This window comes from Hydra vulgaris, chromosome 04, assembly GCF_038396675.1.
Source record: "Hydra vulgaris chromosome 04, alternate assembly HydraT2T_AEP".
Classification (NCBI taxonomy): domain Eukaryota; kingdom Metazoa; phylum Cnidaria; class Hydrozoa; order Anthoathecata; family Hydridae; genus Hydra; species Hydra vulgaris.
This window is the reverse complement of record NC_088923.1, coordinates 22,999,730-23,143,908: the sequence shown is the minus strand read 5'-3', so window position 1 is coordinate 23,143,908 and position 144,179 is coordinate 22,999,730. Positions and strand designations below refer to the sequence as shown.

Sequence of the window (144,179 nt, the reverse complement as noted above, 5' to 3'; positions counted from 1 at the left end):
TTTAAAACCTATGACGCTAATTTTCCAATATGTAAAATAAACCTCAAGGCCAAAGGCATATTATCTCCTTGGATAACTAAGGGACTAAAAAAGTCTTCAAAACTAAAACAAAAGTTGTATAATAAATACTTAAAAACAAAATCCAAAAAAAATATAAACAAAATTACAAAAACTACATAAATCTGTTTGAAAAACTCCGCAAAAATGTTCATAAAAAAATCTTAGCAAAAACATAATTAAAAACGCGTCTGGGAATTAATGAAAGAAATTACAGGAAAGCAAAAAGTAATTTCAACCTCTCTTCCACTTACAATAAAAGTTGGAAATAAAATAATTAATGATACTAATGAAATTGCGACTGAACTTAACAAATTTTTTTTCCACTATAGGAGCAAATTTATCAAACAAAATCCCTTTAACAAATTATGAATTAACAGATGAAGTTCAAACATTAAACTCCTTACATTTTACAAACCTAAAGCTTGAGGAATTTGATATAGCTTTTAGATCGTTAAAAAGAAATAAATCAGTAGGACCTGACGATATAAATGGAAATATTGTAATAGACTCTTATGACGTAATGAAAGATATTCTTTACAAAATCTTTAAATCATCCATTAAACAAGGTTCTTTCCCAGACTCTCTGAAAATAGCAAAAGTAGTTCCTATTTTTAAGACAGGAGATCCGACCAATATAACAAATTGTAGACCTATTTCTGTTTTTCCAGTTTTTTCAAAAATATTAGAAAGAATACCAATTACCAATAAACTCCTTTATGAAAATTAGTTCAATTAAAAAAAAAAAAACTCAACCAAACATCATATTTTTTAATTAACACGTTGTATTAACGAATCTTTTAAAAATTTACACTTTGTGTTTTCATTGACTTGTAAAAAGCTTTTGACACGGTCGATCATAATATTTTGCTTAAAAAACTTGAATGTTATGGCATAACCGGTAAAACTTTAAGTTGGTTCAAAAGGTTGGTTTTCTCCAACCGAAAGCAATTTGTTTTTAACAAAGACTCTTAACCACAAATTAATTGAACATAACATATAGTGTCCCACAAGGATCCATACTTAGACCACTTTTTTTCATTATATATATAAATGATTTTAACAAAGCATCCAATTTAAAGACTATAATTTTTGCAGACGACGCAAACTTGTTTCAGTAACATGAAAATATAAACATACTTTTTAATAATATGAACAGAGAACCTTTTTTGAACCAAATTTTCATTTTGGCTCAAAAAAAATATCATTAGATATTGAAAAAACAAAATGGATACTTTTCTATCCAAACTATAAAAAACAGATTCTGCCTGTAAATATGCCTGATCTTTTTAACGACAATGTCATCCTAAAAAGAGAAAAAGTGACAAAATTTTTAGGAGTTTTTATTGAAGAAAATCTGTCTTGGAAATCACACATCAACAATATTTCTCATAAAGTAGCAAAAAACGTTGGAATTCTAAACAAATCTAGAGGTATTTGAAACAAAAAGCAGTTAACACAATTATATTACTCTTTGATTCACTGTCATGTCAATTATGCACATATTATATGGGGAAGTACACATAAAACTAAACTTAAATCTCTTTACCGGCATCAGAAACATGCAGCTCGCATAATAAATTTAAAAAATCTTATTTCGAACTCTGAACCGCTTTTTAAGGTGGTTCATCACTAAAAAAAAAAAAATCCCCAAATTTCATAATTTCAAATTAAAAAGTGTATTAGAGCATAACATAAGAAAATAAAAAAACAACATAAGTGAAAAACAACATATATTTCTCTATGTTGAATTACTAAAAAACAAAAGTATTCTCAAAAACCAACTTTTGATAAAAATTTAGTTTTTTTTAGTGGTGAACCACCTTAAAGAAATGGACGCTTGTTTTGTGCTTTATGTACAAATGTAAAGAACTTATGTCCCCCGATGTTTTTGTAAACCTTTACAAAATTAAACCCCAAAACAAATATAGCCTACGTAATAAAAGTATTTTAGAAAAACCTTTTTGCAATAATAAACAAGCTCAATTTTGCATATCTTTTCGTGGACCTTTTCTCTGGAATGAAATAGTACAGCCTAATTTTATTTTTCCATCTAATTGAACAGTTCCTTTTTCAATCAATCTATTAAAAAAATCATTTTTTTAACAAAAAATATTCATAATTTTTTTTGATTTTTTAAAAAATATTTTCGGTTGCTATACTGCATATTGATTTGTTATGTTATATTTTGAGTTTCACTTCTGAAGTGTTCAGAGTATTAAATTTATGATATATTTAGTGATTATATATTCTCGGTACATATTTATTTTATATAGTATATAGATGTTTTTATTGTAGAAGAAAAGAGAGTTTTGTTAAAGGCTTCGTGATAAGGTCATTATGATCTTCTTAAAGTCCTGCCCGTATAATATTATAAATCTTAGTGTAAATAATGTTATACAGCAAAAAAAATAAAAATGATATTGGCCATTAACTGTTTAAATATTATACACTGCAAAGCTCCAAGTGTTTCAGTCAACACAGTCTTATTTCAACAATATATTGATGGAATTGAACGAAAATTGAGACAGAGATATTTAACCCAGATAATGAATAATTTTAGCTTCCATCATAATGTTGAGATCATGGCTCAGAACAATCAAATAAAACTTTTTTATACCACCATATGCACCATTCTTAAATCCGTGTGAAAAGATTTTTTCTTAAGAATAATGTGCGAAAAAATACAGCTCCAGTTGGAAGAAAAGAACTAATTACAAGAATGCGCAAGGCATGCTCATCTATTCCTAACGTTAATTTAGCGAACTTTTACTCACACTGCAAAAGCTTTTTTAAAGCGTGTGGAATAAATAAATATAGAAATGGTCGGTTTGAAAAAACCTGTATTTTACAGGCAACTGCATCAAATTGATGTTTCCAGCTCATCCATTTCATATCAAAAAGTTGTATATTTAAGTTTAAAAACATCCAGACATTGCAGAACCACCATTGCATTACTCAACATTGCATAGTTTTAAAACCAAATGTATTTGATTAATTGCGGAAAAATATAGCTAAAACCAATAATTACAAAAAAAAAACTGCACCAATTAACTTCATCATTGATTGCAGTTGAAATTTAGAAGCAAGAGTGCGAATTGAATTATTTTTACATCATAACTTAAGTTCATTTTGTTACTCATTTCATACCTAATTCTAAAGGAAGAACTTTTTGATACATGCTCAATTGAGATCATATTGACATATTTTAAAAAAGAGAGAATTTTTCAGTTTAAGGTAAAAAACTGGGTTTAATATGCATGCAAAGCTAGTTATAAAGAGAAAAAAAGATAAAAGTTGTGGATGATTTATGATGTATGTAATCGCGCTTTAAACTTAAATTGTATCTCTGAAAAAAATCTTTTTAACAACTTTCGCTGACCAAAAAAATATGCCAATATAAAAAACGTTTTATGGCATCTCGGAGTGAATTCCTTAATATTTTGTTGCTAAAAAAAATATTTTATTATTTAATACGTTTATTTATTTACTATTGCTTATGTAACTGTATTTATTTTATAAACAATATTCAATACAAAACCATCAAAAAAGGTATTATCTTTAAGTTTTCTGATTTCAACTTAAATTTGCGTCACGTGTGCCAGGAGTCCATTCGCGAATGACGTGAGTCGTTCGCGAATGGACTCCCAAAGAAAAGTAAATCATTCGCGAATGGACTCCCAAAGAAAAGTAAATGTTTTTTATTTGTTATTTTATTGTTTAAATTCTTATTTTAAAATGGAAACTAATTTATTATCTAATTTTAATGCAAAAAATTACTCATCCAATAATAATGGCAATAATAATGACATAAATAAACTTTAAGCTTTCCTAAGAAACAAAAATATACTTTTCGAAAATAACCCTGAATTAAACATTAGTTTTTTTAAGGATGGGGATGGAGAGGAAAATATAAACCCTTATTATTACAACTCGAACATTTCAACGCTCATTGGCAACATTGATGTTAATGCACTATCCATTATGCATCTAAATATAAGGAGTATACAAAAAAACTTTGATAAACTTAAAGAATTTTTGTTTAGCGTTAAAATAAAATTTCAAATTATATGTCTAACAGAAACATGGTGCAGGAATAAAGAAATCGAAAATAACTCTAACTTTCAACTTAATAATTATAAAGTTATTCATCAAATAAGAGGATCTGAAAAAATAGGAGGTGGAGTGTGCATTTTTATACATAACTCTTTAGATTTTAAACTGCGTAAAGAAATATGCTCAAAAACAAAGGATTTTGAGTTACTAACCGTTGAGGTCTTAAACGATGCCAGCAAAAACGTAATTCTGCACGTCATATATAGACCGCCTTCAGGTAATATAAAAGCATTTAGCAAACACTTTAAAGGTTTAATTACAAAAAAAGATACTTATGGCAAGCTAATTTATTGTGTAGGCGATCTCAATTTAGATTTTCTCGATTATGAAAATAATAAAAACGTCAGAAATCTTACTAATATTATATTTCAAAATGGTTTTATTCCAACAATTAATAAACCAACTCGCATAACAAAAAAATAGTGCTACACTGATCGATCAAATCATAATAAACAATTTCAAAAACATAAAAGTTAAGACTGGAATTTTTGTCACTGATATATCAGACCACTTTCCGGTTTTTATAATTTTACAAAAAAGCATCAATAAAATATCAGGAAAAAAAAGAAATTAAAAAGCGAATAATTAATTATACATCCACTATGACTTTTATGAATCTGTTATCCACAACAAACTGGGAAACTATTTTAAAAACTAAAAATGCTTAGGAAGCTTATAATATTTTTCATTGCATATTTCAAGACCACTATAATGAAGCTTTCCCTTTTTATTAGTAAATTAATCAAAACCAAATCCCATCAGAATCCCTGGATAACGGCGGGAATAATAAAGTCATCACAAAAAAAAAAACGTTTGTACGAAAAATTTATAAAAAAAAGAACTTATAAAAATGAAACAAAATATAAAAATTACAAACGTCTTTTCGAGACAGTTATAAAGTATTCGAAAAAACAGTATTATACGAACCAATTACATAACTGCAAAAATGATGCACAAAAAATGTGGCGCATCATGAAAGAGGTGATAGGAAAAAAAAAACATAAGCGCTAATGAACTTCCCAAAAAACTCATTATAAATAATTGTGAAATTACTAATGAAACGTTAATTTCTAATTCTTTCAATCATGAGTTTGTTAATACAGGCCCGAGTTTGGCTTCCAAAGTAGAAAACAGCAAAACTAGCTTCGAGTCATATTTGACCTCTAATAATGATCTCATGGAAAATAATAAGTTATCTGAACAAGAACTACTTGATGCTGTAAATTTATTAAAATCAAATAAAGGTAATGGAGTTGATGATGTAAGTAGCAATATGATAATTAAATCAATATTTTATTTAAAAACTCCGCTTTTGCACATTTTCAGTCTTTCATTAGAACAAGGTATCTTTCCTGACAAACTAAAAGTGGCCAGGGTAATACCAGTTCTAAAATCTGGAGATGCAACTTGTGTCGCAAATTACAGACCTATTTCAATACTACCATGTTTTTCAAAAATACTAGAACATAATATGTATAAAAGATTGTACCATTTCTTAGATATTAATAACATCCTTTATAATAAACAATTCGGATTCAAAAACGGTCACTCCACTGATCAGGCAATTGCCTATCTTGTTCACGATATTCTGAAATCTTTTGATGAAAATAAATATACTTTAGGCGTGTTTATTGATCTCAGTAAGGCTTTTGACACTGTAAATCATAATATATTATTAACCAAACTAAAAAACTATGGTATTAAACACTCAAACTTTAAATGGTTTAAAAGCTACCTGTCAAATAGACAGCAATACATTTCTCATAATTGCAATAAAACTAACAATATGAATATAACTTGTGGAGTACCTCAAGGCTCTATATTAGGACCGCTCTCATTTCTAATATAAGATAAGTATGGGTATTAAGGCCCACCTAAAAAAATGAAAATGTAAAGAAATGCTGATTTTTTTTTGCTGCCAGTGATAAAACCAGATAACTCTAATATTTTAATGTCGAAAAAAAGTTTCACAATTTACTTTTTCCCTAAGTTTGGATTAGTGGGCCTTATTACCCGCCGGGCCTTAATACCCATACTTACCTTATATCAACGACTTAAGTAAATCTTGTAATATATTAGACTCAATCTTGTTTGCAGATGATACTAATCTATTTTATGTTCACAATGACATAAAAATCTTATTTAAAACTGTAAACATAGAACTTCAATATCTTTCTAAATGGTTTAGAGCAAACAAATTATCTCTAAATGTAATAAAAACAAAATATACTTTTTTCCATCGCTATCATGAAAGAGACAAAATTCCATTAAAACTTCCAAATCTTTGTATTAACAATTATGAAATAAAAAGAGAGGTATCATTAAAATTTCTAGACGTACTCCTGGACGAAAATGTAACTTGGAGATGTCAGATAAAATATATTGAAGGTAAAATATCAAGGAACATCGGCATGCTATAACATGCTAACAGAATTATATCCAATAAAAGCCGCTATACACCCTCTCGACCCTTATTTATTAACTTAAATATACTAAATATCTACCAAATAAATATTTATCATCTCCTAATTTTTATGTTCAAAATTAATAAAAGTATCATTCCAAAAATATTTAACCCGTTATTCAAAATAAAGGAAAACAAATATCTAACTAGATATTCAAATAACAGATATATACAGCCCAAAAGTTATTATGCAGCAACTGATTTTTCAATTTCAATAAGAGGACCAAAGGCATGGAATAAAATACTTTCAACTGAACTTAAAACTCTAACAATGCTTAATGAGTTTAAGACAAAACTAAGACAGCTATTAATAAAGAATGATTTACCACAAAACTATTTCTGAAATTACATTATGATTTATCTATCAAATACATGAAAAGTATACTAATTTTAGAAAAAGACTGAGTTAAATTTATTTATATCCTAATATATATATTTTTATTGTTTTTGTTTTTTGCTAAGCCTATAGCGCTTCTAGCTAATTTTTCAATTTTTTATTTTTTATTTTTATTAATAGATGTTTTATTTATTATTTTACCACTTTTGTACATTTGTTTATTTTATAAATTTAACGAAGTTTCTTATTTTAAAATTAAACTTTATATTTACGGAATTTATAAAGGGGCTTGGTGATAAGACATATTAGTCTTCTTCTCGCCCCTGCTAAATTTATATTTTGTTAGTAAATTACGGAATGTATATTTTTAAACGGCAAAAAAAAAAACTTAAAAAAAAAAAAAAAAGTTTTCCAGATCTGAATTTAAATTTGAGTCATTAGTGGCAATATCTTGTGATTACAAATATACTTCTTATGTTGAATAACTTACGACTATGAATCTCTAATGTTTTGTAATATATAACTGTGACTCAAATTTTTACGTTAATTTAAAGTTTCAAATATACTTATACAATTTTTGTAAAGAAATATGGTCAAAATACTGCTAAGGTACCAATAACTGTATCACTAATATATACAAAATATAAAAATGATAAGAAAAAACTAAAAACTAAATTAACAATAAGTCGATAATTAAACCAAAAATTAAATAAAAAATTAAATTAAAGATTTAATTTTCAGAATAAACTTAAGAGCAATGGAAAAACTTACAAACTTGTCGCATCGTGACATCAGTCACGTCGTGAGATCGGTCACGTCGTGACATCGGTCACATCGTGACATCGGTCACATCGTGACATCGGTCACATCGTGACATCGGTCACATCGTGACATCGGTCACATCGTGACATCGGTCACATCGTGACATCGGTCACATCGTGACATCGGTCACATCGTGACATCGGTCACATCGTGACATCGGTCACATCGTGACATCGGTCACATCGTGACATCGGTCACATCGTGACATCGGTCACATCGTGACATCGGTCACATCGTGACATCGGTCACATCGTGACATCGGTCACATCGTGACATCGGTCACATCGTGACATCGGTCACATCGTGACATCGGTCACATCGTGACATCGGTCACATCGTGACATCGGTCACATCGTGACATCGGTCACATCGTGACATCGGTCACATCGTGACATCGGTCACATCGTGACATCGGTCACATCGTGACATCGGTCACATCGTGACATCGGTCACATCGTGATATCGGTCACATCGTGACATCGGTCACATCGTGACATCGGTCACATCGTGACATCGGTCACATCGTGACATCGGTCACATCGTGACATCGGTCACATCGTGACATCGGTTACATCGTGACATCGGTCACATCGTGACATCGGTCTTATAATTTTTTTCTTAAGCCTTTAAGAGTTAATTTTTTGAAGTTATTTTCAGTTGATTGTAGGCACTGCACAAAATATAAAAAAATGGGCTAAAAAAAAAAACTTTGCTCCTAATAGCTTAAAAGTTAAAAAACAACTTTAAAATTTTCACCAGGCACACAACTAGTAAACTACCAGTAAATGCTACATCGCCAAAATCTAAGATAATACATCGCCAAAACCTAATAATAGGTTTATAAATTTGATTTTATCTAATTTAACATGACACATTTAAAAAATGTATAATGCAATGAAGCCCGGATTAAGTTATCCAATGACAAATTAATCTAGCCTAAGATTAATTAGGAGTCATTGGACGCTTTAAATTTAAAAAAAGTAAAAGATTAAAGTTTTTGAAAAAATTACAATTAACTTATTATAATTACAGTTAAAATACAAACTTCAATAAACGACCAGAATGAAGCTAAATATGAGAGGTCAGATCAAAAATCTTATAAAAATTATCACGATAATCCTGTGAAATATGAAATGTGTACTTTCTTTAAATTTATACAAGGTATTTTTAAAGCAAACAAAGTAAATATACAGTTAATACAAAATGCTAACAACGATGGTGATATTAGCCGTTTGCGTTTAGACAGAATTTCAAAAGTTTATTTAATGTTTTATTGGTATCTTGTTTTAGAAAATTACGCAATAGAATTATGTAAATTATTACAAAAAAAAAGTTCCCATAACATTCGAAATTATGGGAACAACAAATTGCAAAACTATGCCAAAATGTATTATCATAAGTAGTCTATTGGGAGTTTACGTCATTACTCAGACGTCATACAAAAAAATCAAACTTGAGATTTGCTTAAATAAAATTTATGATTTATTTAGTCGCTGGTTATTTAGGCGCTCTAAGAAACGTTTACCTTTTACGATCTTGCAAATTCGATTTATTAAAAAAATTTATTGCAGACGATACAAATTTATTCTTAAAATCATTTTAAAAAAAAGACTACGAAATGCTATACCTATTTATTGATGATAGTGAAATAAATACAGCAAATGCTAAAATTTGCTTAGATGTTAACGCTGATGATCTTACATGAAAAAAAAACCACATAAAGAATTTATCTAACAAGATGTAATAAAACATCAAAAAGTATATGAATTTTTGTAAACTTAGGTTTTTAATAAAAAAACTCCAACTCAATTTTATTTCTTTTTATTTTATAGCCATATTAACAATGCAAATATTTCATAGGCAAATATTAATAAAAACTTGAACCTTTTCATAGTCATTAGAGGCACGTTTAACAAATTTTAGTTAACGTTTTACTCTCTATTAAGAAAAATGACTGCATTAAATGTATTTCAACTTAATGGTATTAGCATTCTTTGCTATATCTTCAAATGAACAATTAATTATTCACTGCTTTTCTTTCTTATAAATTTTTTAAAAATCTTTCTTATCTTGTAAATTTTATATTCTTTAACAAAATACTTTTTAAAATGTATCAAAAAACAAAAGGAACAACAAAAAAAAACAGAGTATAGTCTTCGTTATTTTATTTATAAAACCTATTTTTTTATTATCGTGCAATTTATATTCACATTTTTTATTAAATATCATTAAAATAATTATCATAAAAGCATTTAGTATTCTTTCATAATTTAATATTCTTTTGTTAAAAAAAATATTATCTTTGTACCTGGTGAATTGGTAATTTTCTCATTTAAAACAGCTATAACAAAAAGCCATTTACAACCAATCCATACAATTAAATGGGATATTTTGTAAAACATTTTCGATGCCAATGCATAGACTGTCTTTTGAAAGAATAAGTGTCTAAGTAAAATATACAAGTAATAATTTTTTTTTTAAAGATATTTTGAAAGCAAACAACGAAAGTTTAAATTCATCTAAAATGCCAATAATTGCAGAGATTTAAGCAGTTTATGCAAACTGAAACTAGAATTTAAATTTTGAAACAAAATATTTTAGGTTTAGCATGTTTCAAAAGTCTAATCCTGAGGAGTCTAAACCAACTAGATATAGTCAGCTTAACAGTTTAATAAAATAATAATAAAGTGCTTACTTCAGTAGTTTACTGAGGTTAGAAATATTATTGTATTTGGTAAATATTCTAGAACATTTTTGAGAGACATTATCATTATAGTTTGATGTGGAACCAAACTGGAGAGCAGTATTCTAAAGTTGTTAGTATTTTAAGCATACAAATGTAAAACTGTTAAAACAAAAAATAAAAGATTTTAAAATGTTGAAGATCTTATTTTTCTTGTCGTTTGAAGAAAAAAATGCTTTAAATTCTGCCATGTTAATATTTTTTAACTAACTCTACAACAATGGCCTCAGTTGAGAAATTTAACAGCTGATGTTTGGATCTTCCTAAACAATAGCTGTGATTGGATATGTAAATGTGATGTCATTCATCAGATTTGCTTTTATGGTTGTAAATAAATTTTGTGAAATGAAAGATGCAAACAGTTATATATAAGGTACTTTGCTATATACTAGATTGCAGAGTAGACACTTAAATTATAAATAACTAATACTATAATATAAGTGTAAGTATGAGGACTCCAAGGAAACAACGCTTGAGTTACATTTTTGTTTATAAAAACGTTTTTACTTATATGTTTATAGGTTTTAATACCTATTTATTTACATGTTTTAAATGTTTAGTTAGTTAGGTAAAGTTGTTAGCAACATAATGCACTCAAATACAGAAGGTTTTAGTATACTTAATGGTGCAGCATGGGTATAAACAACTTTGACAAAAAAAGGCTGTGCTAGTGAGTATTTAGTACCAGCTGGTAAACATTTTTAGTAAAAAATGTAATTATAACTAATAGCACTATAAAGTAAACTGTATTTAATGTCTCAAATTTACATTTAAACACTTTGAACTCTTGCCATACTAAGTATGTTTTTTTATTTATTACTTAAATTGCTATTATAACCTTGAAAGGTTATTATTGTCTTCTAATCACTCTTTAAATTTTAGATTGTTTTAGCTTTTGAGCTAGTGAGTCTTCAACTGGCTTGCAATTAGCCTTACGCTTGATTGGTAATAATCGTGTAGCCTAGACCATTTTTAATAGGTCAAATAATAAAATATAAATTTTTAAAAAGATCTTTTCAATGTTTGTACAAGGTTTCCACTGAACCTTAAGTTTTGCACTAGTATATAATATAACGGAGGCTTAGGATCACAAGTGCGTAAGTACAAAAATATATTTTGAGATAAACGCAATTTCAGATTTTATGAATATCTCTCCCATAATACAAAGCATACTTTTATTATTTAAATTTGTATTTAAAAAACATTTCATTTAGCAGAAAGAATAAAAACAATTTATTTGGTAATAGAATTTTCAAAGATAAACCTCAAAACACGCATTTTTGTAGTTAAGTCTTTGAGATATATAGCTCCACTAGTTGTACATTTTTTATAAAAAAAAATTTTTTCTAGTGAAAAATGAACAGCTAGTCAAGTATTTTCGTTTATTTAATAAAAACAAAAACGCAACGTTTAAATTACGAATGAAGAAACACAAATAGTAAAATCATAAAAATAAAAAAACACAAAAATAAAAACATATAATTATTGTAGGAAGTTTAAAGTTTTTACTTATGTTTTATTTATTTTAGACAGCAAAGTTTATAAGGTTACTTACTAAGGTTACAAAGGTTTCTCTTTTATGCAATCATTAAGGTTACTAAGGTTTCTATTTTATGCAATCATTAATTGTCAAAGTCAAGTCGTGAAGTAGATTTTTGTGAATTGTTCATAAACAAGTAGTTCTTAGCTTCTTTATCTTTTGTGATGATTTTTATTTCCTGGTTTGTTTGTTTTAGGAGTGTTTTTCTATAAAGGAACAAATTTCATTTCTGACTGAAGTATCAGTTAAAATGCTTTTGTTTTAAAAATATTAAATCAAAGCCTTTTGTTTAACGTTTTTATATGGTTTCTTTGATGTGCAAACTATTTTGCATAACTTTCATTTTATTGTTTTTGCATTTAATAAATTGAATCATAAATGAAAATGGCTTTGATAGCCTCTCATTTTATTCCACTTTATTGGAATATGGAATTCCACCTCTCATTTTATTCCATTATACAAAAGTTTATTTTTTCTATGATGCTGTACATTTAATTAAAAATGTGAGAAATGATATGCTGAATCAAATTAAGTTCTTGTCTCCCCCATTAGAGTGTATTGGATTTAAAGACGACATTACAGTTAAAGTCTGAAAAGTATCCTGGAAACTAATTCATGTTGTCCATGAAAAAGATCTGACTTTAAATGAAAATTTATGTAAAACTTCAAAATTTTTATTATGAGACAAAAAAATTGGTGATGCCTTTAACTTATTATTTGTCCGTCAATATCATGTTTATTTTTTTCAAATGTACTCCTTGGATTCCTTTATGTATTCAAATTTTAGCAGTCTAGAAAACTGCACAGAAAAACAATTGTTCCATAAGATCGCATTATCTTCTGAGTTCAAACGGAGTGGTGTAACAGTTGTAAAAAATAAATTTAAATCAGAGTAACTGCCAGAAGCATTAAAGTTTTTTATAGGTTGAATAACAGAAACTACCATCAAAACCGTAAATAAATATTATCTCTGCATAAATTAGATTAGTATTAGGTGATAGCATGTGGTGACTTTCTCTTTTAGTTGTACAATACTCATGATCATGAGTTCAAAAAAATTTTTAAAAGTTACTTGCGCCACGATATTGAAAATGGAGATAACATTTGGTCTTGAAGCCAATTTACATTTATAAATCTCTTTGTAATCAGGATACAAATTATAATATCAGATGAATAGACAAGAAACTGTTCTTGTCTATTAATCTGATATTGTTGATTACTTAAATTGAAATCCAAGATTAATCAATTTCTTTAACTGTTTAAAAACCGTCTATTTTTTTCTTTGAAAAATAATTTTTTTAAATTTAGATAGCCCAAGATGGACTACTGTTAAAACAACGCTAAGTCGGGTTTCTTTTGCTTACGTACAGCCATACCTGCTGCTTGCAACATCAGAGATGTTTTCTTGACATAATTCTGATGCTTTCAATCTTTTTGCCAGATCAAGCTTTTTGTTATATGATAAACTTGGTTGTCCAAAAGGTCTTGATGGAATTGACTGACAAAATGACATTGATAGAATTGCATCATTAAATAATGTAATTTCTTAGCTCAACCAATCTGAATCGTTACTTTTATACCTGTCCATTGTTCTTCAATTTTTTGCCTATTTTATAAAGAAAAACTGACAAACAACAAATTTTCTTTTTAATAATAATATTTACTAACTTCTGTCTGACCAATTCTAACTACTTGAACGACGTGATATCATATTGATATGTGATCTTATATATCATATTTAGCTTTTCTAAATTTAATCTTTCTTTTCTAGCTACACTTTAAATAAATCCTCGTACTTGAAACAATGCATCACTAAAAACAAATAGATATAAAATAAATATATTTGCATTTAATTGGGGCAACTGTAGGCAAGTTTTAAAAAAAGGAAAGTATTTCTAAAAACCAAGTAAGTTTAATCCAGCAAAAAATAGTTTGAAGAAAAATGAATTCAAAATTTAGAAAAAATCTTTGAATGTAGATATACTTTATACGTTTTATTTGGTTTAATATAATTAATATAGTAATGCATTAAGACCCATTATCTAAGAAATATGGGCAAAGTCTGGAAGTGATGTCTGTATTTAACTCATCAAATTGTCTTCGTTTTTATATATTTTGTAGAAAATAATGAAGTTAGGCAACCGTTAATTTTTTTTTTGAAAATTCCTAGTAATTGGGGAGAACATGGGTTCATAAATTTTACCCAATTTGTAAAAAAAATTGTGCATAGAGTGCAATTGGTACTTTAAAGGGTAGTTTTAGCATGATGAATTTTAGAGATGCATTCCTATTTTATTTTTTTGCTACTCAGGGTAGATTTCTTCAGTAAAAATAAAAACTCAATATGGTTTCACTTTATGATGTCTTGAAGTTGATTTCGACCAATCATCACGATCTCAATTATTTGAAATAACTTGCGGAGTTCCTCATGGATCTGTACTATGACCTCTTTTTTTTCTCATTTACATAAACGACCTCTATGAAGCATTCAATTTGATGACAGTTATGCTTGCTGAAGACACAATTTTTTTTTTATCTCATAGCGACATAACGACACTATTTTCTTGTATGGACAATGAACTAATGAAAGTTTTTCTATGGTTTAAATCAAACAAACTTTCTCTGAATATTAAAAAAACAAAATGGTCTCTTTTTCATTCTAACTCTAAAAAATGTCTACTTCCAATCGAGCTTCCTCCTCTTCTTATTGATGGCGTTCTAATTAAGAGAGCAACATGTACAAACTTTTTAGGGGTTTCAATTGATGAAAATCTCACATGGAAAAAACATATCGTAAACATCATCTGCAAAATTTCGAAAAGTATAGGTATATTATATAAAGTAAGAGGCATGTTAAATAAATATATTTTAACTCAACTATACCACTCATTCATTCATTGCCACATAAACTATGCGAATGCGGCTTTGGGTAGTGTTAATAAAAGTAAATTAGAACCTCTTCATCATCAACAGAAACATGCTGCACGTCTTATTAATTTTAAAGACCGTTTTTCACATGCTAAGCCTCTTTTTATTGAAATGAATACTTTAAATATATTTCAACTAAATATTTTTAGTGTACTGTGTTTTATGTTTAAATGTAAAACTCGTACAGCTCCGGTTTCTTTTCACAATTTATATTCCTTAAAAGAAAAAAATAAATATAATTTACGAAATGATAATTTCCTTCTTCAACCAGTTTTCAGAACCAATTTAGGCAAGTTTTGTATTTCTTTTCGAGGGGCGTTTCTATGGAACAATTTAGTTTTGAAACATTTTGATTTTTCTCAAGACTGGAACTTTTTCGCATTTAAAAGGAAATTAAAAAGTATCATTCTCTCTATTGAAATCATACTTATATATTTTTAAATTTAGTTATTTTGTTTTATTTATAATGTTTTTACGAATTCTTATATAAAAAATATTTATTTGACTATATACTTGTATACTTAAATTTTTTTTTATTAATTTTATTTTTGTGTATCATATTAATTTAATTTATACATTTTATACCTATCAAGTCTTGTATTCTAAGTATTTATATAAAACGTTAATTTTTACATCTAACTTTCGTTTTATATACTTTATTTGACTGTCTTATTTATTTTATACACATTACAAAATTGTTTTAAACACGTAATGATTGTAAGCGGTTCTTGATGACAATATCATCAGATCTTCTGCAAGTCTCCGCGTTCTTATTTTATATGCAACAAAATTTGTAATTGTTTATTAATATACATTTTTCTTTCAACTATTTTATTGTAATAGTCATTGTGAAGAAATAAAAGAACAAAAAAAAAAAATCACAGTTTAAAACCGCTAAATTTGAAATTTCACACGCACTTTGAGCATTAGCATTACCCACTGCCATGAATTACACATAAATTCTTTAATTATTTTTTAAAACCTACTAAAACATATATTCTTTTTTACATAAAAAATAATATGCACGCAAGAGTAAGGAGTAAGCTGCCAAAAAAGGATTTTGCGGTTAATGCGCCTTGTTAGATTACCCATAACAATCGTGGCCTTGGTTAACAATCGTGGCCTTTAGCTTGTATTCAAGCAATGTCAAAATATAAGTTTTGGAAGAAATTTTCATTGATAGACACTAGAAATAGTTTTTACCAGGTGCAGCAGAATATCCTTTATGAGAAACATAAATATCATCGTCAATGACCTAATAGTTGAGTTAAAAATTCTTGTGGAGTTCAAAATTCTAAAACAACTTCTAATCATTGGTGCCTGAATATTTCTTACGTCTAAATAATGTGATTAATAAATTAATAGTTATAGATCTTAGTAAAAGAGATCTAATACTCAAAAAATAAAGTTTAGAAAGTCCTTTTAAAAAGTTAGAAAGTCCTACATTTTAAATTATTGAAGGATACCATTGCATATAATGTTCAATAACAACCCAATTATTAATTTAAATATCAGCAGCTTACTCCTTTGCTATCAGCTGAATATCATTGTTTAAATCATTACCCTTATTTTTTAGTTGCACATCTTTTATCATCAGTAGCATCAATCCCGACTTCAGTTAGATTAAACTCTTCACAAAAATGGTTACCAGCTTTCCTGCTCTTTTTTGTTTACTCCATCTAAAAAAATATACTCGAAACATGAAGGAAATCGCAAAATATTTATCTTAAATCCAAAGAAAAGAATGAAGTTACATTTAAAATTGTTTATATACATACTTTGGTTATTAGTAAATATACAAGTTAATTTATTTGACAAGAGAACAGCGATTGAACTTGTTGAGTTGTCACATAATCACTCAGCTTTAACTGTGTTCTGAGCTGCTGGATGCATTTTCTTCTCACCTTCTTTTTCCAGGCATAAATATCTGCATAAACAATATTTTTGCTTTGAAGAATATCTAAATACTTTTCTTCTTAATAATGCCTGTCCAGTGATGTTAGTGAAGTTTTCAATCCCTCCTTTAATGACAGAATAGAATAACAGAAGATAGTCAAAAGAATTTAGATTCGAAATTTCCATTTTGTTGATATAAGTCTTGCTTTGTCTAGCATAGATTTCTTTACAGATTAAAAACTGTGGTTTTCTGATAGCATATGTTCTTCTAATGAATCATTATCGAAAAATGATTTAGCGCAACCACATTGTGTACAAAACCTGAGAGTGTTAACAATTTTATCAACACAACATTTTCTTTGAAATTATTGGCGCAATATAATTTTTGCTAGTTTAACTAAAAGGCTCAACAATTTCAACTGAAGTATGGAATGTCACATTTGTATAGTTTCATGTTTTACCCTAACCAATTCGGATGTATCTCCATATTAATATGTGATCAGGGAAAATCTAAAAAAATGGAAACTGCTTATACTGGGAACCAAATAGGGTCCTGGTAAAATAAAGGCTTTGGTGTTTATTCTGACTTGAGTAGCATCAACATTTCGAATTCCTTTACCATTATGAAGAGTTTTATAAAGATTTTCTGCAGTCAATAAAGTGTTTCCAGCATCAAATTAGCAGGAAAATTTTCTGACAAAAATCTTTTAACCAAATTCCAGTTTTCTTATCGAGTTGATCAAAAGCAATTATTAAAGGTTGTCTAAAGATGGTTTTACAAATAACTATCCAAAGGGAATTATTTATGTAGCAATCAATAATGATTGTTTAAAGCAAATAAAAAATTATTGTCTAATGGGAATTTGCTGTGTAGAAATTATATTAATACAAATAGCACACCAAATTGGTAGTCTTATTAAAAGATATTTTTCTTTTTTGCCATCGCATTTCATAAATCTATTAAGTATTTTGTTACGTTAAAAAAGCTTAGAAAATATTTTTCATTAAGCTCTCTCGTAGAGTTCCGTTATAAAAATGTCTTTAATCTTAATTTTTAATTAGAGCACTAATTATTCACTACGTAAAGCAACCATTGCTAGGTATATCTATACTGTTGCTAGGGTATTTTGAAAGTTTAAAGTATGGCATAATAAGACTACTTCTAAGACTTCTATAGACTTTTTGTCGCTTTAGCACATGGATTTTTTCAGATGTTTGAAGATTCGTGTATAAGGAAATCAATTAACTTATACATAATACTAATGCTCAAGTACGTGTAAAATTTCAAATTTAGCGGTTTTAAATCGTGATTTCTAGACATCAAAAGTGAAACGGTATTGAATTTTTATTTTTACTGTAGAAATCTACGCGGAGAAATAAAATGAAAAAAAAATGCCCTTCAAAGTTGCAATTGCACTCTATGCACAAATATTTTAACAAATTAGGTAAAATATATCTCCCCAATTAATAGGAACTTTCGAAAAAATATATAAACAGTGGCCTATTTTCATTATTTTTTACAAAAATCTAAGAATAAAGACAATTTGAAGACATCACTTTAGGAATTTGCTTATTTTGCCTATATTTCTCAGATAATGGCTCTTAATTATTTTATAATGCAAAATGTAATAATGCATTAATGCAATAACTTCAACTTAATTATTTATTTTTAAAAAGGTAAAAGTACCTTAACAAAAGTAATTTACTTTACAGCAAATAAAAGTATTAATTGATAAAAAAGTAACCCATTATTAATTTAACTAGTCACTTACTCGCTAACTCACTTATACGCTTACTACTCACTAATACGCTTACTACTCGCTTATACGCTTACTAGTCGCTTATACGCTTACTACTCGATTATACGCTTAGTACTCACTTATACCCTTACTCGCTGTAAGCTTTGATAAAAAATATTTTCATATTGAGTGCATAAAATAAACAAACTGAGCTACTATATTCAAAACAGACTATGTTTATTTACACTTTGAAGGGTTTATTTTATGATGCTACATTAAAAAAAATCATTTTTTATACTTAAAAAAGTTGACTTTTTCCCAAAAAATGGAATCACAGAAATCATCGTGCAGCACCATCCGCAAACTAGATGTTTTCTAATAGTTTGCTTCCATAAATGTTTTTTTTTGTTTTTTAACTGCTGTTACAACCCTCTTACAACTTTCTAGCTCTAAAACACGAGTTTTGTCAAACGATGCCGGTGCGTGGAGAAAAAGGTTAAATGCGATACTACTAGAGCCGTAATGAAAACTGAACTTTGAACTTCTTTGAACGTTCTACCATCACACAACCACCATCAATTTTCCAGGAGTCATAACACCAATAAAAAGATAAAATTTGCAATAAAAAAAATATGGGGCAATATATGTTTCATTTTCTTTGGGTTTAATTGTAATGATGTCGTTGCTTCAACCTTGACCGTTTCTTTGCCAAGTTTCCTGAGGTGAAACTTGAAAATTTTATACTTTATTATCTTCAATAGTAAAGCAGAAGTACTTTTGATTTCATAAGCTGATTCAAAGAAAATAGAATAAAGAAACTTTCTCATTTTATTGCATGCTGTAACCAGTGGTAAACTAAAAAATATTTGACAGCCAGCTCTTTTAAACTAATCAATAACTTGTTTTTGTCAGTTGACCAAATATTTTATAAATATCAAAAATTAAAAAAAAATGTTTTATTTATTTTTCATTCAATAATACTCCTCTGATAAAAATGCAAATAAAAATTTTTTTATTTGAATTTTTATCTATTAACAGATATTTAAACATTTTGTTACTTTATGAACCATTCATAAATGATGTCAGTAGCTAGAAGAGGTAGGAGTGTTGAAAAGTTTGACAACGATTGACAACAGAGAGGATAGAGGAGGGGGTGTTGAGACCAAATCAATATAATTTTAATAAAGCTTTTTTTTTTTAAAGTTGATATTCACGCCATCTTTGAACAGATGTATGTAAAAACTCAGCCCACATAGGTTATTGTTATGTTAAACCTACATATAATCCAGAATATTTATTTTTATAAATTTTTCAAAGTTTTTTGTTTTTTACGTTTTTCAAAAGTTTTTACGTATTGTAAATATTGTTTATATGTATATTATATAATTGTATAAGTCTGGGGTTTGAAATTAAAGTCTGAAATCTTAGACTTATTTATGCACGTCTTATCAATTCTTTTGGTTCAGCACATTGGTTTTATTTTATTTAATTAGTAATGGTAAATAAGTTTTTAAAATGAATGACATTTAAAATCTTCCCTTAAGTATTTGAAAAGTTCGCTAAGTACCGAAACAAAACTAATTTCATTCAAAAGCATTTCAGATTATGATAGCTGGAAAGTTTTTTATTTATGTAACACAATTTTAGCAGTTATCGCTGTGGATGAGGTGTGATAATAGTCTTTTTTCATCTCACAGATATGTGAACTTCCTCCCTATGCGAGGCTTTATTAAAAATAAAAAATATAAATAGACCCAGTAATAATACATATAGTCAAGTTTTGGTAACGTTACTATTACGAATCGTGACCCGTCTCTAAAAAAACTCTTTCCGTGCAAAAAGTAATCAAGAACTCAGAAAATAAAATACCAGATGCAGATCAAGTGTGTTGAAAAGTAATTTTCGTTCGATTTGCATTGTATTCGGAAGTTAAATCGTCACTTGTATCAAAACTTAAGTAATCTACAAAAATGCAAAAAATGTTTCTATCATAAAACACGACGCAATTTAGTTTTAAGTTATTATCCTGAAGTTACTTATAGCTGTATTACCAGAAGTATTATAGATGTAATTTGATTGGATTAACTTGTTTTGGATTGAACACGCATATTCGGATCACAATGTTTCAGAAGATTAACTTTATACTTCTAATAAATTATACAATAGTTTTATAAAATTGTTATTAAAAGTTGTTTTGATTACCATTTGGGTGGCTATTATGCTTTTTATATTAAAGCTATATAATTGTCATTCTTCCTAATTTTATATGACGTAAAACATTATTGCCTTGCCGTTTACACTATTTGTGAGGTCCATGGGCGTAAAGACAAATAAAAAAAAAAACTCAAAACAAGGCATTTAATTTTTATATTTGTTGTAAATATTTATAATAATTATGTAAACTATGACTAAAGTACTTAATTAATAGGTTTTTTTTGACTCTATTCGTTTTAACTCTTTTGAAGTTTTTCACGCAAAACATACTAAAGAAACTTTTATTTCTTTCCCAATATTTTCTCATTTTATTCACTATACTACATAACATAATATACTAATAAACATTAATGTCATATGTGTTGATTCTATTATATCTGTTTCTTATTTTTAGGTTGATTCAAGTACACAATCACAAAAAAATGTTTTCAATTAAATCTAAAAGCAAACATTTTTATTTTGCAATTGAAACCACAGAAGGTTTTCCGCTGTTTTTACTTTTACTAGTTGTACTGCTGCTCCAAAAACTCAATCTTCTATTTTTTAGAAAAATTAGTGATTGAGGAGAAACAACAACATACACCACTGCATCAAACCACATGGCAACAATATAGCTACAGTTTATATACGAAAATTTGTAACTGTTCCAACTGTTCATACTGTTATAAGTACAAAGAGTCAAGATATCAGGAATAACCACTAATAAAGCGTATGAAAATAATATCAGAGATGATACCAATAATCCTTTGAAAACAGGTCTTCGAGCATTAAAAGACCGTTTCTTTAATTTTGAACTTCGGTATACTTTTAATGCAAACCCATATACTAAGGTTGAAGAAATAATTATAATTATATCAAAAAGTACCAATATACTATATACACATTGTATTTTAAAAACTTCAAACAAGATTGAAGCAAGTATTGAAAAAAACCATAATATTAAAGTAAACGCTGCTGTTTTTTTTTTGGACCAATATTGATGGTATTTTAAGTTTAGCTTAATGTGTAAGTATCGGTCAAACACCAACCATAATGTTGCTTCATAGTAACCAAGAATGAAGATATATTGGAATATATTTAAAATGGAGAGTTGACGCATACTATTTGAAAGATAGAGCGAAGAGCTTATTGCAATAGTAACACAAGAACAAACGTCAAAAATACAAAGATTGGTAATAATGTACCATTGTGTTCTATCGATTCTATTTTTTTTAACTTTAACCAAAATAAATATACCAATGCCACAAATAAAAACTCCGACAGATGAGAAAATTGCGTCAATTAACGTAAACTTCCATACCGTTTCCATTTCTCAAAATCAAAAGCTATTTTAAATGGTTATGATTTTAATTTTAGCTTTTTTTATAAAAGATAAATACCATCACCAAATAGCGACTGACTATACAAGATTAAAAAATATCATGAGAGAAAAAAACTTATAGTAATATTTTAGGAGATAAAAACATCCTACGCGACAATCTTATATAGGTCAAACAGAATGAAGATCTCGAAACTCTGATCTTATCAATAACAAAGAAAAATAGCTTAAAAATAGTTTTCAGATTTCCATTTTTTCCTATTCTTTTTTTTTATTGTTCATATAATTTAATTAAAAGTTTTTTATTAAGTCAAAATGTATACTTGTTAATAAAAAAGAGTTGACAATTTACTTTATAGATAATAAAGTTAAAATCTTTATCACATTTTGATAAGATTATGTTATCAGGATTAAAACTTTACTAGCGTCATTACTTTTTTTTAATTTAATCCTTTCTCTCATAGAAAAATATTTTTGTCCTACTAATTAACTTATATTAAAGAATGTGTATGTGCTGATTATTTATATTGAGTAGAACAATACCAATACGTCGTATTGGTAGATTGTATTGTAGCCTAATAGCAGATGTATATTGTACCTGTATACGACTTGTTAGTAATTGCAAAAAATTGAATTTATGCATCTTCAATGCAAAAATTTTAAAAAATACAAACTTATCAACCAATTTCAATATTTTAGTCGATCGAAATACTTTTAGACGTCAATGTCACAGGATTTTTTCTGCAGGACATTTAGATTTATGATTTTTGATTGTTTTTTTAATTTTTCTAAGTTTTTAAACGTAAAGATTAACTAAGGAAATTACTTCTTCAAGGAATTTTTTTTTTTGCATATTTAGTAAAAGAGACATGTTCTACGATATAAATAAAAAGTTCAATTGCAAAGCATAAAATTTTCACAAAAGTTTTGTGGTGTATATTTCTGAAATCATGGTTGAGAAAGTTTCACAAAAGTTTTGTGGTGTATATTTCTGAAATCAGGGTTGAGAAAGTTTCACAAAAGTTTTGTGGTGTATATTTCTGAAATCAGGGTTGAGAAAGTTTCACAAAAGTTTTGTGGTGTATATTTCTGAAATCAGGGTTGAGAAATTTTCACAAAAGTTTTGTGGTGTATATTTCTAAAATCAGAAAGTTTAAAAAAATAAAACAAAGTTTAAAAATGGTGCGCAACTATAAAAAGAAATTTATATGATATGTAAACGAAGAAAATTTGAAAATTACAATAAAACATATTTTTAATAAAACAATGACACAAAGAGTATAATTGGGTTCTCTAAAAGTACATTATATTTTGGAATAAACATGCTTAGAAATAATAAAGAACTAAAAAGTGATAAGTTTTCCTCTAAGAATTCTATTTCCACATTTTAACTTTGTTGAATGTAATGAACTTTATTTTATTAACTGGGTTACAAGAAAACTTTTATTCATATTTATCTCAATCCGTTTTGCATTCAAACTCTTTACTTTTTTATTTTTTTAAATTAATTTTTTTGTGTTTCTGAGATTTATAGGTGATTGAATAGTATTTTATTTTTAGTTTGCTTGAATATAATATAAGGAAGATAGGGGTGCTTTGATTGCCGTAGCAGTATTTTGTAAACTGCGAACATGCAAAGTATTACAAAACTTGAAGCTTGTAAAGTCTATAAGAATATAGTATTTTAAGGTACAAAAAGAATACAGTATTTTAAGGTTACAAAAAGGATACAGTATTTTAAGGTTACAAAAAGAATACGGTATTTTAAGGTTACAAAAGGAATACAGTATTTTAAGGTTACAAAAAGAATACAGTATTTTAAGGTTACAAAAAGTATATAAGATTCATACAAAATTTTTATTAGGACTAAATTTACAAGCTTATCTTTTTATATTGTCATCATTTATCAAAGACACGTCGTAAAGCTGCTTTTACTTTGCATTGTTTTTTATTTCTAAGCAAGTAGTTTTTTTATCTTTTGTGATGAGTTTCTTTTATTGATTAGTTAAGATTACGGTTTTCTTTTCTTTTTACAAACGAATTTCATTTCTGATTGAAGTATCAGGTCCTTATTTTTAGTTGTCTACTTTTTACACTTCTTTTTCTAGCACATGCTTTCGGGTTTCTTTAACTTTAAGTGAGTTTAATCACTTAATGAGAGTAATAACTTTAAGTGAGAGTAATGAGGTAATGCTTGGGGGAAACTTTGTTCAAAAAACTTGTTTCATGATGTAATATAGGCATTTTAGGCTCCATGCCGTCAACACGTGCTACATTAATATCAGGTTCTACGAGAATCGTCTTTACTGAACTTGGAGCAGCATGATCTGTAACTGATGATAGTAAATGTTCATTATCTGTAAAAATTTCTGGATTAAAGAGTTCAATGCCAACTACTTAAAATCCTCTCTGCAGATTAGATGGTGAGAAGGCTTTTGAATATTGTTCGCAATCTATTGAAAAAACATCATAAATGATCGCAGGTCTTGAATTTGTGACTATCCAATTGTCACATGTAGTATTGTAAAACCTTTTTAATGGTCCAAAAACAGTTATATCCAATGGTTGTAATTTATGGGTGCATTGGGGAGGAGAATTTAGCATTGTAATTAAAATAAACAAAACTGAAGATTTATGAGAACAATTTGAATACCTCACAAAATGCTTTATCCAGACTATAAAAATGTCTGAATTCTTTCAACCAATAAGATTGGAAAATCCAACGCATCTAGGAGGGCCTTCCTTTATCATGTAATTATGAAATTTGGCCCTAGGAAAAAAAATAGCGAAGGAATAGAGTTTCCAATTGTATTTTAAGGACAAAATACAGTTACAAATTTTCCTCGTTTTGCAGATGTGACTCTTCCTACTTGTTTACTTCCTTTACATAATAACACTTTTACTGGCTTTTCTACCGTTGTTAAACCAGTTTCATCAACGTTATATATCCAACGTTATATATTCAATAAGGATCAAATTTATATCGTTTTTTTACTGCTACAGTGTGTTGGTTAAAGGCAATTGATCGAGCAATCCTAGTTGTTTCAGGTGTTTGTAAAGACAACTCCGGTTGTCTTTCATAAAAACCTTGCAACCGATCAATTCCAGCAACTTTATTTTTGATCCATGGGCAGATCTTATTATTTTTATAGCAAACTCATGTGACAATAGTTGTGTTGAAAATCCATAGTTCATTTTTGATACAAGTAGTAAATAACTTAATAAACCTTTTTCTTCTTCCGCAGTAAAAACTTGTTTATTGTTGTAATTAAGCTTAAAAGATTCATTTAGATTGAGTTTCTTTTTATGACAATACCTTTTTTAAGTCATTCGATTTATGCTAAACTTGCGAGCTACAACACTCACTGGTTAGCCCTCTAAAACTTCATTAACAGCTGCATTTATTGTATCACATGGTATAGCAACTCTGTCTGTTTTTTTTTCAATACCTAACCATTAGAAGATCTGAAAATTAAGAAAAAAATTTAAAATAAGTTAATTTGTTTTGAAAAAAGTATTTTACATAATAATATTATACTAACTAATTGTAAAACTTATGTAAAACTACAAACTTATATTAATATAAGTTTTTAAAACATTTTAAAAATGATATGTTAAAAATTATATTTGTAATATATAATTTTTTATTCATCATAATTATATGCCAATCGTTTAAATGTATAAAATTTAAACAAAAAATATAAGTTTAATAATATGAGTTATTAGAATGAGCCCCGCATAGTCAACGCTACAGTTGGTATATTGATGCCAATATCTTCTGTAAATATTGCAACCAACTCAAAGCAAAAAAAAAAAAAAAATGTTATACACTTTAACGCATATAAGTTAACAATAAAATGGTTATAAAGTCAAACGGAAATCTAGTTAAAAATTTATTTGAATTTGTTTACAACTTTCAAAAAATCACTTTTCATGATGAAAAACTTTATTTTCTATTTTCGCAGAAGTTAATCTTATCAAAAATATTACGTTTAAACAGTAAAAGGTAGTATAATTAAATTGCATTTCTGTTAAAATACACGAGTAAAAGCTAAAAGCTCATACTGCCTCGGTGATCAATGGGTTCCTATCTCCCTTAAAAGAAAATTATTTAATTGTTTGAGATCTTTATAAGAATAATGCTGTTATTGGTAATAATACTCTTAATTATACTGTTGTTTATAAATACTATAATTAATTATTATTGTTTATAATTACTGCTCAACAAAAAAATAACATTTTAAGAAATATTTATTTTATTATATTCTCTAAACTGCCGTTAAACTTTTTCAAAACTACTCTAACTTGTGAAGTAGTTTTAAAGAACGAGATTTACTTTAACACGAATTATTGAAATTTTACTTTTTCTCAAATAAAATGTAAAATAACTTACAGGTTTATTCATTTTTATATGCGCGTCTATTCATTTTTATATACGTGTTTATTTATTCTTATATGCGCATTTATTCATTCTTATATGCGCATTTGATCATTCTTATATGCGTGTTTATTCATTCTTATATGCGCATTTATTCGTTCTTATAAGCGCGTTTATAAGCGAGTCAACCACCCATAAAATCTCTAATATAATTTTATATAAAAAATAAATAGGCTTTTATGTTTTTATATAGATATATTTAAAATATAAAATAGGTTGTTGCCACTGTTATTTATTTAAAAAATGGTTGCCGAATCAGCGCTGGAATTATGTAACTGCATACGATTGAAAAATGGAATTAAATTAAACTCTGTAGTATCCATAATATTTATTCATTTTTATATGCGTGTTTATTCATTTTTATATGCGCATTTATTCTTTCTTTTTTATCCTCCATCCATAGGAATGGAAGAGAAAAAAGCAGTGCCAATCGTAAGTGACTTTTTACATTCGGTGATAACCATCATCGAATGTGAAAAGTCCTCGTCTTAAGTATTTTTAACCTCGTTTACCAGGAAACAAGATCAATTTGTTTTGAAAAACTGTAAACGAGGTTAAAAATACTTAGGACGAAGACTTTTCTACATTCGATGATAGTTTATTTAATTTAGTATTAGGTCTTTGTCTAATTTTATTATTAAATTTATTGATTGATTAAATTATCATTTATCTAAATATTCATTTATCTAGATTTAAATTTAATTATTTATAATTATTACATAAATCCAGCGCTGGCTCGTCAACCATCTTTTAAATAAATAACAGTGACAACAACCTATTTTGTATTTTAAGTATATCTATATAAAACATAAAAGCCTATTTATTGTTTATATAAAATTATATTAGAGCTTTTATAGGTAGTTGACTCGCATATAAACGCGCATATAAGAATGAATAAATGCGCATATAAGAATGAAGAAACATGTATACAAGAATGAATAAATACGCAATAAGAATGAATAAATGCGTATATAAGAATGAATAAACACGCATATAAAAATGAATAAACGCGCATATAAAAATAAATAACACTGTAATATTAATTGATTCATTTTCAACTGTTTTCGACTGTTTAAAACTGTTTTCATGATTAGAAGCAGGTCCGGTTTATTTTTGTTATGTTAAGTCTTTACCAAGTTTGTATTTTTGGGGTAAACTCGACCATTAAAACGTGTTTTAATGGTCGAGTTTACCCACAAAAAACACGTAAAAACGTGCAACTAAAAGTTTTATATTGATATTACCTATCGTTTTGAGATTTTTTTGCTTTGACGTTTTGAGCTTATTGTTCCAACCTCGATCACCTCAGATGTAATTAGAACCCACAAATGCACGTACTACTTTGAGAGTTAACTCTACCAAAGTTTTTTTTTTTTAATGCGCTGTCATACCTTGAAAAAATTTTTGCAAATGTTTTAAAGCATCTTATGTTCTGTAAAGTGTTTAAACGATTAATGTGTTTAATACGATTGAAATTTTGAAGTTGGCGAATGGTTGAAGATTGACGCTGACTTATTCTAGATGATGGCGTTGGTTAAGGATAGTGAAGCAGGCTGAGATGATACCTAAAAATATTTAGCAATTTCTAGTTTGGCGTGCCAACATTTTTTAACATTTACACAACATTTTGTTTTCAATGAGATTATGATTGAAATTGAAATTTTCAAAGAGTTGGTTTCATTATTTTAACAAGATCTTCTTAAGATCCTTAAGGCAGAGTACTAATAGTAGACACTACTGGTCTCACTAGATCGCATCCATCTTGAAAGAAGTTTTTTTCATCCCTCCCATCCATCTTGAAAGTTACTTTTTTTACTTTTCATACAAATATATATGCTAAGAACTTTATTTTTTAAAAAAGCAACTAATCGAGTTTTTAGATTCATGTTACGAATCATAATTTTTTCTAATTAAAATTAAATGGAAAAAGTTTTAATTTTTTGAAATTTATGATTTGAATTTTTGAAATGTATGATTAAATTATAATTAGGTTTATAATTAAATTATGATTAAATATATGATTAAACGTATGATTAAATCATAATTAGGTTTATAATTAAATTATGATTAAATATATGATTAAATGTATGATTAAATTATTATCAAAAAATTTACTGCATTGTTTACTTGTTGATTTTAGATATCTATTATAGTTGATAATTATGAACCAATTTTTCATCAATCAAAAAAATCGCAAAAAACTTTATAATAATAATATATAATAATATATATTCTTTTAAACACCCTATAATTACATAAATTGTACGTAAAAAAAAAAACAATAAAAGAAAATGCTATGTGTTCTTGTATTGTTCTTGAAATGTTCTCTTCCATCAAAGTTCCAAATATAAGTCTTTGTTCCTTTAAATTCCATAATTGGAAAGATTGTTTAAAAATTGAGGCAATATTGGCATCCAACACTTCCTTAGGGGGTGCAGTTATAATTTGGTTGCCCTCGATCATACACTGCAGCATATTAATACCAAATTGCTTGCATATTAGCCATATCTCACCAACAAATAAACTTTGATTATTTATACATGACAACTGAGTCATTATAATGGAGTAACATATGGGGTCATTAAGTAGCCTGATAAATAAGTTTAATTTCTTATGAATAAGAATGTTCGATACAGAGTCTACTTTGAAAAAAGAATGGAGGTGATTTTACTATGCTTAGAAATATTAAAAAATGATTTTAAGACAGATCGTCCAACTTTATCAATATTCTGTAGAAACTTATTGTAGCAACCACTCAGTTCTAGTCCGTATAAAGCGTTGAAAAAGCTAGGAAATTAAATAAATAAATAATCGTAGCAGGCTGGCAAAAGCGAATTCCGTTTCTTATAAGAGCTTTTGCAACAGATAAAAATTGCGTTATACGTTCATTTATATTTGTTTTTTAGAGTGTTGCCGTCATATTTTTGTTCTTATGATCCCAAAGGAAACCAAGATGTTTTAAATTGCTTTGAAACTTAATAGGAGCGTCGTTAACATAAGTCACGTTATTAATGATCGAGTTTACTCCAGATATTAAAAATTCAGTTTTTTCTGCATTTAGTTTCATAAAGTTTGATATACTATACTTTTGGACGATGTTAATAAGATTTTGAAGACCAGATATAGTTGAACTTTGCAAAATTATATCATCCGCATACGCAATGACATATACCCTATTGTGTATATATTGTGTATACCCCATTTATTGAAGTTCCTACTATTGATTCTGAGACAATTCTTTCTAAAAGATTTTCAGTATAAATATTGTAAAGATGAGGCGAAAGTGTGGACCCTTATCGAACTCCCTGAGACAACCTAAACTCTTCTGATGTGCATCCAAGATATGACACATTAGCAGTATCTGCCCGATATAACGATGAGATGGTATGAACTACCAATAGTGTAATTTTTTTCTGATGATATAGTTTCTCAAATAGTAATTCCCAGTTACAACTATCAAAAGCTTTGTTAGCATCTAAACTGCATATATATACAGGTGAATTGTATGTTTATAGTGTTTTATTGTTTTACTCAGAAGAAATTCTGCGTGAAGGGTAGAGCTTTTTTTTTTAAACCCAAATTGATGTGAATGACTCTCCGTGATATCCGCACATATGTGTACGATAAGATATTCGAGAAGTTTCGTAAAAATAGGTAGAATGCTGATTCCTCTGTAGTTATTTGGATTTTCCAGTGATGTTTTATAAGACTTAACTAAAGGAATAATTGTGGCTGTTGATAAACATTGGGGAACCTTTCCATTTGTTAACATGCTGTTATAAAAAGAAGCGAGTAACATTAGAAGATTGTTACTGCGAGAGTTTTTAAGATGTTCAGCACTTATTCCGAAACAATCGTAGGATTTATTATTTTTAAGATTTAAAATACATTTTTCAATATCAGCTGTTGAGATAAATTTTGAATTAGGCTCTTTACTTATATGTGGAATTTGTTGAGGATTAAATTCGTTATTTGCATATTGCGGCGTATGAAGTATTTTTTGAAAATGATGGCTAAATTCTTCAACGATTTCGTTTTTGTTTTGCAAATTATTAATTGTAAAGAGTCGAGTATTATTTTTATTTTTTATTTTGCGAATATTGTCCCAAAATCTTTGAGGATTAGTATTGCGTAGGTATTCGATATTTTTAGTTTTTTCGTAGATTTTTTTATTTTGTGCTTTAACAGCTTTACAGAAGATTTTTCGGGAATAGATATATCTTTTGTAGACTATGCATCCTACTGACTTGTTATAATCGGATTTTTGTCATTGGTTATAGTGAAAAGATAGGTTATCTTTACATCTTTTAAGCTCTGGTGTCCACCAAGGTTTTGAATACTTACATGTCACTTGTTGTCCAAAACACTGTTTAACTGCCAAGAGAGCAGCATTTTTGATTTTGGAACATGTGATTTTAATTTCTGCTTCTATGTTTTCATCTATAAATGTGTAATTGCTAAATGTTATAGATAGATTATGATTATAAAAATCAATAAACTTTTCATTCTTCCATGCATATTTTGGAACTAAATCATACTTTTCTATTATTTTATTTATTTCGTTAGATAAGCTGCTACCTCTAAGGTTGACACTTGTGGATACCGGAAGGTGATCACTAGTGTTAAACGGTGAAGGGGGAATAACTTGAAAATTTGTAAAACATAGTTCTGTATCTTTTAAAGATGCTATATTGTCAATGTAAGAAGAATTTAAAAGAGTTTTATGTTTTTAGGTGTAGGTAGGACCAGCACTATTGATTATATCGACAAAAACCAACTCGTTTGATTTAATAAAATTTGTGAGATGTTTTGAAAGATTGTTTTTCGTGTTTTGTTGTTACGAAATTCTAAATCATATATTTTTTAAGGAAATGACTGAAAGTCTCCAGATATAATACATTCTGCTTCATCCTCATAGTTGTTCATAATTGAAGTAATTGTTTGTAATTGAGAAGAATATTTATCGTTCTATTCATTATTCTTACGACAGCATGAATGGTAAACCCCAATAAAAATTATATGACGCTTGTTTATTGTGCCTTTTATTGCAAGAATGTTTTCATCCTCATGTATTATATGAAAAGACGACATCTTTTTAAATAAAGAATGCGTTTCCTCCATGCGGTCTACCGTGTGTATTTTTTTCTGCCGCATGAAAGGATAACATTAAGTGTTAGTAATGCAACATTATCTAACAGAAAACTCTCGATGTTTAGCAGCCAGTGCTCTGACATAAAATTAATATCAAAACACTCTAATAATTTAGAGATATAATACGAATTCGATTTAAAACTTTGACAGTTAAACGCACAAAGTGTTATTATTGTATTAGTTAAATTTAATTCTTTTTCTCCCATTATGATTATTAATTTGATTGTTGCATGAATGATGTAGAGTGATTTAAGAATTATGGCAATTGTTTTTCAATATTTTGATGTGTTTTTTTGATTGTTAGTGTTTTACGGTGCATTCTAAACGATTTGACAATAATGTTATTATATTAAATTTTCAATTTAAATATTATCTTAATGTCATTAGCGCGGTTCACCTTACTATATTCATTCATTAGTAATGGCTGCATATTATAAGGCGAACATTTTGAATGTTAGGTAATTTATATAAATGCATTTCTTATTTAAAATATCACCAAAATATATAAATCATTATGAATATTTTTTTTATTTTTATACAGCTAATTTTTTTTAGATTAAAAACTAAAATGGCGAATAACAGAAAACTTATGTCAAGAAGATAAAGTACATCAATTTATGACATTCAAAGCTTTTAAGAAAATGACAAAGTCAGTCAAAAACATATTATGTTTTTGCGGAGTTTGTACGCACTGAAAACAATAGTTCACCAAGTGAATTACTAACTTTTGACTTTTTAGTAGATGATTATGTTGCTGATCCAAATAACAATCCAAACTCTGAAATAATTAATGTTGAACAGATAGCTTTCATTTGATCAATAGACAGCAATAACGATCTTTTTCATGAAAGAAATTTGGAACCTAAATTAGCAGCAATTCGGAACCTGAATTAGCAAATCTAGGATAAGGAAACAAAAAGCAGAACAAGTGTCTTCAAAAAGATTTAGAAATAAGAATTTGAGAATGCTGGGTCATGAATGCATAGATTTTAGAAAGACTGGTGAGGACAAATTTTTACAAAACGCTGTAAGACCTTCGCGAAAACTTGGAGATGCTTGTAAATCAAACAAATGCTTACAAAGTAAAGTGATTAACTGCAAAAAGTTTACAGAAAGTGTAAGACTAGATATTTTTAAAAAATTTTGGGAGATGAGCTGGATAGCCAAAAAAATCGTTGTTTTATCTTTAGTTGATAAAAAATCGACTAAAAGAAAAACTACTGAAAGGGCTAATGCAAGGCGAAGTATTACAAAAGTCTAATGTTTAAAATTAAATAACTACAAAATGAGAGTATGTTTAAAGATTTATCTATTTATATATAAAAATGTATCTAGAACCTATAATACAGTCTAAACGTGAGCTCTATCGTATCTATGTTAAAAATGCTACAAAAAATGGAGAGAAAATGGCTTCCAGAAAACTATTTGAAGATGTTTTGAAAGATGAAAACATAGCTTTGTTTCAACCAAAGAAAGATGCATGCAATCTATGTTGTTCATATAAAACAGGAAATATTACAGAGCAAGAGTATCAACAACATGTATCACGGAAAGATTTAGATAGAAAGGAAAAGGCTTTAGACAAAATAGGTGCAAAAAATGGAACTATTCACGTTATCACTGCTGATTTACAAGCAGTGAAATTATGTCCATGCTTGATAGCCAGTGCATTGTATTTTAAAACAAAACTGACGGTTTATAATATTACAATATACAATCTTGGCACTAAAAAAGTAAAGTATTATTGGTTTGATGAAACAATAACTGATCTAAAGGCATTAACTTACGCTTTATTCTTTGTTGATTATTTAAATAAAATCATTGATGAATCCCCAAATGATGTCATAATTTTTACTGATGGATGTACATCATAAAATAGAAATGCCATTTTTTCAAACGCACTTCTGTAATTGGCAATGCAAAAAAAAGCAGTCATCACACAAAAATTTTTAGAAAAGGGTCATACTCGAATGGAGGTAGATTCAGTTCATTCGGTAATAGAAAGAAAGTTTGAAACACCTTAAAATATTTTTACCTAGTCAATACTCTTTAGTTACCAAAGAAGCTAGACGCAATCTCCATACGAGGTAGCAATGGTAGACCATACATTTTTTAAAAATTATAGTATTAAAAGCTACCTTATTTATGCTACAATCCGTCCTGGAAGAGGTACTAGAGCAAAATGTGTGATTGATATCAGAGCTCTAAAATACAATCTCAATGGTACAATAGATTTCGAACTAAGTTACTATGAACAATTTAAATAATTACCACAAAGACCAAAAAGAGTTCTACCAGTGATTCCACCACAACTCTTTACTGAAAGATTGCCAATCTCAAAATCAAAATATAATCATTACAACAGTTATATGATCAGTTACAACAGTTTATACCCAAGCATTGCCATGTATTTTATGACAACTTACCTTACAAAACTTACTTACCTTACAAAAATGATTTTCTTTTATTCTGTTAAACTATTACTACGATGACAGTTGTTATTTTTTGAGTAGTTGAAATAGTTCTTATACTTTTTTGTAATTTAAATGTTAATGAGCAACATTTTTCTTAATTTATTTTCATAAAGATTTATTTATAAAGTCATGAAGATATATTTTTCTTAGATAGATTGAAGATTTTCTTTTATTGTTACGAGTTTATTTCGTGATATTGTTTTTAAAACTTCCTCTATTGTACCTAAAAAGGTAATTAAAAAGGCTGTACAGGCTGAGTAAAATGTAAGATTGAAGCAAACTCTTATTGAAATATTATTATACTATCAATGTTTATATTTTGAAGAGATAGGAATATATATATTTTTTCTTTTTTAATTAGGCATGTATGATCTAAGGCTTTAAACAGATATTACAATTCATGTTATCATTTGATTATTGTATATTTATTGATATGTAATAATATTACTAGTTTGAGTTCAATACCGCATAACTTACTCTCTGGAGTATCATTGTGATGAACTTGTGGTTAAATCAAATCCACATAAGTGTTCTAGCGACTAAATTATTAACTAAAACACCTAATGGCTATTATTGACATGACGAAGAACATTAATAAAACTCTCTATGCCAAAATAAGCCCAGAATCTGTTTATATGAAAAGAAATATACAGCTTTAACCTTATACTGTAAAACTATCTGCAATGCAGATACGCGCTTCCTACCTGTAGTAGATTCACGGATTTGCACTATCCCCGATGATATAATTATCGGTACCGGTAATGTGCAGTGAGTAAATCAAAACATGCTATTTTAAAACTAATTTGATAAGTGTACGCAAGTTAAGACTAAATTGTGTTTAGTATTAATATAGACGAAACATGATTTGTTCTACATAAAGATGCAGTCATAAAAAATAACAAGATTTGATTATCTAATTACAGTATTAAAACCTTGCTAACTTTCAATCTTACAGTGTTATTATTAGCATTACTAACTAAATTAAAAAAATTTTTATCAATTATATATATATATATATATATATATATATATATATATATATATATATATATATATATATATATATATATATATATATATATAAATAGCCCAAGACATTAGGGTCAACCTAACAGGTTGGCAAATAATCACCGACCTCGTTTTAATGTTTTATAGTAAAACCTTTGTGTCAAATATTTTTGCCGTTCTCTAACAGTTTAACGTCGGCAATAAGTTGCAACCTCATTTATCTTAATTACGAGAGTTAATATATATATTAACTTTCAGAATTAGGAAAAATGAGGTCGGAAATTTATTGCCGACGTTAAACTATTAAAGATCGGCAAAAAAATTTGACACAAAGGTCTTACCGTAAAACATAGATATATATATATATATATATATATATATATATATATATATATATATATATATATATATATATATATATATATATATATATATATATATACATACATAAATACATATACATACATAAATATATCCTTTCATATATTTAACTTTATGTATTGTGGATTCTATATTCTATAGTGTTTACTTCTTTTTTAACGAACCCTTCCTCGATTTTAATACTGGCTTTGTCAGAATTTTTACTGAAAGCGCCAGAGCTCGATTTCGAATCATTTTTTGATGCTCCAATAAATATAGCTATGTTTTGAATGTTAATTTCTTTGTTGACTTTTTTTAACGAAATTAAAATATACGCAATTGCTGTAAAAATTGCTAAGAGTATAACCAACACAACTACGATAACGGCTAAAGTCGTTTTAGAAATTCCTCGTTTTTTTGTCTCCTCAACTAAATAATAATAAAAAATTATTACCTTATTATCTTCAATATTTTTTCATAATAAAAAAACAAAAAAAAAAAACAAACAAACTTACTTTTGATTTCGCAAATTAATCCGTCTATTGGTTCAATACACCTAAATTAGGCAACTTAAATTACATAAATTATAAAACCTTGTAAAACAAAAAACTGATTTGAATCGTGAAGTCCACTATAAAACATGTAGAGAAATTATAAAAATCTTACAGATCTCCTGTGCATCCTCTAGGACATTTACATACAGATGAACTCATGTTTTTAGGATCTTCCCAAATACAAATACCACCATTTCTACCTTCGCAATAGCACTGCACGGTTTCAACTTCAAACTGGGCAGAGTCGGATAAGCCACAAGGATCAGTAATTTTGATCGCAAATAAATAACTGCCGATTTGATCAGGTATCCAATTTAAAAATCCATCTGATAATATTTTCATACCATGATTATTCCCCTCAAATTTATATGTCAAACTTTGGTTTTCAGGATCATTAGCTGGTATCTTATATTTCCAAAGCTGGCCTTTAAAAACGTATTGCTTAAGTATATTTTTTTCAAAAGATGGAGACTTGTTATCTTAAAAAAAAAGTTCGAAAATTCATTTATAACATTCAAATAAAACTTTTGAATATTCAATCATAAAATAAAAAATTATACTGAAAACACTATTTTTTTCATATCATTATGAAATATTGCCTCATAATTAGTCATCGTCATATTTACTGTTAGTCAAATAATAAATATATACAAAAATTAAAGTTGAAAACTTAAACATATACCTCTTCTTTTTGAGAAAGACGTTCGACTCACATCCGGGTAACAAACTTCACACCATTGGTTTGGATTAGAATCGTTTATTGCAAAACAATACTCATTAATTTTGCAACTGTTGTCCTAAATAAATATATGCACATACATACAACCAGCAAACATTTTTGTAGTCAATTGGGAGTGGACTTACATAAGTATTTTGAGTGGTTTATAGGAGTTTTACTTATTGGTTACCTAGTGGACCATTAGTGGCAACCGCTAAAAGTGCCTAACCAATAATTTTAAGATATCAAGACTAGACACATTGGTTAGACACTTTCAGTGGAAGCCACTAATGGTCCTCCGAGTAACCGATGAGCAAAACTACAGTGAACCACTCAAAATGCCATTATAGGTCCTCTGAAATTCCATTATAGAATGTTTACAAGTACACTATTAGAATGAGTGTGTGTATTCAAGTTATGACTCAAATTTTGCTTTTATTTTGATTTCTTTTTTTTTTAAACTTTATAAAAGTATTTTTAATAATTTTTTACGTATATACATTAATTATAAAGTCAACTTTACCTTCCATTTACACGTTTGGATGTCTTTGTTTGTGCATTCCATGCATTTTGAGTCATATACAAGAAATAGAGTTTCATTCTCACTAAAATTCAGATTATCGTTTGACACACTGATTGCATAACCTCCTACCGGTTTTCCTGATTGGCTAGAAGAATATTTAAACTGGGACTGTTGGTAGAAGACAACTTATTTCAGCAAAACTTAGAAGCTGCCCTTGATCATTTCGTGATTTTCCTAATTTCTCATATGACTTTTCAGTTATCTTTAAAAAAAAAAAAATTTAAATAATAACAAAAAATTAAAAGTAATAATTAAAATTAAAAATTTATTTATTTCTAATATACTATACTATAATATACTGTACTATAAAAGAAAATAGTGCATTAAACAATGTCTTTTTTGAATTGCATTTGTTATTACTTTATTATACTATTTTTATTGTGCATTCAATTATCATTTTGTGATTATTACTTAATCATAAAACCCTTACTTAAGCCTTAGAATGAAACTGATGGTAACAAAAACAGATGGTAACCAAAAATTTGTCACATTCGGAAAAGCAGTTTTTTTAAAACTAAACATTAAATAATTTTTTAAAGTATGAAAATGTTTTATAGCAAATTTATTCTACAATAATCTTAAGTAGAGAAATACTAATACACACTCAATAAAACTAGTTTTATGTGTATTTAGGTCAAGTAAAAAGTCCCCTTATGTACAAGATGCCTAAAATTTACTAAAATTTAGTTTTAAAAGCTTTTAAGTTTAATTCTTATAAAATAATAAATCATTATTCTACCATCTATTTTCAAGCAAGTGAAAATTACTTTAGGTGACTTTTGGTATAGGCTATGTTTATCATTATAATGTACTAATATATGCAGTCTATGAAATAAATTTTATTGTTTTTAGTTGAGTCTGAGAAAAGTATATTAATTTATTTATGTATACTACTGTAAAGTTTATTATCGATTCTTTATTTGAGTTTTGAACAGTGAAAACATTCAACTGTTAAACAAATTATAAATATAAATCGCAACTAATCACTCACCCTAGGCATTTATATTATTCTTAGTATATTTTTTTTTTGCATATATTCAAAACTATAGTCACAGAGATTTTTCTCACAAAATGTTATTTTTGGAAGCAAAAGGAGTTACAAAGTAATCATTTTCTATAAGCAGCTTAGACAACATATTAAATATGTTTCTCCTAATATACTGTTGTGTTTTTTTTTAAATATACTAAATTCCCAGCAAACATGCTATAGCAGAATTTCAGTGGTCTTATATCGGCATTCTGAGCAGACCACTGTAGATTTTTTTTTAATTCTGATTCACTCCCAACAAGGCTGCAAGCAACCAATATTAAGTTGGGAGTTACTCGAAAAAAAGAATAGAGTTATAGAGCAAGAAAACAGTTGACAGAAAAGTTGAAGGTTGTATGAGTCAAGAAAACATGAAGATAAGAGAGATTTCTAAAGAATTGATGTGGGTAAAAAAACTAAACGAATAAAAGTTTTTAGAGCATGCAGGGACAGATACAGTAAAAGAATGAGACTTTGCTGAATGACAAGTCAAGCAAGAATGAGTTTTATTTGATGGAACTAGATGATAGCTCTTTTAGGCAGTGTCCATGAGTATTTGTAGAAAAGAGAAAGAGATGCAACTTTATGACAATGGGAAAGAGGCTCAAGCCTAGCAGATAGACTGTGGAGATTTACAATGCATTTTTGGACCTTGTCTACAAGAGAAAGAGCATCATTAAAAGATCCAGCCCAAATATGACAACAGTATTCCATACAGGGATGAATAAGAGATTTGTAGAGAATGGTAGAGAATGGAATCAGGAGAGAGAAAATGGTGAGCACGATAAAGAGAAGCAACCTTAGCAGATGCAAATATAACAATTGATTGCATATATGTTTTCCATGGAAGGTCAGTAGTAAATGATAATCCAAGAAGATGTAAAGCAGAGGACTCAGTGATAGGGTTGCCATTCATTAATGTTGACAGTACTGGGATATTTGTTTGCAGTAAATAACTGAGTTTTGTTGGAGTTAAAATTTACAAGCCACTGTGAGTCACAAAAAAGAGAAGACTTTTTGTCAAGACAAGAGTATAAGAGTATAAAGAGCTACTTTAGATAAGGTTTTTAGTAAGGTTGTCTGGAAGATATTAATATAGCTAAGAAACAAAATAGGACCAAGGATAGAACCTTGAGGTATCATGAGGTAGTGTTGATATTCGAGGATGACTAACAAAGTGGTTAGAAAGAAATGATTTGATAATGTCAAACTTTGTTGAAAGCCTTAGATATGTCATGAGCAATAGCCCTAGCCTCACTGTCTTCGTGCACAATAAAATGCACAATAAAATTTTTCAGTCACAGCAGTTAGCAAATCAGCCGTCGAGCAAGAGGATCGAAAACTGTATTGATTGTCTGACAGCGAATTATTTGACTCAAGATGAGATGTGAGAAATTTGTTTAACAAAGACTCAAAGACCTAGCTAATAACAGAAAGAAGACTGATTGGACGATAATTGGAGGGGTCAGAATGTTCACCAGAGTTTTTGAAAATTGGAACAACAGGTGGCATTTTAAAGTAGGTAGGAAAACAAGACTCAGTCAAGCACTTATTAAACAGTTAAAAGAAAATTGAAGAGAGTTCTGGAGAACAACTTTGTAAGACTGACAGGAATGTTGTCTGGACCACAAGCCGTAGAAGAATTAAATGAAGATATGACTTTAGCAACAGAAGCTGGAGTTATTTGAATGTCTAACAATGGGTTAACCTGTATAATAATTTTGCTCATTGGTTACTTAGTGGACCATTAGTGGTAGCTGGCAAAAGTAGTCAATGACAAGACACTATTAACATGTCGCAGAGTTATCAAAATGCCATTTATAGAGACTGCCACTAATGGTCAACTAAAATAACATGATAACAGATAACAGATAAACAAATCCACTAAAAAAATCCACCACAAATCCACTATAACAATCCACCAATCGTTTTCTTTGTGATTGCAACCACCAATCATTTTCTTTGTAATTGCAAACAATAAAAATCTGCCTGCTGAATAAATATTGTAAAGCGACAAACATAATATACAAATGCATAACATCTTCCCCAAACACACCCAGCAAAGCATACATTGGTTTATCAGAGGGCGCATGGAGAAAAGAGATATGTAAACCATAAGCAATCATTTAAAAATAAAAAACTTTAAAATGCAACTACTCTCTTAAAATATATTTGGTAAACTAGGAAAAAATTTAAAGAAACACCTGTATTAACTTGGTCTATCCTAAAAAGAGCCCTGCATGAAACAACACAACAAAAAAATGTTTACTTTGTTTATATGAAAAACTAATAACTCCTCATGAAAATAAATTTCTATTAAGTAACCACAAACATGAAGATTACGCATACTTGTAACAATTTTTGAATAGTTTTTATGTATAGTTTTACATAACTAGTTTTAATTGTATATTACTTTTTTAACAAAAAAACTATATTTTTATTTCACCTGATGATTGCAATAGCATGAAACTTAAAAGTGTGAAAATCAAGCATTTTTATTTTTTACTATATTATAGCAAACACTCAGTTTATCAAGCATATATATCTATATGGCCATCTTTAAATTTTATTATAAAATGTAAACACGTTGTTTTTTTAAACTAATTTAGAAAATCAGAAAAAGTTTTACACCTTAAATTTTTTTTTTTTAATTGTACATTGCCTGTCCAACCAAAACCAATCAATCAAAGTAGCAGCACTTTTTTTAAATCTTTTGTTATAAACTTTCTGAAAACCTAACAACCGTAAAAGTTCCTTTTCTAACTTTTTATTGTTCTTATTCCTAGATTTTCATCTTGCAGTTTTAAATATCATAGTTAATCAGCAGTTGATTTACTAATGACATAAAATTGATTTAGCTAATGACATAAGTTGATTTAGTTAATGACATAAAATTGATTACAAATTAGTTAAAATTGCAAAGTGATGCAATAAAAAATTACTACTGTTATTTAAAAAAATACGTTTTACCTTCACTTCTGTCATCCTACATGAAAGAGAACTAGAGTCAATAAAGTCTTTTCCTATGACACGAGTACGAACACAATCTTGATCTCTGATATCACAAAGTCCTGAGTTTGGTATGCCAAATAAAACAGGAGATTGCCCTAGACACATTTAATTTTTAAGTTTTAAATGGATAATTAACTTTTTTATGAAAACATTCACATTTTTGAATTATTTAATATTTAAATTAGCATAAACCATTTATAATAATAGATTTAGATTTTTTTAAAAAACCTTCTTTCATCGAGCAGTCCGCGGTAATAAAACCAGCATTACAGCTGCATGTGCCGTTTTTACATATTCCATTCCCATTACATTCATTTGGACACAAGTTTTCTGCAATTTTTGTTGGGGGTCCAGTTATGTTTCCATCTGCATTTTTCCAGAAAGTCAAATCTCTTAAAGTGAGTTCTTCACATACACTGACTAAACTATTTATAGCAGATTCAACACCTACTCTTTCACTGTCTGTTACCTTTAAAGAAATTTTAATAAATTTTAAAACATATAATTAAATTGTTAATGTTCATGAAAACATTAGGACTATCAAAACTAAACAAGACCACTATGCTTTACTACAAATTATAACTATTGATAATTAATAGTATGGAAATTATAACTTGTAGTTATAACTATAACTTATAATAACAATTACTAATTATGTTTTAAGTTGTTACACAGTAGTTATAATTTTTCTTTTCAAGTAGCTGACATGTAGTTATAACAACCTTTCTTTGTACTTACTACTTATTACTACTTTTAAATATTTGACTGATAAAAATTATAATAAATTCATCCAGAATCAATGTATCATACCTTCAGGTAACAATTCTTGCTTTATTTTTGCACGATTCATGAAAAATCTTTTTCATAAAAAGTTATTCAACTACTTTAGTGGTAGAGAGTAGGGAATTAAAAAACTATTTGTGCTCTAATGTAAAAATGTAGCTATGATCAAGTCGAGAAGTAATTGGCTAGAAATTACTTTTTGGCTAGAACTAGCTAAAAATTGCAACTAAAACTGCAGTAGGTACACATCATAGACTTTAGACAACACAAATAAAACTTAACTAACCAAACTCATTAGATCGATATTAAAAATAATTCATTATAAATTTTTCCTTTATTTTTCTACTTTAATTTATAATAAATGTATTAATAAATATAAATATTTTTTAATTATATATCATATTTTATTTGCTATACTTTATAATAAACTCACTTGAATATCAATCACACATTGTTTCTCGTATTCATCTGTTGAAAAAGTATTTCCAATGAAATCAATACAAGCCTTGCCTGCAATTGAATTTCGAATTTTGTTCTTACATACATTTTTTGCTCTATCTTCTGTGATTCCAGATTTTGTAGGAAAAGAATTAGTATTACTACCAGAAAGCTGAGGAGGATTGTAATCATAGACTCCTGTATTACCATCATCAGGAAGTATGATGACATTATCAGATATTGATCTGCGCTTACGACGCCCACAATTCTCAGCACCTAAAAATAAAAAATTAAATTAAAAGAAAAAAATAATTTCCAACTTAGAAGCATCAGCAATTGTTTAAAATAAAACCATAAACAAAATAAAAAGGCTTACAATATATCTAAATAACATAGTGTATATAAAAGGTGCAATTTTTAACAAACCAATTAAGTGCATATATAACATATAATATATCATATATAACATATATGTAACAATGTATATATAAGACTTGAAATTGTTACAAAAGCTATTGAGTACTTAAACTCCAAAACTTCAATAAGATAAAAAAAAAAAATATTTAAAAACTTAAGTAAAAGAAAGCAATATGGAACTTTTTTATGTTGACAGTTAAAGATAATTTGCATTTCATACTTATCCAATGGGTCTTCATGGTTATCTTACATCTCCCAACTATCAGTTCATTGGTTACAATAGATTTCCCATGGATCTTTGTGATGTGACATAACTAAGAATGTTACTATGGTTTGAAAAATTTTTATTTTATATCTAGAACATGGTTGTACATTTTAGCTCATGTGTAGACATGTGTTGAAAAAATAAATCAATTGCTGCCTATCTAATTAAAATGGCAAATTGCAAAATCAATTGCAAAATTAAAATCAGTTAAATACAGGAAATGCTCCCTCTTTTGATCAGAATAAAAAATTTGTTCTGTTAAGTCGGAAATGTATTTACATATTATATTTGATATGGGTTAAAGCATCTTAATGCTTTAAAAATATAAGATCAATATATAATAATAAATGCAATATGCAATATAATAATAACATAAATTTTTTCAAATACTTTTATTTTGTATAAATTTAAAAATAAATTAGGTATAGTATACAAAAAGTTTACAAAGTTTATTAATCTAATGAATTAAATTCTAATAATATATCATATCCTAGAAAGATTTGTATGCAAATGTGAAAGAAGATGTGATTATTATTCAAAATGTGAAAAAAGATGTGATTATTATTCAAGAAGTAAATTATGTAAAAAGCTGTATATTTCAATTCAAAAGAACCCAACAACATAAAAGACAAAACTAATTTCAATGACAAAATTGAGTGCAAGCCACACACAGTTTTGCAAAACTTTTGCAAAAAGAAGAATTCCTCTTCCTACTTTAGACCAAAGTTTACAAAGATACAATAAAGTGAAACTAAAAAAAATTATAGAAACTTTTGTAACTAAGAATCCAAACTTTGATCGAAGCATAACAAGGACAGAAAGTATGAAATACTAAAACAAAAGAGTTCAATAGAAATAAAGAATATTTTCATTTTCCACTAAAAATATCATGGGTAATAATTAAAAAGTGTACAGAAGAAATGTTTTGTATGTGAATAAAATGTTCTATGTAAATAAAATGCTCTGTATGTAAACGAATTGCTCTCAATGTAAATAAAATGCTTCATATGCAAATAAAATGTTCTGTATGTGAATAAAATGTACCATATATGAATAAAATGTTCTGTATATGAATAAAATATTCTATGTAAATAAAATAAAAAAAGTGTCTATCTATTTTATTTAAAAGCCAACAACTTTACCAGGAAATTCTAACTTTTTCCATCCAACCATGCCATTTAAATATTTTGGCCGATCTGCATACCCTTCAAAATCACAACTGACTTTGCGTTCATTCCCACAGCATGATTAACTACAAACACAGTATGTCTTCGCTCGTGTTGCTGTACACTTTTGAGGACCTCCTTTAAAGTAAAACAAACTCTCCACAAAATTCAATCTATGATAACAAAAATGAATATCAAAAACAATACAATTAAAAAGATAATAAAATGAAAATAAATTTAGATTTATTTAAAAAAATTAAAAAAAAAATGTACTTCCAACTTTCAGTAAACTTGTTTTGGTCATTGGTTGAAGATTGTTCACCTCTTGGGATCCTTTCATTGCCTTGGTTATTATCAAAAGTCCCACATAAACCTTGTGTATTTTGAAAATCATCAGAGGGTACTTGGACATCGATGTTAGCATAATAAAAATTAGCATACCAATGAAAAGCATCAAATTTAACAAAAGCACCAGAAGGAAATGTAATCTTTATATAAAATCACAATAAATTCATAAGGATTTGTTTAACAACTTATATAACAAATTATGAGCAATATATATATATATATATATATATATATATATATATATATATATATATATATATATATATATATATATATATATATATATATATATATATATATATATAGTACTGTGCAAAAGAAAGTAGCACCTAATTTTAATATATTCAAGATAAAATGTCAAACAAAATGAAATTGAAACAAAAATATAAATACAAACATTTTTTAATTAATTGTGTAATATAATACAAGTTTTATTAAAAACATTTAAATTTATAACTATACATAGACAAGTAATATTTAGTGTGACCACCTTTATTTACAATAACAGCTTGGAGTCTTTTATTTATACTTTTATACATATTTTTAATAAATATGATAAGGATATTATACCATTCTTCTTTTAGAACATTCCAAAGCTCATTTAGATTCTTTGGCAACCTTTCCATATTCGTAGTCCTTAACATTTTCGATTATATTCGAATCAAGGCTCTGAGGAGCCGAAGGCATGGTTTGAAGCACTCCCTCCTCTTCCAGATTTGACAAATAATTTTTAACTAATTTGCAAGTATGTTTGGGATCGTTATTCTGTAGGATAAAATAATCCCTGATCAGTTGTCATCCAAAAGGCACAGTATGACTATGTAAAATATTTTTATATTTTTCACCTGTAAGCTTTTAGCTGTTATTCTAACAATAACTCCTAACTCTTTTATTGAAATACACCCCTAAACTTAAATATTCCCTCCACCATGTTTAATAGTTGATGCCAGACATGGCTCCTTCAATGCCTCTCCCTTTCTTCCCTTTCTTTTTTCTACTGACGTCTATTCCTCTCAAAAATTTGAAATTTAGATTCGTCTGTAAATAATACCTTGTCCCTTTGATTCCTGCTACTCTTTGTACTCTCTGGCAAACTTTATTCCTTTTTCTTTATTACCTTTGTGTACTAAAGGTTTTTTAATAGCTACACAGCCTTTTAATCCAGATTTTATGAAAGATTGTCGCACAGTAGATGCATGTACTAAAGTTCCACTAGCTCTTTTAAGATCTTAAACAAGTTCTGCACTTACTTTCTTGCAATTTGGTAGTGCTTTTATTTTTAAACTGTTCATCACGTAGGCTTAACTTTTTGGGACAACCAGACTCCTTTTTATTCACTACATCACTAGTTTCATTATATTTTTTAACTATTTTTTGAACTTAGTCTTGCGAACAATTCACACATTTGGCTATTTTAACTTGACTATAGCTCTCTTCATGTAAAACAATGATGCGATTTCTGTCATTTATTAATATCTTTGGCATTTTATTAGTATTGAAATTATATTATTAAATATATCTATATATATATATATATATATATATATATATATATATATATATATATATATATATATATATATATATATATATATATATATATGTATATATGTATGTATGTATAAGGGAAAACATGACAAGGTGATATATATATATTTATATATATATATAAGGGAAAACATGGCAAAATGGGGAATGGGGCAAAGTGACTTTTCATATAACAACTCAACAAAAAAACTAACAAAAAGCCTAATCGAAGACTTTTGGGTCAATTCATCTTAGAGTTGGTCGAATCCAAAGAAAGAGACTAATTGAAGGCAAACTTAATTAAAATAGATAAATAAAAACTCTTTTTAATGATTATTCTCTCTACATTAAAAACTATGGGAACCCTTAAATGAAATTCCAGGTTTTTAGTAACCTGTTAAATTTTAGAAAAAGATCAAAGACCTACAAAAATTTACCTTGATGGCAATTGTCCAAATTTATTGTAACAGAATCAAAACGAAAACTTAGGGTCAAATTATTAACAATATTTAATTAATTTTTCAAATTTCGAAATGTAATAGACCATCTCAACAGGCTTCTTAGAATTCAAGTTACCATCAATTTTTTAAAATGCATTTAGTTAAAGACTGTGATAAAAGATTTTTTTCTTTCATCAATTGCATAGTTAAACCAAGAAATGCACTCTCAGGGTATACCATTAATTCAACATCAATTGGCAACTTTAAAAGCAACATCAATAGATACTTGGACAACAGGCACAATCACAACAGCACAGAGGTGATAACAGTGTCACTCTTTTTCATCAATATTTATAGTTCTCTCCTTTTTTTTCAAATAATATACAGGTTTATTTTAAAGAGGTTTTAAAGGTTTAATTTTCTACCCATTTTTCATTACAAATTTTGGTGCTGCCAAACTTTAGGTTATTTTTGTTGTTACTAACAAGTGAGCCAAAAGCATTTATAATGCAAAAAAAGATATTTGGATAACACAATCTCCTATTTAGAGATGGGTTGGTATCTTGGTTATTTCTTATAAAATAAATTAGTAAATCAATGACTTATATTAAAGTGAATAAAAAATTCAAAAAATTGACGAAGCCAAAAAATTGTGTTAAAAATATTTGTTTAATAAGAAAAAAAAGTTTAGTAACAAAATCTATAGTATTTTGTTAGATGTAATGTTTTTCTTTATGCACATCCAAAATATTCCTATTAATGATTCAAAGTACTGCTTACAGGAAGCATAGGGCAGGTAGTACTGCTTACCAGTGATACCTGCCCTATGTTTCATACCTAACTGCACTCTTTTGAATGTAATTCCTAATCATATTGACCATGCTCTTTCTCTTTACCCCTTTATGCCTTCATTGTTGCAATTGGTGACGTTAATGCTTATCACACTGAATGGCTTAACTCTAACACCACTGATATTGCTGGCACTAAAGCTCATAACTTTTACATTTCTCTATCTCGTACTCAGATAGTTAACTGTGTGACTCAATTTTAAGACAACCCTAATCACTTACCTTCACTCCCTAATATGTGTCTTGTCTTTGACCCTAGCTTATGTTCAGTTTCTCCTTTTTCTCCCCCCTAAGTGGTTCCAACTATGCAATCTCTATTAATAGATCTCTATAAATCTTTTATTTTGTACTTCCTTTTTGGACTCACCCAACCATCACACTAATTACTACTGCCCTAAAGCTAACTGGGATTCTTTTTGTGATTTTTTTTGAAACAGTCCTTGGGCTGTCTTATGTCTTTTTCTTCTCTACTGATAAATGCCTTCTATGTAACCTCCTGGATCAAGTCTAGCCTTATTCTATTCCATGGTTTTTCACCTTTTTGTGCAGCTGCTATATCTAATCCTAATCATTTTTTTCATCTTTTTCATAAGAACAACTCCTATTAGAACAAACACCAATTTATTTTTGAAAAAAATTGATGTAAAAAGGTGCTGTCTGATTCTGAGCTCCATTATTCTCAGTTCATTAAATCTCAAAATGTACTTCAGAAGTTAGGCTAAAGAGACTTTTGAAAAATCTTCAGCAGCGTTCCTAACAAAGGTAGATCTAACTCTCTATCTCTCATTTATGGGACTGCTCTTAATACCTCACCCAAGTATAAGGCTGAACTATTTGCAAAGAACTTTTTTTCTAATTTAACTCTTCAATCTTATAGTTATACTCCTTCTTCTGTTTCATTTAAACAGATTAACCCATTGTTATATATTCAAATTACTCCAGCTTCTGTTGCTAAAGTCATAAATCAATTAAACTCTTCTACGCCCAGTGGTCCAGAAAACATTCCTGTCTCAGTATTACAAAAGTGTTCTCCAGAACTCTCTTCAATTCTCCCTAAACTATTTTATAAGTGTATGACTAAATCTCGTTTTCCTGCCTGCTTGAAAATGGCATTTGTGGTTCCAATTTTTAAAAACTCCCAAAAATATTCTGACCCCTATAACTATTGTCCAATTAGTCTTCTATCTATTATTAGTAAGGTCTTTGAGTCTTTGATCAACAAATTCCTAACACCCCATCTTGACTCAAATAACTTACTGTCAAACAATCAATATTCTTTTTAATCGCCTTGCCTTACAACTAAGTTGCTAACTGCTGCGACTGAAGGATATTATTGTGCATTAGATCAAGCAAGGCTAGGACTATTGCTCTTTTCATTTCCAGTAACTTCTGGGGTAGCTCAAGGTTCTATCCTTGGTCCTATTTCATTTCTCATCTGCATTATTAATCTTCCTGACAACCTTAAATCTAAAGTAGTTCTATTTGCTGTTAACTCAACTTCATACTCCTGTCTTGATAAAAAGTCTTCTCTTTTCGCTTAGAATAGGCAGCCAATCTTGAATCTGATCTCACTTCTGTAAAAGATAAAGACTTGCAGTGGCTAGTGAATTTTAATTCCAACAAAACTTATTTTTACTAAACAACAGTAAATGCAACTGCTGCAAACAATTATCGCAGTACTGTTGACATTCTTATATTGATGAACAACAACCCTCTAACTGAGCCCTCTTCTTTAAGTCTTAGTGGACTATCATTCACTACCAACCTCTCATGAAAACCATATATACAATCAAAAGCTAAGTTAGCATCTGCTATAGTTGCTTCTTTTTATCATGCTTGCCATTATTTAACTTCTGATTCCATTCTCTACTTCTGCAAATCTCTTTTTTACCCCTGTGAAGAATACTTTCACAATATATGGGCTGGTTCTTCTAAAGTTGCTCTTTCTCTTCTAGACAGGGTCTAAAAAACAAATTGTAAATGCAGTTGGATCCCCTATGCCATACTTGAGCCTTTCACCCATTATCTTAAAGTTGCACCTCTTTCTTTTTTCTACAAAAAATATCATGGTCCCTGCTCAAAGATCATCTATAGTTCTGCCAACCAAAACTCATTTTCACTTGATTTGTCAAGCATGAATGAGTTTTGGTTGCATCTGACTCTGCATGCTTTAAAAAGTTTTATTTGTCTAGTTTTTTTCCCAATTCGACCTTTTGGAACTTTTTCCCATCTTCATATTTCCCTGACTTATACAACCTTCAACTTTTTAAGTCTTCTATTAACCATTTCCTTGCTTTTAAACTCTATTCTTTTTTTCGAGTAACTCTCAACTTTATAGTGGTGGCTTGCAGGTTTGTTGGAAGTGAATAAAAGCAAAAAAAAGTTACAAAATAAACTGTAAAATCTCCTATCAGAGAAAATGATCATGAATTTTTTTAAAAATCTTAACTGACATATAAACATAAAAACATTAAAACGTCTAAAAATTAATCAGAAGATCTATGCTCTTGAAATGGAAGATGGATTGAATCAGATATTGCTAAAGTATTGAATAATTTTTTTATTCAGTTTTTCAAATTGAAAACAAAAATCCAGTTTTAAAAAAGTAATTGCTGAACCAATTGCAAATACGGAATGAAAGATTGCAAATACAGAAATAATAGTATATGTTATCTACTGGAGAGGATAAAGTGCATCTAAGAGTTTTAATGGGATGTTCTAATGTTATTTCTATATTGGCAATAAAATAGCAATTCTATTTAGTAAACGACCGGAATCAATATTTGAGCAGGGCCAGGTTCGATAAAATATAGCCGGGGCCAGGTTTGTGACCAAGGCTGCATAAACAATTATACATCCTACAGTATATATTTTTTTATTCAAAATTCATGTTATATTTTGTATATATGCATATATAAACATCATTATGATTAACATAATCATCATAATCATCATTACCATCATGATCATAATCATGATCATGATCATCATCGCCGTCATCATCATCAGGCTTAAACTTTCCTCTTCTATGCTGTTTCTCTAACATAAACAATCTAGAACATTTTCTTTCTTTAACTAAACCTCCTTCATACAATATATAAGGCACTGTATTTAAGTTTTCTTACTTCTACCACTACTATTTTCTTCTGAAGCTTCTACCTCTCTACATGCTGATATCTAAATCACTTTAATCTTCTCTAACAAATGTTGTCCAATAAGATGCATTTTTCTAATCTGTCTAAGACTATGCCTCATTCTCTTGTAGTGTTAGTCACACCACAAATTCATCTGATCGTCTTCAATTTTGGCAAAGACTACACCATATAAATACTAAAGTTAATATAAATGTGAAAGAATGTTGTTTGCCAGCATCTAAATAAATAGCAAAATATATGTTTATACCCAAAAATATATGTTTATATAATATGTACGCAAAAAGCGCATCTTGGAAGCTTTTATTCCTTCTAGAATAAATGCTTGAAATAAATCCTTCTGGAATAAATGCTTCTATTCCTTCTCTTTAATATCAAGTCAAGTCTCATTCTACTCCTCACTTTTTACCATCTTGAGCAGTTGTTTTATTAAACGGTAATCATTTTTTTCATCTTTTTTACAAGAACATCTTCCTTATAAACAAATGCCTTTTTATTATTCTAAGAAGCCAATGTAAAAAGGTCCTGTCTGATGTTAAGTTCTGTTATTCTCATTTTACTAAATCTTTTATCGTAACTCAGATGTTAGGATCTAGAGACTTTTAGTATGTCTTCAACAGTGTCGTTAACTAAAATAAGTCTAACATTTATTCTCTAATTCGTGGGTTTGACTTTTTACTTCTCCCCAGAATAAGGCTGAGTTATTTGCAAAAAAATCTTACTCTAATTCAACTCTTGAATCTAATGGCCACACCCTTTCTGCCAGTTGAACAGATTAACCCATTGTTAAACATTAAAATCAATATGACTTCTAATGCTCAAGTTAATTCTCAATTGAACACTTCTTCAGTTTGTGCTCCAGACAAGATTTCTATCATTGTCTTAAAAAAGTGTTTTCCAGAATTTTCTTCAATATTTGCAAACCTTTTAAAAAGTGCTAAACAAGTGGTTCCTATTTTTCAAAACTCTAGAAACTCTATCCTACGATTAACCTTCCTCTGTTATTAGTTTCTTTATATAAAGCTTTTGAGATTAATAAATTATTTCTTTTTAACTGTGGAATTTAAGTTAATCTTGAAGGCCTACACTCCACTTTATTTCAAGAGACTTTATGGGTACCACAAAGTTCTATCTTTGCTCCTGTAATGTTTCTTATGTACAATAACAACCTTCATGAAAATTTTACATCTAAAGTACCTCTATTAGCTAAGGACTTAACTTTATACTTGTGTCTTGACAAAAAATATTCACTTTTTGATTGCTTAGAACAAGCAGAAAATTTTTAATCTGATTGCAGTGGCTTGTGGATTTAAATTTTTCAAGGCAACAAAACTTATTTATTGCAAAAAAATGTTGCAATACTGTTGGCATTCCTATATTAACGTATAACAACCTTCTTACTCACAGACAAAGTCATTGAAAATGTAGTTAGACCTGCCTTATCTGCCAAGCTTGAACCACTCTCCCATTGTTGTAAGGTTGTGATCTTTTTCTACAAATACTATCATGGTCAATGTTCAAACAAGCTATCATCACTGCGATAAACCAAAACTCATTCTTACTTGGCTTCTTATTCAACAAGTTGCATCCTTTTACTGTATCGTTCCCTTCATGCTATAAAAACTTTTATTAATTCAGTTTTTTGTACTTGCACATTGAAAAAGCCTTTTAACTTTTCTCCATCTTTGTGTCTTTCATTTTAATACATCCTGCAACTTTTAAAGTCTTCAGTTAACCATTTTCTAGTATTTTAACCTCTCTTTTATTTTAAAGTAACTCATAGCTTAATAGTGGTTGCTTGCAATCTTGTTGAAAGTAAATTAGAGTTTAAAAATATATAAATATATGCCAGTATGTAATAAACAATAAATGTAAACTTAAAATTATAATAAAAAAAGAATTATAAACTTTTTTCTAGCCTTAACTATCAAACCTTGCTAAATCTTATAATTTTGCCGGGGCCGGGTTTGCAATAAGTCTCATTTTTAGCCGGGGTCTGGGCCCTGGTCACTTACTAATTCTATTGTCAATTAATTTTAAATAATCTTATTAAAGGGGCATTCCAGATGTATTTAAAACATAAAGCAACAAACTATGGTCCTGCTTCATTAATGTTTTTTGTATGCAAAGCAATTAAGAGTATTATAAGATCATTATAAGATTGATGGTTTTATAAAAAATAAATTAATAATCAGATTCTTAGCATGACATTATTTGGAATTCTGTTGCGCAAGTCTAACACTTTAGATTTATTAAACAGTCTTGGGAAGTGGATTTTTAATAAATAAAGAATAAAAAGATTAAATGTGTAAACAAAAAATGTTAATAAAATTTGAAGCATATTGTGGAAATGAAGTTTTGTTGAGCTGGTTAAAAGCTTGAATAACAAGATTTAAAGTCTTCTCAGTTTAGCCAATGTTTTCTCACTCAAGCCTTTTCGTGCTTGCCCTTGTCTGCTAAATTTTTGGCAAGCTCAAAAAGCACTTGTCAAAAAAATAAAAATATTTTTTTTTAATTGCAACAAATCTTTTTTGTTAATTAAATGCTTTTATGAAAAATTGTGAAAAAATTTTTATAGATGAATTATTTTATTGAGAATTAAAATTAAATGTTAGTTTTTTCATTCTTAATGCAATTATTTTGTGTAAAATTTAGATTAATTTTGTTGTTGTTGTTGTTTTTATCAAATTATTTTATAAGTATTTAAACAAAACGTCCATTTTGCCAGATTTTTATTTTATTTATTAGATTTTGAATTTAAATAAAACGTTTGTCTTTCAGTTTTTATTTTAACTGTTTTATTTAACATTTGTATAAAATGTTTTTTTATTTTTTTACAATTTTTGTTTAAAATTACTTTATTGAGATTTTAAATAAAAAGTTTATTTTGCTGGTATATATTATTTTAAATTCTTTCAGATTGATTTTCATTATGCTTTTATTTTAATTATTTTGCTTTATACTTATACAAAATGTTTTTATTTAAATTATCTTATCTAGAATTTTAAAAAATGTTTTTTTTTTTGCCAGTTTTTTTAAATTATCTTATCCAAATTTGTTCAAAACATTCTTTTTGCTGTTTTTATTTTAATTTAAATAGCAAAAAAAGTGGATTTTTTTTTAAATTGCGTACGCCAACCTTAAAATGACCATCTGGCCAGCGCTTTGTTGTGCGCTAGAATTGAATTTCAAATGGAGAAGACTGATATGTAAATATATTAGGGTTATGACTTTTTTTCAATCCAATACTCCTATACTGTAGTTTGATGAATTTTTACCTTAAAAGCACAAAATGAACTATTATTTGCATCTCTTTTGAAAGAAATTCACCCCGCCATTGAAAAATTGATTTTTAACTACGCAAACCGGTTTTTATTGTCGCCATCATTGAAATTTATTTAAATTCAGTTAAATATTTCAATTAGTATATATTTTTCAGTCAATGTATGTGCATCTTAAAAACTGTCTCAAAAATTTTTTATTTAAAAAAAAAGGGGTAAAGCCATGGAAGTAAGATTGCAGTAAAGGAAATCAGAATACTCTGTAAAGAAAAAAAAGTTATTTTTAAATAGTTACAAAAAGAGGCTTAATGAATCTGCTGAGTCGTATTTTAGCTTATCTCTATTTGAAATTTCACCAACTTAGGGGGTGCTCATATAAAAATCATCTTACCTATAAATTCTGGGATCCTGATTAGATGGGGCGAAAATTCTTCATATGAACACAAACTATAAACCAACTTCAAGTAGACTGGACAGCTTTGATACAAAATTTATATAACAGCATTTGCTTGATTTTTAAATTTAAGTCGTTTGAACATGTATGTTAAAAAAAATTTAACATTTGTAAATAATTTATGATACTTATTTTGTAAAACATGCAATATTATTAAACTTTTAATACACATATAGTAAAAACTAAAAGTTATCAAATAATGTTTAGCAAAGTGAATAGATTTTATTTAACTTTCGCTTTTAGTTTTTAATTTAAAAATTGACGTGAATGATTGTTCATAAACAAACATCAAGTGACCTTAAAAACGCCCTGATTAAACAAGTTGTTTTTTTCATATGAACACAAACTAAAAGTCATTCAGTCTAACCAAGTACTTTGTTTAGGCGGGATTTTTTTCTCTTTATTATATGCCCCTAAAAATCTAATGTTAAAGAGTGTATGTAGAAAATAGTTTTATGAAGGGTGATTAAAAAAGATTTATGTCGATAACATAAGAAAAGCAAAGAGAACGGGGAGATAAAATAAGGAAGAGAAATAATATTTAAAATAAAAAGAGGCTCAAGTAAATTTTAGACACCCACCAATAAGAAGCTTACCATAAAGCTTTTTCCATTGTTGTTCCTTGTAATTGTTGTTCCTGATTGAGGTTCTACAGTACTAGCAAATCTTGCTCTAGGAACATTGTCTCTACACATATCTATTACAATAACATCATCACCTTCTTGTGCTGCTACACCACAGTTACAGGAAACTGAGCCACAAGCAAATGTTCGAACATGCACCTATGATGGTACACAAATATAAAATTAAACTAATAACATTTTTGAATATATTAAAAACAAAACAAAAAATTATAAAAATAAATACTTAAAAACTTCTAAAACTGAAATATCAACCTTAAAGTTTCGTGCTGTACTTTGAACCAAAACATAATCTCCAACATAAAAATGATTGTAGTAATGCTGATCAAAAGTTTTTAAATGAGGATCACCAGTAGAGGTGCATCTGGATGTTTTAACATCAGCTGTTTTTATCTAAGAGTGTCAAAAAAGTAACAAGCATTTAAACTTAATAAAACTTGTCAAATTTAAAATGTGGCAAACACTGCTTTATTTGACTACTTAAAATAACACTGAAAGAAGAATAAAATCTTCGGCTGCTACTAAAGATTATTTTAACAGAAAGCACTAGCTATAGTAAATCCCCTGCTGGCTCCAATCGTATTTAATATGCAACTTTATAAATAAGGTAAAGTACAAAAGATCTCGTCTTGTCAGAATCCTATAAATGACTTTGGAAAAATCAGGTAGATCTTGGAAATAGTAAAAATAAGGTTGGCAAAAAATTTCTGCTTTAAAACCGTTTTAGATCACCAGTCTTCTCTGTTTGAAATTTTATGCCAGCACGCGAAAAAGCGCTGGCAGGATGGTCAATAATGAGTTAGCCTGCGTGATTTAAAAACTGATTTATTTCTGTTGTTTAAATTAAAATAAAATCAGCGAAAAGAATGCTTTGAATAAATAAGAGATAAAATAATTAAAAAAAAAAAACTGGAAACAAAGCCATTTTTCATGAAAGTTGAAGAAATGAAGAAAAAAATTAAGTTGTAATTTAAAACAAAACGTTTTTATTTTTTTAACAAGAGTTTTTAATGTGCTCTCTAAAGTTTTTGCGGGCATGTGGGCAAGCCCAAAAGTGCTGGCTAAACAGAGAAGATTAGATCAGTATCAGGTCCACAAAAATTTTTGAAACACAGTTTTAAAACAAAACAGACTGAAAAGCAGACTAACATGGGAATGCTTATTATAAAATTTACAGAAAACAAGATTTGCCGATTTTATTTTAATTATTTTATTGTGAAATAATACAAAACTTGTTTTTTGTTTTTAACTTAATTGTTTTGTTTACTAATTAAATAAAAGTTTTTCCTTACTTTTGTTTTTGTTTTTTTTAATTTAGATTTTAATTAAATAACTAGTTTTCTTTTTTCATTTAATTACTTTATTTATAATACAAGTAAAATGTTTGTTTACCTGTTATGCTTTTAACATTATTTGTTCAGAACTTAAAGGAAACATTATTTATTCTATTTTTATCTTGATTATTTTGTTTAAAGTTAAAATAATAAACTTGTATTTAGAATTCAATTAAAACTTTTGTTATGATGTTTTCATTTCAATTATTTTATTAAGAATTTAAATAATGCGTTCATTTTTTTCTGATTTTTATTTGTTTTATTTAATTCAGAATTTAATTAAAATGTTCATTTTTTAATTTTTTTACTTCATTTAGAATTTAAATATAACTTTCATTTTGCTGATTTAGGTTTAACTATTTTATTTAGAATTTAAATAATATGTATGTTTTTCCATTTTTTAAATAATTTTATTTAAATAAAACAATTGTTTTTGTGTGGTTATTTTTAATGATTTTATATAAATTTTTTATTTAAAAACAAAATGTTTTATTTATATATAAAACGTATAATTTAAAAATAATATGTTTTATTTAAAAATAAAACCTTCATTTTACTGTTTTTATTTTAATTATTTTGTTTAGAATTTAAATAAAAGGTTTGTTTTTCGGAAATAAAATCAATTTTTAAAATTCTGAGGTCAGCAAAAAATTGCCAACTTCAGACACTGTAAGGTCGGCAATTAGGTCATCCAGCATTTAAGTAGAAATTTATAGTAGTAAGCATTTAGGTAGAAATTTATCAAAGTAAAATGGCTGTTGGAAGAATGTCTATTGAATATTAATTAGTTTAATTAGTTTATAAAAACAAATGTTTTAATTAGCAGAGGCTTAATACCCCCTGTTAATGCTAACTGTTTAAAAAGGTGATTAAAACAATCAAATAACATTGATCAGATAAATAAAGTTCATGTTTTAAATTAAAAAATATTACATAGATATAGTTTAAATTGAAAACAAAAGTTATTTATTTGTAGAAATAGTTTAAATTTTTCTTTAATTTTTAGTTTTGATAATAGAGCTTATTGCGCCCTTTATTTAGCAGAATGGTTCAGACATACAAAAAGAATAAGAAAGAAGGCAGGAAAATCTATGCAAATAGCCAGACGATGACAGATGCCTACAATTCTGTTATACGTAAGCAGATGTCTGCTAACCAGGAATCTAAGCACTATTAAAAGTACTTTTCAGAACTAGTGCTCACAATGCTTCTGCCTTAATATCACTACTACGTGTATTGCTGTCATCATCATTGTCATCAGCAGCATCATCAACAGAACCATCACCTTTATCTTTAGCACCTGAAGAAAGACCACAGACACCATTGTCTACTTCATTTTTAGAAAAGTCATTTATTAATGATTTTTTTCTTAAAGAACTGCAGCCCAGATTTCTGCAAACTTCTGGGGATGATATGTCAATAAGAACCATCAGGTTTCACAAAGAGAAAGCCTAACAGGTGCTGAATGTTTGAAGGGACTGAGAGAAGAAGCAGCAAAAAAAGATAGTGCTCCAAGATAAAAAAGACCACAAAAAAAGAAATCTATGCCTGGGATGATAGGGACAGTTATGAAGATGACAACACTGTGTCTATAGTGTGGTATTCACAGAGGTCAAAGAGAAGAATATACTGTGACTTATGTGGTGTTTGGTACCATGTTAAATACACAGCAATTCCTGACAGAGCTGATAGCGAAGCCACAGACTTAATCTGTGAGAAGTGCCTAAAAATAAAGTAAAAATATATGTTTTACATAGTGGAGCCTATTCCCACCATTTTCTTAAATTTGACTCGCCATTAGTTGTAACTTTGTAGCTTTTTTTTTTCACTATATGACTTAAAGTTTTGCTGGATACAGCTTTTGCACATATAGAGATATGTCTTGTCTATAACTAAAAAATATTTCCAGTTTAAATTTAATATTTATTTACTTTACAAAGAGAGAAAGAAAAGTTCTTGAAAACATGGGATTTAATGCCCCCTGTTACTCTACTTTAATTTTTTTTTTTAATAATTAGAACAGAAAAAATGGATTGGCAAAATTACCCCAATAAAATCTAATTTGGGGGAATTTCGCCACCTATGTTATTTACAACAAATTTTTTATTTTCAATTATAAATCTTAAAAACACATTTAAAATCAGTTAAATAAAAGAAATCTCACAATACTCAATAAGTGGGGGCATGGCCATCGATACCAAGAAATATCGGGGCATGTCACCCCCTCCACCTTTTTAACATCTTTTTTTTCTAGAAAGGTAGGACATTTTAGGAAATTTGTTGATTTACCAGCCCCAGCTGTCCTTTCTGGATATTAAATTCTTCCTCCTAGTGTCCTTCAAGGTATGCAGTATAATTCTGCAGCTTGCTAGCAACTCAGTTCGCCGGCTTTAACTTTTGCAATGGCTTTTTCCATTAACTCTTTGCTATAATTGGTGACAGATTTTCTCTTGTAGTTTAATTAATTAGAATTAATTATAAGACCAACATGACTTGAGAAATTATTTATCAAACAAGAGGAAGGGAAATAATATTAATTATCTAATCAAAGCACATTTCTATTTAATATAAATAGGTGGCAAAATTTCTCACCTATTTATATAAAATAGAAATGGTTCCCCCATATAGCATTTCTGTAATAACTATAGAACCAATCAAGTTAGAAAGAAAAAAACAAAACAATATTTTAGTCTTTCAAATTATGAATGCAAATAAATAATTTGATTTTTATGAGAATTTTAAATTTCCTGTTTTTTTAAAGATTATTTTTGTCAATTAATTTTCTTATCAAGTTATCACAAAAAGAAGATTTTTTTAATATATAATTTGATAAGAAATTTGCTTTTCTTCTAATAGAATTATAAGTTATAAAAAAAACTTATTCCTGAGTAAAGTTATAGTTATAAAAGTAGATACACACCAATTGGTGGCGAAATTTCAAAAGCGGCAAAATTACCCAATTTTACTCTATACTTCAATACATTTAATGTATATTTATTAAACATTTATAATATTGACTTATGTCAATATTATAAATTTTTAATTGAACTTTATAAAACCTGTAGATTAATAGACTTATAATGTACGCTTTAATTCTCTTAAACTACATGTTTATTAAACATTTATTAAATGTTTACAATTATGACTTATGTAAGTCAATATTGTAAACATATATTCAAAATTTAATAAAGGTTTACATTAAATAGCTTAAAACGTAAATCCAAATCAACCATATTTTTTTGACCAATTTAAACTAAATATGAAGCAATTTAACTGTGCGTTTACTGAAATATTATAATGTGTCTATAATATATCATATCATATTTGAATTTCAAGTTTCTACCATTGACATTTTTTATATAAAAATTATAAGAGATAAAGTTGGTTCTAAAGGATTGCAAATATCAAGGCTTTAAATATAGCACAAACAAAACAGACAAGTTAAAAATATATATAATCATTCTTATAAGAGAAAAATAGAAGGTAACACAATACAAGAACAATATAACAATAAAAGAATATTACAATAACACAGTATAACAATAAAAGAAGGCATAGCATAGTTGAACAAAACGTTCATAACAAAATAATAATTTTAAAGGAGATTTTGAATCTAATTTTGAATTTATTTTGAATCTCGATTTTGAATCTAATTTTGAGGAATTATCTTTTAATTATTATTTTTATTATTATTTTCAAAGCTGAAAAAACAACTACAGTTGAGGAGGCTACTTTATTGTGGTTACAACCCTATCTCAACTCTATTAACCCTGAAACTTAAACCTTGACAAACAAGGTGGCTGCATGGAGAAACAAGTTAAATGGGGTACTACCAGAGATGTGGTGGGAATCTAACTCGAAACTTCACACATATGACAACTCACATAACTTTAGGAGACATACAAAAAGTATAGAGAATAAAATTATTCCATAAGACTTTTTTTCAGTAAAATATAATATTTAGGCAGTAGTGGTGTAGCGGTAGAGTATTTCCTTCATAAGCGAGAGGTTCCAAGTTTGATTCCCACCATGCCCCATGCTCAACTTGTATCTCAGTGCCGAGGCCTTGTTCGTCAAAGTTTGTGTTTCGGAGTTATAGAGTTGAGAGAGGGTTGTAACTACAACTAAGTAGCCTCCTTGTCTGTAGTGACCTTCTCGGCCTTGGGGAGGTGAACTTAAATTAAAAAAAATATAAAATAAAAATAATATAATAATACACTAGACAATAACTGTAAAACAACAGTGTTAAGATGGCATAGATGATCACCTAACTTTCATTTTTTTTCTTTAAAACATTGGTATCATATTTTATAATAAAACTATGATCAACAAAATCTGAAACATTCTTTATCTTTATATGTTAAACTAACTTTGAATAGCTTATATTCCAAATCAACATTACTCAAAAAACAACTGCATAAATTACAGAACTTGTTAGGTGACTCAGTCAAAAACAATGTAATAACAGAATGAAAACTGGACAATAAATGGAGGGGTCAGAATGTTCACCAGAGTTTTGAAAATTGGAATAACAGATGCCATTTTCCAGAAGGCAGGAAAATAAGACTAATTCAAACATTTATTAAACAGTTTGGAGTAAATAAAGAGAGTTATGAAGAACAATTTTTCAAGAATGTGACAGGAATGTTGTCTGGACCCAAAGCCATAATAGATTTATAAAGATCATTGCATGTTCTTTACCAACTAAGGAAGAAAAAGAAGAAACCGAACACATGCTAGGATCAGAGACAAGACTTAAATCAAAGAGTAAAGGTAATTTTTTAGGGTTGTCAGGAAAACACATCACAAAGTTAACTAGCTAACTAGCTCATAATAAACTAAATATTCTACAAGATTATTGTAAGAAATAAAAACCTGGAACATTTAATGAAAACTTTACAAAACGTCTGATATGCGTTATCACTTGTGATACAAACATGATAACTTTGTGATACACACTTAAATTACTTTTATTATGTTAAACAAGTTTAGGGTAGGTTGAAAGCACACTTTTAATGCAATGTTTAAATAATTGGTAACTCAGATGAAACCCAATTTTTTCAGCCAATCGTTATAGCAATAATTTAGAACTTCCTATTTTTATGAATGGTAATGTACTCAATGATTCATCTTTTAGGATTAACTCTTACTTCCGATCTTTCTTGAAAACCATATATCAAATTGATTGCAAAATTAACGTTTTTAGACAAGGTGCAAAAACGCATTGTAAACATAGTTGGACATACTCTTGCTGCCAACCTTGCTGCAAGAGCAGGTTGCATTATCACATCATCGTAATGTTGCATCTCTTTCTCTTTTGTACAAATACTATAATGGGCACTGCTCTAAAGAGCGGCCTCTCTTTTGCTATCAACTAAAATCCATTTTTGTGTTACTCATCAGTCAATTAAGTCTCATCCTTTTTCTGTGACTGTTCCTAAGTGCTCCAAAAACTCTTATTCCTCTAGTTTTTTTCCTCGAACATCAGCTCTTTGGAATTTGCTTCATTCATTTTGCTTTCCTAATTTGCAATCTTTTAAGTCATCTGTCAATCGTTATCTTGCTCTATAAACTTCATCTTTTCTCTTCCAGTAACTTCAAACTCTAACAGTGGTTGCTTTAGAAGCTTTGTTGGAAGTGAAGATGTTGAAAAAAAAAATTGAAAAGGAAGAACAAAAGCCTTTTAAGTTTAAATGAGACTTTTTTTAGAATAAAAAAAGCAAAACTTCAACAAATAAATCAAAGTTGATCACTAATCAATATTTATTAATATGAGTGCTTGAATAAAAATGAAAGTCAACGAAGTTAAACCCATAGATAAGCCTAAATTTTATTTCTATATATAGTTAAATACATCAATATACTACATTATTTTTATTAGATAGTAATTATAGTCCTTCTATACTGCACATATTTTTTGTTTAACTTAATTTGAACAAATTAAAGTTAAACAAAACTTTTGTTAAAACAAATATTTTACTGAAAGCCTGTTAGGAAATTGATACTTGTTGGATATTGCACAATCCATCAACTCTTTAAACCTGGTATAAGAAACTACTTTTTATTGTGAATATAAGTGACTCTAAATTAACTAAAACAAGAAAGTAACATAAAAACTAAGTCTAAATAAATAAGCATGCGCTTGCATGATGATAACTAACACAAATAAATATACATATACATTTTTTATATAAAGATAATATTTTACAAAATTGTCATTTAAACTTTTGTAACATTAATGTGAACTTTTTAAAATTACTTGATTTATTAAAATCACGTAAAATATATCTTTAGACTTGATTTATCAAATCACTTATAATTTATCTTTAGACTTATTTAAATATTGCAAAATAAAAAAGTAATTGCGTTGTAAAAGTTGTTATGTTGTTTCTATAGAATGGGTAAGGAGAAAATGCAAATTAAATTTTTAGATCCAACTGTTAAAAAAGTAAAAATTGAAGCATCACACAGTTTGAAGTTTCTTTTAAATTTTAAAGAATGTTTGTTGCGAATTTTTAACACAAATGTGTTAAGCATGAAAACCCAACAAGGGAACAGTAAGTATGTTTAATATTATTGTGTTTTGAATGTTGTAAAAGAGTTAATATTATCTATAACTTGCAATTACCTGGCATCTTAAATAAACTTTAAATTAATTTTAATTATAACTATAAAAAAAGTTATAAAAACACAACATTTTTAAAAAATATCTTAAAAAGATAACTAGTTAATTATACTACTTATTAACTATTAACCACGTTACTTAACAAACAACTTATTAACTATTAACGTTACTTAAAAAATGAGTTATTAACTATTAACGTTACTTAACAAATGACTTATTAACTATTAACGTTACTTAACAAATGACTTATTAACTATTAACGTTACTTAACAAATGACTTATTAACTATTAACGTTACTTAACAAATGACTTATTAACTATTTACGTTACTTAACAAATGACTTAATAACTATTAACGTTACTTAACAAATAAGTAAAATAAATTTCAGTTAACTAGAATTGCTAAAACTAAGAAAAAATAATCAGAACTAGTGGGCAGTTACTTAAATCATCTTTTCAACAAATGTAAAAAAAATCAAGATGAATAATCACCATCATAAAAATCACTTGAGAAATAAAAGGAAAGTTGTGTTTTATATCTCTTTATAAAATTATTGTGATGACAAGAACTACTTCACATTAAACAACTTGCTTCAATACCAGTTTGGTAATGACTCTTATAAATAACCAGACCAGATAATCAGTTCTATTTGGTTCAGTTCAGATGATCAGTTCATTTGGTTTTCTATTTCAACCAAAAATAAAAGCAAAGCCAATATTTGTTTAAGTAAAAAGTGTATTAAACAAAAACAAAAACTAAGCAAGAAACTTGTTCTATTGAGAATATTCAGGCAATCATTAAACTAGAATAATACATGAAAGTCTGACTTCCTGATAATGTTTACTAACTAGGGACCATGATCAGAAAGAAATCACAATTATATATGATGATCAGGTAATAAAAATGATCAAGGTTGCACAATAACTTTCTGATGATTTATGTATAAGTTGTTTACAACAAATTTATTTTTATCAACTTTTATATCTTCGCCATCTTTTATCATAAATAACTCTATGTTGCATATTAGAAGTACAGGTTTTAAAAATTGAGAGATTTTTTTTAACAGAGTACATTTAAGCATGAAATCTCTGAGAGAGTGAGTCCAGGGAATGCTTTAAATAAACTTTTTCTTACACGATATCTTAGAGAATACCCTGACACTCTTTGTAACATTTTTGCTAAAATTTAAAAATTAAAAAACAGTTCAAATTCAAAAAATACCTCAACATCTGTAATTTTTTTATGACAATTCCAGTCAACTGGATCTATATGATCAGGAATAAACAGTTTTAAAAACATCCGTTGAAGTCCATCATCAACAAAATCTCTTTTAGCAACTACTTCAACTTCATGTTTTTGACCAGCTGGCCCAGGTTTGAATTTTAATGTACAGTAATCTACAAAACTGTCAGTTTTGGTTTGACCTAACTCAACAAGAACTTCACAACTTTCAGTTCCATCTTCACATACAATTGGTACTGTTGATGTAACGGTAATTTTTTGTGGTTTATCTTTTTCTGAAAGATCTAATATTTTTGGAGTTATCTAAAAAAATTATAATTGTTACAACTATTTTAACCTGCTACATACTATTATCATTATTATGATTATTATTATTTTTACTATTAGCATTGTTAAATTGACTTCTTAGATGAAAATAACTTCATGCTGAAAAATAAGTTTTGAAACCCACTTTTGAGGTCCCTGCTTTTACTATATACACTCTAAAACCCTTAGTTATTTAACCGAAAAGCAGGGAACCTGAACATTGAAATAAAATACTGATTTTTTTTTCTCCTATAAACTATGAAAAGAGCTAACTATTAATTTAGAATTGGTTGAACTTTTTTTTTCTAATTACAAAAATTTATATTAGTTTAGACAAAAAACTATTATTTATTATTAGAAAAAAAAAAATTATTTGAATAGAATGACTTTCATGATTTAATTAAAATCTTGACTGTCATAAACAAAAACTATGCATATTTTTTGAATTATTTATTTTAAAAACAATTAAAAAACATAAGTTAGTATCATATTTTCACTTAAGTAAGTTAGTATCTAATTTATACTTAAGTTTTTGATTATAAACTCCCAATTATTAACTATACAAAAAAATTGAAAAAAATAAAAATAAAATTTTCCTGAACCGTCCATTTACTTTTTAACATGCACATTTTTTCCCTGAGCTTAGAAAAAAATTAAACACTTTTCCTTACATAGTGTGCATAGTGTTGGCAAGTCAAATAACTATTATAACTTGGTGTAAGTTGCAATCTAAGTTTGAACATGATAATCAAATAAGTCAAATCAATAAGGAGGGCTAGAATTGTGAATTTATTGGAAAAATATTATAAAATTTATAGTCATGATATTAAATATTAAGTAAATTACACTAAAAGTCTTTCTTTTCATTTTTACCTAATAGGCTACTTATAAGTTTTATATGAAAACATTAAAAACTAAATTTCACTTTTCATATGTGTATGTTTGGTGGTGTGTTTGGGCATAAAGGCACTTCATAAATCAGACATAAAATCAAACACACTATGTAAGGAAAAGTGTTCAATTTTTTTCTAAGCTCAGGGAAAAAATGTGCATGTTAAAAAGTAAATGGACGGTTCAGGAAAAAGCTAGGGCATTTAAAAACTGAGTTTAATTCAGCCTTAATTAAAGACTTATTTCTAGTATTGATTGTGACATACTTTTAAATTCATACATACTTTGTTGCAATATATAATACAAACTAAAGTACAACAATAACTTTATTTTTTATTGTTTTTAATATATTTTGGGCAATTTTCATTGTTCTGATTTTGTAACTTCCCCATGAGTACCCACTATTTTTTTTTTCTGAAATCACTGTAATAAAATCTATTAAAGCAGAAGAAAAAAAAATCTTATTAAAACTAGTGTTGATCCTAGTTGTTTTGAAGTGGAGGTACATTTTCCTAAGTTTTAGCCGCAGCCATTTTTAGAAGTCTATAATTTTTCACTGAGTTGTATCTTATCAGTAAGTTTCTAAAAATATGGAAGCTTAACATATATAGAAAGAAAAAATTTGTCTTTTTGCTTCTTAAACTGCAGGTTTTGTATATTGACTCATCAAAAAATCAACTTTTTATATTTGCAAACAATTTTTTAGGTTTTTTAGGGAGCCATTATGGAGAAAATGTGAGATTCGAGAATTCAATGTCAAAGTTTAATTAAAGTAAGTCTTGAGTTGTATACAATAAAAAAAACTAGAAGGTTTTCTGAAATTTTGTTTTTTTGCATTATCTATATTGCAAAAAACAAAATTTCAAAGTATGAACAAAACATGTTTATGCTACTGAAGTTTTTACTATTGAAAAAATCAGAAATTTCAAATCACCATATCTCATGAACAACAAAAGATTTTATGCTGAAATTTTCAGGAATTGTTTTTCTCATTAATAAGAAACCCACTAAGTTTCATCAAAATCTGAGGAGGGTCGATGTTGAAATCCTAAAATATTGGTCTATTTGGCATGAAATGACCCAATATAGGAAAGTTTAAAACAAAACAAAAAAAAAACAAAGTATAATTAGCCAAAAATAAATTTTTTTAGGATTAGAAAACTTGATATTTGCTTTGTTCTAAAGAAAAAACATGGGAACAACCTAGATTCACACAATTCAGATATATATTTTTTAAAAGATCAAAAGAAGACACAGAAAATGACCCTTAGTTCAAAGGATTTATAATATTGCCTTGGTTCAAAGGATTTATAAATTGTTAAAAAAGTAACAAAAAATAAAAGATTTAACATTGGCTAAGCGACAAAATCAAACTGAGAATACTGATTCTTTAGCATCAAAACAAAGTAAAGTCTCCTCCTGCCAGGATTACATATATATAGCAAACATAATTGAATCAGAAACTTAGTGAATCAGAGATGATTATAAGAATTTCTGGAACTTACACTCACTTATGTCCAGATATAAACTGTAACCTACTTATGTCCTATTTATGATATAAATGCTCTGGGATCGGTTTCCCATGCACATTTTATGGCAAAGTCTTTATATTATCCTAAACTCCAAGTTTTAAGTAATCAGTTGCGCAGTTTAAAAGAAGAATTCAGTAAAATGTTAGAATTTTTTTCTATATTTTATGCGTGTGTTTGTGCAATTCTCTTCAGCTTTTTCTGCACCTTTTCAAAACATAAAAGCATACTGGGAGATGATCCAGTATTGAAAGTGGATAGAATCATATAATTGAGGAGCTAGTGATGTACTAAAAAGATTTAAAAAAGCATTAAAATAATTAGAGCAACATACATGGTATGAAGATCAAACCTTGGCTACACGCAGTTCCAGAACTTGGAGATGATGATAAAGAAAAAGCTTCAATAGTTCTTTTCTGACAAACTGTTTCTACACACTATGAGAAGTATTAAAATTTAAATCTTCTGAAAAAATCTGGACTTACAAGAGAAACAGCTAAGCATGTCACATATTAGCTAAACTGCCCTTGTTCTAGAGCTTTGTTGACCAATTTAAAGTTTTCATTGAATTTATTTTCTAACTGTATGTGGTCAATAACTGCTAGAAACAGGCTATCAAGCTTGTCTCAAATCTATGTGATAAAAATGACAGACAAAAAATACTGTTGGCTATTCAGCAAAGTAGGGTCAAATTAAGAGAGTTCGAAAAAGAAAAAAAAAGGAAGTATATTAAGGAGTACAAACATTTTTTGATTTTAAAACATATTTTTAACTAATGCTTATAATTGATTTATTATTGTTAACCATAACAATGTTATTGTATTATTTTTCTTAGCTGTAAATTAATTTGTTTCTTAAAACTATCCAAGCAATTTGAGATTTAGCAAATAAAATTGTTGATTAAAATTGTAAAGGATATAATAAAAATCTAACAAAAATTTTAAATCAAAAACTAAAATAACAAGGCAAATAGCCGATAAACATTTTGTAAAAAAAAAAAAAAAAAAAATTACAAAACAAAGTGGGAGTGAAATATCCTTCCCCACTGACCCCCAGGCTTTTTTATAGGGTTTTCATTGCAGAAAATTATTCTAAAAGTTTTATATTGGTTAAAATCTCTATTAAGTACAATTAAAAATTAATTTTAAATTAAAAATATAAATTTTTAAAAATAACCTCTAAATTTGTTGTTTTTTTAATGTTATTTTGATAATTTAATAAAAATAAAAAATAAAATGTTGTTACTATTTATACCAGAAGTTATCTTCCAAAATTAAAAATTAAAATTATTGGAATGGATTTCAAAGTTTCAATAAATAGTTGCAAACAACTCAAATAACTCAAAAAATGGAACTTAAACTTTAGTTAATGACACAGCTAAAAATTTTCCAGAAAATAACATCTGGGATAAGATACAAGATTTAGAAAACTGAAAATAACAGAGCTTAGCATCAGATAGCAGGACCTTTTTACATTTAATTCTTGCAGTTATGAAAAGAAATTTGTTTTCAAAAGAGATGTTCTTGTAAAAAGGATTAAAAAAAAAAGATTCTGTTTTAATATAGCAACCGCACAAGATAGTGAAAAATGTGGAGTAGAATGAGGCTTGACTTAAAACTGACAAGAAGGAATAAAAGCTTCCAAACCTGTTTGTATACAGGAGGTTAGAGATGAGGCTCATTTATGCATACATAACATATATATCTATGGATATAACATATATTTAAATGCTGGCGAACAAAATTTGTATAAACTTAAGTATTTATATGAGGTAGTATTTGCCTAAAGAGAAGATGACAATCAGATGGATGTGTGGTATGACTTTAACAAAATAAAAAACAGCATGAAAGGTTTATGCTAAAGCATCAAGCTAAAGATGATGATGATGATGATGATGATGATGATGATGATTATGTTGATCATAATGATGTTTATATATAAACACACATGCATGTGTATTTGAAGTATAACAAAAATTTTTTATAAAACATATAAACTTTAGGGTGCATCAATGTTTATGAAGCCCCGATCACAAACCGGGCTCCTGCTATTTTTTATTAAATCTGGTCTGGGCCCTGATCAAATTTTAAGCCCAGTCGCTCACTACCCCATAGGTATTTCTTATAAATATGGTAGATGAAACGCCAATACTTATTTTTGAAAATAAACTTTAACTGTTCACCCAGGGCTTTAGCCATTATCTAATCACACAAATTTTGCTATGAACTTTGCTTGCTATGAAGCTTGAACTCCATTTTTGAGATTTTGAGAATAACCATTCTCACGAGTATGTTTTTACATACTCATGAGAATGTTTTTTTAATTTATTTTGCTTTTCAAGTTTAAAACTGCTTGCAACTATATTTGACCAATATGCCTGAAAATTTAGACAAAGTTTTAAATGCATTGTCTTGAAATCCAATAAATATTTTTTAATACTTTTTTGGAACTTGTCTTCTAGCATGTATAGCATGAACATACTAAAATACTAAAATCATGTATAGCATAAACATACTACAATATTTTATATTTTTATAAATTTTGTCACATAATGTTTGAAAAATAAGGAAATTTTTAATGTATATATTCATAAAATTACTTAAAACAAGGACCTTTTGCCCATTTTACCCTAGTAAAATAAATGTTTTGAAAATTAATTTAGACTTTTTTAAAAATTGATTTAGACTTTTTAGAATTCATTAAAAAAAAAATTGTTGTTTTATTTCAGAGTTTAAGGTCCCTGCTTTTCAGTTTAAAAAATTTGGGGTACAAATTGTAAAGGTGGAAATCTAAAAAAACGGGTTTCAAAATTGTTGAAACATGATTCAAGCTTTATATTAGGCTGTCTTAAAAAAAACTTTTGTTTTCAGACATTTATATAATTCAGCCCATTAAAATTGAAGTAGATCGCTTTTTAAGAATTTTTGATTTTTGAATCCCTTTTACCTTTTTAAAAATTTTTTCTTTATTTCAAGACTGAAATTTGTAGTTGCATCAGCAATTGTCAAAAGAAAAAAAAGTTGTCAAAAAAAATCAGCAAATTGGAGAAAATTGTAATACTAAATGTTGTACCTAAGATAAAATATGTTATTCACAAGAATCAAAATCATTTTGTAACTTTGAACTTTAACTAATTTTTATGCTAAACGAGTTTTCTTACTTGAAATCCTGCAAAGAACTCATTACTTTTTCGAACTGGACTTTTAAGGCTCTCAGTTCCAATGTAATATGAATGCACTTTGCAATAAATCTAAATAAAAATAATCATGCTTATTAAAATTATGTAAAAGTAATTGATATTAAAATAGCAAAGATAAAAAAAAGTTTTAAAAGTTATAAAAATTAGCTTATAATTAATAAAAAACTGAACAATCGTAGACAAAAGTAATAACATTACTTTAAAACACTAAATTTAATTTTATAAATAATAACAATTAAAAGTTGCGTAGCATAAAAATATGACTTACATTATAACCCATGCAAAATGTAGCATTCTCTCCATATTTATTAGTATTTTGAAGAAAAGCTTCATTTTGATCACTTGTAAAAATTTCAGGACCTTTAATTTGTTTTTCTTCAGGACCTTGAAACCAGGTGACTTCATACCGTGCCTTGCTATCTTTCACTGTGTTAAATTTACAACCAAATCTTATTCGTTTATTTTTAACTCCAACAGTGACAACTGGATCTTTGTCTATCTTGGGAAAACTACCTACATAAATAAAAAAACATTTACTACTTATATCAATAGACACCCGCGTTCCCATGAGAGACCTTTTCAGGACTACCCTGGCAATAATGCAACACTCACAATATTGTGAGTGTTCTGAACACATATTTCAATATTAGTATTGAAATATGCATACTTTTAATGTTTTGATTGTTAATGTTAAAGTTTAACACATTGTAAAATTGTTTGAATGTTTGTGTATTGATTTGTTGGCACTTTATATTTCTGTTCACAAGAGAACATGGCTTTTTTAAATGTATTTTTTGTAAATGTGGATAACAAATGATTTTTTATTGTTATTCTTTTTAGAATGCATAATAAACTTGAAGAAAAAAGTTTATCATAACCAGAAGTGACACAGAACACTCAGTGCTCGGCCAACCTTGTAAACTTCCAAAAAGTTAATTGCCTACAAAAGCAGAAGTCTTTAAGCATTATCTAAACATCAGAAACGCTAAGACTTTCTCACAATCCTTAGACTCTGAAGAACCATCAATCAGATATGTAAATATTATAGTAGCTGGCTCACATTTGCCAATCACCTGCTTCGGTTATAAAGGTTGATTGTAAAGCCAACAATAAGTCTGATAAAAATTGTTGATTAAATCATCAAAGTTTACTGTTTCTGTTTGTTTTTAACCAAGAAAAATTGGAAACACGTTGAAGTGGCAAAGAATTTTTTCATGATTATGAAATATATTCGTAGTCTTAATCATCCTGATACAATAACAATGCAAAGAAACTAATTAAAGGCAAGAAAAAAATGGTTGATGCAGCAAAGAAAATTATTGTATGTAGAAGAGAGGATAATACTGATAGGGTACATTTTTTCTCTCTACAAAAAATTTCTCTCAATTTCCATGATTTCTCATATTTAGAAATGATCGACTGGTCAAATTTATAGTAGTAGATATCTCTTCTCCTCCGATTTTATCTGAAGTAAGCAATGAAGACCTCTTAATTAATGTTACAAATGGCACTCTACAAGTTCCTGATATTCCATATCATTCTCAAAATGTTGAACCTCTGGTCAAAGAAGTATCTACAGTATCCAAGATTGTCACAACCTATGAAAAATGTCACGGAATGCTTGTTTACGCTTCAAAATTGAAGCTTAAATATCCAAAATTCGACAGTAAAAAGGACTTTATATAAGGATTTTGCATTTTCACATTCTTTTTTAGTATACAAATGTAGCTTTTAATCTTTACATGGTGATTGTACTTATTTTCAGGTGATATGTAGGCAAATAACAGTGGATCTTATACTCATATAATATAAGCAAAAGTTGCCTCCTTTAAACTAATTTCAAAAAGGCTAATATTTTTTAGGTAGTCATATTACATGATGTAGCAACTTTTCCCACTAGTAACGATGCAAAAATCAGAAAAATTAAAAATATGACCCACCGTAATATATATATATATATATATATATATATATATATATATATATATACAATATTTACAATAATTACAAAAGTAATGACCATGTAAAATTTACACCTTCTTCATTAGGAGAGGTTGGAAATTTAACATTTTTTAACAGTTTTTTAATGCTAAAAGATTATTAGATAAAATTTAAAATCTTACAATGAAATTATAATTAACAAAAAAAAATATTTTAACATTTAACTGCCTTATTCTTTGGGGTAGATTGAGCAAACTTTTGGGCAATTTATAAGGAATTTTTATTATACGGTTTTAGACTTTTATATATGTTAGTTAAATATACTTTTTTAATATTACCTCGTAATGGAATAAAAACACGTGACCAATTCAAATATCAAAGAAACTTTTTCAGATATAAATCTTTATATTTTATTATTATAACAATGTATTACTAAATGTCTAATTTATATTGAATAGAAAACAGACAAAATACCTACAAATTTATTCTACTTCTCAAAACAAATCAAATTAGTTTTTTTATAAAATGAATTCTCCTTCTAAAAACAAATTAAATTAGTTTTTTATAAAATAAAAAACTAAATTAATTTGTTTTAGAAGTATAATAAATTTTTAGGCATTTTGTCTGATATTTTTTATTCAATATAAATTAGATAATTAATAACTTTTTGTTATAAGATTTAATTAATGTAAAACTAACAGTAAACAGCCCGATTGAATTTAAATCATCAATTCATTGGGGAACCCATTGCTACAATTTTTTAACAAAAAGACTTTTAATTTTGAAAAAGCAAAAGAAATCCTACCTAAATCAATCCTTCAATAATAAATAAATCCTTTAACATAATGATTTTATGTTAACGAATATAAAAAAAAAAAAAAAAAAATTATTTATTCAAAACAACCCAACAAACCTTACTTGAGCAAGGTGTAAATCCTGTTTGAGAATTTTCGCCTGGATCACACTTTTTTTCGCTGCCTAAAAAATACACCAAAAAATTTAAAAAGAATTGTTTTAAATTGCAACTGAAATACAAGTTGTTACAATTAAAATTTCTCATAACTATTTGCTACTTTTCACCTGCGCAGTATCTCATAGGACAACCAGGGACTGGTTGTAAGTAATAAACAAAATATTCTTCATTGTTTTGAAAACATTTCTTTACTTGAACATCAACTTTGTTAGCACAAGGATTTTTATCAACTACAACACATGCTGGTATCGTTTTTATTTCATTCACTCCAGTTGGTTCAGCGCCATTAAGCCAAACAGGGTTCTTTACACCTTATTAAAATAAAATAAAAGTATGGTGGTCATGAGTAGTGATGCAAAAAAAAAGGTTTGGAGTTCCATCATTTAAATTTTTATTAAGGATATTTAGCATTAAAAAATAAAATAATTTTTAACAATAAAAAAGTTCTTAACAATGAAAAAGCTCTATCATATTTAAATAAATTTTATATAAATAAATAATAAAAATAAATAACTTAAAATGTTCAAAAGTTAAGCTCTATCATAATTAAATAAATTATATAAAATTAAAATAAATTTAAATAATTAACTTAACTAATACATTGTTTTTAAAAAAATATAACACTCTAGTTTTATAAAGCAAAACAAATCAGGAGAGAACTCACTGATGTTTGTGGAGAAAAAAATACACGAATAAAACATTAGCATAAATGGTTTTTAAAAATGCTAAAGGATTTATGAAATTGGCATGTGAATGACAAGGCACAAAGATGGGTAGATTTATATAATAAAAAAAGGTCAAGACTAAGAACTACTATTCAATCAGAACTAAGAAAATACTATTCACAAGAGAATTAATCTTAGACACTAACTTTGCAATATATTAAATATATGGTTTAGAAAACATTAATGTTTAAGTATAAATAAGTGTGCTGTAATTTAAAGCAACTTTTTATAAAAAAAAATTTTTATATGTATATATAAATATATATATATATATATATATATATATATATATATATATATATATATATATATATATATATATATATATATATATATATATATATATATATATATATATATAGGCTTGAACAGGAATGGCGTGTGATCGCACTCTGTAACTGACCAATTTGACCATGGCTGTTTTAATGTTTTAACTATTTAAATGCAATAAAAAAATCATTATGTTACTAACAACAATTAATCATTGATCTTTATTAACATTTTTATTTTACGCGAAGGCTTTAAATAAAATAAAAAATTAATTATAATGATAGTTTAAAGTAAACGCACTTTGTGTAAAATAAAAATGTAAATTTTTTTTAGTAGGCATGTATTTTTTATGATAAATTTAAACGATTTGTTTAAATTTAACTATTTTTCCGTCTCTTTCTAAAAATCTTTCATAAGATTTATTTTTTTAAATACTTTAAATTATAAGTTTAAAATCTTCCTGCAGCAATGGAATAATTTAATTGCTTTATTTTTTTTGTTTCTATTTTTACAAAGAATTGTTTAAAATTATTTTTTCTTATACTTGACTTACTAATGAAATGATTAAAAATTACTATTTTAAAAAGATTACTTTATTATTTAAAAAATATATATATATATTTTTTTGGAAACTTTTTCAAAAAAAAAATGTTTATTCAATTTAAAACTATTATATTTTTTTGATTTCAATGATTTAGTTTCACTTTTTAAATAAACAACAAATTAAACAAAATTTGTTTAATTTGTTGTTTATTTAAAATAAGGCAATCATTAGAAGTAATTTGTAAAGCCTGCCAGCCTGATGGCACCTAGTATAACGCGGTTTCCCACCTGGTTTAAAAATCCCAAAGGTTCTTAAGATCATGGTAAAAAAAAAAATTAAATCAGTTTCAGATTTAAAGTGTTGCGCTAGACGAGTAAAAAACGCAGTTAGTACGCACGACAGGGAAATGAATAAAGTTAATGAATTAAGAATTAAGATCAATTTTTTCCATGCTTTATATAAGGTTACTTTCTATATATATATATATATATATATATATATATATAGAAAGTAACCATATATATATATATATATATATATATATATATATATATATATATATATATATATATATATATATATATATATATATATATATATATATATATATATATATATATATATATATATATATGTTTGTGTGCCACAAAACTTGAAATCAATTTTTGAAAGCTTTTTTCTCAACCAATTTTGCTCAAATTTTGCACACTTAATCATTTTCGATGACAATACAAGGAAATGGAAAAATTTGACCAAAAAAAGTTAATTAAGTTAACAAAAATTTAATTTGTATTTCCCCATATATTTTATTTATTTGATATGAATTGCGTATTACGTCACAAAAATCATTAATTTGCAAATTATTTGCAGTTTCGAAGACATTAAAGCGCAGCGATTCAAAACCTATTGTTTTAAGTTATTAAGTAATAAGTCTTAAGTTATTAAGTTAAAAACCTATTGTTCTAAGTTATTAAGTTAATAAGTCTTAAGTTATTAAGTTAAAAAAGAAAAATTTAGTAAAAACAGTAATTTTTAAATTTAAAAAAAAAAAAAAAACAGTAAATTTTTCTTCTACAATAGATAACAAAAAAAGAATTTCTAGGCCCAATAGAATTCTGCTTGCATAAAGCGTGGATTTGAAAAAAGAATTTTTTTTGATTTACTAGTTGATGCGAAAAAACGTGTCATCATTAACAAGCAAGATCATTTATTCAAAAGTTGAAAAAAAAATTATTTTTAATTTTTAATTGACGTCAGTTATTCTCCAGTTAAAATTGTTCAATACGTTTTATAAATTATTTCATTAATTTATTTTTGTTATTCAAAAAATCTTTATTTACATTCTTGTTGTTTATCTTAAGTTAGGAAAGTTACAAATAAAATTTGCATATTAATAAATATTATAATTTAAAATAAGTTAATAACGTTTTTATTTTAAAAGATTTATTAATAATTTCGGTAAAATAAGTTAGCTGGTAAAGTAAACCGAAAATAACAACAAAAAAATCAAAAATAAAACATGCACTGAAACGTATTGTATATTTTATATTTGCGTAAAACATAAACGAAGATAATTAAATAATATTATTAATTATTAACAATATTTACAATAATTACAAAAATTTTTTTTTTTTAAATTTACAAATACAAAATTTACGTAGAAATTTAATGTATATCTGTAAATTAAAAAAAAAAAAAAAATTAGTTTTTGTATTTAAATATATTTTTTTACTTAAATACCTAATTTACTAGATATTTAAATATGCCGATTAAATTTAGTTGATACCCACATTTTAAAATACTATAGCGTCTGTATGATATTTTGTTGACTACGGCATATTTCCGCTAAATGATCAGGTCTGTGAATCGTGAAAAGACGAAAAAAATAAAATGATAAATTTTGCGTTATCATAAAATATAAATGTTTGAAGCGAAAAAACCCAGACCGAAGACTCTTTTCTTTTTTTTAAATCTTTTTAAAATCCCAATCGCTTGTCCAAATTCGAATAAGATTTTAAATAAACACGATTTTTAGGTAAAATGAACATCATAGATTAAAAATTTGATCTATTCCGATCGTTTATTGGCGCTTGTTCTTAATTGCAAGTTCTTTTTTGGTCGGAATTCTTGTATTTTTTGTAAAAATTGATAAAAATATTGTATTTTGACAACTATGTAAAGCTAATATAGGTCAGAGACGATTAGAACTAGGATCTATAGAAAATTAAGGCACTTTTTCAAAAGGTTTTTAACTAAATTTAGTTAACGCCGATGAGTGAAAGTGATCTAAAGACTCCGAAATGGTATTCTTTAAATTCATTATTATGGGTAGTAAAAAGGATTAGAAAATTATATAAAAAAGAGAAAGGTTTCTTCAAATATTAAAAAACCTGAAGCGAAAAAACATCTAAAGCTTTTGTTTGGACATATTACGCTTATAAAATCATGCTAAATTCAAATAAATAAGTTCGAATAATTTGTAAATCGCCTTAACTACACCGAGTATTTAAATTAAAGTAGCATTATATTTGACGGAAATTGGCGAGCCAACCAAGTTTTTCAATTAAAAGTTATTTAAATTTCGGAAACTTTAATTTAACTTTCATTTAAAAGCTATTGATTTAATAAGTTTTTTAACTTTTGAATGTATCTATGATAAAAATTGTAATATAAAATATGAGGAACAATAATGCGATTAACTATGTAAGAAAGTTAAGAAAATTTTTTTAAGTATTTTAAAATTTTTAGTTTTAAAATGCTAAAGTATTTAAAAACTGAAACATTCAAAATCTTTCCATATAATTAGGGTTGCCAACGTCTGGATTTTACGAAAATTAAATTTTAAGGATTTTAAAAACCTGTAATAATTTTTTTTAGAGTTTTCCGTCATAAAAGCCGTAAATTTCTGGCATTCCTACGTATAACGTATAGCGTATAACGTATAACGTATATATATAACGTTTTTTATCGACTGTGGTTAATTAAAAAGTTGTTTCAGCAAGTTAAAAAGTTTCAAGAGGATCTTGGAAATTGTCAAAAATGTTTTGTTAAAAATTAAATACTATTTAGCCTTTTTTTTACATTTATAATTTAAAAATGAAAATAAAAATAATAGAAGACAATATGTGTAACTAATCGTTTAAACCTTTTACAACTGCATTTAAAAGCGACGTACGCAATTAAAATAGATCAAAGTTTCAATGAATAAATTTATTAATTCAATCATTAAAAAAATTGCAAACGATTGTCTTTTTTTTTTTTTTCTCTCTACAATATTAAACAAAGGAGATAAGCGATTTAAAAATAAAAACTGACGAAGATTGCTAAAAATTAAAAAAGTTTAATAATTAGAATTAAACATTTAAAAAATATAAAAATATTCCTGAAAAATAAAATAGAAAAATATTCCTATGAATATGAATACCCAGCAAAAATACCCAGCAAAAATACTCTATGAATACCCAGCAAAAATATAAAACTTTTATTGAAACTTAATTGTTTCTAAAAAATTGTATCTACTTTTTTAAATGTCAGAATGTAATGACCTCTTTTTTTTTTCGGCGGCACCTAAATTCCTAATTTCGCTAAAACGCTGTATGAATTTTTTTCCTGACTAACACCCTGTGTGTGTATATATATATATATATATATATATATATATATATATATATATATATATATATATATATATATAATATATATATATATATATATATATATATATATATATATATATCAGGGATGCAGAGTCGCAAAAAGGACTCCAGATTTGAAAGTCACAAAAAGATTACTTTATCCAAGTTTTTGGTATCCAGGAGCTCTAAAAATATAAATAAGTTTATGGACTACTAGTCCTTAGGGATAATGGCGGCAAGGACTCCAGGATTCCAGGACTCAGGGCTTAAAAACAATAAGTTTCAAGTCATTAAATCTCATGAATTTTTTTATTATAGCAGATAATAATTCAACAAACATGTTTAGAGCTTCTGGGTACTACAGAAAAAAGTATGGAAAGTGTAAAAACTATGGAAAAAGTAGAGATATAAAGCCGGAGTCCTTTTGGGACTGCGCATCCCTGATATATATATATATATATATATATATATATATATATATATATATATATATATATATATATATATATATATATATAAATATATATATATATATATATATATATATATATATATATATATATATATATATATATATATATATATATATATATATATGTATATATATATATATATATATATATACACAATTCTTATATAAGAATTGTATATACATATAAATATATATATATATATAATTGTGTATATATATATAATTATATATATATATATATATATACAATTCTTTACATTTACTTTTAATTCCTGATCATTATGCTAGGCATTATTTAGTGCCTCCATGAGGTTTTATTTGTTGGTCATAGTTTTGTGCCCAATTATCCGGTTTAAAAGTTTCCAGGCATTCTCATGCATAAAGATGCATTTAGATGGATCAGGAAACCAATCATGTATCTGAGGAATTAATTTGGTAGCTAATGCTGTTTTATATTTATCCTGGCTCATTATCCCTTCAACTATATAAAGAAGGCCACAGCCCTTACCACATATAACTGGCCACACCATCACTTTTAGAGGATGTTTTACCATCTCCATAGCACAGTCTAGGTAATATTTTTCTTTTTTCCATTGTCTAACAAAAGAAGGCTTACATATTAATACTTTAAATTGTGACTCATCTGAGAAACACACCTGAAAACAAATAAAAATAATAATATAAATACTTATATAAATGTTTTTCCAATCTTCAGCAGAAATATGTAGGTGTTGTTTGGCCCAAGTGAGACCTTTTAATTTCATTGCTGGCGTATGTTTAGATTTCCTTGCAGGTCTTTAGCATTTAAACCCCAGTTAGCTATTCAACACCTTGCAGTTCTGTCAGAAATCCTAATATTGGTTTATTGTATGATTTTCGTAATTGAATTTTTTCTTTGCTTTTTAACTCAAATGTTACGAATTGCCTGTTCATCTTTTGGGGTAATGATGCGGGGTCTGTCACATTTCCAATTCTGACATTTTGTACATGTATTTTTTTATCAAGTTTACATTTAATTCAGCTTACAGGAGTGATTTGAATGTTTTAACAAAGCAGATATTTCTGTAATTTTTTCGTTTGATATATCTATAATTTTTTCCATTTTCAGACACCAAAATTTACGAAACAGTTGACAAAAATTTTATTTGTCACGCACACGCTATTGCGCAAATAACAATTTTGCCATGAATATGTAAAAAGGCGCATTTCACATATTTTTGCATATTCTATCTTACCAATTCTAAAAATTGCAACAATTATTTATAATGTTACAACTTCATATAAAAAAAAATGAAAAACTATTATTATTGATATTGAAATCTCAAAGAATGTAAGAGTAGAAGCAAATTTATTCATTTAAAATTCATATTTAATTGCAGTTTTTGTGAAAAAACAAACCGTAACTAATAATTTGGCTGCCCAGTGTGTGTATATATATATGTATATATATATATATATATATGTGTGTGTGTGTGTGTGTGTGTGTGTGTGTGTGTGTGTGTGTGTGTGTGTGTGTGTGTGTGTGTGTGTGTGTGTGTGTGTGTGTGTATGTATAGAGTTGCCATTCTCCTTTATTTTTCTATGGGAGAATGCAGTAAAAACTTTAATTAGTTTAGCCTCGAGTTCTCCTACAAAAAAAGAAGAGAATGGCATCCCTTAATATATACAAATATATATTGTTTACTCTATAAAAACAAATTACCGCATGAGTAGGGTGGAGGATCTTTAGTTGGTATTTTTCCACCAGCACCACTTGTAAAGCGATACCATGTTGTTTTGAAAGGTCTATCGCATGCAAGAGGACCACTAACAGATCCAATAAAAGCAGTACTTCTTTGATAATCTTCAATAGCCAAATATCCCAAACAAGGATCTATATAGAAATAATTTATATATACATGTGTATACACTATATTACGATAGTAACGGAACACATTAGTTGTTGAAATTTATAAAAAAACACTGTAGTATACTATTAACCATTACGGTCTTAATATAAAAATAGTATTTTCATTAAAATAGATTATTTTAAAATTTAAAATTTATTGGCAAGATGTGTTCGAGTTATCAAATACACAGTTAGCGATTCCACGGCTTAACAAATAACATTTGACGTTTGACAAAAAACACGTAACTTTCATAAACTTTGCACTCTTATACCTTTTTGTATGATTAAGCAAGAGCCTTGTGTTTTTTGCATCAGTTAGTGTTACTTAACCTCTTTCCAACCATATATAGAAAGTACTAAGCTTTGTATGACTTCATTTATATATTACCCATCTCTTGAGACCACTTTTCATAAAAAAACTTGCCGCGGGAACGTTTTTTTAAAACGAAGCTTTTGAAGGTAAGGATTCCTTAAAACTTAAACACTTCCAATTTTTATGAAACTTTCCATATTTATTAAGAAAAGGACGAAAAATCTAATTGAATCTGGACGTTTTTTAACATTTATACAAAAAATTTTAGTTCTCAGCGTTTAAAAACTTCAAGCTTGATTTATATAGAAAAAAAAGTGTTTTTGAAAAACGTCCAGGTGGAAATTGCAAATTTAGCCTTTCTTCTATTTAAAACAAGTATTTATTTAAGTTTACCTAAAGAATTGGTACTAAGGATTTGCATTTATAAATTATGTGTATATATATGCTTTTCTTCGCGTATTTAATGACGTTATCTGTTTTGATTTTTGCGTTTGTTTTGGTTAAATTATGAAAATTAAATTGCAAGTGAAAGTATAATTCTTAAAATTTTAATCAAATGAAAATAAATCTTTTACTTTTTCCCAGGTAAAAGGTCTGCGTTCTTCAAGAAAGTTAAAATCTTGATTTTTACTATTTTAACTACAAGTTGCTTTTATTTAAACTATTTTTTTCAAAACAAAAACCTAAAAATAGTATTCAACAGGAGCTTACGAAAATGGAATTGTGTAAGAAGTTCTTTATTTCTTTTTATATTTATTTGCCTCTATTTGTTTGTTGGCTTAATACTATAAACTCAAGTAATAATTATTTTAATTCCCTTCTTTTAGGTGTTGAAATTAACAATAGTCTTAACAAAATGGATGCTCCATCTATAAGTCAAGAAAGTAAGTCAAAATTATAAAATAGGAATACTGTAGCACAAATTTTTTTCATTTTAATAATTCTATTTGTTAAAACCAAAATAATCCACCCCTTATTTTTCTTTTTGTCACTTAAATTAAGTTTACTTTTAATTTTAGCATCCGACACTGTTTTGGATTATCTAAATATTAATGGAGCCATTGTATTTCTCAAAAATCCAGATTTGGTTTTAACCAATCGCCATTTTTTACAAATTTGTAAAGAAAAAGATACATTTAACTTGACATGGCCGAATCTTTCAGTATTTTTTACATCCTTGTTTCAATACCCTATATCTAAAGTTATGCTGATCAAGTGCCTTCAAAAGTCAAAAAATTTTATTGCAAAATTAAATCGTGCCAAAAATTTTGATTTAACAAAGTATTTTTTAAGCTCTGCTTTATCTTTTATTGCTGCTTTTCCGGATGTTGTTGGTTTGTCACCTTCTAATGCTTGTTCTACTGATATCCACAATAGTGAAAAAAATCAAGTTACTGTTTTTCTATCTTCTGATTTAAACTTGCAAACAAGAAAAATCGGAGGTAAGAGTTAATGCTAAAAGATAAAGGGTAGATGACTCATGGAGTACATTACTGTTCATAATTATAGGAAGATCTAGATTATAGCGATAACGATTAGCTGAAAAAAGTTTTCTTAGAGTTAAAGTTCACCAACCACTGTGAGCCCCATGCTGTAGCAGAAGTGAGATCTTTTTCTAGCTCAAATGCCCCCTCCAAGCAATCAGAGAGTGTTGGGTTCTTATCAAGACAGGAATAAATGGTAGTATCAGCTGTAGAACGAGACCATCGAAATCCATAGCGATGATCAGAAAGTAGGTTATTAGATTCAAGAGGAGAGCTTAAGTTTTTGTTAATTAAAGACTCAAAAACCTTGCTTATAATAAGACCATTAAATATATCTACCTCCTTCAAAAACGTCAATTACATGTTACAAATTAATTTTTCTTTATTTGATAGGTGAAATCACCAGATAATAAGGTAGCTTTTATCCAAATTGGAAACTGGGAGATTCTCTTCATTAAATTGCGTTTTAATAAGAAGGTTTTTAGAACCATTTCCTAAAAGGATGTATACAATAGAAGTTGGGGTAACAGAGCATGAAAAGTCATCATTGGCAATTTTCAAAATTAAATCAGAAGGTACAAAAACAGTAATTTGATTGGGAACAATTTCACTATTGTGGATAGAAGTAGGGGTAGAGCAAGCATCAGAAGGTAACAAACCAACAACATCAGAGAAATCATCATTTTTAAGAGAAAACAGAGCTTAAAAAATCTTTTGTTAATACACACGAGATTTTTTTTTTTAATTATCTTTATTTTAACAAAGCAACCACTGCATGCAACCACTTTTAAAGTTGGAAGTTACTGGAAGAGCCAAGACGAAGTTTATATAGCTAGATAACAATTAACAGATGACTTAAAAGATTGAAAAAAGATGGGTAAGACCATCATGTCAGATTTTATCGAAAGCCTTTGATATCCAAAGCAGTAAAATTTGCCTAACCACCTCTATCTAATGCTATGAAGTACCGTTCTGTAGCAACAGTTAGTAAGTCAGTTCGAAAACAAGATGATTGAAATCGATATGTTTCTTATGTCATCTGCAAATAGAGCCATCTTTAAGTTTTTCAGGATGATCATTTGTTTTGGTTAAAAGTTAACCCATTACTTAGTGACACTAGTGTGAATTAGGAGCGTTTATTGCCACAGGGTCTGTGTATTTTGTGATTGTGATATTATTGTTGTGATATTATGTGTCGATAGACAACTTGGCTTACCTTCTCGATGGTGTCTAAAAAATGGTGTAATAAATGATTATTAGTTTGTTTCGTTACTGAAACTTGCTACTTCTAATCATTCACTAAAAGCCAAGAAATAAGTTTTAGAATAAAAACATTTTTTTATGTTATTTTCATTTTTTTTATCGTAGGCGTTTTCATAGGTTCACATAAACAATCTTAAAGAGTAAGTTTCTTTTTTTATACTTATTTAGTTATAAATGTTTTTGATTTATATATTTTTAAAATAAATTAATAAAATATTTTTAACACGTTATTGTGTATCTGTGTTTATAATAATAATATTTTTACATTTTTAAATATAATTTCTGCTGTTATACCTGCCTATTGCAGTTAAAATTACTTCAAATTGCAGAAAGTTTGTTTGCTGTAAGTTATTTTCATTAAAAATTAAATTTTAACTTTATTGAAGAATCTTCTGTCTGTTAAATAGGTCATTCTGAAAAATTTCGACATATTTCAATGCTCTTTTGCAGTAATTTACTAACCAGTCTGTGAATTATACAATAATTTCAAAATGATGTATGATTTGGATTCCATGATTCCTTTATGCATATTTGTATGGGGTAATTATAATATAACCCCAGATTTTATTTTCCAAAACTAAGTAAATAAGTGAAAACCATCAGTCTGTAAAATAGATGATTCTGTTTTTTTTTTTTTTTTTAGGTTATTTAGGTGCTCCCAGAAGTCCTTTCGGTCTTATCACGGAGCACCGCGGAAGAGCATTCGAACCTGGGACCTCTGGGTTCTGAGCCAGAACTCTAACCACTGCGCCACGGCTGCTCAACGGCTGGTTATTCTCGTCAGATGAATAAAAATGGGACCATTATGAAAAATTTCGAATCAAATTTAATAACGGTTCAAAAATATCAAATATATTTAAAGTCGGTTGGTTTGTGCCCTACAGCCCTTTGGAAGTAATTTACTGACCGTTCTCTAAATTATACAATACTTTCAAAATGATGTATTATTTGGATTTCATGATTCCTTTATGCATATTTGTATGGTGTAACTATAATATAACCCCAAATTTTATTTTCTAAAACTAAGTAAATATGTGAAAATCCTTAGTCTGTAAAATAGATGGTTCTGGTAAATCTCATCATTTGAACAAAAAAATTTTGGGGTATTTTATTTTCTTATATTTGTTGGATCACTATGGAAAATTTAAAGTCAAATGTAATAATGGTTCAAAAGTTATTCTAAAGTCAATATGACATCAAAACTAAGTAAATAAGTTAAAGCCCACAGTCTTTAAAATAGACGAATCTGGACAACCCCGACTGAATTAAATAAAAATATTTTGGTATTTTATTTTATTATAGTTGTTGAATCGATATGAAAAATTTCAAGTCAAATGTAATAACGGTTCAAAAGTAATTCAAAAGTCAATATGATTTAAAAATACTCTCTTTTTCGGCGCCTTAACACTGCAAATTTTCCATACTTAAGCACGACACCTTACGTCAAAAATCATCAATTTTTCAACTACAAAAAGTTCAATAACTTTGGATCCGCTTAACTTCAAAAGCCGAATGACCCCTCATTTTTTAAGTCAAATCAAGCTCTATACAATGATATAAATTATATATCCTTGTTTGAATTATAAAAAAATCGTCTGGAATGGCTAACACAGTACTACTGTAAATTCTACTGTCAGCAGAAGCTATTTAATAGCTTTTACTGGGTATTTGGTAACTAGAACTTGCTAATTGATTTTTAAATCACTAGATGTAGAAATGGTTGGTGCTTTAATCAAGTTTTGTTTTTCTGTCAGACTATTTTCAAAATACACAGTACTCTACTGCCAAAATAGTGATATATGTATGTACAATATTTAAAACATAACATGCGTTTTTAGGAGCTGATTTATTGTATTGAAATGGCCCGATAAACCAGGCTGACTAAAAAAATGTTAACATAAAAAAATAAATTACATGAGAAATTAAATAAATAAATAAAAAAATAAACATAGGAATTTTACCATAAATTTGAATTGCGCATTTTTTTAAAATTTTTTCATTTTCATTATTATTATTATTATTACTGGTTTGGTTGTTTTTAAAACTACCGGGAATATCATTGATTCCGGATCGTCTATAAATTACGCAATGGGTATATAAGATGGGAGGGGAGTGGGTCAATTATAAAAGAGAGGAGACACTAAATTTAAAGAAATATTATAAAATATTAGATAAATAGGTTAAAAGCATAGGTACTTTAAGGGAGGAGGAGGGTACTTAAAAAAGTGTATTGCAAACGAGGGGGGGGGGGGGGTAGGAGGTAAGTGGGGGAAGGTTGACAAAAAAAAAAGCGTACGTACTTCATGGACGAACCCTTACAAATATAAGCTGTTCGATTTCCGACCGGGTAAAGATTAAAATTATCTTCGCAGGTTTAGAATTAAGCAAAAATAAATAAATAGGCGCATAATAAAGGCTTTTTGGAGATATTTTTTCAAAACATGTCAGTAAATTATTTAAACCATGTTTATTTGGATACATGGTGGATTACAAAATAGTAACAATGTATGTTTCCCACCTCACTGACCAAAACGAGAACAAGTGGTTCTCCAGTTAAGAAGTAAAGAACAGTAATTCACTGAATTGTTTAAAAAGTTGAGGTATAGCTTAGGCATCTTCATTGACTTATATTTTATATTTAGCCTTTGGTATTTCAGACCACGAATTTTTTTTTAAAAACATAAACATTGTGGAATAACTGATAATGTTTTAAAATGGTTAAAAAGTTATTTATTTAATCGCAAACAATATGAACCTATTGGCGCTCCTTTATGAGTTTGTTAAGGATTATCTATAGTGTTCCGCAAGGGTGTTTTCTCAGATAGTTTCTTTTTCTTATATATATTAACAATCTTCCTTACGTATCCAGATTAAAAACAATAATGTTTGCCAAAAATACACACCTATTTTTATCTCCTACTAACATCACTACACTATTTCAACTTATAAACCTAAAACTAAACAAGATTTCTTGCTTGTTGTACGCCTCACGCAAAGTTAATTTTTAGGATAAGCTTATAAAACTTTCTGACTTTTCCCTTTTTTTTTATCTTTTCTTTTTTCTTCGTAAGTGAAAATCGATAATGTATTAGTTAAAGAAAGCTGAGGAGAGTTTAAAATCAAAAAAAGAGTGATTTATATCAATTTTATCATTAAATATTAGGTTTGTATTATTTACTGTTAAACATGAATTTTCAAATTACTGATTCATAAAAAATTTCTTGATTAAAAGGGTTGATGTCTGTTACTCATATTCCCAAAATAGCATTTTCTACTATAGCTGTTTTTTTATATAATTAGATTTTATCTGAGGTATATGGTGATAGTGATAAAAGATACAATCCATTAATATTAGCGTAATTGAAAAGGTTGTGATTTTTAACGTGTCATATGTGATCATTAAGAATAAACACTTATTTTTAGTGCTACAGTTCTTATGTATCAAAAAGTTTTTTATAAAATCCATAAACAGATTGACTGAAGTTGTGACTAGTGATACATGAAAAAAAAACAATTTTAAAAGGAAAGCATATCTGCAAAGTTCAAAAATAGTTGACTGAAGCCAAAAAAAAATAGACAACTTTTAAAATCAAAATCGAAAAAGAGGGAAATAATTTTGATAATGTGGATAATTGAAGATAAATTTGTTTTGATAAGTTTTTCGAATAAAATGTTTTTGTTCTGTGTTCATAAAAATATCATCTTTAGTGCATTCTTAATTTTAAGTTAAATAGTGACTAGTAACCGTTTCAAAAGTGTTCAGTGATTCTACTTTGTAACTAAAGGCTATACTAAAACAACAAAACTACTTTGTAACTAAAGGCTATACTAAAACAAAAACCGTATGAAAACAGAACTTACTTTCCGAATAACAGACATAGCTTATAAATGTATATTTGAAAACACCAAAACATGGATCGCCAAACTGATCATTATTAGAAGCTATAACACATTTATTATTGTTGTTGCATAATTTTTGCACAACTTCTTCAACATTTTTTTTGCAGTTTAATACGTTAAAGTTCCCAGTGTTACATACTGCGTTGTCAAGTCTACCATACATAGCACTTTGAATTCTTATCAATGTTTTAGTTGGGCATTGTATTTCTTTTGCATCATATTCACATATTGTTACTATAAAAAACAATAAAAATTTCTTTGAAAACTTTTTCAAAAAACGTGAAATAGAACTTTTCATGCATCTTTGGTATACTTGAGTGAAAACATCATAGTCAGCAATTGCTCATATTGACTACTTATCTTATGGTTTTTTTTAAGCAAAGACCCAATAATAAAAAGAAATACGCCAGAAATAAATTATCACAAGCTTTCAAAATAGATACAGTAGAAAGGCGTTTTTTCCTTAACTTTTCATTTTTTATTATGAAGATATGCTGTAGATGATCTCCAAACATTTCCAATAAAAATATTATTTAATCCAAAGGCATTAAATATATGGTTTATTATTTTAAAAAAATAAATTAGAAGAAGAATCTCTCAAAAAATATTTATAACTCTATATAACTGAAAATTCAGTTTTAAAAATAAATTTAGCAAGGTTACTTTGGGTTTCCAATTTATACATAAGATATAAACAATATATGAGGAAGACCTTTTAACCTAGCAATGTGAAAATTGTAGCAGCTGTTGCATTGTGGTTAGAGTCTTGGATTAGAACCAAGAGATCCGAAATGACATTGGTACAGAAGGAGGTGTGAAATTTCTAATAAATTGCTTTTGAGTGCTGCTCTGTGATAAGATTGTAAGGAATTTTCGGAGCTTCTAAACGACCACATAAAAAAATGAAAATGGTGAGCAATAAATAATAGATTCTATAAAGGAAACTTTTCAATATGCTAATGAACTTGCAACACTCATTTTAAGTGAATGGAAGTCTAAGGAAGATTGGTTTAAGGTACGGAAGATTAAAATAACCTCTTTAAAAAGTTTATTGATATATAACTATATAAAAACTTCATATTCTAAGTGAGTATAAAAATCCTCGCAACCAAATATATGCATTATATATAAGACAGTTAATAGCAAAATAAATCAATTAAAAAGTCTCTTTTTATATAAAAACGAAGCATTAATTTCAAATAAAAAGTTGTGACATAATCTTCGTCATCCCGATTCTGATGACAGTCAGAAAGTGTACATTCATATCACTGTAGTCTGTAGTGCTTCTCTAACTTTTAAATTAAAGCTATTGATTTTTATTATAAGCTTCTCAAATTTGGGTTAACTTCTGGAATCCATGGCAGTGCTGTATAAGGTGAGGACTAGTGAAACTATAGCCTTGACCCGAGCAGTTTTGGGGGTTCTGATTCAAAAAAAGATCTTTTAAAAAGGAACTTTGAAAATAAAATACTTGAATAATGACATGGAAAAAGGCCTCCTGCTTTAAAAAAGCACCAGGGCTCAACAAGTTATAATCTACCACTGATCTATGGTAAAGATACAATATTTTTAAAGGAAGTAAATAAATATTGTTCTTCAATATTTAATTTTTTATCATTTAAATTTTTTAACATTTTTTATATTTTTTCATAGGTTTGTTTGTTATGTCGTAACTTACTTTTAGAAACCATTTTTTACATCTAAGAAAAGTTGCTAAATTGATTTATTTTTGCACTTACCGGTTTTTATATATGAAATATCTTTGAGAACAAAGGTATTTATACTATCCTGAAATATCGTATAAAATCATTTATATATATAGTTTTTTTCTATTCAAGAATTTTTTTACCTACGGTTGTTGTTTTCTCAACTTGTTTAATGTTTTTAAAAAAAAATCAGGACAACTAGATTTACAAAACTTTATTTTTAAATTAAAATATTGGTTATCATGAATATTATAAATTAAAAATTCAAACTAATAACACTGGTTAACTTCTGTTTTGGTGCCGGGGTATTGTAGCTGATTTTATATGAACTTAATCCCTGATTTCTTATATACCGTTAAATTTTGCCTGTCAGCTCAAATTTTTAAGATATAATATTTAGGCGAAGTATATACAACACTATTATTAATGAAATCCACTTTGCTTTCCCACACTTTGCTTCTTACTAAAAATGCTCACATGTCTCCAAAATTTTCTGTAAAACGGTCTAAATGGCTGTGTAAGTAGTGCATCTTAATACTTATATTACACCCAAGGGATTAGAAACTGCTCGTTAACTAATTCAACACAATTTTTATCTTTGCGTTTCCCCGGAAAACTTTTGACAGCTGCTACAAAGAAAGTCCATGCTTTTTGCTCAACCTTATTCACTTAATTCACGAAGGCAGAGTCATTAATAAGTTTTCTTATTTGTAAACCGTTAAATATACCTGCTTTATTTTGTCCGTTCGTAACTGTGGCATCTTCTTTCCTAGCTATCCAAAGCGCGACCTACTTTATTCAAGAGCCTATACGAATTGCTTTATATTCCCCAGCTTGATATGCAGTGGAAGAAAAATTATTTTCTCTCATTCAACAAAGGTATCGTTTAAGGCATTTCCCAACGTCCACGTTTTCTCTCTTAGCCCATTGTTTTCTATGCCATTGGTGTGTTTTACTTCTGCTATGCCAGAGACCCAAGAAGTAACAATATTTGGAGTAGCCACTTTGCTGTTCAAGAAGAAACTTTACCGTTTTTATGTATACAAAAATCATTTATTAATGTCCTGATTCTTTAGCTTTTTTAAGACTAAAGCAATGGTGTTATATTCTTCTTTCATTTTTGTTAAGAATTCCATACTTTTTTTTTCCCGCTAATCCACTGTCGTATATGTTCTGCACAAATTTAACAAACCTAATGCGAGGCTTAGCTTTAGCTTAGCGAGGTGAATCTTTTTTACAAAGTCACTTACTATTTTTTGATCGTGATCATTAACACCAAAGTATCCGAGGTGAATCTTTTTTACAAAGTCACTTACTATTTTTTGTTTTCTTTTAACATATGTTCTCCATATATGTAGCAAAACACATCAAGATGATTCACACAATTTTTTCTACTTAAAACTCATTTTACTTAGGTATATCAACAAAAATAAAACAACTATCTTCAATTCAGTACGTTTTAGATTAACTTAACTACAACACTTTGCATAACAGAAATATCACATATCACCAACTTTTATCTCTTCCACACTCGCATACTAATCTTAAGTGCAGCTGAGGATGATTTACAGCATGGTTATTCACGGTTGGATTTTCCTGTAACTAGTTGACTGGTATAAGGACAATATTACAAATATATAGAATACAGTAACCAAGCTTTGTATATGTGAGTTAAAACTTTACAAAATGAAGTTAGAACTGTAAACTTCATGTAAAACTGCACCTTTAAAAAATATTTATCTAAAAAAATAGAGATGAAAAAACTGTTATCATATTTAACTTGATTGACAAAATTATAGTTAAAGTCGTAGTCATAGAAATAGCCACTTGAGGTATTCCTTTGATAAACTCTTTATTCTTTTTTTAGTGTCCAATCCACTGTAAAGAACCGGACCTCTCTTTGTATAGTGTATCTGGAAATGTTTTTTAAATAATGAATCAATCATAATGAATCAAGTTTTGATAATGTAAGTTTTATAAATGTCATAAACTTTACCTGATTCAGGAGCGGATCCAGGCTGTAGCAAGTGTAGCAATTGCTACAGTCAGTTTTTTTTCTTTTTTTATTTTATACATATTATTTTTCATGCAAAAGTGAAAAATAATTTAAATAAGATATGGAGGTTACGAGTAGTCAAAATGCGGCGCTTCAAAGGTTTATCGAAAATCGTCACTGAGCGAAGTATGATACGGAAATATTACATTCGGAAAAATGAAATGCTTTACTGAAAAACTCATGTTTTAACGGGATTTGTCTCACATGCCCATAAAATTTTGAAAGAATGTCAAACATTTCGCAGCGTATCAACTTAAATTGAACTGGGAGTTAAAATAAATGGCAAATCGACTGTAGCAACTGTAGCAAAAGTCAATTTGTCATATTTTGAAACAACTCTATACATACCCCCGATAATTTATTATAGGTTTAGCCTATTTAAGTGCAATCTTTTTATTAACAAGGAGGTTTTACGCAGTGACTAAAAGTCATCAAGCGAGAACCTGTAGCAAAAAAAAATTGTGTAGCAAAGACAGAAACTCTGTTAAATATCCACTCTCCGTTTATAAAACTTTTTTAATGAAGTTTATAGCAATCATTAAAACGTTTTAAAAAATTAATAGATTTCCAAGAAACAAAGAGAAGAAAAACGTTGGATAAAATGTTTACCAAATGCGAGTTTTAAAACGTCTAGCAACACTTTATTATATGATCTGATTGACATCAAAACATTAAAAATTGACATTAAAAAGGTTAAACTAAAATAACATTTTGCACAATATTCCTCTCAGATAGATTTTTAGTTTATTCTAAAATTGCAAGGAACTTTCTACTACTTACTTTTCTAATTTAGAAGTTTCTACTCTAAAAGTTTCTACTCTAGAAGTTTCTACTCTAGAAGTTTCTACTCTAGAAGTTTCTACTCTAAAAGTTTCTACTCTAGAAGTTTCTACTCTAGAAGTTTCTACTCTAGAAGTTTCTACTCTAGAAGTTTCTACTCTAGAAGTTTCTACTCTAGAAGTTTCTACTCTAAAAGTTTCTACTCTAGAAGTTTCTACTCTAGAAGTTTCTACTCTAGAAGTTTCTACTCTAGAAGTTTCTACTCTAGAAGTTTCTACTCTAAAAGTTTCTACTCTAGAAGTTTCTACTCTAGAAGTTTCTACTCTAAAAGTTTCTACTCTAGAAGTTTCTACTCTAGAAGTTTCTACTCTAGAAGTTTCTACTCTAGAAGTTTCTACTCTAGAAGTTTCTACTCTAAAAGTTTCTACTCTAGAAGTTTCTACTCTAGAAGTTTCTACTCTAAAAGTTTCTACTCTAGAAGTTTCTACTCTAGAAGTTTCTACTCTAGAAGTTTCTACTCTAGAAGTTTCTACACTAGAAGTTTCTACTCTAGAAGTTTCTACTCTAGAAGTTTCTACTCTAGAAGTTTCTACTCTAGAAGTTTCTACTCTAAAAGTTTCTACTCTAGAAGTTTCTACTCTAGAAGTTTCTACTCTAGAAGTTTCTACTCTAAAAGTTTCTACTCTAGAAGTTTCTACTCTAGAAGTTTCTACTCTAGAAGTTTCTACTCTAGAAGTTTCTACTCTAGAAGTTTCTACTCTAGAAGTTTCTACTCTAGAAGTTTCTACACTAGAAGTTTCTACTCTAGAAGTTTCTACTCTAAAAGTTTCTACTCTAGAAGTTTCTACTCTAAAAGTTTCTACTCTAGAAGTTTCTATTCTAAAAGTTTCTACTCTAGAAGTTTCTACTCTAGAAGTTTCTACTAGGAACTATTCTCTGTGTTAAGGTGTATATTACAAAAATGTTATTGTTTCAGAAAGTTGCTGTTTTTGGAAAACCAATGATTTAAATTCTCTTTTGAAAAGTATTTTAAATGTTATGATAACTTATAATACAAGTTATATGTTTGATGGTCCTAAATTTCTTTTAAAAATGTTGTAAAAACCTGTAAACAAATAAATTCCTTATTTTTATGTAATCAAATTCATTTAACTTTAGAATCAGTAAGAGAGTCAAATAGCAAAGCAAAGGAATTTATATATGATAGAAATCTAACTCTAACATTTAATGAAAAAATTTGGTTAACTACAGATGGAACTCTTGTTGTTTGACTTTTGTCCACGTTATCAAAAACATACAAAATAATGAACTCAGAAAGCAAAATGTTTTTTCCTGATAATACTTACGATGTTTTTCTTAATCAACCTGAAAGTTCTACTATCTCAATGTTAACAAGACAAAAGGTGATTTTTTTAATTTTGCTGTCACATAATAGAAAACTTTTAATCTAAAAAGTGTCGGTATATATTTTAGGTTCAATAATGATCAAATAGCTTCCTCAGAGATCTAAATGATAAACAAAAAAAAGTTTGTTTTGGATTTTTGTGATACAGCATTATGCATGAAAAAAAATCAGAAAATAGACATAAAATTTCAACACATGTCACAAGGCCTTTCACAAATTATACACGTGAGGAAATAGTCGCTGATTAAAACGCTATTATGAGAAACTTTTGTTACTAATATATTATGTTAGGAAAATTTATTACAGAACTACTTGAAACAGAATTTAGAAATTTTAGAAAAGTATCTTTAGACATATTTTTTAAGTGTTCTTTGAAACCAAAGAAATCTCTTGTTTACATTAACATGTGTTTTGAAATTATGATTTGCTTAGCAAATATGAAATTTTGACCAGTATAATGTTTTATTTTTTTAAACTTTTGTCAATATCCAAAATTATTTAAAATAGGTAGATTAAAAAGTCCTTTTTACAATACTGTTCCATGGCTTTTCTTCAATTTGATTAAAGATAAAGTTTGTTTGACTTCCATACTCAATAATTGTTTGCTTTAATGCATTACTTAATTGAATTTGAGTGTTATCATCAGAATATACTTTCCTATATTAACTTATAAAAAACCACTGAAAACTTCCTACACCAAAATCAAAGAACTATGTTGTTTTAAATAAAGAACAACCATATTAGGTTTGTCTTGTTCGGTTGACATTTATTCATTGACACTTTCGTTTTTATTATTTGCTGAGAACTCTTAATTGTAATGTGTCTGAAGTTTGCTGTTTTGGGATTTTAAAAGCATTCCTTATTTATTTAAAGCAATATATTTTTAATTAAAAGTTTAATTACTTTAGCTCTACTTTTTATTTGATTTTAAACGTGTTTCTTTTTTTCATTATTTGACAAAAAGTTTATTGCAATAAAGTAATGAAGTTTATTATTAAAAATATGAAAATATTTATAAGTTGTTTTTATAAATTTATATAAATCGTTACAGTGCCTATTTTGATTTCAGATATTTTATAAAGTTAAACCATTAAGCAAAGCAAAGTGTGCTCTACAACACATTTTAATTAACTAAAATAATTGAATTTAAACAAATTTAGATTAAATTTGTCGTTTTCATTTTCAAATTATCAATCTCCAATTTTTTTGCAAACCAAAACATTATAACAACCACAAATATTTTGTTGATTTAAATATATAGATAAATTTATATGTTTTGTGTTTTATTTGGCAATAAATACATTGACTGGCAATAGGAATACCAAAAACTAAATGTAAATACATCGAAACGGACGGAAGAAGAAAGCAGTGGTAGGGACCTCATGTATTACTATAAGCCACTGTACATTTAAGACTGGCGCGAATAGTGTAATACCCTCCCCACCCCCAATCAATGAATTTTAGTTCGACATATCTGCAACTTTAACCCTATTAGACCAACAAATCGGAATATGAATATCATATAGTACAGACGGCAAACTTAGACTTTTAGTACTATCGGCAAATGTGAAAAGCAAGGACCTTATTTATTTATTTTTTCTAGAGAAAAAAGTATGGCATTTTTGATAACAGGCAATAAAAAACCTGGAGAAAAGTAATGCATCTACATCAAATGATGCATCAATGTCTCAATGAGTTTCGACATTTTGTGCATTCTGTTTCCAAGCGCACGATTGTTTTCAAGTATTTTTAGCGAATATTAGAAAAATATTACAGCCCGAGTGGACTAGATTATCTATTTCTTACGACTACGCCTAAAAGTTATAAAATTCTAGGCACAAAATTTTTTTTTTTGAAGACCGGTGTAATTAATTGCTGAAATTTTATTTAAAATAACCACGAGTTTTTACTTTTTTATTGAAAAATCTACATAATAAACCATTTTTAAAGTATATTTAAATAAACATTTTTTGTGTTTAAACAAACATATTAATTTAACGTTATTTCTAATTAGACAAACTTATATTCATATAATAAAAAAAAAACATATAATAAAATAAAAACTATTGAACATTATTTAAAATAAAATTGATTAATTTGTTTATTTAGTTATTCCTATATGCGCAGGTTAGTAGAACAAAAAGGGTGTCACTCAATCTACAAAGTATTTTCAAAAAATCAAGCTATATCATTCAAAAAAAAAAAAAAATACAAATGGATAATATAAGACTTTTATTGCATATTTTTTTTAATTGCTAAGGGTTCATCCGTAAAACACGTTACGCAATTTTTGACCGTTATTGACCTCCCCCTCGTCTCCAAATCGTAACACTTAAGAAGCAAGTTTTGTATGAGTCGTCACAAAAGTACTAACCCCCTCCCCTATGTATATTATTATATGTTATATATTATTAAATAAGTATGTTATTATTAATGACGAGTTTCCAAATAAAAACACATTTGTAACTCTTAATAGTGTGGCTTGAACTACTAAAATCCTTTTTTACTTTTTTTGTAATAATATTTTAGTCGGTTTTTTCATTTTAATTATGTTACTTCTTGACAACTTTTTTTAAGCTTTAAATTATTATTAAAAAGTTAGTTAAGAAAATTCAAAAAAGTAATAAAAAAAAATAATAAATTTAATTTTGAAATGAATATAACTATAAAATAATATTGTTTTATTTTTATTGTTAATGCCATTTCAAAACATGGCGCCATCTTTTCAATGCTTGTTGGAAACATAAATAAATGAAATAAAAAACGCTGCCGCCTATATATTATGGACTCAGCACAAAATTTGTAAACATTTGGCTGTTTGTAAACACGGTAATCTTAAGGAACATGAAATCCTTCAATATAGGAGTAATCTTTTATAAAAAGTTTGAAATTTATATTAATTTTTATAAACAAAAGCGGCTAAATATGTTTATAATTGAGATAATCCATAAAAGTTACAATTTAAATAAAAAAACAGATTACATTTAATAATTGAAACTTTTACGCAAGACGATTTCAAACGTCACGCGAAATCAAAACATAATTTAAATTTCAATGCGGTTCACATTTATAAGCAATGTTTATACAACATAGCAGCAACCTGAATAACTAGTTATCTTGTAAATTGGTTCTATAACACTTTGCATCCAGGCTTCTGTAACAATTGTACATTTATGCGCGTCAAAACTTTGTAACAATGTCGCATTTAAAAAGATAATGCTAATCAATATTAAGAATATAAAATGTTAAGCATTAAGGTGGTAAGCCTATGTAAAAATTTTTCACGTTCCACGTTGAATAGGGGATGCAAAACAAAATTCATTATCATAAAATAAAAACGCTTTTTTTTAAAATATAGAATACACATTAACTACACCAACCAAATGTAAAAACCGTAAACGATCAAAAATATGTTGTTTAGCGTTAATAAGAATTAAATATTTTAATAATATGTTAAAAATATTTGAATATGTTAAGTATTGAAATATATAGCAAAATGTATTAAATCACCTATAGATGTCGTTGTTGCGGGTTGTTTTGTTGAATTTACAAATGGAACATAATCTGGTGGTAAAGTTATATGGCCTCCACCATACTCGCAACAATTTCCACTAATTCCTTTATCGCATTTACATTGATCTTTCATGGGGTAACCGCTGTTATAACAAAATCTGTTGCAAACTTTACAATCTAGCAGGCTCTCAGGACAAATTCCTGTATTAGATTCTGTAACAACTTTAGTTCTGCTCCGACATGATACACCGTTGTTACCACACGGAGCCGTGCAAAATCCCCATGAATACCACTCACTCACAACGCAATTGGAAGCCAATAAAGGTGTAATGGCACTGTATACTAAAAGTAGTTTATTGAATGTAAATACCATTTTGAACCTTGCTTGCAATTTAACTCTTTAATTCTAGTTTTAAATGATGTTTTTTTTTATGAAATTTAAAAGAACTCAAAATCTAAATGTATGTTTTTGTTTTTTAATATGTTTTTCGTCTGCCATTTCAAAATTTACAACAAAGTCTCTTGTTTACATTGTATTTGTAAACAAGTGAGGCGTAATATTATTTGGATAGAAGGTTAAACTTCATCAAAAGATCAAATTAGGATTATGTCATATATTTATTTAACTAAACGTTAAATGCCGTAAAGGCTAAAGGTAAAGTAGTTTTGATGCATGATGGGAACATGATTTAAAAAAAATGAATATAGAAACTTTATGTTTAAGAAGAAAATACCATAATATACCATAAAGCGTTAAATTAATAAAAAAACGTTACCACTCCTCTCCGAGTTGTAAACTATTTTATCGAATCTTTCTATTGTTAAATATTACACTATATTATGTAGGCTAAGTTTTATTTCTGGTTGGATATCGCTAATAATATCAATGGTTAATAAAATAGCTAACAAGATTTTGTTTATTTTTAACTTTTTAAATCAAAATTAATATCAATATTAAGGTGTCTCAAAAGGGTTTTTTTCAGAAATGAATAAGAAATACCAAAAAACGAAATTTATAGAGGTTCGAAACAGCAAAATTTAAGGAAAGCATACACAGTACTAAATGGATAAAAACACAGAGTAACTGAATAACATATTCTATGAAGAAGTGTTTGTAAATCTGGAAAAAAAGAATGAGTTTGACTAAAGTTAAAGTAAAGGGTTCATAAAAAAAGCATACAAATCATTTAGAATCTTCTAAATTAACAAGATAAACCTATGTAAGTGACGTGAAATTTTTAAAATGATTAAATACTAGATTATTACACAATATTAGAAAGAGCTTCTATATAGTATTTGAATGGTAGAATTTTTTTTACTTTTCCTGGAACTCAAACTGTTTAGTTGCAGTTGTAAAATGGGTTTACAAAGTAAAATGTGTTCATACGTATGGAGGTGCACTTTACAAACTCATCGGTTATAGCATCAAGATCAAGAGTGTAGATAATATCGCAGTTTAAAAAAGCAAGATAGTTAAATTGCTCCTGAGACATTATTGGCTTTGTTTATCGGTCATTTTACGAGTGTGTGTCTTTGGCTGTTCTCTCTCCCCCCCCCTCAAACCCACACACTTACCCACCCAAAGAAAGAGTTTGTTAACTTAAAGTCCAGAATATATTTAGCATTTGACACATTTCAGTCAACAAATTCTTTTTTTTGAAAGCAATTATCAGTTTTAATAGTTCACACCCCTCATTCTATTTCTAGTAACACCCCTGGCTGTGTTTAGCCTATTAACATTAAAAATATTTACTTTTTATTCATTGTGACATGTCCATTGTGGTTACATTCAGTAACAAAATTTTATTTTCTAAATTTATAGTTTTACAATAAAATGTTACATTTAGTAAAATTCCAAAAAACTGTCAATGTTTATTAGAAGGCTTAAACTAGCAACTAATTAAAAATTAATAAACTAGCCTAAACCCAGCGAAGGGGTAAGATTGACAACATTTTAGACTTAAAAAATTAAGTAAAACAAAAATGCTTGAAACCAGAGTTGTCAACAAAGCCAAAAGTAACAAGGCCAAGGCCAAAGTCACACGTTACAAGGCCATGGATAAGACCAAGGCTAAAAGTTACAAGGCCGAGGACAAGGCCAAGGTCGAAACTAAGATTAGGAGTTTCAAGACCAAGGCCTACGCAAACATTTTCAAGATCAAAGAGTTCAATTTTTTTCTTACGTTAAGGCCAATTATTAACAAAACTTTAAGTAGCAAGTGATGTGACGATAAAACCATATTTTGTAAAAATAGACCAAGGTTATGCTTTTTTTTTAAGGTCAATGTCAAAACAATTAAGGCCAAGGTTTCAAGGCCAAGGCCTCAATTTTTGGCCTTAAGGCAAGGCCAAGGACTAACAACTCTGCTTAAACCCTGCCTAAATTAATTTGGATTAGCGAAAAAAAAGCAGAGTTTAAAAAATTCTGTTTTAGCGAAAAAAAATCAGAGTTTAAAAAATTCAGAGTTTAAAAAATTCTCAAAAAAAAGTAAAAAAAATGGTTAAAAATAAAAAGTGGATTTACATTGTTATTACTTGTTACGAGTTATAGTTTAAAGTTTCTATTTTTTTTTAGATTTTGCGATGTATAAACTACGCATGATCATGTAAACTAATCTGTTAAGCCAACACCATTTCTATCCCCAAAATCAAATATTGTGCCAAACGTTTAAACTTATGTTAAATTTATGCAAAATACTTTCGCTGTTTAAAAATATTTTAAAATTTAGCATTAAATTAATATTGACAAAATAATTTGTTTTAGATAATAAACACTTAAAAACTATAACGTTTTTATTTTTTTATTAAATAAAATTTTTTTGTTCATACAAAATGTCTTTATTGAAATATTTTTACTTTTAATAATATAGATCGACCGAAACAAGAAATACGCTGAAACCGAAATAAACCGAATTTAATTTTTTAAGTTTAATTTTTTAGGGTTTTGATGTTTTTAAGAAGCAGATGGATACGCGCTATTTACTTACTAAAAATTAAATACAACTTTAAAAAATTTATGAAAGAAAAAATCTGTATAATTGTATTCTTTTATAAAAAAGGAAAACATGTTTAGAAAATTCCTTAAGTGAGTGACATTTTTTGAGAGCCGACATTTGGCTTTTGTGTTTTCATACAACTTTTGTATTTTGTTCATAATATTTGTATGAAATTCTCCCAGTAATATATATATATATATATATATATATATATATATATATATATATATATATATATATATATATATATATATATATATATATATATATATATAATATATATATATATATCTAATAACTTCATACCTGTAGACTTTTTATCGCTACAGCAGCGTCCAGAAAAGTCTCCCAAGCATTCGCATCCATTATCTTTTAAAATGCCGCCATTATGACAGAATCTATTGCAGTCTCGATTTTCCTCTAATGCAAAGTTACATGATCCACCTCCAGTTTCTTCATTTTGTTTAGTTCTGGTTCTCATTTGAGTCCCTTCTTTTCCGCATTCTCTATTGCAAACACTCCATACTGACCAATCATTAAGAGTGCAATCTTTCTTAACATTGTTGTTATTGTTTTTGTTGTTGTTGTTGTTGTTGTTGTTGTTGTTGTTGTTGTTGTTGTTGTTATTAAAAAGACAGCAAACAAAAAAACATTGAATATTAATGCATAAAAATATATGCCACGCATTAAAAAACATTTTATACGCAGTGTTATGATCTTACATGCACGTTAATTTTAAAATTTAGATTATTTTGCTTCAAATATATACTTTCAAAGCAAACAATAAAAATTAACAACTGTTTTAAAAATGCAAATAAAGTCAAAGATTTATTTGATTTGCAAAAATATTGCGAAAATAACTGTTTGCACTAAAAACTACAGGTCATTATATTTATTAAAATTGTAAGGTAAAGCAGGCCCATTTTTGGGTCTTCCTGACCCCCAGTAAAATAATGGCTGAGGCCTCTCTAAACACACCCTTTCCTCAGCTCCGCTCTTCCCTTCCTTCCTTCATTAAAAAAATAATTCGTACTTAAATATATATCTTTTTTAAGGTTTACTTAACAAATATTACTTCATTAGACTAAAAACCAACATGTAAGTGTGATGGAAAAATTTAACAAGTTAATCCAAACAATAAGCAAGGTACAATCAGGTCTTGTATTTTACACATATATAAAACAAATCCGTAGGGTAAAAAAAAACATGTTTCTAAAGATTACATAGTTTTCATCTAGGTTACATTGTTAGTAGATAAATTTGTTTTGATATCTTGTCGCGGCTTTTAAATTTGAAAAACAATTAATCACATCTTCCACGTTGATTTATTTTAGAAAAAGATTTTCAATTTTAAGCTTGATCTAATAGCGTACAGGCATTTACAATAACATCTTAGATCTTAAACGAGAACCTTTATCTGGTAAAGTTTTTAACAGCAGCAGAAAGAGGAAGAACATTGGCTTTTAGAAATAAAATTTAGAAATTTAATAGAACAAAGTTGACATTTAGAAAAGCAGTCGTTATTTATTAGTTAGAGTTCTTGCTCTAAAACTAAAGGTCCGTGGTTGAAAATTGGCTCTGGCCATATATGCAACATTGGTAAGAAAGAAGGTGAAAACTTCCTGGTTAAATGTTATTCTGTGGTTCTTTGTGATAAGATCATAAAGACTTCTACAAGCATATAAAAATCTAAATAATTAAAAAGAAAAGAAATAAATATGGGTTAAAACTTCTTTGATCAAATAAACAGAAGCGAATCCAGATAATTTGGTTTTGTGGTATCAATTTAGGTTGAAGTGTGAACGAAGTTCTTGAAATGCAGACATTCATTTGGAAAATAAATGTCGGCATTCTTTTGGTAAAATTAAAAAAGTTCTTAGACGTGAGATGTAATTTCAATATAGTCCATATCTGGAAGACGGACAAGGGGAAACAATTAAGAAGTAAAAAACAAGCTTACCTTTGCCTTTCAAGCTTAGCAAAAAGTTAATACACAATGATAATAATCACAGTAATTATTTTTCTTCCAAAGTGAAGCCTGATGCCTCAATAAACGTCATTTTTTTTGTGTTGGCGCTTGCGTGCTCTTTTTTGTTTCTAGTCATCAGAGCATTTATCGATGCCCACCTATATCATAACAAAGCTTGACTTACCTCTTGAACAAAAGTACTAAAAACTATAAAGTTTACTTATCACTGCCAAACCAATTTTAACGGCTTGAAGCATTTGCTCCACATAGTTATTATGCCGTTTCAAGCTGATCTATTTTTTAAAAGTCTTCAAGCCTTTACTAGCGTATTCGGCTGATGCGTTTTGTCATTGTTCAGCTTTTTAAAGGCTACTTTGATTTTTAAACGCATTTTACACATATAAAAATAAATAAATACTATTGACAGTTAGAAACTTAAAAAACTAATTTTGAAAATTATACCTTGTAACTAGAATAATCGTTTGAAGAGCAGAACACGCATGTGTGGGTAAAGATCATCTAGTCTCTAGGACTAAGACTTTTTGGAACTTTTGCATATATTTCCATTTTTGATTTTAAGGCTTCCAAGCCATACATTGGATCAGGAAAAAGTTGTATAGGTATTGAAGGTTGTTGAAAAGTTATTCAAGAGTTGCAACATCAACCAGATTTAGTTCATGGCCGCATCACGGAGCTTATTCAGCTACTGGATTTAGTTCCTTAATACGGGCTTGCAACCCAGTGTTGACCCCAAACGTAATGAAGGTATTATCATACAACTGCCATCGGTAATCATTAATCAGTTGTTAGAGCGCCTGCCGTAGAAACAAAAAATAAAGGGTTTAAAGCAAGCTCTGGACATATTTCGCGCCATTGCACAGTGGGCCAGAGGTTAGCAAAACCCCTAAAACCAATTTCTATATTGGGGTAATTTCTTTTTTATAATTGTAATCTATAGACCCCCAGTGCTTTAATTATGAAATAATATTTTCCCTACACTAATTTTTTATTTCAATTTTATCACCAAAATGGCAACATTTTACCTTTCAAATTTTATTTAAAATGAAAACATCTAAATACTAAATTGAAATATTAAAAATCATATTAAAAGAAATATTAGACCATTAAGACAATTTTAGAGCATAATTATTTATGAACGGCATATATTAGTTCATTGGCATCATATGCTGAATATATAAGAAGAAATATAAAAGTAGTAATTTATAAAAAAAAGAATTATGAAAAGTATTTATGCTTGCATTTTTTCAAAGTGTTTTTCAATAAAATCCCTTAAATTACGCATCCTTTTCTTTAATACTTAACTTTAAACAAGCAGAACAATACTAGGCCGCACTAGGTTGCACATGTTATCAATTTCTAGCTACACTGTCGTATACATATAGGACTTAAAAATTTTTTTTTAGAGCTCAACTTAGCGCAGTAGGTGCTAGACTTTATTATAAAGGGTATCCAATCACATATTTTGCATTATAAAACTGAAAAAGACACATAAAGAACAACTTTAGATTTTTAATCATCTAAATTTTTCAAAAGGACACGGAAAAATCCTGTTAATTTTAAACTGAGATTTCTCTAAATCCATAACTTCTTTTTATTTCAATTTTTTTTAATATTAAATTTGCTTACATCAATTAGGGTTTCGAATTTATTTTAAGGGGCTTGATGGGCTGTTGAACAAGAGGTCAAATTTTATAGCAGTTTGATGCCATCATTTTGCAGATTTTTTCTTTTTTTATCTTATCAGTGTCATAAATCCATTTTTTTTAAAAATCCTTTTTATTTTTTTTAACTCCAACTTTCTTAGGATAAACTCCTTTAACTATTGGCCAAAAATCTTCAATCTTGCGCTCTTTAGGACAATTTTGAGGATCCGCATCTTTAGAAACAATTTTCACATTATTATCTTTGCACCACTGTAGAACATTTTCAGAACATTTAGAAGCAGCAAGATCTAGCCAAAAGAGACATTGGTATTTGTGTTTTCTTATAAATGGCAAAAAATCTTTTTTGGGGGATCATTTTGATGTAGAGATTGGCAGTCAAAGTCTTTTTAGTGACAAAACAAGAGAGCTACATACCACAGCTACAAATTGCTTGCCACACAAAGATCTTGTATGCAAATTTTTCTTTTCAAATATATTTAAGTTGATCATCGACAGGTTTATCTTTGTTCTCATAGTAAAATCTTTGACTTGGAAGTTGTGAAAAATTAGCCTTGCAATGTGTTTTGTCGTCTTCAATTATGCACATAGCTGTTTATAATATCTTTGACAGTAGATTTTTGGACTTTTATATTTATATTTAGCAATTAAGCAACTATGAGTCAATATATTTCTGAAAAAAAAACTCACAACTTTTTTACGCACCTCAATTTGTGTCCGAAACATTTTGCAAATCATTGATTTGTAAACAAAAGTATATCAACATGATTAAAGATAAGGAAGTTTGATTAAAAAAAAAATAAATGAAATAAAAAGCATTTGTGATTAAAGAAAAATCTCAATTTAAAGTTGACCGTGTCCACCCGATTGTTAAAATCTAATTTAATAAAATAAAGTTGTCCGTGTCCACCCGATTGTTAAAATCTAATTTTAAAATAACATCTTCAATAATAATATAGAAAGATATGGAATTTTTTATGATGTCTGTGTGGTTTTAGTTTACTTTTTTTTTTATAAGAATTTTTGAAATATTTTTGGATTATTGTATCATTACCAAATTAATTAAATTTATCTACAGTAATCAATTAAACTTATAAATATAAAGTTTAGTATTGATAAAAGAAAGCAAACATTGTTGCAGCCGAGGCAGCATCTTAAACGTATTTTTTAAAAGACTACACTGTGAGCGCAACAACTACATCCTGTGCAAATTGTTCTATTGGTTCATGACACGGTTTGTGAAGTAGTGCTCACGTTCTGGATAACTTTTAATTAGTTGTGGTTTTAAACATTGCTCATTTTTTCTCAAATTATATCGTGAATTTAGTAAGAAAGTAAATACAGGGTGCCGCAGCGATTCGCAAACTTTTTAGAACAGTTATCAAAATGAGATTTTAAAGCTAAACAATTATGTTTTCGGAATATTAATAGAAGAAAAGTTGAAGATAATACTTTTTCCAACTTGACATTCAATTAAGTCTCCTCTTTTTTTGATCACTAGCCTAGGACGGAAGGACTGGCAGGTACTTATTATATAGTCCCTTGACATTAAGTTCAAAGCACGGGTAATTGATGACTTCAGTGACTTGACACTTGGATGGGCCTTTTTGCAACCCTTACTCTCAACTTCGCTCCACACTTTAGTCAAGGGGATTCAGGTCAGGGATGGATGGTGACTAAAAGTGTTTGGGCCAGAAATTAGCTATATTGTTCTGAAGATATTGTTGAGTTTTTCTGGACATATGACAAAGTGCATTGTCCTGTTGAAAAATGTAACTGTTTTCTGGGAATGCCTTCTTCAGCCATGGCACCACATAGTGCTTTAGTAAGCTAATATACACATCAAAGGTAACTTTTTCTTTCTCTTTGATGTAGATCGGTGGACATCCCTCTCCATTAGAAGCGATGATTCCTAGCATTATGATGGACTGAGGGTGCCTGGTGTGACACACAAGTGGTGCTTTGTCACCCTTCTGCACAATGAAACTGTCATTTCGCCTATTTATCACACAGTCAACACTAAAAAGTCTTTCATCTGTCTTCTGCCTGCTCCGGTCATATCGTAACTCAAAATATTTTGTATATAACTTTCTATGAAAATGACGAAATAAATTATACAAAAAAAAAGATCTGAGAAAACTTTTACTGTTGACAAAGCATGGCTTTTTAGCTAATTTAGAAGCTTCTTTGATCGTTTCAATCGTAAAGTTTTTAGTCATTCTGTTAAAAGTTGACATGAAGGTCAGGCCACACTGACTTTTCCAAGTGTCTTTAGAGTTCTTCTGACTGTCCTTTCATCAATATTGAACAATTTTGGTGTCTTAATGATGGATACAGTAGGATTCTTTTTAACATGCTTTTTAAGCTTTTCTGTGAACTTTTTTCAACATTTTTATTCACTGGAGAAGACATTTTGGCCCTTTCAGCACTGCCACGTTAAACCACTTTGTAAAATGTAGTTTTAGATACTCCAGAAACACGAATCACTTCACGTGCAACAAACCTGCGTGAATCGAATTTAAAACTTCGGTTTTTTTGGCATCCATTATAAAAGTTTTAACAAAAATTTGTTTTATTTACTTTTTTATTAAAATCTAAGATGGTCATTGAACATTAATCAACAAAAACAAATTGCAGAAGTATTTTATTTTCATAACAAAACCTAGGCCAAAATTAGTTTGCGAATCGCTGCTGCACCCTGTAATGAGTTATTTTGTATTGCAGTATAAGGTTACCACAAATTCTATGTTCTTCTTGTGTGTTTAGATCGAGTATTTATAGTCTTTTTATGTAAGTAAAAAGTTTAAATAACGAGTCTTTATTGCATGTTTGGGTTTCACACTAAACTCTAGATGTGGTCAAACGTATAGTTGATACAGTTTTTTCCAGAGCTGAAGGATACGGCATCAAAATATTTTTTTGAAACAATTAAGCATACGATTATCGGCCAAAGCTGCAGCTTTTACTTATGCGTATAATTTGGTATAGTTACTAATGCAGTCTGGATAGTCATCGACAAATTTTATCGACTGCTTCCATAAGAATGCCAGGGGATTCAATCAGGTTTGTAAAGCAATCTTTGTGATATACAAATACATGTTGAGACTTATGTTTTATAGTGTTCAGTGTTTCATAATCCTCTTTTTTATTACTCTCTCTATCACCTTGCACGCGATAGAGACGAGAGGCTTCGGTCTATAGTTACAAGCCTTTAGCCTTAATTTCTTGAGGATAAACGTAGTTAAAATCTAGGACCTTCCCAGTTTCAAAAGGATTATCTGAAAATGACTGCAAGAAGCGTTGCTAAAACTTTTAGGCACTTTTTAAAACACGTTGATGTAATCCGTCTAGCACCATTGATTTAATTTTGGCTGAACAAGTAGTTTTGTATTGTAGCAGCTGTAAATAAATTTTGTCCATTTTAAAAGTTAATGTTATTCATTCTTGAAATATTGTTATAGGTATTATAACTATAAACTAGTTTATATTTATTCTTTATCTCCTTTTTTAAAAAAATACTAACTGCAAAAGACAATAAACTTAATTAAAGAGTCTTTGATCTTGCTTGATACAATAATAAAATTCTGCAAATATCAAAAAAGTTACTTTTTTAACGAGGAAATCTTTTTTTTCAGCTAAAAAATGCATTTTTTCGATAAACTTCAAATGGTCTTTCGATCTTAAATTAAAATTTTTTCGCAGGTATACATGCTTTAAACACGCTCCACCTAGTGTATTAAAGTAATTTTTGTAACGACGTTTTTGTTTTTAAATGGATTTTATATAAGTTAAAAAGAAAGTACAAATTATAAAATCTTTAAAGAAAGCCAGTCAGACAAGGTACCTTGGTGAACTTGACTTAACGGTAATGAAGCTTATTTTATGCAAATTTCAAAGTACCAGTGAATTCGCTTGACAATAACTTAAAGAAGTTATAAAGACTTCAAACACTTCCGTCACTGAAGTTTCGAATTTTAGTCTTTCTTATTTAAATTTTAAAAGAAAATTTAAATCGAATTTTTACTAAGTTAACATTTTCATACAAAGTATTATAAAAAAACTTTAAGAATAGCGGACAACAGCTGTTAAAAAAGTAACTTTTACTTTAAATAAAATTTTAATTAACAGTTCTTTACTTTTACTTGAGTAAATATTATGTGTGATTTTACAAATACAGCACTTTTTACATGAGTACAATTATTGCTATTGTTTTTTGCTTTCGCAATTCAATTATTGCTATAATTTTTTATTTACATTATTATTTGTGTCAATTACAAATTATTGTAGATTACTTATAAAAAATGATTAATTATTTCCATTAATTAAGAAATAATTAATTAAAGTTAAAAAACTAGAAATCTTTTGTGTGTGAAGAACTTACAGCATGGATAAGTTTATCATTCGAACTAAGAAGAATGATTCTAATAATGCTAATGTGCCTATTTCATCTGCCTTACAAGTATCATCGTTTTCCGACAATAAGTTGAAGTTACAAGCAAACAGTTCAGATTTTGTTGGTGATAATAGTGAGGACCAACAAAAAAGGTACCAGCCAACCTCCTTAATAACTTATAATAGATTTTAAATAAAAACTTAAAATAAAAGATTTTTTCTTTACAGAATTCCCTACTCCTCTTTATCCAAATCAAATTCAACACAAGGTGCAAACGGAAAAAGGTTGGAAAAAAATATTCGTCGATATCTTTTTAGCTGGGAAGACGAATTCAAGTGGATTAACTATGACGCTGTTAAAGAAAAAGCCTTTTGTTCCTCGTGTGTCAAAGCTACTAATATGAAGCTTCCGCTGCCTACTGAATCAAGAGAAAAAAAATCCGCTCTGGGATTTGTTATAAATGGATTTAATAATTGGAAGAAAGCTCATGAGAAGTTTCGCCGTCATGAAGCTAGCCATTTTCACCGAGCTGCTAACGAAATGATTTTGACAAGCACGTCAGATTCTACAGTTTCCAGTAAACTTTCCACTCAACATCTACAAGATATGAAGGACGCAAGAAAAGCACTTGATCATATTTTTTCTAGTTTGATTTTTCTCGGCTGTCAAGGTTTGGCCATCCGAGGCAAGACAAAGGAGTCTTCAAATCTATTCCAGCTCTTAGAACTGAGGTCTATGGATGTACCAGTCTTGAAAAAATGGATGAATTGACCAGAGAAGTACAAGTGGATATCACCAGATGTCACAAATGAAATTGTGTTGGATATTTCGTTAGTTATCCAACGTGAATTATCAAACACGATAAAAAAGAGGGATATTTTTGGATTCATGATGGATGAATCGTCCGATATTACGGGAAAAGAGCAGGTATTATTAGCCAAATCAATAATTAAATGAACCTTATTTTTTTCTTTTAATAATTTTTAAAAGCTTTAAATTTTATAGGTATCGATATCCTTCCGTACTGTGGACGATGAGTTCCAAATTAATGAGGATTTTTGTGGATTTTATGAGACAGCCACAACTAAAAGCTAGGATTTGTTTTTGATTATAAAAGACGTCCTTCTTCGCTCCAACTTAAGTCTCGAGAACTGTCGGGGACAGTGCTACGATGGAGCTGCTGCCATGTCTTCTGAAATAGCTGGCTTGCAAAAACTTGTTCTTCAACAAGAAAGCAGAGCCCTTTATGTTCATTGCAGAGCTCACAACTTAAATTTGATAATACAAGATGAAATAAAAAACATCCCTGATATAGAAAACATCATGTCACTCGTTCAAAAGTTTATCGCTTTTACCAGAGGCTCACCAAAGAGGCTCGCTTGGTTTTCAAGCCTAAAAGATCAAAATGAAAGCGAAGACGGACACCAAAATGGAACATCATTTAGACCTTTTTGCCCAACCAGATGGATAATGCGCAAGCCATCACTAATATCTATTACCAGTAATTACAGATCACTTTTGGTTTGGCTGGAAGACCTTACCACCAACCCTGACTTTACCAAATGCCAAGTGGAAGCAATGGCTTTTTTGTCTTCTTTTCAGGTTTTTGACACCTTTTTTAAGTTGGAATTTCTTCGAATCATTTTTACCATCCTAGATGATTCAAGCATTCAACTTCAGGGAAGCCAACTAAACTTTAGTAAGGCTGAATCCATCATTCAGACCCTGAAACAAATATTGAGATCTTTGCGTACTGAGTCACGTTTTAAAACACTTTTCGATGCGGCAACTGAATCTGCTAAAATAATGGATTTAGACGAACCAGCTCTGCCCAGGAAAAGGAAAGTACCTGCAAAAATTGAAGTTGGTTTCAGGGATACTTATTACCAGCCAAATGACCCAAAAGAGATGTACAAGAACTTATACTTTATCAGTCTAGATGCAGTTTTAGTTAGCCTAACCGATAGATTTGAATCAACTGAAACCACTCGCCATTTAACAAGAGTCGAAGAGTTTGTTATTGGATCAAATAATACTGAATGCAGTATTGACTACATAAAAAACTTCTACAAGGACGATTTTACAAATTATCAAAGACTACAGCTTCACCGGGACCTTTTCATTGAGGAAGCTATGAGAAAAAAAGTCCAGTTAGTAGATTTTCAATCAGCTCTAGATTTTATCCGTGCTAAAGAACAAATTGGATTGAGAAGCATTGTCTCGGAAATTGTCCGTTTTATAAAGATTATTTTGGTCCAGCCAGTGTCAACTTGTACAGCAGAACGATCATTTAGTAGTCTGCGTAGACTAAAAACTTTTCTTCGATCGACCATGAGCCAAGAAAGGCTGAACGCTGTTTCTCTAATGAATACCCATAAAGAAATTACCCGGAGTATTAAAATGGATTTTTTGCTAGATAGGTTTATTGAAAAAAACGAAACGCGCCGTAGAATGTTTTATTTAGAAACCAAGTAAATTCTCTACATATATTTCTATATTTCTTGATGCTAGTTAACCAAAATTTTGATAGAAAAAGTTGTTATTTTTTATCTCTATATAAATAACAATTAAAACTGGACAGTTAACGTAAATTGCTCAAAAAAATTGAACCTTCAACTTTTTGCCCCCCTTGAAAACTTGAGTACTCTACGCCCACGATAATTACAAGCTGACTAAGGCAAGTCGAATCAAAATGTCTTATCATCAAGCCCCTTCGCGAAATACAGAAAACTTCAATAAAACTTTACATCTTCCAATATTAAATAAAAGAGTGAAACTAACAAATTTGAAAAAAAATTTAAAGGTTAAAAAATAATTTAAAGTTTAAAAAAAAATTAAAAAAAAAACAAACAAAAAAATAAAGTTAAAAAAGCAAGAAAAAAAAAAGAAAAAAAAAATTAAAAAAAATTATTAAAAATAAAAAATTACAAATCGGTGCATATGCGTATACATATTCAATACAATATTAAAGATAAATAAAATACATTAAAAATAAAAAATACAAAATTATTTCAATTTTTTAAAAAAATGAGAGAATGTACGTAATGTTTAAATTTAGTAAGTGTTTTTTTATAGTTCTTTTAAATGTATCAATAGATTTTATTTTTTGTGAAGAACCGAATTCCACAAGCGTGGTCCCTGGCAAATAGTCGAGAAGCTAGATTTTTTGAGTGATGTAAGTGGGATGTAATAATTACTCATTGAGTGTCTTGTTTCATATTTATGATTAATTTGAGTGAAACTTTAAAAAAATACTTTGGAATCATTTCATTTTAAAGTTTAATCACAAATACCAAGTTATGGTATATATTTAGTTCGTATACGTTTAGAGCATTTATTTTTAATTTCATATATTTAGAGCACTAATTTTTATAGGATCGTTTTGAATGTTTCAAACTTATTTTGCGAAAACTTAGAAAATTTTTTTTAGAAAAAAACAATCCTTTGCTGAAAAAATTCCTTTGAAGAAAAATTTTTTTTTTGAAAAAGTTTTCTTTAAATTGAAATTCGTCTTCCCAAACCAAAACCCTCAGTCAATGTAGCGGCACTTCTTTCATGTTCTCATTAATTGTCAGTCAATGTTGTGAAACATTTTCATATGCAAATTCTTTGTATGTTATACCTATTTCTTAGTCAAAGTATAAAAAATGAAAGATTAAAGTTGTGATTGTAAAATAATTTATTGTAAAATAATATGCCACTAAGGAAGTAAAGGAGAGTATGCACCCTTGATCATAAAAATCTATCACGCCAATTTACTGAATATTTGTTTTCATATCGATTTATAAAGTAAGAGTACATTGTTGGCAAATATTTTACATTATTATAATTCAACATTCTTTTTTTACCAAAATAGTTTAAGTAGATTTAAATATACAAAAACTTAAAACGCTTAGTTGGGATCATGGGTGCATAACAGTATACTCCCCTGATCCTACCTATATGCAACTTTGATCCAATTATGCATGCTTGATCCGAGATCAAATTTAAATAATAAATGTGTATGAATTATTTTTAAGTCATCAAGACTATGTCTATAATGAAAACCAATAAAGTTATTATTAATTTTACTCCAAATTTATCTTTCTTAAAAGAAGAAACAATCAATAAAAAAAATGTTTTTTTTACTAAAGCTCGACGTTTTTTTTTTTATTACTTTCAAGATCAAGTTTTATTTTCCTTGTCATTAAGATCTTATTTTGTATTTCATCTTTAAGCTATTTTAACTGAGAATTTTTTTTTCATTTCCTGCCGCTTTTCTAGTTCATATTGAACAGGAGTATCCGCGAGAATTGTGCGCTGACGGTTGCGTCCTTTAACGGATTTCCTTTATCCAGTTTTAAAAAATGGCTTAATTTTTTCTAGACTTGCTTGATGAGAGATAATAGAAACACTGGATAGTTTACTTGCAGAGTCAGATACAGGATGAATAGGCAATACACTACAAGCACAATAGCACAATAGATAAACTGGATTAACAACACCTGGAAATGGATGGAAATAGACGGTCTGTAACGTATGAAGCCAAAACCTTATTATCAGGAAATATGTTAAAATTAAAGAGTTCAATACCTGCCAAAACAACTTATGCAGAAATTTTAGATAAATTAAAAGCTTGTGCATAAGCTTTCCTTACAACTGCAGTTAATCATTTATAGTCATCGGTCTTGGATTAGATACAACTCAATCTTAACAGGCTGCATTGTAATAACGTTTCAGTGGCCTTTAAACGAAACGATCTTATGACTGCAGCTTGTGACTACAATGTGGTGGAAAGGACAGCATGGTTATGCTATTTTTAAGCTAAATCTAAACACACCATTGAAACATGGTTCCATGGTTGTCAAGAAGTAAAAGCACTGGATTAGCTAGTAAACATTTAACATTTTGATTAAATGTGAAATGTTTACTAGCTAATCCAGTGCTTTTACTTCCAACCAATGTTATAACTACCATTTTCCCTCTTTCTGCTGAACTTATTCTTCTAACTTGTGTAACTCCTTTTCCAGCAATTACTGGTTTGGAACAGTTGTGAGACCTGTCTCAATCTACATTGTATTTGTTTTGAGGCTAAATCTTGTGTCGCAGATTAACATCGTTTAGATTAGCGGAAAATTTTCCGATTGTATAACGATTAAAAGCAGTTGCTCGTGTCATTTTAGTAGCTCCTGGTTTTCGTAAAGATAACTCATTCCTACGTAACATAAAACCACGAAGCCACTGTTTCCCAGCAATTTGTAAACTTTTCCACAATTTAGGAATGCGTTTAAAAAGAGTGATTGCAATCTCATAGACAAGTTTTTGTGCTGTTTTGGTTGACAACCCATGGTAAAGTTTTGAAGCCCTTAAAATATGGTCTAATAAAAATGTTACTTCTTCGTTGGTAGAGATATGTATGGTAATGAGCTATATTAGGATTATAGTTTTGCTATATTCCTAGTTTTTGAACGAACACTTATAAAGATTTTTACTTATAGGGATCTTCTCTATTAACAAACACTACAGATATATATATATATATATATATATATATATATATATATATATATATATATATATATATATATATATATATATATATATATATATATATATATATGTATGTATATATATATATATATACATATATATGAATACAGTACAACTATATTATATAAAAGTATTAGGAGAACAAAAAAAAAAAAAAAGGTAGTGTAAAATCTTCATTTTAAGGCTATATTGTAAAAGATAACAAAATATTTATAAAAAATATGACCTATTGTACATATATTTTGTTGGTTTTACATTTTGTGTGTGTGTCCGCACCTTTAATCATAGGATCAACAGTGCATAAACGCATTAGGATCGAGGGTGCTAACCCGCTGTATTTTTACAAAAATTCTTTTTTTGTCACATTAGATGCTTTAATAGCTTACCAAAAGCAACCATACAAAAGGTGAATAGATTAGTTTTAAAACGGAATAAGCAAAATTATACAACTCAAAGAAATATTAAAGATGTGAGGTTCCTCTAAAAGTAAAAAATATAGTTTTTGTCGTCAAAATCAAACTTTTTAGAAATAAATTTAATAGTGGTCTATTCTCTCACCAAAATACATATAGTTTTATAGATACAATATTTATAACACGCTGGCTATCAGCCCTCTTAAATAAGTTATTTAAGTATGGAGATAAAGTCATCGGATCAAAGGTGCGAGTTTTCCCCTATTTATTTGTAAAGTATTTTATTATTATAACAAATATTTTTTTGATATAGCTTAATTTACATGCGCTATAAAAAAATATATCTCATGTGATTTTTTCTGGCGGGATTTTTCTTATTGAGGATTTTTTTATTTAGAAACTTTTTTTGAGAAATTCTTTTGAGAGAAAAAGAGTACGTTTTTCCAAAAAAATTTTGGCAATCGCCGATTTGTTATATGACTTATGTTATACAAAAGAAATTAAAAAACACATAAAAAATTAAAAATTTGTTTTTTATAACATACGTTTTCTGGAAATCCAAACGTTCTAGATTCCATATACATATAAGTTGTTAATAAAATTTGTTTTAAAAATTTATTTTAAAAATGCAAATAGGGTCAAAGTAACAGATTGTTTTTATTATGTTAGAATATGCCGCTATACTCGCTGAATTTTATTTTCAACACTGTTGCCAGTAACTATTTCATGTTTAATCAACTAAACAAGCTATGATTTCTAAGAACTTATATACAATTAATATGTTTACATTTATTATTTATAGATAAACTATAAACCTCGTGAGTAATCTTACTAGCCTTGTCCGTAAGAGCTTTTTTTGTTATGTGAAAATAAGACTGAGTTAAATCTAAAAAAAAAAAAGAGACTGTTACAGGATACCTAAACAAACAATATTAAGGAGAAAATTATTTTGTTCATTGTCAGCAGTCTGCAATACAAATGGTTTGATTTCTCAGTTGTCAATAACTAATTTTCTGTAAAACATAATTTAAAAGTTGAAATCAATATCTTTAAAAATGTTATCACATTGGAGTAAAAATAAAAGTTGACAAATTAAAAATTTAATTGCCTTTATGTCTTTTATTCATTTACACAGAAATTTTAAAAACCATTTGCTATTTTAATGGGGCATTGTCCACAATGCCATAATATTTCAAGTCAAATATCACCAGCTTTATGATAAAAGAAGAATTTGTTGTTTATTTAAACATTACTACTACAATATTTTTGTGCATTTGGAAGCAATCTTTTTATTCGAGTAAAGAAGTTGAAAAACAAGGACTAGCAATTTAACCATTAAAAATTATTTATGGAACATTCTCTGCTAATAGTAGTTCTAATAATAAACAGTTCTATCATAGAAGTGGTGTGACAGAAAAGATCAATCTGGTTTAAAAAATTTTATAGTCTGCAAAACTTAACTCCTTCAATGAACCTAAAAGTTTAAAATAATATTTATGACAAAATTTATAGAGTACAACAAAGAGTATACGTTGTGAAAACGTAAAGATGAATTTTGATATCTTAACATAACGATTCAACAAAATGATTATAAAATTAATTCAGAAGCTGTTGTACTCAAAGAAGTAGAATTTGGCAAAAAAATGGTATTTATGAGTAATTTTAGTAAAGTAAAAGTATAAGTTATTGCGAAATAAACAATGTTTTGAATTAAGCATAAACAATAACTGGGTATATTTTAAGCTTATTTACATTGATTGCATTATGTTCTTTTAAAAGAGAAACTCCATTAACACGTTTTTTAACGCCAAATATAATCCTGCATGCATCTTATGTTTACAATAATGTTTTTTATGTTCTTCATAGTTGGTACTTTCCCATGCAACATTGTAATAGGAAAGATAACTATAAATTGATGAAAACAAAATTTTTTTTAAAGATTCAACAAATGCAAATGGTTTAACTTTATATAGCACAGAAATATTGTTGAAGATTTTATTTTAAATAGATTTAATTTTTGATTCCAAATGATATATTTTCTCATATTACTCCAAGAAAGCTAACAGTTGATGGTCTTGTAATAACTAAAATATTATGCAAAGAGATTGGGTATTATTAATATAAGGTGATCACCCTTATAAGGTTTATGGAAAAACATAAATTTATTTTAATCTTTAATTATTCAAAGATTTTTATTTAAATCCTTTCCATATTTTTTAATAATTCTTCATTAAACATTTTCAAAAGATCTTGTATATTATTGTTTGAGTAAAAAAGATTGTTAATAAAAAATAATTAAAAAGTCATCAGCAAACAAAACAATGTTTAAAATTTTGAGTGTTAAATATAAATCATTTTATTAACAGTAAGAATAATAGTGGTCATAAAATGGCCCCTGGGAAACATCACAAGCTATAACGTATTTATTGGTTTTATTAGCGTTATGTACATTGCATTGTTTTCTGTTTAACAGTTAAATTTTAAACTAGAGTAAGCTTTTAATACTCCATAAAGTTTTAGAATTTTTATAAGTATTTCATAGTTAACAATGTCAAATACTTTTAATAGATCATTAAAAACTTCTAATATATAGCAATAATTATTGAACTTATTGCTTGTATAATTTATTAGTTTCATTACCGCAAGACCCGTTAAGTGATTTTTTTTTAAACGTAAACTATTTATTATATAGTATATTGTTCTCAGTTAATACATAAAACGTTCTAATAACTTTGAAAAACACGGTACGACAGAAATTGGTATAATATTAGACAAATTTGTGTCATCAACAGTAAAAATAGGTGTGACTTTAGCAACTTTTTACTTCATTGGTAAAACAGAGATAGTTTTATAATATCAAAGTAATATAATAAATCTGCTGAAATTGATAAAGTGCATGCTTATTTTATCAATTTCAGCTGGTTTATTGTTTTGAAACTTTTGAAATCATTTCGCAACTCGCTTAAGTTTAAATTAATCACTTTCATAGATATATTTGTAAATTTTATGCAGCGGAGAAAATAAAATTAGCATCACCTTTATTGTTCGTTCTAATTTAACAAAAATGGGAGTGAAACAATTATTAAATCTACTTTATTTCTTATTATCTTCTACTAGATCTAAAAAGTTTATATATTGGTTGTTTAATTAATTACAAATGGAAAAAAAATTAAAAGTATTCAATTTGTTGAGAAAATTGAACTACCCTCATTAACGTTATATAGAAAAAAATAAAGAAAATATTTTGTTTTAACGCTTATTCAATATTTAGTATTGTTTCCTGAATTTTTAATGACTTCAAATATGCAACTTGACAAACTAGTCACAAGATTTTGGAAAGTTTCTATAGATATTTTATTCCAAGCTTCTTTGATACGAGTTTTCAGCTTCAAGGTGTATTCAAATTGCTTACCATTTTTATAAACCTTTCTAGAAAATATTCCCCATAAATTTCAATTGGCTTAACATCTCGACTACATTCGAGCAATTCCATTAAGTGAATATTTTTTTCTCTAAACCAAGCTTTTGCAGGCTTTATTAGTTTAATTATAGATAGTATAAATATAAGTATAATTATAGATAGCAGCATTATCTTGTTGAAAAGTGAAGTTTTCACTCGTCAGTTCCTTACAATGCTCAAGCAAACTTATTTATAATAAGTCAAAGTGGTATTGTGATTTCATTTTTGTTTAAATCCATGCCAGTGGAAGATTTCCAGCAAAAGAAAAAGCCCCCCAAACCATAACAGTTCCACCACCAAAGTTACGACTCATCCGAGTTTCTTTCTCTTTTTAAAGATCATGCTTGTAATATTGATAGCCATCAGGACCATCTAGATTGAACTTTTTTTCATCACTAAAGAGAACTTGATGCCACGCTTCCTGCCAAGACATGTGTTCTTTTGCAAATTGTAATCTAACTCCTTTTTGACGAACAATAAGTTTTGGTTTGGGTTTACTCTTTTTCCAAATGTGTTTGGATCTTCATGTAAAATTTTTCTTACACGTTGAACAAATACAGGTTTTTGTATATCAGCACGAATTTGAAATGTAGTAATGTGCTGAGCAGCAGTACGACGTACAATAATTCGTTTAGTACAATTATCAATTTTACGTTTGGCAACACTTCCATTATAAGCTCCATAATTAACGTCAAACTTGAAGTAGTTATTAAACACTTTTGGAGTTCTTTTAATTTTGTTTGCAATTTCCAGATTAGAAAAGCCTGTATCTTTGTATGCTTTGATTAGTGCTAGTTCAATTCTTCATTTATTAAACGCTTACCACGTCCCATTTCAAATTAAGGTATCAAAAACCAAATGTTAAAAACTTTATGAGCACTGATTTCACAGTCTTTGTTAAACTTACAAATAATAAAAAAGGCAAGTCACAAATGCGTATGACCAGATCACAATATAAAAGTAAACTCAAAATAATTAATGATGAGGCTAATTCTGTTTGTTTTACGCAAATATCAAGTATTTTACATTTTATGGTTTTATCAAATGTACCGCAATTTAATTATGCTATACTATAATCTAAAAAAATTGTTGTATGTAACAATATTTATATGTGTGTGGATACAAAAGATACACCGCCCAAACTTGCTTACAGATTTACAAAATATTGGCTTAGTACATGGTGAGGCTAATTCTATTTTCTCCACAGTATAAGACTAAAAATTTGTGGTGTTTTTCGGAATTTTATCAGCCAACCTAAGCGCATTTAAAAAAAAAAATTTGTTGAGTATTTTTACTATGGTTTACTTATTAATATCAACTTTCCCATTAATTTAGAGTTTTCGGAGAGATTTATTGTTTGAAAATTAATTTTTACTGATTATTTTCCTATTAACTTTCAACATTATTTGTGTGTTTTCATGCTGTTTTTCAAGCATCTTTCCATAAAAAACTTTTTTTTTTCGTGTTTCTAAGTTCATTCAAACAGTTTTTTTATAATTTTTTAATTGACTACAAATTTTTATGTTTTATGCTTTCAATATTTATCATAAAGCTTTTGTTTCAAGGTTATATTATAGTCACCAGTTAGGTGCACATGTTTTTCTGTTATTTTAGTCGTGTTAAAAAGGGTTTTAAAAATTTTTAAATAGCTAAATGGTTTTCTATAGAAAGAATTATTGATAATATATATAAATAAACAAATATATATACATATATATATATATATATTTATATAAATATATATATATATATATATATATATATATATATATATATATATATATATATATATATATATATATGTATGTATAGAAAAAACAAACTACAAATTTGTAGATATATATATTATTTATATTAATATATAATATGATTAACATTAAAAACTTTTAAAATCTTTGGTAGCCGTTGCGCTGCTACTTAATCACGATTTAAAGATTAGTATCTGTCTAAACAGTATTTAAAGTACCTGTCTAAACAATATTAGTACCTGTCTAAACAATATTAGTACCTGTCTACACAATATTAGCACCTGTCTCAACAATATTAGTACCTGTCTAAACAATATTAGTACCTGTCTAAACATTATTAGTACCTGTCTAAAAAATATTAGTACCTGTCTAAACAATATTAGTACCTGTCTAAGCAATATTAGTACCTGTCTAAACAATATTAGTACCTGTCTCAACAATATTAGTACCTGTCTAAACAATATTAGTACCTGTCTAAACAATATTAGTACCTGTCTAAACAATATTAGTAACTGTCTAAACAATATTTGAAGTACCTGTCTAAACAATATTAGTACTTGTCTAAACAATATTAGTACCTGTCTAAACAATATTAGTACCTGTCTAAACAATATAAGTACCTGTCTAAACAATATTAGTACCTGTCTAAACAATATTAGTACCTGTCTAAACAATATTAGTACCTGACTAAACAATATTAGTACCTGTGTAAACGATATTTAGTGTACCTGTCTAAACAATATAAGTACCTGTCTAAACATTATTAGTACCTGTCTAAACAATATTAGTACCTGTCTAAGCAATATTAGTACCTGTCTAAACAATGTTAGTACCTGTCTCAACAATATTAGTACCTGTCTAAACAATATTAGTACCTGTCTGAACAATATTAGTACCTGTCTAAACAATATTAGTAACTGTCTAAACAATATTTGAAGTACCTGTCTAAACAATATTAGTACTTGTCTAAACAATATTAGTACCAGTCTAAACAATATTAGTACCTGTCTAAACAATATAAGTACCTGTCTAAACAATATTAGTACCTGTCTAAACAATATTAGTACCTGTCTAAACAATATTAGTACCTGACTAAACAATATTAGTACCTGTGTAAACGATATTTAGTGTACCTGTCTAAACAATATTAGTACCTGTCAAAACAATATTAGTACCTGTGTAAACAATATTAGTACCTGTCTAAACAAAATTAGTACTTGTCTTAACAATATCAGTACCTGTCTAAACAATATTAGTACCTGTCTAAACAATACTTGAAGTACCTGTCTAAACAATATTTATAGTACCTGTCTAAACAAAATTAGTACCTGTCTAAACAATATTAGTACCTCTGTAAACAATATTAGTACCATTCTAAATAATATTAGTACCTGTCTACACAATATTAGTACCTGTGTAAACAATATTAGTACCTGTCTAAACAATATTAGTACCTGTATAAACAATATTTGAAGTACCTGTTTACACAATATTAGGACCTGTCTGAACAATATTAGTACATGTCTAAAAAATATTAGTACCTGTCTAACCAATATTAGTACCTGTCTAAACATTAGTAGTACCTGTCTAGATAAAACTAGTACCTGCCTAAACAATATTGGATGTACCTGTCTAAACAGTATTAGTACCTGTTTGAACAATGTTAGTACCTGTCTAAACAATATTTGTACCTGTCTAAACAATATTTGTACCTGTATAAACAATATTAGTACCTGTCTAAACAATATTTGAAGTACCTGTCTAAACAATATTTAGAGTACCTCTTTAAACAATATCAGTACCTGTCTAAACAATATTTGAAGTACCTGTCTAAACAATATTAGTACCTGTCTAAACAATATTTGAAGTACCTGTCTAAACAATATTAGTACCTGTCTAAACAATATTAGTACCTGTTGAGACAATGTTAGTAACTGTCTAAACAATGTTAGTACCTGTCTAAACAATATTAGTACCTGTATAAACAATATTAGTGCCTGTCTTAGCAATATTTAAAGTACCTATCTACACATTATTAGTACCTGTCTAAAAAATATTAGTACCTGTCTAAACAATATTAGTACCTGTCTAAACAATATTAGTACCTGTTTAAACATTGTTAGTACCTGTCTAAACAATATTAGTACCTGTCAAAACAATATTTGAAGTACCTGTCTAAACAATATTAGTATTTGTCTAAACAATATTAGTACCTGTCTAAACGATATTAGTTCCTGTCTAAACAATATTAGTACCTGTCTAAACAATATTAGTACCTGTTGAGAAAATGTTAGTACCTGTCTAAACAATGTTAGTACCTGTCTAAACAATATTAGTACCTGTATAAACAATATTAGTGCCTGTCTTAGCAATATTTGAAGTACCTATCTAAACATTGTAAGTACCTGTCTAAACAATATTAGTACCTGTCTAAACAATAGTAGTACCTGTCTAAACAATATTAGTACCAGTCTAAACAATATCAGTTCCTGTCTAACAATATTAGTAACTGTCTAAACAATATTTGAAGTACCTGTCTAAACAATATTAGTACTTGTCTAAACAATATTAGTACCTGTCTAAACAATATTAGTACCTGTCTAAACAATATAAGTACCTGTCTAAACAATATTAGTACCTGTCTAAACAATATAAGTACCTGTCTAAACAATATTAGTACCTGTCTAAACAATATTAGTACCTGTCTAAACAATAGTTGTACCTGTCTAAACAATATTAATACCTGTCTAAACAATGTTAGTACCTGTCTAAACAATATTAGTACCTGTTTAAACAATGTTAGTACCTGTCTAAACAATATTAGTACCTGTCTAAACAATATTAGAACCTGTATAAACATTATTAGTACCTGTCAAAACAATATTTGAAGTACCTGTCTAAACAATATTTAAAGTACCTGTCTAAACAATATTATTACCTGTCTAAACAATAATAGTACCTGACGAAACAATATTAGTACCTGTCTAAACAATATTTAGAGTACCTGTCTAAACAATATTAGTACCTGTCTAAACAATGTTAGTACCTGTGTAAACAATATTAGCACCTGTCTAAACAAAATTAGTACTTGTCTTAACAATATTAGTACCTGTCTAAACAATATTAGTACCTGTCTAAACAATACTTGAAGTACCTGTCTAAACAATATTTAAAAAACCTGTCTAAACAATATTAGTACCTGTCTAAACAATATTAGCACCTCTGTACACAATATTAGTACCTGTCTAAATAATATTAGTACCTGTCTCAACAATATTTGTACCAGTCTAAACATTATTAGTACCTGTCTAAACAATATTTGAAGTACCTGTCTAAACAATATTAGTACCTGTCTGAACAATATTAATACCTGTTTAAACAATGTTAGTGCCTGTCTAAACAATATTAGTACCTGTCTAAACAATATTAGTACCTGTATAAACATTATTAGTACCTGTCTAATCAATATTTAAAGTACCTGTCTAAACAATATTAGTACCTGTCTAAACAATATTAGTACCTGTCTAAACAATACTAGTACCTGTCAAAACAATATTAGTACCTGTCTAAACGTTATTAGTACCTGTCTAAACAATATTTGAAGTGCCTGTATGAACAATATTAGTACCTGTCTAAATAATATTAGTACCTGTCTAAACAATATTAGTACCAGTCTAAACATTATTAGTACCTTTCTAAACAATATTTGAAGTACCTGTCTAAACAATATTAGTACCTGTGTAAACAATATTAGTACCTGTTGAGACAATGTTAGTACCTGTCTAAACAATGTTAGTACCTGTCTAAACAATATTAATACCTGTCTTAACAATTTTAGTACCTGTATAAACATTATTAGTACCTGTCTTAACAAAATTTGAAGTACCTGTCTAAAAAATTTTAGTACCTGTCTAAACAATATTAGTACCTGTCTAAACAATATTAGTACCTGTCTAAACAATATTAGTACCTGTCTAAACAATATTTGAAGTGCCTGTCTGAAAAATATTAGTACCTGTCTAAACAATATTAGTACCTGTCTAATCAATATTAGTACCTGTCTAAACAATATTAGTACTTGTCTAAACAATATTAGTACCTGTCTAAACAATATTAGTACCTGTCTAAACAATTATTGTAACTGTCTAAACAATTTTAGTACATGTCTAAACAATATTAGTACCTGTATTAACAATATTAGTACCTGTCTAAACAATATTAGTAACTGTCTAAACAATATTAGTACCTGTTAAAAGAATGTTAGTACCTGTCTAAACAATATTAGTACCTGTCTAAACAATACTTAAAGTACCTGTTTAAACAATATTTGAAGTACCTGTTTACACAATATTAGTACCTGTAGGAACAATATTAGTACCTGTCTAAAAAATATTAGTACCTGTCTAAACAATATTAGTACCTGTCTAAACAATAGTAGTACCTGTCTAGATAAAACTAGTACCTGCCTAAACAATATTGGAAGTACCTGTCTAAACAGTATTAGTACCTGTTTGAACAATGTTAGTACCTGTCTAAACAATATTTGTACCTGTCTAAACAATATTTGTACCTGTATAATCAATATTAGTACCTGTCTAAACAATATTTGAAGTACGTGTCCAAACAATATTTGAAGTACCTCTTTAAACAATATCAGTAACTGTCTAAACAATGTTTGAAGTACCTGTCTAAACAATATTAGTACCTGTCTAAACAATATTTGAAGTACCTGTCTAAACAATATTAGTACCTGTCTAAACATTATTAGTACCTGTTAAGACAATGTTAGTACCTGTCTAAACAATATTAGTACCTGTCTAAACAATAATAGTACCTGTATAAACAATATTAGTGACTGTCTTAGCAATATTTGAAGTACCTATCTAAACATTATTAGTACCTGTTTAAACAATATTAGTACCTGTCTAAACAATATTAGTACCTGTCTAAACAATATTAGTACCTGTTTAAACATTGTTAGTACCTGTCTAAACAATAATAGTACCTGTCAAAACAATATTTGAAGTACCTGTCTAAACAATATTAGTATTTGTCTAAACAATATTAGTACCTGTCTAAACAATATTAGTTTCTGTCTAAACAATTTTAGTACCTGTCTAAACATCATTAAAGCCTGTCTAAAAAATATTAGTACCTGTCCAAACAATATTAGTACCTGTATAAACAATATTAGTACCTGTCTAAACAATATTTGAAGTACCTGTCTAAACAATATTTGAAGTACCTGTCTAAACAATATTAATACCTGTCTAAACAATATTAGAACCTGCCTATACAATATTAGTTCCTGTCTAAACAATATTTGGAGTACCTGTCTAAACAGAATTAGTACCTGTCTAAACAATATTAGTGGCTGTGTAAACAATATTAGTACCTATCTAAACATTATTTGAAGTACCTGTCTAAACAATATTAGTACCTGTCTAAACAATATTAGTACCTGTCTAAACAATATTAGTACCTGTCTAAAAAAAATTAGTACCTGTCTAAACAATATTAGTACCTGTATAAACAATATTAGTACCTGTCTAAACAATATTTGAAGTACCTGTCTAAACAATATTAATACCTGTCTAAACAATATTAGTACCTGTCTAAACAATATTAGTTCCTGTCTAAACAATATATGAAGTACCTGTCTAAACAGAATTAGTACCTGTCTAAACAATATTAGTACCTGTGTAAACAATATTAGTACCTGTCTAAACAATATTTGAAATACCTGTCTAAACAATATTAGTACCTGTCTAAACAATATTTGAAGTACCTGTCTAAACAATATTAGTACCTGTCTAAACAATATTTGAAGTACCTGTCTAAACAATATTAGTACCTGTCTAAACAATATTAGTACCTGTTTAAACAATGTTAGTAGCTGTTTAAACCATATTAGTTCCTGTCTAAACAATATTAGTACCTGTATAAACAATATTAGTGCCTGTCTAAACAATATTTGAAGTACCTATCTAAACATTATTAGTACCTGTCTAAACAATATTAGTACCTGCCTAAACAATATTAGTACTTGTCTAAACAATATTAGTACCTTTTTAAGCATTATAAGTACCTGTCTAAACAATATTAGTACCTGTCTAAACAATATCTGAAGTACCTGTCTAAACAATATTTGTACTTGTCTAAATAATATTAGTACCTGTCTAAACAATATTAGTACCTGTCTAAACAATATTAGAACCTGTCTAAACAATAAAAGTACCTGTCTAAAAATTATTAGTACCTGTCTAAATAGTATAAGTATCTGTAGAAACAATATTAGTACCTGTCTAAACAATATTTGAAGTACCTGTCTAAGCAATATTTAGGTACCTGTCGAAAAAATATTGGTACCTGTCTAAATAATATTAGTACCTGTCTGAACAATATTAGTACCTGTCTAAACAATATTTGGAAGAACTGTCTAAACAGAATTAGTACCTGTCTAAACAATATTTGTACCTTTGTAAACAAAATTAGTACCTGTCTAAACAATATTTGAAGTACCTGTCTAAACAGTATTAGTACCTGTCTTTACAATAATTGAAGTACCTGTCTAAACAATATTAGTACCTGTCGAAATAATATTAGTACATGTTTAAACAATGTTAGTACCTGTCTAAACAATATTAGTACCTGTCTAAACAATATTAGTACCTGTCTAAACAATATTAGTACCTGTCTAAACAATATTAGTACCTGTCTAAACAATATTAGTACCTGTCTAAACATATTTAGTACCTTTCTAAACAATATTTGAAGTACCTGTCTAAACAATATTAGTACATGTCTAAACAATATTAGTACCTGTCTAAACAATATTAGTACCTGTCTGAACAATATTAGTACCTGTCTAAACAATATTTGGAGTACCTGTCTAAACAGAATTAGTACCTGTCTAAACAATATTAGTACCTGTGTAAACAATATTAGTACCTGTCTAAACAATATTTGAAATACCTGTCTAAACAAAATTAGTACCTGTCTAAACAATATTTGAAGTACCTGTCTAAACAATTTTAGTACCTGTCTAAACAATATTAGTACCTGTTTAAACAATGTTAGTAGCTGTCTAAACCATATTAGTTCCTGTCTAAACAATATTAGTACCTGTATAAACAATATTAGTGCCTGTCTAAACAATATTTGAAGTACCCATCTAAACATTATTAGTACCTGTCTAAACAATGTTAGTACCTGCCTAAACAATATTAGTACTTGTCTAATCAATATTAGTACCTGTTTAAGCATTATAAGTACCTGTCTAAACAATATTAGTTCCTGTCTAAACAATATTTGAAGTACCTGTCTAAACAATATTTGTACTTGTCTAAATAATATTTGTACCTGTCTAAACAATATTAGTACCTGTCTAAACATTATTTGAACCTGTCTAAACAATAATAGTACCTGTCTCAAAAATATTAGTACCTGTCTAAATAATATTAGTATCTGTGGAAACAATATTAGTACCTGTCTAAACAATATTTGAAGTACCTGTCTAAGCAATATTTAAGTACCTGTCTAAACAATATTAATACCTGTCTAAACAATATTAGTACCTGTCTGAACAGTATTAGTACCTGTCTAAACAATATTTGGAGTACCTGTCTAAACAGAATTAGTACCTGTCCAAACAATATTAGTACCTTTGTAAACAAAATTAGTTCCTGTCTAAACAATATTTGAAGTACCTGTCTAAACAGTATTAGTACCTGTCTTAACAATATTTGAAGTACCTTTCTAAACAATATTAGTACTTGTCGAAACAATATTAATACCTGTTTAAACAATGTTAGTACCTGTCTAAACAATATTAGTACCTGTCTAAACAATATTAGTACCTGTCTAAACAATATTAGTACCTGTCTAAACAATATTAGTACCTGTCTATACATATTTAGTACCTTTCTAAACAATATTTGAAGTACCTGTCTAAACAATATTAGTACATGTCTAAACAATATTAGTACCTGTCTAAACAATATTTGAAGTACCTGTCTAAACAATAATAGTACTTGTCTAAACAATATTAGTACCTGTCTAAACAATATTAGTACCTGTCTAAACAATATTTTGAGTACCTGTCTAAACAATATTAGTACCTGTCTAAACAATATTAGTACCTGTTTAAACAATATTAGTACATGTCTAAACAATATTAGTACCTGTCTAAACAATATTAGTACCTGTCTAAATAATATTAGTACCTGTTTAAACAATGTTAGAACTTGTCTAAACATTATTAGTACTTGTCTAAACAATATTAGAACCTGTCTAAACAATATTAGTATCTGCTAAACAATGTTCGTACCTGTCTAAACATTATTAGTACTTGTCTAAACGAAATTAGTACCTGTCTAAACAACATTAGTGCCTGTCTAAACAATATTAGTACAGGTTGAAACAATGTTACTACCTGTCTAAACAATATTAGTACCTGTCTAAACAAAAATAGTACCTGTATAAACAATATTAGTACCTGTCTAAACAATTTATGAAGTACTTGTCTAAACAATATTTGAAGTACCTGTCTAAACAATATTAGTACCTGTCTAAACATTATTAGTACCTGTCTAAACAATATTAGTACCTGTCTAAACAATATTAGTACCTGTCTAAACATTATTAGTTCCTGTCTGAACAATATTAGTACCTGTCAAAACAATATTTGGAGTACCTGTCTAAACAGTATTAGTACCTGTCTAAACAATATTAGTACTTGTGTAAATAATATTAATACCTGTCCAAACAATATAAGTACCTGTCTAAAGAATATTTGAAGTACCTGTCTAAACAATATTTGAAGTACCTGTCTAACCAATATTAGTACCTGTCTAAACAATATTAGAACCTGTCTAAACAATATTAGTACCTGTCTAAACTTTATTAGTACCTATCTAAACAATATTTAAAGTACCTGTCTAAACAATTATAGTACCTGTATAAACTCTATTAGTATCTGTCTAAACAAAATTTGAAGTACCTGTCTAAACTATATTAGTACTTGTCTATACAATATTAGTACCTGTCGAAACAATATTAGTACCTGTCTAAACAATATTAGTACCTGTCTAAACAATATTTGTACCTGTCTAAACAATATTTGAAGTACCTGTCTAAACAATATTTGAAGTACCTGTCTAAACAATATTAGTACCTGTCTAAATATTATTAGTACCTGTCTAAACAATATTTGAAGTACCTGTCTAAACAATATTTGAAGTACCTGTCTAAACAATATTAGTGCCTGTCTAAACATTATTTGTTGTAAATGCAAAGCATTTTAGTGAAGCTGCACCGAGCAGTGAACGCCTTAGGGATGAATAATAAGTTAAACAGAGTTGAGCAGAGTGAGATAAAAGTACAAAAAGACAGATGTTCATTGGAAAACAAAGAGCCTCAGAGTAGAAAATCACGAAAAAATAATAAGTACGTTGTAAAAATAAACAATAACAACACACAATAGTCGAGATACGTGAGTGTAATATGTAGACATTATCAGTGATGGAGAAGAATTATTCGTTTTACAAGTAGTTTTCATGTGGTCTTTATTATTAGGGTGGTAAACATACATTATCGATTTAAGTATGTCATGGACGTCTTGAGTACAGTATGGATTTGTGCCCTATGGTACAGTATGAACACAAGAGGACCTCCAACTCTCGCCCGAGACAGGCATCCCAAAAGAAGTTCCACTCTGGGTATACACCAGGGTATCTCGTCAAGGTTTCCCATTGTGTTTTCCCAAAAGGACTATTCTCAGAGTATCCTGTCAGGACGACTGCCACAGACCTCTGAATTGACACTGGGACCAGAGGACACTTTGTGGGGCTCAGTACAACTTGCATACAATTGTAAGTCACTTTTGTTGACATGAGTGTCAATAAGTGCAGTGTTTTGTTGCGGTATCACGGGTGTCAGTGAGATTTGTGAATTGTTTTGAGTTTTAAAGATGTGTATGTAATTTAGACAGTCAATGCTGTTTACTTGTGTGTCTCTACTGTAATAAAGTGTCTTGATGGTATAAGCTGTTAGTAAAAAAATGGTTGAAAGTCATTAAAAATGGTGTAACGTATTTTATATAACATGAATTTTACAACATGTATTTAAAAAAAATAACTAACTATTGCAACTTGATAATCTGGAAAATGGAAATAAAAATATACCACTATAGTCACAATAACTTGTGTATATATTTAACAAACTAATAATCTGTATATATATTTTACAACTCATAATCTTGGATTGTATAGAATTTTGTGTTAGTTATAAGATTAACTGTGAATATGTCTTGTGACTGTAATGAAACAAGGAGTATCTGAAGTCGAGTAGAATTATTCGTTTTTTAAAAAAGCAGTTAGCCGGTCACCTCTAGTCAGTTGAACAGACTGTACGTATACCGTGGCTGACTTTGTGTCGTATACAGTGAATATTTATTAATAAAAATATGTTATAGAGAATAATTATAGAAGAAAATCAAAATAAATTAAAAAGAGAAAAGTAAAGTGTTAATTCAGGATGTAAGGTGTATGTGCATAAGCATGTGTTTGTTAATGTAGTAGGTTTTCTTCTTTGTAGGTTTTGTTAGGTAAATAAATTTACCTAGTGTGCATGTGGTAGTCAGGAAGATAGTCGTTGCTCCGCAGTCCACGCGTAAAATAAATTTTTTGTTGTAAATGCAAAGCATTTTAGTGAAGCTGCACCGAGCAGTGAACGCCTTAGGGATGAATAATAAGTTAAACAGAGTTGATCAGAGTGAGATAAAAGTACAAAAGGACAGATGTCCAGTGGAAAACAAAGAGCCTCAGAGTAGAAAATTACTAAAACATAATAAGTATAATGTTGTAAAAATAAACAATAACAATACACAATAGTCGAGATACGTGAGTGTAATGTGTAGACAGTATCAGTGATGGAGCAGAATTATTTGTTTTACAAGTAGTTATCATGTGGTCTGTATTATTAGGGTGGTAAACATACATTATCGATTTAAGTGTGTCATGGACGTCTTGAGTACAGTATGGATTCGTGCCCTATGGTACAGTATGAACACAAGAGGACCTCCAACTCTCGCCCGAGACAGGCATCCCAAAAGAAGTTCCACTCTGGGTATACACCAGGGTATCTCGTCAAGGTATCCCATTGTGTTATCCCAAAAGGACTATTCTCAGAGTATCCTGTCAGGACGATTGCCACAGACCTCTAAATTGACACTGGGACCAGAAGACACTTTGTGGGGCTCAGTACAACTTGCATACAATTTTAAGTCACTTTTATTGACATGAGTGTCGACAAGTGCAGTGCTTTGTTGCAGTATAACGAGGGTCAGTAAGAGTTGTGAACTGTTTTGTGTCTAGTAGATGTGTATGTGATGTAGACAGTCAATGCTGTGTACTTGTGTGTCTCTACTGTAATAAAATGTCTTGATGGTATGAGGTGTAAGTATAAAATTGGTTGAAAGTCATTTAAACTGTTGTAACGTAAGTTGGACGTGAATACTAGAAGTCCAGTAACATGTATTTTAAAATAACAGTTTATTGCAACTAGATGATCTGGAAAACTTAAACAGAATTCCACTAATATAGTAACTCTTATATATCTATTCTCCAACTAATAATCTATATATATATATATACATATATACATACACACATACATATATACATATACACATATACACATATATATATATATATATATACATATATATATATATATATATATATATATATACATATATATACATACATATATATATATGTACACACACACATACATACACATATACATACATACATACATACACACATACATACATATATATATACATACACACACACATATACATACACATATACATACACACACATACACATACATATATATATATATATTTTACAAATTATAATCTAAGATTATATGAAATTGTGTAAAAGTTATAAGAGTTACTGTGAAAATGTCATGTGACTGTTATGTTAACAGGAGTATCTGAAGTGGAGAAGAACTATTCGTTTTATAAAATAGGTAGCAGGTAGCCTCTTGTCAATTAAACAAACTGTATGTATAGTATGGTTGAGATAGTGTTTACTTATATTCATGGTGACTTGTGTCTTTAGTGTGAGTTTTTAGTTTTAAAACAGTATTAGTAGTTGGAAGCTGGTTATCAGAATTAAGTTATTTGGTGTCTAGTAATAATGTGAATTTGTGTTTTTTTATTTCTCATTAGCTTAATAACTCTTTAATAGCATTATTATAGTATTTTAACAGTGTGACAGTGATACATTAACAATAACATGTGTGTGCATTTAGATAGAATTTCAGTGTTTTTACTTATTTTTTATAGAAGGATATGTATGGGTGTATGTCACAGAGTTGGAGTAGAATTATTCGTTTTTTAAGTAGTTATCAGATGGTGTATGTAACAGGGCTCTAGTAGAATATTTGGAGTGGAATGATTCGTTTAATATATAGTTAATTCGTTTAATATATAGTTTAATATATAGTGTGGTGTGGCTTCAGTTATAGGTGTGATAAATATATATAGTAAAAAGATGCAGTGACTATAAAAACAATATTAGATGTAGTACCTTTAGTGTGATTGACAGTAATTGTGAATTAAATATCATGTATATTTATAGTAACATTACATATATTATGTATACCCTGATATGCACAAGCACAAAATGTAGTACTGGACACCTAATGTGAAACTAGGTAGTACTGGGCAGTGGTTATGCATTTTGGCTGTACACATACAACCACTAAATGTATATATATACATACCCTTCGACATATATATATATACCCACAAACATACATACATATACATAAAGATATGTATGTATCTGTCTACAAATATATACATAAATACATACATATGCATAAACACTCACTGATAAAAAATAGTTACGTATATATTCATACAAACACATGAGTATATATGTGATCACGGATGTTTATGCACACACATATACCCCATGGACATACATATATATTCCAAGACATCCATAAATTATTTATATGTATTATATACATTACACTGGCTATTTCACAGATTTATTGTGTACCTGTCTAAACATTATTAGTACCTGTCTAAACAATATTTGAAGTACCTGTCTAAACAATATTAGTACCTGTCTAAACAATAATTGAAGTACCTGTCTAAACAATATTAGTACCAGTCTAAACAATATTTGAAGTACCTGTCTAAACAATATTAGTACCTGTCTAAACAATATTTGAAGTACCTGTCTAAAAAATATTAGTGCCTGTCTTAACAATATTTAAAGTACCTGTCTAAACATTATTAGTACCTGTCTAAACAATATTTGAAGTACCTGTCTAAACAATATTAGTACCTGTCTAAACAATATTAGTACCTGTCTAAAGAATTTTTGAAGTACCTGTCTAAACAATATTAGTACCTGTCTAAACAATATTAGTACCTGTCAAAACAATATTAGTACCTGTCTAAACAATATTAGTACCTGTCTAAATAATATTAGTACCTGTATAAACAATATTAGTACCTGTCTAAACATTATTAGTACCTGTCTAAACAATATTTGAAGTACCTGTCTAAACAATATTAGTACCTGTCTAATTATTATTAGTACCTGTCTAAACCATATTTGAAGTACCTGTCTAAACAATATTAGTACCTGTCTAAACAATATTTGAAGTACCTGTCTAAACATAATTAGTACCTGTCTAAAAAATATTTGAAGTACCTGTCTAAACAATATTAGTTCCTGTCTAAACAATATTTGAAGTACCTGTCGAAACAATATTAGTACCTGTCTAAACAATATTAGTACCTGTTTAAACAATGTTAGTACCTGTCTAAACAATATTAGTACCTGTCTAAACAATATTAGTACCTGTGTAAACAATATAAGTACCTGTCTAAATAAAATTTAAAGTACCTGTCTAACCAATATTAGTACCTGTCTAAAAAATATTAGTACCTGTCTAACAATATTTGAAGTACCTGTCTAAACAATATTAGTGCCTGTCTAAACAATATTTAAAGTACCTGTCTAAACAATATTTGTACCTGTTCAAACAATATTTGAAGTACCTGTCTAAACAATATTAGTACCTGTCTAAACACTATTTGAAGTACCTATCTAAACATTATTAGTACCTGTCTAAACAATATTAGTACCAGTCTAAATAATATTAGTACCTGTCTAAACAATATTTAAAGTACCTGTCTAAACAATATTAGTACCTGTCTAAATAATATTAGTACCTGTCTAAATAATATTAGTTTCTGTATAAACAATATTAGTACCTGTCTAAACATTATTAGTACCTGTCTAAACATTATTTGAAGTACCTGTCTAAACAATATTAGTACCTGTCTAATTATTATTAGTACCTGTCTAAACAATATTTAAAGTACCTGTCTAAACAATATTAGTACCTGTCTAAACAATATTTGAAGTACCTGTCTAAATAATATTAGTACCTGTCTAAAAAATTTTTGAAGTACCTGTCTAAACAATATTAGTTCCTGTCTAACAATATTTGAAGTACCTGTCTAAACAATATTAGTGCCTGTCTAAACAATATTTAAAGTACCTGTCTAAACAATATTTGTACCTGTTCAAACAATATTTGAAGTACCTGTCTAAACAATATTAGTACCTGTCTAAACACTATTTGAAGTACCTATCTAAACATTATTAGTACCTGTCTAAACAATATTAGTACCTGTCTAATTATTATTAGTACCTGTCTAAACAATATTTAAAGTACCTGTCTAAACAATATTAGTACCTGTCTAAACAATATTTGAAGTACCTGTCTAAATAATATTAGTACCTGTCTAAAAAATTTTTGAAGAACCTGTCTAAACAATATTAGTTCCTGTCTAAACAATATTTGAAGTACCTGTCTAAACATTATTAGTACCTGTCTAAACAATATAAGTACATGTTTAAACAATGTTAGTACCTGTCTAAACAATATTAGTACCTGTCTAAGCAATATTAGTACCTGTGTAAACAATATAAGTACCTGTCTAAATAATATTTGAAGTACCTGTCTAAGCAATATTAGTACCTGTCTAAAAAATATTAGTACCTGTCTAAACAATAATTGAAGTACCTGTCTAAACAATATTAGTGCCTGTCTAAACAATATTTAAAGTACTTTTCTAAACAATATTTGTACCTATTTAAACAATATTTAAAGTACCTGTCTAAACAATATTAGTACCTGTCTAAACACTATTTATAGTAACTATCAAAACATTATTAGTACCTGTCTAAACAATATAAGTACCTGTCTAAATAATATTAGTACCTGTTCAAACAATATTAGTACCTGTCTAAACATTATTAAAACCTGTCTAAACAATATTTGAAGTACCTGTCTAAACAATATTAGTATGTGTCTAAACAATAATAGTACCTGTCAAAACAATATTAGTACCTGTCTAAACAATATTTGAAGTACCTGTCTAAACAATATTAGTCCTGTCTAAAGAATATTTGTACTTGTCTAAACAATATTAGTACCTGTCTAAACAATATTAGTACCTGTCTAAACAATATTTTAAATACCTGTCTAAGCAATATTTGAAGTACCTGTCCAAAAAATATTAGTACCTGTCTAAACAATATTAGTGCCTGTCTAAACAATATTAGTACCTGTGTAAACAATATTAGTACCTGTCTAAATATTGTTAGTACCTGTCTAAACAATATTAGTACCTGTCTAAACATTATTAGTACATGTCTAAACATCATTTAAAGTACCTGTCTAAACAATATTAGTACCTGTCTAAACAATATTTGAAGTACATGTCTAAACAATATTAGTACCTGTCTAAACAATATTTAAAGTACCTATCTAAACATTATTAGTATCTGTCTAAACAATATTAGTACTTGTCTAAACAATATTAGTACCTGTCTAAACAATATTAGTACCTGTCTAAACAATATTTGAAGTACCTGTCTAAGCAATATTTGAATTACCTGTCTAAACAATATTAGTACCTGTCTAAACAATATTCGTACGTGTCTAGACAATATTAGTGCTTGTCTTAATAAGATTAGTACCTGTTTAAACACTATTAGTACCTGTCTAAACATTATTAGTTCCTGTCTAAATAATATTTGAAGTACCTGTCTAAACAATATAAGTACCTGTTTAAACAATATAAGTACCTGTCTAAACAATATTAGTACCTGTCTAAACAATATTTGAAGTACCTGTCTAAATAATTTTAGTCCTGTCCAAAGAATATTTGAAGTACCTATCTAAACAATATAAGTACCTGTCTAAACAATATTAGTACTTGTCTAAACAATATTGGCACCTGTCTAAACAATATTAGTACCTGTCTAAACAATATTTGAAATACCTGTCTAACCAATATTAGTCCTGTCTAAAGAATATTTGAAGTATTGATCTAAACAATATTTGTGCCTGTCTAAACAATATTAATACTTGTCTAGACAATATTGGTACCTGTCTAAACAATATTAGTACATGTCTAAATATTATTTAAGGTACCTGTCTAAACAATGTTTGAAGTACCTGTCTAAACAATATTAGTACCTGTCTAGACAATATTAGTACCTGTCTAAACAATATTTGAAGTACCTGTCTAAACAATATTAGTCCTGTCTAAAGAATTTTTGAAGTACCTATCTAAACAATATTAGTACCTGTCTAAGCAATATTTGTACTTGTCTAAACAATATTAGTACCTGTCTAAACAATATTAGTTCTAGTCTAAACAATATTTGAAGTACCTGTCTAAGCAATATTTGAAGTACCTGTCTAAAAAATATTAGTACCTGTCTAAACAATATTAGTAGCTGTCTAAACAATATAGTACCTGTCTAAACAATATTAGTACCTGTCTAAATAATGTTAGTACCTGTCTAAACAATATTAGTACCTGTCTAAACATTATTAGTACATGTCTAAACATCATTTGAAGTACCTGTCTAAACAATATTAGTACCTGTCTAAACAATATTAGTACCTGTCTAAACAATATTTGAAGTACCTGTCTAAACAATATTAGTACCTGTCTAAACAATATTCGAAGTACATGTCTAAACAATATTAGTACCTATCTAAACAATATTTGAAGTACCTATCTAAACATTATTAGTACCTGTCTAAACAATATTAGTACTTGTCTAAACAATATTAGTACCTGTCTAAATAATATTAGTACCTGTTTAAACAATATTTGAAGTACCTGTCTAAACAATATTTGAAGTACCTGTCTAAACAATATTAGTACCTGTCTAAACAATATTAGTACCTGTCTAAACAATATTAATACCTGTCTTAATAAGATTAGTACCTGTCTAAACATTATTAGTACCTGTCTAAACATTATTAGTTCCTGTCTAAACAATATTTGAATTACCTGTCTAAACAATATTAGTACCTGTCTAAACAATATAAGTACCTGTCTAAACAATATTAGTACTTGTCTAAACAATATTTGAAGTACCTGTCTAAACAATATTAGTCCTGTCTAAAGAATATTTGAAGTACCTATCTATACAATATTAGTACCTGTCTAAACAATATTAGTATTTGTCTAAACAATATTGGTACCTGTCTAAACAATATTTGAAGTACCTGTCTAAACATTATTAGTCCTGTCTAAAGAATATTTGAAGTACATATCTAAACAATATTAGTTCCTGTCTAAACAATATTAGTACTTGTCTAAACATTATTGGTACCTGTCTAAACAATATTAGTACCTGTCTAAACAATATTTGAAGTACCTGTCTAAACGATATTAGTACCTGTCTAAACAATGTTTGAAGTACCTGTCTAAACAATATTAGTTCCTGTCTAAACAATATTTGAAGTACCTGTCTAAACATTATTAGTACCTGTCTAAACAATATTAGTACCTGTTTAAACAATGTTAGTACCTGTCTAAACAATATTAGTTTCTGTCTAAGCAATATTAGTACCTGTGTAAACAATATAAGTACCTGTCTAAATAATATTTGAAGTACCTGTCTAAACAATATTAGTGCCTGTCTAAACAATATTTAAAGTACTTTTCTAAACAATATTTGTACCTATCTAAACAATATTTGAAGTACCTGTCTAAACAATATTAGTACCTGTCTAAACACTATTTATAGTAACTATCAAAACATTATTAGTACCTGTCTAAACAATATTAGTACCTGTCTAAATAATATTAGTACCTGTTCAAACAATATTAGTACCTGTCTAAACATTATTAAAACCTGTCTAAATAATGTTTGAAGTACCTGTCTAAACAATATTAGTATCTGTCTAAACAATAATAGTACCTGTCAAAACAATATTAGTACCTGTCTAAACAATATTTGAAGTACCTGTCTAAACAATATTAGTACCTGTCTAAACAATATTTGAAGTACCTGTCTAAACAATATTAGTCCTGTCTAAAGAATATTTGTACTTGTCTAAACAATATTAGTACCTGTCTAAACAATATTAATACCTGTCTAAACAATATTTTAAATACCTGTCTAAGCAATATTTAAAGTACCTGTCTAAAAAATATTAGTACCTGTCTAAACAATATTAGTGCCTGTCTAAACAATATTATTACCTGTCTAAACAATATTAGTACCTGTCTAAATATTGTAAGTACCTGTCTAAACAATATTAGTACCTGTCTAAACATTATTAGTACATGTCTAAACATCATTTAAAGTACCTGTCTAAACAATATTAGTACCTGTCTAAACAATATTTGAAGTACATGTCTAAACAATATTAGTACCTGTCTAAACAATATTTAAAGTACCTATCTAAACATTATTAGTATCTGTCTAAACAATATTAGTACTTGTCTAAACAATATTAGTACCTGTCTAAACAATATTAGTACCTGTCTAAACAATATTTGAAGTACCTGTCTAAGCAATATTTGAATTACCTGTCTAAACAATATTAGTACCTGTCTAAACAATATTAGTACGTGTCTAGACAATATTAGTGCCTGTCTTAATAAGATAAGTACCTGTGTAAACAATATTAGTACCTGTCTAAACATTATTAGTTCCTGTCTAAAAAATATTTGAAGTACCTGTCTAAACAATATAAGTACCTGTTTAAACAATATAAGTACCTGTCTAAACAATATTAGTACCTGTCTAAACAATATTTGAAGTACCTGTCTAAATAATTTTAGTCCTGTCCAAAGAATATTTGAAGTACCTATCTAAACAATATAAGTACCTGTCTAAACAATATTAGTACTTGTCTAAACAATATTGGCACCTGTGTAAACAATATTAGTACCTGTCTAAACAATATTTGAAATACCTGTCTAAACAATATTAGTCCTGTCTAAAGAATATTTGAAGTACCTATCTAAACAATATTAGTGCCTGTCTAAACAATATTAGTACTTGTCTAGACAATATTGGTACCTGTCTAAACAATATTAGTACCTGTCTAAATATTATTTGAAGTACCTGTCTAAACAATGTTTGAAGTACCTGTCTAAACAATATTAGTACCTGTCTAGACAATATTAGTACCTGTCTAAACAATATTTGAAGTACCTGTCTAAACAATATTAGTCCTGTCTAAAGAATTTTTGAAGTACCTATCTAAACAATATTAGTACCTGTCTAAACAATATTTGTACTTGTCTAAACAATATTAGTACCTGTCTAAACAATATTAGTTCTAGTCTAAACAATATTTGAAGTACCTGTCTAAGCAATATTTGAAGTACCTGTCTAAAAAATATTAGTACCTGTCTAAACAATATTAGTAGCTGTCTAAACAATATAGTACCTGTCTAAACAATATTAGTACCTGTCTAAATAATGTTAGTACCTGTCTAAACAATATTAGTACCTGTCTAAACATTATTAGTACATGTCTAAACATTATTTGAAGTACCTGTCTAAACAATATTAGTACCTGTCTAAACAATATTAGTACCTGTCTAAACAATATTTGAAGTACCTGTCTAAACAATATTAGTACCTGTCTAAACAATATTCGAAGTACATGTCTAAACAATATTAGTACCTATCTAAACAATATTTGAAGTACCTATCTAAACATTATTAGTACCTGTCTAAACAATATTAGTACTGGTCTAAACAATATTAGTACCTGTCTAAATAATATTAGTACCTGTTTAAACAATATTTGAAGTACCTGTCTAAACAATATTTGAAGTACCTGTTTAAACAATATTAGTACCTGTCTAAACAATATTAGTACCTGTCTAAACAATATTAATACCTGTCTTAATAAGATTAGTACCTGTCTAAACATTATTAGTACCTGTCTAAACATTATTAGTTCCTGTCTAAACAATATTTGAATTACCTGTCTAAACAATATTAGTACCTGTCTAAACAATATAAGTACCTGTCTAAACAATATTAGTACTTGTCTAAACAATATTTGAAGTACCTGTCTAAACAATATTAGTCCTGTCTAAAGAATATTTGAAGTACCTATCTATACAATATTAGTACCTGTCTAAACAATATTAGTACTTGTCTAAACAATATTGGTACCTGTCTAAACAATATTAGTACCTGTCTAAACAATATTTGAAGTACCTGTCTAAACATTATTAGTCCTGTCTAAAGAATATTTGAAGTACATATCTAAACAATATTAGTACCTGTCTAAACAATATTAGTACTTGTCTAAACATTATTGGTACCTGTCTAAACAATATTAGTACCTGTCTAAACAATATTTGAAGTACCTGTCTAAACGATATTAGTACCTGTCTAAACAATGTTTGAAGTACCTGTCTAAACAATATTAGTACCTGTCTAAACAATATTTGAAGTACCTGTCTAAACAATATTAGTACCTGTATAAACAATATTTAAAGTACCTGTCTAAACAATATAAGTACCTGTCTAAACAATATTAGTACCTGTTTAAACAATGTTAGTACCTGTCTAAACAATATTAGTACCTGTCTAAACAATATTTGAAGTACCTGTCTAAACAATATTATTACTTGTCTAAATAATATTAGTATGTGTCTAAACAATATTAGTACCTGTCTAAACAATATTAGTACCTGTCTAAACATTATTAGAACCTGTCTAAACAATATTTGAAGTACCTGTCTAAACAATATTAGTACCTGTCTAAACAATATTAGTGCCTGTCTAAACAATATTTGCAGTACCTGTCTAAACAATATTAATACCTGTCTAAACAATATTTGAAGTACCTGTCTAAACAATATTAGTACCTGTTTTAACAATTTTTGAAGTACCTGTCTAAACAATATTAGTACCTGTCTAAACATTATTTGAAGTACCTGTCCAAACAATATTAGTACCTGTCTAAACAATATTAGTTCCTGTCTAAACAATATTAGTACCTGTCTAAACAATATTAATACCTGTCTAAACAATATTAGTACCTGTTTATACAAGATTAGTACCTGTCTAAACATTATTAGTACCTGTCTAAACGATATTAGTACCTGTCTAAACAATGTTTGAAGTACCTGTCTAAACAATATTAGTACCTGTCTAAACAATATTTGAAGTACCTGTCTAAACAATATTAGTACCTGTATAAACAATATTTAAAGTACCTGTCTAAACAATATAAGTACCTGTCTAAACAATATTAGTACCTGTTTAAACAATGTTAGTACCTGTCTAAACAATATTAGTACCTGTCTAAACAATATTTGAAGTACCTGTCTAAACAATATTATTACTTGTCTAAATAATATTAGTATGTGTCTAAACAATATTAGTACCTGTCTAAACAATATTAGTACCTGTCTAAACATTATTAGAACCTGTCTAAACAATATTTGAAGTACCTGTCTAAACAATATTAGTACCTGTCTAAACAATATTAGTGCCTGTCTAAACAATATTTGCAGTACCTGTCTAAACAATATTAATACCTGTCTAAACAATATTTGAAGTACCTTTCTAAACAATATTAGTACCTGTTTTAACAATTTTTGAAGTACCTGTCTAAACAATATTAGTACCTGTCTAAACATTATTTGAAGTACCTGTCTAAACAATATTAGTACCTGTCTAAACAATATTAGTTCCTGTCTAAACAATATTAGTACCTGTCTAAACAATATTAGTACCTGTCTAAACATTATTAGAACCTGTCTAAACAATATTTGAAGTACCTGTCTAAACAATATTAGTACCTGTCTAAACAATATTAGTGCCTGTCTAAACAATATTTGCAGTACCTGTCTAAACAATATTAATACCTGTCTAAACAATATTTGAAGTACCTGTCTAAACAATATTAGTACCTGTTTTAACAATTTTTGAAGTACCTGTCTAAACAATATTAGTACCTGTCTAAACATTATTTGAAGTACCTGTCTAAACAATATTAGTACCTGTCTAAACAATATTAGTTCCTGTCTAAACAATATTAGTACCTGTCTAAACAATATTAATACCTGTCTAAACAATATTAGTACCTGTTTATACAAGATTAGTACCTGTCTAAACATTATTAGTACCTGTCTAAACAATATTAGTACCTGTCTAAACAATATTTGAAGTACCTGCTTAAAACGTGTTGATTAATTTTATCCACTATATGAAAGTTTGAAAAACATGATGAGATTTTTTAATAATTAGAATGATGGACTTGCCATGATTGGTATATAAAGGTAATTGTCTATTCCACAATTTCCTTAATGTCTTTACTTATTTTTTTATATAAACGTTTTATCTCTATAATTTTAAGTAAAGAGTAGAAAATAAAAAATCTTAAATTCTTTGGTTTTGGTTAACAAACAATGTTCATTATTTTATAACTTCTTGTTGTAAAATTGTAAACTTATTACAAAAACAGCCGGGCTTATTAACTTTTTTCATTATTATGTTTATATAACTTTTTATTGAAACTTTTTTCATGTCATCCGCAGTTTATTAGGACCATCGCATCTTTAGTTTACTTTTAAGTAAAAAAAAAGTCCGTTAACAATTAGAAAAGCCCATTATTAAACGGACTTCCGAATTTTCACTGTTAATATTATTATTTTTAATTTTTGAAATAAATTTATTTAATAATGAGTAGCAATGTAAAACTTCAAACTCAAGGGGATTTTTTGTTTCGAACCACGGCTAGTATTTAAAAAAATCTTTTTGACTGCTTAATTGACGTGTTAACAAAAAAAGGCGTACACTCTTTTCAAGGCGACCGTATCTTGTTATTCTAACGTTAGTTCAAAGGATTTTAATCAGCGTTTGATTAACCACGAGGTATTTCTATAATCCCTAATTACTACCTAACCTTAAAACTGCGATGCAAATAAATTAAACATTTTCTTCACAGATTTCAAATGTTACAAGCAGTTTGAAGTTTTTTCTGCAAAAAAAAATTCCTTCAGAACGTCAATATAATTCATATACTGCAGCCAAAATGCGGCTCAGTGCAATTTACCTATTTGTTTCTTAATGAGCCAATTTTTAACTTTTAGTTCGCTTTAACCCATGACTACTTTTTAGTTTAGTTCTCGGTTGTTCATACCGTGATTGATGATCAATGTTTGGTAAATAGTTTTAAAACTAGCAGTATTGTTTTTATAATTTCTTATCAAAGTGTCGATTTCATAAACCATAAATATTTTGAACTAAAATGTAAGATCAAAAGTTTAGCAACTTCTTTAAGGTCTAGCAATACCTTAAAAACATACGCTGAACTCTTTGCTCACACTTCTTTAAAGACTCCTTGAAGTTCAGATCCCGATATAAGCTTTCCAATGCTTAGAAAACTCATGAGTGTGTGACGTCTACCAAGTTTGTACAGATCTAAATTTTTATTTAATTTTATTACAGGTTCAGAATTTTATTTCAAATTATTACGGGTTCAGAATTTTGTTTCATTTTATTACAGTTTCAGAATTTTGTTTCATTTTATTACAGTTTCAGAATTTTGTTTCATTTTACTACAGGTTCTAAATTTTATTTTTTACAATTTCATTAGCTTTCAATAAAAGTAGTTAAAACACAAGTAAGTCAAATTTTTTGCCTTGAGATATTACAAGCAAAAGAGTCAAACAAATACATGATTCTTTGAAAGGATATAAAGCAATAATATGAAAGTATTGAGAGTCAATTTTCGTAAATTGTATTTGGATTTTCTTAAAGCATTACAAAGTGGATGGATGATTGAAATTTTTTTGAAAATATAAACCATGCACAATGATGTGTCATTAATGCAATTTTAAAGTAAGAAAGTTGTTTATGCTTCAAACGCTTAATAGCAAAAGATCGTTTTACAGAGTAGGAGAAAATTGCTATAAAAACAATTCAATAAAATGTCATTTTTCCAGTTAGAGTTTATATGTTGTAATCAACAAAATAAGCAACCCCTTGAGTAAGTTTATGTTTTTTTTATTTCAACTACATGTTCTTTTTCAAATGATTTTATAAACAACTTCACTTATTCAAATAAACAAAAAATTTAAGTCTAAAAAGACAATCAACAAGCTGTTTTGAAGCAAATAATTTGTCAATGTCCACCCTTATCCGAAAAGATACAAATGCAAGCATTAATCTTGATCTGGAGCATTGACCAATGTTAATTTGTTTCAATTTTGTTGAAATAAAGTACTTTAAAAAGTTAAGAAAACATGCAGTAACTCTTACCATATTTAAGATTGTCTCTGATATCGTTCTTTAAAATTTTTTCTGCAGCAACAATGATATGCAACAATGT

At 28.0% G+C, this 144,179-nt stretch overlaps 4 protein-coding genes across 7 annotated transcripts in view; all 4 read right to left on the bottom strand.

The window, feature by feature from the left end:
* Nucleotides 1-10,346, bottom strand: part of LOC101240164 (von Willebrand factor D and EGF domain-containing protein) — a 65,056-nt gene extending 54,710 nt beyond the window's left edge. The window contains exon 1 of the mRNA XM_065795821.1: nucleotides 10,105-10,346. Coding sequence (XP_065651893.1) covers nucleotides 10,105-10,198 — 94 coding nt within the window. The 5' untranslated portion in view covers nucleotides 10,199-10,346. The remainder of the gene's footprint in view (nucleotides 1-10,104) is intronic.
* A 10,964-nt stretch (nucleotides 10,347-21,310) lies between these two features.
* On the bottom strand, nucleotides 21,311-22,165 carry LOC136079281 (uncharacterized). Its single transcript, XM_065795013.1, has one exon. The coding sequence runs from the start codon at nucleotides 22,163-22,165 to the stop codon at nucleotides 21,311-21,313; it is 855 nt and encodes a 284-aa protein (XP_065651085.1).
* Nucleotides 22,166-35,711: 13,546 nt separating this feature from the next.
* On the bottom strand, nucleotides 35,712-41,594 carry LOC100198982 (von Willebrand factor D and EGF domain-containing protein). The gene is made up of 6 exons (XM_065795826.1): nucleotides 41,458-41,594; nucleotides 37,401-37,662; nucleotides 36,842-36,956; nucleotides 36,272-36,638; nucleotides 36,121-36,161; nucleotides 35,712-36,034 (listed from the first exon to the last, which is right to left on the bottom strand). Exons 2-6 carry the CDS (start codon nucleotides 37,440-37,442, stop codon nucleotides 35,739-35,741), a joined length of 861 nt encoding a protein of 286 aa, XP_065651898.1. The 5' UTR covers nucleotides 37,443-37,662; nucleotides 41,458-41,594; the 3' UTR covers nucleotides 35,712-35,738.
* Nucleotides 41,595-42,829: 1,235 nt separating this feature from the next.
* Nucleotides 42,830-114,976, bottom strand: LOC100198982 (von Willebrand factor D and EGF domain-containing protein). 4 transcript variants are annotated; one of them, XM_065795822.1, is made up of 15 exons: nucleotides 114,782-114,976; nucleotides 102,682-103,034; nucleotides 100,557-102,377; nucleotides 87,756-88,028; nucleotides 80,649-80,819; nucleotides 73,408-73,611; nucleotides 73,246-73,305; nucleotides 70,655-70,899; nucleotides 70,348-70,437; nucleotides 64,441-64,764; nucleotides 55,515-55,652; nucleotides 55,215-55,400; nucleotides 44,842-45,056; nucleotides 44,545-44,741; nucleotides 42,830-42,996 (listed from the first exon to the last, which is right to left on the bottom strand). In XM_065795822.1, exons 3-14 carry the CDS (start codon nucleotides 100,945-100,947, stop codon nucleotides 44,651-44,653), a joined length of 2,388 nt encoding a protein of 795 aa, XP_065651894.1. In that variant the 5' UTR covers nucleotides 100,948-102,377; nucleotides 102,682-103,034; nucleotides 114,782-114,976; the 3' UTR covers nucleotides 42,830-42,996; nucleotides 44,545-44,650. The 4 variants fall into 4 exon arrangements, with proteins under 4 accessions (XP_065651894.1, XP_065651896.1, XP_065651895.1 ...); XM_065795824.1 differs by lacking the exon at nucleotides 87,756-88,028; XM_065795823.1 differs by lacking the exons at nucleotides 100,557-102,377; nucleotides 102,682-103,034; nucleotides 114,782-114,976 and adding an exon at nucleotides 97,252-97,734.
* Nucleotides 114,977-144,179: the final 29,203 nt, after the last annotated feature.

Bases quoted from the DNA above. Each gene is read 5' to 3' on its own strand.
- LOC136079281 (XM_065795013.1), bottom strand. From the start codon at position 22,165: ATGGAAACGGTATGGAAGTTTACGTTAATTGACGCAATTTTCTCATCT.
- LOC100198982 (XM_065795826.1), bottom strand. From the start codon at position 37,442: ATGGAATGCACAAACAAAGACATCCAAACGTGTAAATGGAAG. The intron at 36,639-36,841 runs GTATATGTTTAA...TTTTTTTTTAAG, and splicing joins GTCTTTCTCAAAAAGAAGAG to ATAACAAGTCTCCATCTTTT. The intron at 36,162-36,271 runs GTAAGATTTTTA...TGCCTAATTTAG, and splicing joins AGAGGATGCACAGGAGATCT to GTGTATTGAACCAATAGACG.
- LOC100198982 (XM_065795822.1), bottom strand. From the start codon at position 100,947: ATGTTTTTTAATGCGTGGCATATATTTTTATGCATTAATATTCAATGT. The intron at 73,612-80,648 runs GTAATTTGTTTT...TATTTTAATAAG, and splicing joins TCCTCCACCCTACTCATGCG to GTGTAAAGAACCCTGTTTGG. The intron at 55,401-55,514 runs GTTGATATTTCA...GTACCATCATAG, and splicing joins GTACAGCACGAAACTTTAAG to GTGCATGTTCGAACATTTGC.